General features: G+C 39.6%; 1 protein-coding gene across 1 annotated transcript; it reads left to right on the top strand.

Annotated features, from left to right (window-relative positions):
• Nucleotides 1-55,798: 55,798 nt before the first annotated feature.
• Nucleotides 55,799-107,882, top strand: LOC137502913 (zinc finger protein OZF-like). The gene is made up of 5 exons (XM_068230110.1): nt 55,799-55,971; nt 56,075-56,193; nt 66,959-67,030; nt 93,394-93,476; nt 106,161-107,882. Exons 2-5 carry the CDS (start codon nt 56,128-56,130, stop codon nt 107,101-107,103), a joined length of 1,164 nt encoding a protein of 387 aa, XP_068086211.1. The 5' UTR covers nt 55,799-55,971; nt 56,075-56,127; the 3' UTR covers nt 107,104-107,882.
• The last annotated feature ends 36,297 nt before the right edge of the window (nt 107,883-144,179 follow it).

The following is a 144,179-nucleotide window of genomic DNA, read 5'->3' as shown; positions in this document are numbered from 1 at the left end:
CTCATGATGCGTGTACATACAGACAGACAGACAGACAGATAGAAATTACGGAAAATGAAAAAGTGCATTTCCTTGTTACTGTGAACACGGCTGATACAGAAATACCGTCCTTTTTAAATTCAGAGCAATGTACAGACAAAACTCTTATTTTATATATATAGATTTCGCCACTTCCCCTAGGCTTTCTAGAGAGGTGTAGCCCCCCAGAATTTTTCACAGATTGTAAGTAATATTGGCACGAACTTAGTTGACAAGTATGCTGGAAAAACACGCATCTCTCTCATTTTGGTCATTTTTACTTTTTCAACCTTACTCACCCTTCTGCCAAAGAGGGCTGAACTTAGACTTTAAAAAACCCGGAATGTCACTGCGCATCTCAGCGACCCGAAAACTATGGATTCGACGCTATTTTAGATTTTTACACCTCACCTTCCCTAAGGGTGCTAGGGGTGTCTTCTCTCCACGCGGTTAGTCTTCTGATAGTAAGTCATATGTGTAGCAAGCTTGGTAGAAATCGCACCAGTAATCCTGAAAATTATGACTTGATACCAATATTGGCTTTTTAGTTATATTCATATGTCACCTCCTGCCCTGGAGTTTCGAAGGGTGTCTCGCCCCAATAGCACTTTGCACAGAGAGTAAGAAGTATTTGTACCAAATTTAGTTGACATCTATTCTGGAAAATACGCGCATCTTGGTCATTTGGTCATTTTATTTTTTAAAATTTCTCACCCCTCTTCCAAAGAAGGCTGAACTCGCACTTACAAAAATCCGAAGTGTCACTATTAATTTCAGAGACCCCGAAACCTATGGATGCGACTCTGTTTTCGATTATTTATGTACCTAACTTCCCCTCACCCCTATCACAAAGGTGTCTGAATTTGAACTTATAAACAATCCGGAGTGTCACAATTAAACTCAGCGACCCAGAAAACTATGGATTCGACATTATGTTCGATTATTTTTATATCTCACTCTCCCACCCTCGCCCAAATCCCAAGTGGAGCTGAACTTTGAATTTAAGATCTGGAGTGTCGCTATTCGTCTCAGCAATCCCAAAAACTATGGAGTCGGTACCATTTTCGATTTTCATATATCAATCCCCCATTGCTGCACCCCTCAGGGGCCTGAATGTGGACTTAAATAATTCCCGAGTGTCATTATTCATCTCAGCGACACTGAAAAGAATAGAGTCGACTTTATTTTCGAATATTTTTATATCCCATCCCATCAGTACCGTTCATCTCATCATTAGACTATGTTTTTCTTATGCTATCATGTTCCTCATACTGCGAACCTGGGTATTGGGCAGAAAACGTTTGTCCGTATTGCTCTACGATGCACCGTTTCCGAGATATTTAACATTTTGCATTTAAGCCCCAAATTTAATGAATCGAACCAGCACGGCACGTTAACCTCTATGCTAGCTTTCTTCAAAAGAGCAGCGGCCATCTTGTACAAGCGCCCTTAAGGCGTCTCATAAGGAGCCATGTATAGGCGCCATCTTGCGCAAGCATCCCAAGGGAGTCTCATAAGAACCTATGTATAGCAGCCATCTTGCGTAAGGACCCTTAAAGACTCATGTATAGCCACCATCTTGTGCAGTTAGCATCGAGAAATGACTGCTGTAGATTTTTTAAATTATCCGCCACCATATTTCAAAGGTATATAGCTAAAGAGTGCGGCACTGAGGTTTACGATGCAAGATGGCGGATGACAGCTGTGACGTAGAAATTGTCTACTACTACGATAAAGATAGCAGCACGGTGCTCTGTTGAATAAAGATGGCTGCTGTCAAAAAGAATTTTTCAAATTGTCCGCCACCACATGTTAAAGGTTTGTAGCTAAAGAGGGCAGCACGGTGCTCTTTTGATTAAAGATGACGGATGACAGCTGTCAAAAAAGCACGTGGGTTTGTTTCCAAACAAGAGCGAGTAGAACTTTTCAAATTGCCGCCACCACATTTCAAAGGTATGTAGATAAAGAGTGCAGCACGGTGCTCTCTTGATTAAAGATGGCGGATGGTAGCTGTCAAATAAGCATGTGGCATTGTTTCCAAACAAGAGCACGTGGAATTTTTCAAATAGCCGCCACCACATTTCAACTAAAGAGTGCAGCACGGTGCTCCCTTGATTAAATATGGCGGATGGTAGCTGTCAAGAAAGCACGTGGCTTTGTTTCGAAACAAGAGCACGTAGAAGTTTTCAAATTGCCGCCACCACATAGAATGCAGCACTGTGCTCTCCTGATTAAAGATGGCTGCTGTCACGTGAAATTGCGTGCCACCAGAGTGCAGCACGGTGCTCTGTCGATTAAAGATGGCTGCTATCAAAAAGCATTTTTCAAATTATCCGCCACCACATTTCAAAGATATGTAGCTAAAGAGGGCAGCACGGTGCTCTGTTGATTAAAGAAGGCGGATGACAGCTGTCAAAAAAGCATGTGGATTTGTTTACCGATTCAAATCTCGCGCTAGTTAGGTTACGTTGGCAGCACTAAGATTTAGGCCCGTCAAGATGGCAGCATTGAGGTTTGTTCAGAAAAGCACGTGGCTGTCAAAAAGCACGTGGATTTGTTTACCGATTCAAATCTCGCGCTAGTTAGGTTAAGTTGGTACCACAAAGGTTTAAGCCCGTCAAGATGGCAGTACTGAGGTTAGCGATGCGTTGTTGTCTGTCAAAAAGCACGTGGCTGTCAAAAAAAAGCACGTGGCTTTGTTTACCAATTCAAATTTTCCGTGGGAGGAGGAGGAGGGCCCTGGGAAGGCCTCCCGGGAGGAGGAGGAGGAGGAGGAGCAGGCCTCTGGGAAGGCCACCCGTGCGGAGGTGGAGGTGGAGGCCCCTGGGAAGGCCACCCGTGTGGAGGTGGAGGAGGAGCCCTCTGGGAGTCGGTGGAGGTGGAGGCGACCGAACCATCCAATTATACTACTCACTTAGCAAATAATGGAAGTTGAACGTTTGCTGTATTCATATTTTGTAAATTATCGCTTACCGGGCGTGTTAGCTGCGCGGTATGTGTTTCCGGGGTTTCTGATTTTCATACTAGACGAGCAATATGTGTTCCTGCGGTTTCTGATTCTCGCACTTGACAAATTATAGAGATTGTACATTTGCTGTATTTATATTTTGTAATTTAGCGTTTACCGAGTGATTTGGCCTACGTGGTATGTGTTTCGGCGGTTTTTTAATTTCACACTTAGCAAATGAAGGAAGATATTCCTTAGCTGTATTTTTTTTTTGTAAATTTGCGGTCACCGAGCGTGTGTCGTCATCTACTATAGTGTTCCCGCTAAGCAGTAAATATGTTCTTATCAGTTATTTAGTGATCTGAACAAAACAATCTGGGTCCTGAACACGTGTCGTAGGTAACGACATCGAGTATAGTGTTCGATTCTAGTCTTTTTACGATTTAATCAATTATTTAGTGTTTTGAACACAATCAGTGTTCTTAACACGTAGGTAATGACATCGAGTAATTAACAGTGCAGTAATAAGATTAGAATCTGTTGAGCTAGCCGCACTAAGAATAGGATGTTCAAACATATTTAATAATAATAATAATAATGTTATTTGCTTTACGTCCCATTAACTACTTTTACGGTCTTCGGAGACGCCGACGTGCCGGAATTTAGTCCCGCAGGAGTTCTTTTACGTGCCAGGAAATCTACCGACACGAGGCTGTCGTATTTGAGCACCTTCAAATACCACCGGACTGAGCCAGGATCGAACCTGCCAAGTTGGGGTTAGAATGCCAGCGCTTTAACCGTCTGAGCTACTCAGCCCGGCTAAATATATTTTGAACATAGATTAGTAAGATTCTTTTCTGTTCGAATCCATCTCATTATGACAAAGGTATCCCTCTGCTAAGCAGTAAACATGTCTTAATCACTCATTTAGTGTTCTGAACACGTGTTGTAGGTAACGATATCGAGTATCTTACATTGCAGCAATAAGGTTAGAATCTGTCGAGATAGCCACACTAAGAATAGCTATATTTAAAATTCTTGTGAATGTAGCAGCAGTAAGAATTGCGGTGCTTAAATATCTTTTGAACGTAGCAGCAGTATTTTTTTTTATTTTCTACCGCCAGAGCGGGTACGCATCACCTAACGATTATGCTTGCATCGGCTATCGTACTAAACTTCTTCCGATAGAGTGTACAACGATAGCATGTGTGCGCGCGTACCTATCGACTATGCATGCATCGACTAAAGTATTAAACTTCTTCCGCCAGAGCGTGCAACGATCGCATGTGTGCGTGCCCACCTATCGATTATGCATGCATAGACTGTCGTACTAAACTTTTTCCGATAGAGTGTACCAACATCGCATGTGCGCACGCATCTCCACTACTCATCGATCTACGCGCGCACACATGCTGATCTATGCATTCTCTCCCACCCCCTCAACGTAGGTATAAATACTAGTGTATGACCAAGTGTCCCTTGCTTGCTCCGTAAGAGGCAGCCGTACCCTGGCTCAAGGGCAATATTTTTGTAGAGGAGACATCGCGACGGCTGTGGACTTCTAGGGAGAGAGAGGGGGCATATCTCTCACTCACCCGTCCGTTATTTTTAGTAAAAGAGATAGGGAAAAGACGACTATCTCTTTAAACCCTCCCTATACTCCCCCGAAGTCTATAAAGCATAAACATTTCCTTAAGTTAGCCTACCTTGCCTAAGATGAAAGGCGTGGAATTCCAAATTTCGCGCGCCCCAGGTGCATACGGTGGCAGCCATGAAGTCTTAGCCCCGTCAAGATGCCAGCAAGATGCTCCCTTGTTTAAAGATGGCAGCTGTCAACTTGAAAGCTTACAAAAAAGCACGTGGAATTTCAAATTGCCCGCCACCATGTGCATGAGGTGGTACTCATGAGGTGGTACTCATGAGGTTTAGTGCTGTAATGGTGGCAGCATTGAGGTTAGCGATGCTCTGTTGTTTAAAGATGGCAGCTGACAGCTGTCCAGAAAGCACGTGGCATTGTTTACAAACAAGAACACATGGCTAAGGTAGCAGGTATGAAGTTTATTGCCGTAAGGATGACAGTACTGAGGTTAGGGATGTTCTGTTGTATAAAGATGGCAGCTGACAGCTTGACAGCTGTCAAAAGGGCATGTGGCTTTGAAGAGCATGTAGAATTGTTTAAAAATTCAAATTTCGCGCGCGCTGAATTCGAATTTCCCGCGTGCATTCACGTAACCCGCTCCGCGGCCTCTGATTGGCTCGGGGTTTGAACTGTCAAAGCACCGCTACTAAAGTGTTAAAGGCGAATAAAATAGAAATAGAAGTTATCACATTATTCTAGCCTTATGATGTAATGACAACAGCACAAAGTCAATGTCGTCAACAGAATGAATAGTGGCACAGAAACGATGAATGCAGTGTGGCCAGTACCATGCTCATACCGCCAAACTGAAGTTGTCCATACATATCTGATGCGAGCACAGGCAATGGCAATTGTCACACAGCATAATAGAACTGTCATCTAGCCCACATTTAAGCATAGATAATGGAAACTTATATAATTAAATCACGTGCCCACGTTGCTTACACATGCCTAAGGGATAGACATACCAGGGGTAATATGACTACTAAGCACCAGGGAAACTTCAGTCAGTCACAAGATTTCTGTGCTATACGGATACTGTTCATTAATATCAGTTCACCACTGTAGTATTAAAACCTTGGAGAAATGAGTCTTTGAAAACACCATGGTACCGATAATCCCTGACATTATACAATGAGAAATAAAACATGACTTCCGCTACTACCAATACCAAATTTACAATGGCGTACTACAAGGCATTACAATTTACATGAAGTAGATGAATTTACAGTTAGTCTTCACATGCTCAGATGAACACCCTTTATTCGCCTTGCAACAGGATCAGTGACGAGCAAAGAGACAGGCGTCAAAAACTGTAAGACGGTGCAAGGACCGTTGAAACGAGGGGCCAATTTGGCCGCAAATATGTCAATCTTCTTACTATAAGGATAAGTCTTGACAAAGACTTGATCACACTCGGATATACAACATGGCTTACGTCCGTTATCATATTGTTTACGCACATTCTCATATGATACAGTTAATCTAGACTTGGCACAATCCCATACCTTGCACATGTCATGAGCGCGCATATCTTCAGGAAGAATCTCATCGCGTTTCACTGCATTGGACAATGGGGAATATGGTTCGTAACTCCACATCATAGTAACAGAAGACTGCATGTGTGATTCATGAACCGCAGTATTGAAAGCATACTGTAACCAATGAAGACTGGTAACCCACTTAGATTGATCAGAGTGATGGTATGCAATGAGCGCTAATCTTAAATTACGATTACTCTCTCCACAAGGGTGGGACACGGGTAGTAGGCGGTAGTCATGACATGGGAGATAGACAGGTCGAAACACAATTTCTTAAATGTATTACATCGAAAGGCTGTGGCGTTATCAAAAACAAGGAATTTACAAGGCCCAAAACAAGAGAATATTGACGTTAACTTAGATATAGTGGTCTAAGCGTTAGGAAGGCGAGTTGCGAATATCGAGCAAAACGAGTATAACCGTCTACGCATACATGAGAGAACTCATGACCCAATCAAGACCTCGGGAATGGGCCCAGGAAATCTATGTATAACTTCTCCAGAGGACGTGTAGCAGGTGAAGAAGACAAGAATACAACACGGGTATTTAAATTAGGTTTGCTTAGTGCACGAATTTTGCACGAATTGACCCTTTCGCCAACTTCAATATCCATCCCTTTCCATATGAAATAGGATCTGAGTTTTAAATACACCAAGGTGTCCTTCAAAAACGAGTCATGATAATATTTAAAGATAGCCTGAATGAGATCGGGTGGAACAACAACTTTCAACTTCTTATCACTACGTGACTTGCAACATAAAACACCCTTGATAATGGAATAAAGTTTAACGATAGCGCCAGCAGAAATTTGGTCAACAATATGCTTTATTTCAGGGTCATTAGCCTGACACTTAAAAATGACCTGATAAACTACCGGAAAATCAGTAAGAATAGCATTAGTTGTGACAGTAGTGCCCACAGAATGTTGAGGAAAATTTAGAAAACCAGGAGTTTAATCAGGATTATTTTGATGAACGTCAAACATAAGGCTAAGCCATGGGCGACAACGTTCTCAGATCCTCTAATGTGACGAACAGTGAAATTGAACGAAGAGATTCTAATAGCCCATCGACTCAATCTGCCAGATCTACGGGGTCGACTGAGAACCCATGGCAAAGCCATATTGTCTGTTTCAAGCTAAAAGTGGACATTCTGAACATACATATGGAACTTATCAAGGGCAAAAAGGACAGCTAATTCCCCAACTCATGGATGGGATATTTACTTTCTAACGGTGAAAATCATTGGGAATCATAGGCGATAGCTTTTCAAACAAGACCGGAACCATGCAATAGGACGGCGGCGACAGCTTTACATGAAGCATCGGTTGGAATGGTAAAGGTTTTGGAGAAGTCAGGAATAGCCAAAATTGGTGCATTAGACACTGCCATTTTCAACTGATCAAAAGCGTTCTCTTGGGATTGTTCCCAGATGAACGTTTGGTTCTTCTTTCGAATTAAATTTAGGAGTGCAGCAATATCTGCAAATTTAGGGATGAAATTCCTGAAAAATCTATCCATGCCATAAATAGGCTTACACATTACGCGTCTTTCAGAGGCTTGAAATCCTGAATACCTTTTGTTCTGGACTGAGCAATAGAGACAGTTTTGGGATACAATATGCCCTAAAAAAATCTGACTACAGGCCAAGTTAACCTTGGAAAGTTTGACCGTTAATCCAGCCTTCCTGAATTGCTCTAACACTTCCTTGATGTGTATGAGATGATCCTCGAAAGTTTCACTGTCCACGATGACATCATCTAAATAGTGGTATACACATTTAAATTTAATTTCCCCAGGATAGAATTTAGGAGTCGTGTTAGGGCAGCGGCCGTGGACAAACAGAACGCCAAACGACTGAATTCATACAAGTTGCAATCTGTAAAGAAGGCAGTGAGATGTTCGCTCTCCTCATCGATTCAGATCAAACGCACTAAAAAATTTAGCACCACGAAATCATGCGAAACACGAGTGCAGATCAGGAAGAGGTACAGACTGAAGCTTCACCTTACTATTGAACTGCCTATAGTCAATGACTGGACGGAAACAACCGGAGGGTTTCGGTACAAGCAATATTGGAGAAGCATATGGTGAAGTCGAGGGCCGAATAATGCCATCGCGGAGCGCATCTCATCAATGATATCCTTTACAATTTTCATTTAGCGGGGGAGGGGCAAATGATATGGAGCAGATCGAACTGGAATATTATCAGAAACACCAATTTTGTAAGTAAGTACATTAGTACAACCTAAACGATCAGTGTATACATCCTTAAATTGGTCACACATTTCACGAATGTTGTCAACCTAGTTATCATTCAGATGACTTAAATCATGATCCGCCTCAACACAATCATCCACATCCATGACAACCATAGCAGTACAAGAATAAGTGACACACATTGCAAAGCTAAGAGATGGACAGAATTTGAAACTAAGACACTTGCCTTGTAAATCCAACAACATCCCCACCTTTGATATAAATTCATCACTAATGATAAATGGACAAGACAGATCTTGCATCACAAAACTTTCAATTTTCCAAGTGAATTTGAAAAAGCGAACCTTATTTAAAACAGGTCCCAGCATTTTAACTGTCTACTATCAGCACTAACACAATTGAGAATCTTAGGTTTAACTGAAGGAAGTTTTCACTGACTGGACATCATTTCATGCCACTCAGCGTCCATCAGACATACAACGCTACCTGTGACAACAAGAGCACTAACAGGTTCGTTATTGATTTCAATATCTACCATGGGTACACGCATAGATATACTGACAGAGATACGATAGCAAGAAGGGGAAAATATGCTTTTCAGAGGTTTTCAACCCTTATTAGTACTTCCCGAACCCATAATCGGAAATACAGGGTTAGAGTTTTTCAGCTCTATTCATATTTTTTCTGATCGATCAAGAGGTTTACCATAGTTGACCCTTTTGGAAAGACAATACCTTTAAATGTATACCAGCGATTCAGGACACAGATGACTCAGTAATACGTCGAACACAGGTCCCGCGCCCAACAGGCGTAACACTTTCTAACAGGGTTAGGCTTCGGTGAAATAGAAGGACGGTCCTGACTGGTTTTGACAAGCGATGGAGTAGGTGCATCAAGAAGTGTTGGCATACTTGATACTCTCCGCTTTCACGCACACGGCTCCAAGATCGGCAAGAGTATCAGGAGTGTGAATGACGGACAAATACGAACTATATTGAGGAGAAATACCTTCTAAGATCCCCTCAACCATCTCAGACTCCTGAACGGACAACTTCAACAGTTCGCAATAGAAGCACAAATCAAGGATGTCGGGTATCAACGTCTCATTCATCGCTTGGACTCTAAAGCAATACTTAGGAATCAAGGTTCTTAATGCCTTAGCAGGGAAATAAGTTCGCAGAATAAAATCATGGAATTTATCGGTTAACACTGAGTTATCAAGAACCCGAGCAACTTCATGCTAAATCACGCCAAGGCAATTTGAATACAATGAACGGAAACCTTATGGTCGGTGTCAAACACATTGGCCGTTCGAGTTAAATCCACAAAGAATCTAAGAAACGTTTACGTATGGAACATCCTGTGGTAGATAACCAGTAATAACACACGTTATTTTTAAAGTACCACATCAGCTAAGGAGTCGGAATGAATCAGGTGCAGGCTACATGACGACTGACTTCAGGTCAGGGGAAAGCTTAGGCTGTGGATAGGCGAGATAAGAGTAGCCAATGAGAGAGCTTTATTTGAACGGCCACATGACCCAATGACGTACACATCGTCCACTCCTGACTTAGTGACAATCTGACACAACTGATTTTAAACACATGATTTACAATCTTAAGTTCTAGAAATAAACCTGAAAATTGTAACAGAATATATTACATTCATTCCTCCTTAAGATCTTGACTACAACAGATCGGCCAATGTAGTATCGTACGCATTCATTAGAAAACACAGAAAACACACCAATATATACTAAATACAATACGTGATTATGTAACTAAATGTCTGTGTATGATTCATAAACAGCCATACAATTTGAAAAATAAAATCAAATTAACATGCTATCTTGCTATACAATACTATACAATACAAAAGAGTGTATACTTTGAATTGAACCTTACAATGGTTTCCTGTCTCGAACTGGATAGCGTCTAGTTGCGACGGATGACGTAACGGTTAGCTGTGAGGGTTGCAAAATCATCTGCTAGCTGCAGCTGGACTATGACGTGGTGGTGATACAGGTTGTGACTGAGGAGCCGGGGAGCGAGAAGTAGGAGAACTCTGTTGGCCCTCAGAGGCTGGTGTCAGCAGAGGAGTAGTCAGTGAGGGAGAGTCAACTAACTGTGACGTCCCTCGCTGTAAAGGATTAGCCCTACAGCGGTCAGTGCTAAAAATAATTGGCTCTGACTGTAACCCTATTAGTCTTTTCCAAGTCCACCCAGACTCGAGTTTAATTAAATACATAACTGGGCCTAGTCTATGTATAACCCTACCTTCTACCCATTTATCTCTTCCTCTGTAGTCTTTAGCTAATACCAATTGTCCTATAGTTAATTGTCTAACGTAACTACCTGCTGCATTAGTTATCTGTTCGTCCTGATTAGTAGCTACAGCTGTCTGAAAATTAGGTCCGATCAAACCTTAGTTCTCAAAGGACGATTGAACATTAGCTTAGCAGGAGTTTCATTTGCAGTGCTATGCACAGCGTTACGATAAGCTATTAAAAATCTACTCAAAGATAAATTTACATCTTGATGTTTAAAAATTGCACATCTTAAACGTTTTTTAACAGTTTTAACTGCATTCTCTGCCTGCCCGTTAGAAGCAGGATAGTATGGTGGTATCAGCGTTTGCCTTATTCCGTTTTGTTTCAAAAATCGATAAAATTCTTCAGAGGAAAAGGGAGGGCCATTATCACTAACAATGAGTTCGGGAAGGCCTAATCAACAAAACATAGGAGGCAATTTCTCAATGACCTGCTTAGCTGAAGTAGAGTTAACTGTTTCAATTTCCAACCATTTGCTATGAGCGTCCATTACAATTAAATACAGTTTTCCTTTAAAAGGCCCTAAAAATCTCCGTGAATTCTTTGCCATACATTGGGTGGAAATTCCCATACATGAAGTGTACTTCTATAGGACTTTCTCGCTGGGCAAGATACGCTGAACAACTGCTGGCTACTGCCTCGATGTCCTTATCAATTGAAGGCCACCATAAGTACGATCCAGCTAATGATTTCATTTTAACTACTCCAAGGTGTCCACTGTGTAATTTATTTAACAAAGACTTTCTCAATTACCTTGGAATTACGACTCTGTAGCCCCACTTCAAAATTCATTGTTCTACAGTTAGCTCAGCTTGCCTTTTTACAAAGTTGTTTAAAGTTGGATCTGGTATTGTAAGCCATCCATACAACACAGAGCCTAGGATTTTGTTTAACTCCTCGTCTTTTTTTGGTCTCAATATGTATATCCTTAAAGTTTATGGGAACATCCGATTCCATTATGCATTGTAAATAACTACCTACGTACTCTAAACTAACATCAAAGTTCTCAAAATGATTGGCAGACAAAGGTAACCTAGATAAAACATCTGCATTGCCATGGTATTGAGATTTAACATACTGAATGTCAGTCATAACCTGACAGAAACAACGCGTAGCGTTGCAGTCTACTTGCTGCAAAGGCTGGTAAACCCTTTTCTGGACAAAAAAATGGTTAGAAGCAGCTTGCGATCTGTACACAGAGTAAAATGTTTTCCCCATAGATACTGATTGAACTTCTTTACACCATACATAATTCTCAAGGCTTCTTTATCAATTTCAGAGTAGTATTTTTCAGCTGAGTTTAAGACTCTACTTGCGAAAGAAATCGGTCTCTCAGTACCATCTTTTTCTATTATTATACTTAAAACACTCGCAATTCTATAAGGTGACGCGTCACATGACAACTTGATTAGTAAGTCAGGGTTGTAATGTGCTAGTACCTTAGCCGAAACTAATTTTTCTTTGACTAATTCAAAAGATTTTTGACAAGCTAAATTCCAGTGAAAATCTGCATCTTTTCTAAGAAGCTGGTACAAGGGTGTAAGAACAGTGACTACACTGGAGATGAATTTAGCATAGTAGTTCACAAGACAAGAAATCCTTCAAGCTGTGTAACATCTTTAAGAACTGGAGCCTCAGCAACTGCTTTAACCTTATTATTGGTTGTAGCTTAACCATCTTTACTTTAAGACATAGCCTAAATATTCTAGACTGTCACAGAAGAACTTGCACTCCTCTTTACCAACAGTCAACCCGTGACTACTTAGGCGTTTACTATTTTCCCGTAATCTTGACAAATTTTCTGCTGTATTTGCTCCAGTCACAATAATATCATCAAAGAATGAGGCCACACCTGGTATACCTTGTAGTATTTGTTCAATAACTCTTTGAAAAATACCCGGTGCTGACGAGATTCCATGAAATAGACGGTTGTAAGCAAATAACCCTTTATGTGTACTTACAGTACATAGCTTTCTTCCGTTAACCTCAACTGCATGTAAGCGGATGACAAATCTATTTTAGAAAACTGAATTCCCTTTTGTAAGACAACAAAGATGTCTTCAATTCTAGGTATGGGGTTTCTATCTACTTCCAGAAAGGGTTTTAAAGTGACCTTAAAACCTCCGTAAATACGGATTTTGCCATTCTATTTTAATACTGAAACAATTGGAGTGCCCCATTCACATGAAGATACTGGGGAAATAATTTCCCCATCCACTAAACTCTTCAACTCATGTTCAACCTTTTCTCTTAAAGAATATGTTATTGACCTAGGTTTATGGTACTTAGGTACTGCGTTTGGCTTAAGGTTTAGTTTCACTGGGTCTCCGTTAAATCAGCCTAATTTACTAGTGAACACCTCTAGAAATACATTAAATAAGTCTTGCACTAATTTAGACTCTGCATTGATTTTTACATTCGTTAAGTTCACGTAGTTTACACTGCTGGGAATGCTTATAACAACTTGGAGCTCTTTTATCCAATCACGCCCCATGAGAAGATTAGATCCATTGCTTATAACACACAAATCTAAACTCTTTTCCAGGGACTGATATTTAACATTCACTTCTAACTTCCCCACAGGCTTGATTTTCTCGTTGGTGAAGGAATTTAAAACTAAGTCTGTGGGAATCAATGTTACATGACTTAAGTTAGCCTTATAAACATTTTCAGAAACAACAGACCCACAAGCACCAGAGTCTACTTCAAAATTAATTGGCTTTCTTCAGCGATTAAATTCAGTCTAATGGGCTCAATTTTTGTTATTCTACCTAACTTAGGTTGAATGATTTGATCATTTTCATCACACTGAAAAATGTCAGAAATATCATAAACTTCATCACACAATTTTTTCTGACTAACATTGGGTTCATGTAAGTCTACATAGTGATGGTTGGGTCTAAGTCTGTTTCCCTGCTGATTCTTAGTTCCCTTAAAAAATTGGGGATTGTTTGTAAGCATGTTTGGTTTTACATGAAATTGAGACTTGCTCTTATTTTTTGACTTGCAAACCCTCTCTAAATGACCCTTCTTCCTAAAAAAATTGAAGATATTTTTACGATAACAGCACTGAGCAGTAGAATGCCCACCTTTATGACCACAACAAAAACACTCAGGCACTTTCACAACACGTGACAACACATTAGGTACATTGCTGCGAGGAGAATGCCGTACTGTAAATTTTTGGAGTCTTGGTGTGGTGTGGTAGGCCAAGGACACTGCGTCTTTGTCAGTTGCTTCCAACGATATGGACAGCTGTTCCGCCTTCTGGAATGTTAGGTTCTCCTCCGACAGCAGTCGTTTCGTGATGGATTCATCACGTATGCCACTGACTAATCTGTCCCGCAAAATAATCAGGAAGTTTGTCCTCGATCTCGCAATACTTGGTTAACTGCTTTAGTTGAACAATATATTCTGACACAGTCTCATGTTCCAATTGATGTCGCCTGCTGAATTTATATCGTTCAACTATAAATGAAGGTTTAGGATTGAGATGGTCTTGGACAATTTTAACCATGGTATCGAAGGGTTTGTCGGAAAGTTTATCAGGGCTGATTAAATCTTTCAGTAAATTGTTCTAACACCGATCACTGTGAGGAATGTACTAACATTTTTAGAAATCGGAATGTCATTGCACTGTACGTAAATTTCAAAGCGTTCCACGTGGATTGACCAAGCTTCTTCCGAACTGTCAAATGGTCCAATATTACCAATTAAAAGCATGGCGTGATATAAGTGACCTAAAGTTGAAATGCGACTAAAAAACTGTTGTCCAAAGTCATGGAGCGAAAGGCACACCCGCTATTACGTTGCTATAGGACGCCCGATACAACGGACTGTACTATGTTGCGTCATTCACTGTGGAAACACACAAGAAACGTTTTGCTGCCTTGAGGAAGCACTGGCACTCGCTGCAATGCCATGACTTTTACCTCGTCGCCAATTTTTACGTATAGAACACCTTGAGGTAGATAACCAGTAATAATACACGTTATTTTTAAATTACCACATCAGCTAAGGAGTCGGAATGAATCACGTGCAAGCTACATGACTACTGACTTGAGGTCAGAGGAAAGCCTAGGCTGTATAAAGGCGAAATAGTAGTAGCCAATGAGAGAGCTTTATTTGTACGGCCACATGACCCAATGACGTACACATCGTCCACTCCTGGCATAGTGACAATCTGATACAACTAATTTTAACCACTTGATTTACAATCGTAAGTTGTAGAAATAAACTTGAAAACTGTAACAGAATATGTTACAGAAACCTGATGAACTCTTAAGTGGTGTCAATATTGAAATTGCAATTCTTACCTTCGAAAAGATCGTTAAGCAAAGAGGGTACATTATTATTAGACGACCAGTATTCGTGTAACACTCTTATTGTAGGCACAGAATTATTAGATGCAATGGGTATATTGACATTCTCAAAATGTACACCCTTGTCACTGCTACTATCTTGGGTGATATTGAAGGGCACAGTCTAAATTCCAATGTTGCACCGATAGAAAGCATTTCAGAACACTGTTTCAAACTCTGGACGTCCATACAAAATGTCATGCAGCGACCTACAAGGTGTGAGATACGTGCCTTTATCCTATCCTACTTGTATTTCGAAGGTACAAGTTCCTCAAAGTGATTACAAATTTTATCAGTTTCCAACAAGGAGTTCTTAATAAAGGTCATATGCTCACGTATATCCTCGGGGCTAAGATCGGGAGTAGCTTTAGGGGCATCTTCGACACTGGACAGCAAAACAGCATCAGAAGCAAGGGTACCAGTGATGCTAAAATTACGGATCTTCAGCTCGTAATCAAGCTCCGCACACCTCAGCATACGAGGATCTGGTACAGGTCTGTTAGGCATCGTGGATGAAAATATAACACAAATGACCGGAAATTTAAGCGGGTGCATCTGGCCAGTAATTAATTTTAAACAAGCTATACACAGTTACCCACAATGAATTGCTGCACCAAGGAAATGCGTGAGGTAAATATACAGGCAGAACAATGGGAACAAGGAATGAGTAGCGTACCACCATTTACTGACTTTCAGAGATGATCATTCCTCAAGGTAAAATGTTGCTCACTTCGGTAGTCATAGCAACAGCGTAACCAGAACCACGCGATGGCTCCTACCACTCACTCTCTGTGGCGTACCAACAACCGAAGAAAATGGCAATCAAGCAACTGAAGCCACAATACCGCAGCCCAGTCTTCGATTGTCAGCACTACCACCAAAGAAACAAGAGGCCATTACAGCGCGAATCAAGCCAACAACGTAGTGCAGGCCTCAATAAAACACAGACAAAGGAATGGGAAGCGATGGAATCTGGGCAAAACCAAGGTCGAAAGGAACCTTAAGAGAGGGTGGATCCAAGAGAATAAGATAGAGCAATTCATGCGAAACACCCTAAAACACAAAAACGTTTAAACCACATGAACATATAATAAATAACAATTTGGTTAAAAGGAGAGTGACACCAAGAAATAATCCATATAACCTCAAAAAACATTTAAGTAAATAAATTTTAGCAAAAATAGGAAATATAAATTCATTCAATGGAATCATATTAAATCACCAAGGTGTAATAACTTTCGAGAAAAATTAAATAAATAAATATATCATACACACGAACTGCAGTTCATTTTTCCAAAAGAACCATTAGATCAATGGCCATATGACTATTTGGTTGAGAGCTCTCAAAATACATTTTTAAAGAACGGGGTACCCCTTTCATTAGACATGTTTTCTACAACAATATCGACATATCAACACCTTTTGAAATTCACACATGGAATAAAAATTAAGGAGTTACCCCAAAAGGGAAGAAACACATCCCAATCAACAGTTTCATAATAACACTAGTGTAGTAGGTGAAATACTAGAAAAAAATTCACAAGACGGGGACCTGTCAAACCACGACATATTCACACCAAAAATAATCAATTACACCAAATTCCGTTACACAGTGAACTGTAGAAACATCGTAGCGATCACATTTCCTAAAATGCATGCCAATGTTATTTAATGAGGTGCAATAAACCCAAGTCATCATCAATCAGGTCTTCCTTATCAAATTATTGTCATACCTAATCAATACCGAATATCTTGTGTCCATGTGTAGGATGCTGCGCGGTGAGGTCGCTGAGGACAGTACGGCGGCTTCTAGTCTCTGTTGCTCGCTTAGAACCACCCGGGGGTCACGTGTAGTGCAATGTGAGGTTAAACCTACGGACATGAGTCAGAAAGCCGACTGGAAACTGTACTCCTCGTACACTGATGCTAACATACGATGGGTAAAACCATCTCCTGAGAACTTCGTCCGTTTCGTGGGACTAATCAAAGCTGCTGTTAAGCGAAGTATTCCGAGAGGATTCCGTAAAGATTACATACCTGGGTGGAGTGAGGAAACTAGCCGTATATACAAAGAGTACAGAGAGTACGAACAAGACAACTGTCATGAGAAAGCTACTGAACTGCTGGCATCCTTGGGCAGTGGCAGGAAAGAAAAGTGGAACAAAACTGTTGTAGGGATCAGTTTTACTCACTCAAGTCGGAAAGCTTTGTCACTTATCCGAAAACTGGACTCATCAAACAAGCCAGCAAGAAAACGATCATCTATAAACTTAGAGAACATTGCCAACTATATTGTCTCCTCATCCAGGCCCATGAAAGGTAAGAAATACAGCAGAAAAATTAGATCTGAGCTTAAGCGGTTAAGACAAGAAGCCGAACTTCATACCATCTACTCTCGACCATTTTCTCCAGAGAAAGTACAGCATGGCCTGAAGTCCCTCCAGAATGGTAAAGCAGCTGGATTTGACGGTTTATATCCAGAGCTACTGAAGAACTGTGTCCCCGCAACTGTACGCTGGCTGGCGTCCTTCTTTAGCAGTATACTGCACTCTGGACGTGTACCCCCAGTATTTATGAGAACCAAAATCATCTCGGTACTGAAGCCAGGAAAGGACCCTTCTCTACCCAAGAGCTACAGGCCAATTTCGCTACTGTGTGTTACATATAAACTAATGGAAAGGCTAAATCTGAACAGGATAGCTCCTGCAATTAAACACCTGATCCCAATAGAGCAAGCTGGGTTCCGCCCCAAGCGAGACTGTAGTGACCAAGTCCTTGCCTTAACATCATATCTGGAGATTGGATTTGAGAAGAAGTTTAAAAATGTTTCTGTCTTCCTTGATCTGTCAGCGGCCTATGATACTGTCTGGAGACTCCTCCTAAAGCTCGTCAAGATTGTACCTTGTCTTAAGGTGATTACTCTCATCGATAATGTATTGAGTAATCGATTATTCCAGGTATTCTCTGAAATTTCCAGGAGTAGATTTCACAAATTGAATAAAGGCTTACCGCAGGGTTCAGTCTTAGCCCCTATACTGTTCAATTTGTACATCCATGATATCCCAGAAACTACAGCTCGGAAATTCATTTATGCCGACGATATAAACCTAACAGTACAGATATCTACTTTCAAGGAGGCTAAGGATATACTGTCTGAAGATCTATGGGTAATGGATGAATACTTTAGGAAGTGGAGACTTCAACCAAGTCCTTCGAAGACGGAAGTAGCCGCATTCCATCTCAACAACTTAGAGGCTACTTATCATTCTAAGATATGGTTCAGGAATCAACTTTTGAAATACAATAGTACACCAAAATACCTAGGTGTAACATTAGACAGATCACTGACATATCGAAGTCACATAGAAAAACAGCCGCCAAACTTAAGAACCGGAATAACCTGCTGAGCAAGTTAGCTGGAACTTCATGGGGAGCTGATGTCTATACTTTGCGAACTACCGCCTTGGCCATGGTGTATTCTACAGCTGCTTATTGCGCCGGAATATGGTTAAATAACTCTCACTGTAATCTAATTGATATCCAACTTCGCCAGGCTCTGCGTATTGTATCCGGCTCGCTGTACTCAACTCCAGTGCAATGGATACCTGTCCTTTGAAACATCTCTCCCCCCTCATATAAGGATACAACAAGCACTTAATAGCTTATGGTGCAGAATAGTGAAGAATGAGGCCCTTCCTATACATCAGGATAAAGCAGCACACTACAACTAAGCTGAAATCAAGAAAACCGGCGTAGAAGACAGTTTTGGACCTGTCATGTCTTCGGTTCAGTCCCAGGAATGCCTGGAGAGAAGAGTGGAAGATGTCGTCTCCCAGTGGCTTATGTATTATTGGTAATCTCTACTGGAACCAGTGTGCTGGCATAAGAGTTGATGGTCGTGTCTCGGAAGAAGTCTCAATTATGAAAGGAGTTCGCCAAGGCTGTATTCTTTCCCCCATGCTTTTCAACATCTATTCAGAAAAGATTTTTCGAGATGCTCTTTACGGAAAGACTCAAGGAATTGTGGTTAATGGTTTCATCATAAATAACATCAGGTACGCCGATGACACTGTGCTACTTGCAACCAATCTCCAGGATCTACAGGAACTACTTAATGCTGTCACTGAAGCCAGCAGCGCAATGGGCTTGAAGCTTAATGTAAAGAAGACCAAGTGGATGGTTATAAGTAGGAATGAAGATGGCATTCGAGGTAATATCACAACAGCGAAGGAACAGATCGCGAGAGTGGCAACATTTAAATACCTGGGATGTCACATCAATGATGACTGGGACCTTACTCACGAGATCCGATGCAGAATTGAGCAGGCCAGAACTTCTTTTCAGAGACTTAGGTAACTTTTGACAAGCCGTGACCTTTCCATTTCACTACGGACACGACTACTCCGGTGCTACGTTTTCAGCATTCTGTTGTACGGCGTTGAGGCATGGACACTAACTGAGACCATGTGCAAGAGATTGCAAACATTTGAAATGTGGACGTACCGAAGGATGCTTAAGATACCTTGGACAGCTAAAATGACCAATATAGACGTTTTGCACCGTATGAACAAAGAACCAGAAATTCTCACTACCATCAAGAGAAGGAAACTAGAATACTTTGGTCATATGATGCGGAACTCTAAATACCACCTTCTGCAAGTAATACTCCAAGGGAAAATTAATGGAAAACGTGGTCCGGGGAGAAGTAGGACATCATGGCTCGGCAACTTGAGCCAGTGGTTTGGGGTGACAAAGCTTACTCTGTTCAGAACAGCTATGAACAAACAACAGATCATGCTACTGATCGCCAACGTTCTGCGAGGACATGGCACATGAAGAAGAAGAAGAAGAAGTGGCTTATGTGATATCTCCGACCCAGCATGAAACTGGCTGGCTTTAATCTGCCCCGTGCTGTTTGGTCAACTCTAAACAGGATCCGATGTTGAGGATGTGTAGATTCTCCCTGCTGTGACTGTGGTGTTCAACTGCAGTCTATCAAGCAGATAGTTCAAGAGTGCCCCCTACGTGCATTTCCTGGCTCTGTGGAGGAATTTCTTAAAGTAACACCAGAAGTGATTACATGGATACAAAATTTGGACTTTAAAATATAAAAGTGAAGCCTGATGGTTGTCACCAACTTGTATATTTGTATATTTTGTATTACATTTGTATATTTTGATTGTCATGTACACATCATACGCTAATAATAATGATAACCCAATATCTTGATATAACAATGACATAACCGATGTAAAATATAGCAACACAACAATAGAAAGAATTAAATCCATAACTTTGAAGCAAATTCTGTTCCAAAAGGATAATAGACCATCAGTATTATAAAGAAAATAAATGAGTTCCAAGAAAATTAATTAACATTAAGGAGAAGAAGAAGAAGAAGAAGAGTTATAATAATAATCCCAATCCAATTCCATACGTAAGTAAGGGACGAAATAGAAACGTAATTAATAAAATTATGTGTTCATAATTTCGTCCGCCTTTGCTGGCAGGACGTAGTGTTTACAGCGCACTATGTCTTCTGGGATAGGCTAGAGCAATTTTGTTATTTTCATAGATCTGTCTCTGTCTTATCCTTGGCTTTGACAATATGAAAGTGACTGAGGTATGAGCGATGCTAGTAATGCCAATTCTTATGCAGCTAGTCCCTGGTATGAATGGTGTGAAAATGTTTCTCATAGGATCGGTTGGTGTATGCATTTCCTTGGGCTTGGCAGACTGATATGTAATAGCAACTCTGCCTCGGTGAGGAAAGCAAGGGGAAACTACCTCACTCCTTATTTCTCTAGTACGCCTATTCAGTGATGCCTAGGCCATCTATGACAGATGATGACAGAGCTGTTGAGGATCCCACCAGCGGCATTGCTGACGGACTGAACATTTCGCACAAACTATGTTATTTAATGCATTATCCGAACATGCCACAATTCTACTTACCTGGTATTATCCAAATAGATTTACAATCGCACATAAAAAAGAAGGTATGCTTTAATTATACTCGCAAATGTATCATTAGTGACTTAAACAATAATGCAGTGGCAATACGCAATTCAAGCTAGGACAGTGACTGAACGTTGCCAAAGTGCCAGATTAACGGTAAATGTAAGACGTCGTATCGGCAAGTAAGGTCCCTAAACTGTATGTTTACCAACACTGAAAAATAACTGCAAAATACCCAACAGCAAGAAATGTAACTACAATCACTACCTTAACATTACAGGAGAGAAAGGGTAGGGTTGCACCCTTAGTGTATGACCTTACGTGGAGAGGACTTTAACTAGGGTGGAAATTCGAGGCCTGTATCCTAAGCTCATGAAGAAACACATTATTCCTCTTACATGGGGAAGAATCCACCGGACATTTCAGGACTGTTCATGACCGGTTCTTACGTGTAGTTGGACGTAACATTGGTAGCGACTGAGACAAAGTTGGATTGGACCTTACAAGGGCCAGGGAAGAATTCGAATAACCTGCTTACTAACTTAACCTACAACTGTAACTTCGATTTGTCAGACTTACGGAGGTTAGATATTTAGGTATTAGTGAAGTAGAAGCTGTGTTTAAATAGTATTCAGTTACTGATACCATTTTGCTTATTAATGAATCTGTGAGAATCAGTGAAGAAGAGAAATATGAGGTTCAGTAACCTTGGAAAGAAGGGCACGCTGAACTCCTGGATAATAAAGCTTTGGCAGAGAGGAGGCTTAAAGATGTAACAACTCCTCTCTAGCGGGCAACTGGAGAATTATCATGCAGTATTCCAGGATTGGCTACAGTCAGGCATCATCGAGACAGTTCCTGAATGTAACTATAAGGGACATTTCTTACCGCATCGGGCTGTAATTATGCCTAGTAGCCAGACTACAAAAATCCGAGAGGATTTTGATGCTTCAGCTAAGGACCGTAATGGAAATTCTTTGAATGATTGCCAAGAAATGGGGCCAAACTTAATTGAGCTAATTCCGAAAATACTAATTCAGTTCAGGAAACATGCCTTCGGTATCAGTGCTGACATTAAGTAGGCATTTCTACATCGCTCAGTGATAGGGATTTCTTGAAGTTCCTATGGTGGAGCAATGTTGATACTCAAGAAATGATATGTTTCAGACACCGTCGTGTAGTGTTTGGAGTTTTTATCAAGTCCCTTCCTGTTAGCAGCTACAATCACTCATCATCTGAGTTATGCTCCAAAAGAACTGAAGAGGACGGCTGATATTCTGGAGCAGGCGTTTTATGTGGATAACTGTATAACCAGCCTCGAATCTGAGGAATCTGTTAGTAAGTTCGTGAAGGAAGCCACTCGGCTGATGGCCTCTGGAAAATTTGAGCCTAGAGCCTGGGTAACGACACAAAAATTAGGTCAATCCTTTAGGGAGAATAAAAATGTCGTTCCTGTCCTCGGTGTATCTTGGGACACTGAAAAAAGACGTTATTAAGTGAAGTTAGTGGACTTACTTTTCCATGGGAGCCTATTACGAAGCGCAAAGAATATTTGGGCCGGCGGGATGTGCCGCACCAAGTTTCCCTTGGTGGCGCACTCCTCTGTATTTAATACATTCTTTGACCGCTATCGACATTTTGGTCGATCTATTCCCTAGACGTGACGTATGACTCGTTTTCTCCTTGACAGAGCGCGCTTCCGGCCATCAGCCGAAGTGCCCTCTTAGTGAGTCTTGTGCTCGCCTTCTTTGAAACAAGTTCGCATGACGGTTGTAGCCATCATGGCGGTCGATGTAATAATGTGCATCTTCAGATACGAGATCTTTAACCTGTGTCGTCTGCTTTTCCTGCAGTGGATTTATCCGCTTGTATGCCCGACTCTTTATGTGAGTCGCTATTTTGTGACTACCTAAAGTTCTGAGCAACGCCTGACTATTAAGGTAACCTTTTATTGGCGTGCTATGGTTGCGTGGGCATATTAGTCGCATATATTTTACTGTTAATTTTGCATTTCAGCTTCCTGTTAGTTTCCATTGTATTTGTGTGTTCTTTTTGTGTGACATAAACCTGCAAGGACGGAGGACGGTTTTGGTCGGTTGTATGTTTGTTTGGCGTGTATGTGATCTGAAGTTTGAGACCTACTACCTTTTATTTATTCGTCGATTTCTCTCATGGCCGAGCTCTTGATGCGTGACGTTGTGTTTTGACGCTATGACTGGTATTCATGTTCGTCCGTGGCGAGGCGATATGAATACGTTGTGGGCGTGATGGTTACGATGATGCTACTGTGATTTAAGTGGGGATATGCCTTGCCATGATGCGGCAATCCTTTGTTATATTACGCGTCTTGTATTGAGCTCATGAGTCCATGAAAGCACTTGTCTTGCTATGCGGATCTCCCTGTGTTCGTTATGTGTCTGGACAAAACTGATTATTCTACCTGTATACATTTTTTTGGGGTCTCTATGGTGTGTGTGTGTGTGTGTGTACGTGTGGTTGTGCTGTATGCCTGCCTGATTAACAGCATTCTCCTTTTCTTACAGTGTTTTTTTTAAGTTTTATTTACATTTTCTTATTTTCATTCCTCGGGCTATTTGTTGGCCTAATTATATATTACGTTTGTTGTTTTCATTTGAATGGGTCTTCTTTCATTGTTAGAATTGTTTACTCGCCTCGTAACTATGGCAGCCATATTTATTCTTTGATTTTTTCTTTTCTGGGATGCTGCCATTTTCAAATGGGGGATTGTTGCGTGATGGATCCCTTCTCTGGGATGCTGGTAGATATACACGGAGATGTGTGATATGTAACGTGAATGTTTTTATTTGATGTGCATGTAAGTTCTTTCGATATATGTCCACTGATATTAGTTCATTGCGAGGACGAATGTGTCGTACGTCGCGTGTATGAAATTATGTGGAGGAAGTAAATCGTACGTTACAAGTTTTATGATTGTAAGAGGCTTGTGTGGCCATGTTTGATATGTTTTCAATCTGCCTCTTGATATAATTGGATGAATAACCTACACGATAAGTTTCTATGCATATCTCCGTGAGTAATGTTTCAAACTTGATTTTTTCTTATTGCCTTATCTTGCTTTATTTTCATTAATAAACCCCCATGTATTTTGACCCCGTTCTTTCGTTTATCGGGAAGTGTTCTGGGTTCTTTCCGTCTCCCGTTCCTCCCTTTAGTCTAATTTGGTTCGAGTCCAGCTCCAGACTGTTTTAGTCTGTTCCAGCCCGTCCACGGCCTTGTCTCATGAGGTAAGTTGGTAAGTATTCACGGACCTGTTGGTGTGTGTATGCGTGCGTGTGTGCGTATGTACGTGTGTGCGTATGTGCGTGTGCGTGTCTACGGTAGCAGAGTGTGTGTAAGGCTTGAGTGAATGAGTGTGTATGCGGTAGTGTGTTCGGTTGCTTGTGTCAGGGATATACTTGTCTAACAGCGCTAATTCCAAAATGGATCCTTCAACAAACTTGGAAATAGAAATATGGGTGGGATGTTGCATTGCCCGAAGATATAACTCGGCAATTCTTATCCTGCATCATCTGAGTAATTGCCGCATTCCAAGAGGCTCACGGAAGGACCTGGCGACGACTGCGAAAAGATTCTTCATGTATTCAGTGTCGCAAGAAAGGTGTCATTTGCGGCTTGTGTCTTTCTTCGAGCAGAGTTTGGTGGAAAAATTTCAATTTGCCTTATAGAACGTAAAGCAAGAGTAGCTCCAATAAAAGGAATGACCATTTCGAGGTGAGAACTTTTGGAAGCTGTTATAGCTACTCGTCTTGGATGTTATGCTAAAGAGGCAGTGGGTCTCTCAGACTGCAAGACCTATTACTGGAGTGAATTAACAGTCCTACTGCCATGGATTAAAGGGTAGGCAGGCGAGTGGAATACATTTATTGGCAATAGCGTCAAATAAAATCAACATCACAGCCATCCCACTGACTGGCATCATGTCTCAGGAAGTTTAAACACTGGAGATATTCCTTCAAGGGGCTGTAATGCCAAACTGTTGGAAAAAGGTCAATGGTGGGAGGGGCCAGAATGGTTGAAGCGAGAGCAAAGAGAATAGCCTAGTTCCGATGAACAAGCTCCATATGAATAAGTAAATGCTGAAGGAAGGAAGACGGTGGTAGCTAGAACACTTTGTGATTAAACAACCTTTACATAGTCCCTGACATATTTTTCACAATACTCAAACATAGTTAGGATGTTTGGCTGGATGCTAAGGTTTATAAACAACTGTCGCAACGATTGCAAGAAATATGGAGAAATGACGTGTGAGGAGGCCCAGGCTGCAGAGAAGAAACTGTTGAAATGTATTCAGGATGAAAGTTCAGAACCTAGTACGAGAAGAGAGGGATAAAGAATATGCAAACATTTACCGATGGTTAAGGGCTCATGCAAGTTAGGAGAAAACTTACCTTAGGGGTTGAATTTGATGACTTCAAATTTCAATAGTATTGTCGGGGATATGAATCGAGTTGTAAAGAGAATGGCTCGTCAGTGAGATCACAATTTAAAGCATGCTGCGCTTCAGACGTTGTTGTCAAACCTACAAGAAAAGTACTGGATAACATGCATCAGGAGACTAGCTAGGAAAGTAACCTATGAGTGTGTCACATTGAACCATGCATATCGCATGTTCCTTGATTTGACATTTCATTATGCAAATGGCTTCCTTCAGCTTTGTCTTTCAGTGTTTACATGTGTCAGTCTAATGACATCCAGTAGGGAGCAGCTCACGCTATCTTTTTATCTGTGAGGTCGTTCGTTTTGCTAGAGCAATAATTTTTACTCTGTGAAGTTCTTTTGCTGTTCTATGTGGGGCGGATTCTAACAATGGCTGCCGCTATGTTTGGTGTGGCATTTTTATGCTTTAAACATTCATTTAATGTGTTCAAGCCTGGACGTTTCACGCTAACTGCTATTCGATTTTACCATTGATAATCACAGGTATGTGATAGTTTGGTTTATATTGAAATTTGGTGACGAGTTATTCCCGTATGTTACGGTCGACGGCATACATCTTTCCGCTCCGTCGTACGATGTGCTTTGAATGAACGTGTTTGTGGTCTTGTAGTGATAATTGAAAAAGGGCCTTTGTGGTTGTGATTTGGTGCACTGCGTGCTTTAATACTGCGTGGTCCTCATGATATGCCCCTTGTCTCGAACACAGGAGGTCCAATCCTAGTCGTACAAGGCGCAACATGACATTTATGTGAATAAAGTAATGTTCAATTCTGACCCTATGTGTAATTGCACGCCGCATGCAAACATTTGTGTACGTGAGACCCGCTGGTAATGACCGTGGAGTCATAATTGATGGTTTGTATTTGACTACGAAATGTGAACGGCCGTTCGAGTTTTATTTTCCCGATACCCTCATTGTGTGCGCGTGAATGTGGTATGCATGTGTGTTTGGATGTGTGGGGCGGAAAAGGATATGTCGATCGACCTGTTGTATTTGTCTTTCTAATTCTGCGCCTTGTTTTGTTTTCAGCGCAGAGCTATATATTTATTTATTATTCATGGCCGATGCTCAGCTTGAGTACCCGCCATGTTGGTTTCATATTTGCGCATGGGCGTACCTATTGTATTCTTTGGATCTGTCTTGGCTTTGATTGGTCCATGGAGGCTGTGCTCATTCTCATCTGTCGTTATTCTTATCTGCCTTTTGTTCTCCGGCACGGCTTATTGTTGTGCTGAGGCTTCTCATTGTTAGTTGCCCGTGTAATATGTGGTGCAGTGCCTTGGATATGTGAATCCCGGTAAAACGGGCGACCTGGTTGAATTGTTAACGATGGAAAGGAAGCTGCTGGTAATGTAATAGTGATGTGTTGAGAGGCAGTGAGCATTTTAAATTACGTATCCATATCTTTGAAGAGTATTAGCTTGATTTCACGCCATGTTTCAACTATGTGAAAAAGAACAAGGTATGTCCATGATTGTTACGATCAATTTCCTTATTTATTTTGCGTGATTTTTCTCTCTTGGATTAAATTTTTTCTCCCATATTTATTTAATAAATCCCCTGGGTTAAACCATTTCTTCTTTTATTTCAAATAGATGTAGTCTTTCCCTTGTTACCTGATTAGAAGGGGGGTTTTCAGCTCAGGGTTATGTCTGCACCTTGCCCAGTCGACACGATCCGGGCATCGAATATTGTACCTCATGAATATTTCACTAAGGTGTCGTTTGAATCACTGATTTATGTAGTGATAGATGGGTTGGGTGTGGCTCAGTAAATGGTAGCAGAAGCGTGCTCGACTGGGATACCTCCTCTGATAGGAAATCGGACGAGGTAGAGCTGGAAACCCTTTCGAAGTCAGATCTGGTCGCTGTAATTTAATCTCATGATGCCGTTAATCTCTGACCCCAAATATAAGTGTAATCTATAATTTATGAGCATTGTTGAATTCATATCCATTCTTGTTATTTTGTGTATGTGTCTCGTGCTTGATACTTCTGAAACTTGTGTTGCGATATGGATAATCAGGAGGCTGTAGAAATAAATAATCGTAACGATAGTGTTACTAGCGACATGCCTAACCCGGAAAGCGAAATGGAGCAAGGGACAAATGAACCCCATGCTTCGTCCGCGGGAAGCAACCGCTGTAATTCATGCCCTGACGATAATAATGTCATTACCTTTCGTGATCGTATTCCTGACGAGAATCGAAGGCGATAACTTCCCCTTCTCCTAGGCCCAGTTCCGACCGTCATGCCGGAGTGAAGCCCGTGTTTGAAATTGTGAGAAAATGGAGGTTAAATTTCTCTGGTGAAGGGAAAACCTCCAGTGTAATTGAATTTTTGGAGCGAGTTGAGGACATAGCTGAGTGTAGCTCGTTAGCTCTCGATTTGTTTGTGCCCGTCATCCCGGGAATGCTAGAGGGGCCGGCTCTAAAATGGTATAGGCTTATTAAAGAGAGTATCATAACGTGGAGTGAATTCGCCAGCCGCATTAAGGAGCGATTCGGGGTATCTGATATGGACTACTGTCTGAAGCAGGAAATCTTCCGTAGAACGCAAGGAGTAAGTGAAAGCATCGACGACTATGCCACTGGGATTTTGACGTTATTTAACCGCATGGATGTTAAGGTGCTCGAAGACAAGATTCTCGGCCAATTCTATAGAAATATTGCCCCCGACCACAAGCTACACATTAAACGGTCTCTAGTTCAGAGCGTCGACGACATCATTAACCTGGGTCGCGAATTCGAGGGCATAGTTTGCCAAAACAAGCAATACCGTCCGCCTCCCATTTCATCCGAGTGCTCTTTTCCTGACGTCGCTTGTCGTACGCCCAACAAATCTGTTTGTTTTGGTACCTCCCCTCCTCCATCTCGTCCCGTCCGTAGCCACGAACGCAAGCTCAACCTTAGAACTCCGCCCCCGCTTTATGTCAGTGCAACCCAACCATCCAACACAGCTACTGTAAAGGGTGGTAGAGTCAAATCGTGCTGGAATTGTGGTAAATCAGGTCACGTCTCAAAGAACTGTTGGTCCAGGCCCCCTGCAAAGTGTTCTCAGTGTGGTCTTGTTGGTGTCACAGTGCGCGTATGTCCTCGTTGTAACCCTCAGCAGGGAAACTAGAGGCGCGCTGGCGTGATGGCCCGCCGTTGGCGCCTAAGGTCGGTCTCAATAAAAGGATCTGGGGCCTTCCGTCATCTACCCCATGGGCCAAAGTTAATGTTGGGTCTCGTGTATTGAATGGCTTGTTGGATACCGGCTCGTGTATTTCTCTTGTAGACAAGTCCCTGGTGCCTTCTATGAAATTAGTGTATCCCCCTGAAAGTGAGAACCCGAAAAAGTACGTGTCTGTCGATGGTCGTGAGGTGTGTCCCGTTGGTAGAACCAAGTGCCATATCAAGATACATGGTTTGTCGTGGGATTGGACGTTTCATGTTGTGTCCAACCTGTCCGCGCCGATCATACTAGGCACCAACTTTATGTTGCCTACAGGCTTGTCCCTCGATTTCATTAATCGATCCTTTGCCTTTCGCTTTAAAACTGATGTCGGTTACCCCTTTGAGACACCATTTCAGCGTCCCACTGTGTCCGCCCTGACGGAACCTCTTCTTGTCAATGCCTCATGTGAGCTACCTGTTAGAGGAGTTTTCCGACGTCTTGACCGATAAGCTCGGGTGTGCCAAGAATTCCTCATACGCCATCGAACTCAAAGATGACACTCCCGTGAGGTCCCCTCCGTTTAGTTGTTCGCCCTCGGAGTAGTCCGCTAGGAGGGAATATGTCAATGATCTGCTAGATAAGAAGGTCATCAGTCACTCCAAGACACCTTTTAGTAGTCCCGCCTTCCTAATACCTAAAAAGGACGGCAAACTGAGATTCGTGATAGATTACAGGAAGGTCAACAAAAACATTGTCTTCGACAGCTTCCTATTACCAACAATCGAAAGTGCCTTCCAGCATTTTCATGGCGCCAAGTACTTCACTGTATTTGACTTCAATTCCGCATATTATCAGATACCCTTGGTCCTTAAAAGTCGGCCCTGTACTTCCTTCGCCACTCCGTTTGGATTGTTCGAATTCAATAAAGTCTCGATGGGCATATCTGTAGGAGGACAAGCGCTTAGCCGCGTGATGAACTCAATTTTCGGTGACCTCAAATTTTCCTGTGTATTTAATTTTTTGGACGATCTTCTGATCTTTTCGCCCAGCTTTGACGAGCACCTGGCCCATCTTCGCGAAGTTCTCAGTCGGTTGCGCAAACGGCTAAATTTTCTAGGTCACGTTGTATCTGATTCTGGCATCGCTGTAAACCCTGACCGGGTTAAGTGCATCAAAGATTTCCCCCCCGCCCAAAAACGTTCGCGGTGTGCGAAGATTTCTTTGTATGGTAGGATTTTATAGCCGGTTCATCAAAAATTTCTCTCAGATTTCAGCCCCTTTAAACCTGCTAAAAAGTAAAGGTTGTCGCTTTGTGTGGAGCCGTGATCAAACCCAGGCCTTCGAACAATTGAAACAGGCACTCTGTGAAGCCCCTGTATTGCATAGTCCGGGTTTTTCCCGAGATTTCATCTTGCAATGCGGCTCCAGCGAGCTCGCTGTTTCCGCGGTGCTCAATCAAGCTGATGAGCAGGGTAAGCTAGTCCCCGTCGCGTACTTTAGTAAACTACTACATGGAGCTGAACTGAGGTACCTATTCCATTTACGAAAAAGAATGCCTAGCAGTAGTTTTGGGTGTCGAAAAGTTTCGCTCGTATCTTGAGCACCGCCATTTTTACATCCACACGAACGATCAAGCTCTCTCGTGGATGAGCGCTAATGTGAAAAGACTTGGTCGAACCGCCAGATGGATTCTCCGATTATCTGCGTATAAATTTACTGTCGTACATGTCCGTGGACCGACTGCATGTCGCGCATGCTCGAGGGAGTGAAGGAGAGTGAGGTCGAACCTGAGGAAGACCGTGTCCCAACCGAAGAAGATAACACCGTTAGTATTTTGCAAAACTTCCCATGGTCCTTCACGGATATCTCCGAACGCCAGAAGGACGACTCCGAGTGTCGTGAGTTGTTGAAACGAATCGCGGATGGCTCTCTCGAAGACGAGTCGTATAGTGTTAAGAGAGGATTGTTGTCCCGTCGAAGTCGGAAAAATGGTAGTGACAAAATTTACGTACCCTTGAAATTGAGGCCCATGCTACTCCAGTTTTATCACGACTCCTATCTGGGTGCACATTTAGGTCAATATAAGACTTTAAATCGAATCTCTCGCGACTACTTCTGGCCTAACTTGAAAAGAGAGGTTTTGGAGTATGTAAAAAGTTGTGATATTTGCCAGAGGGCTAAAGCCGCGCAGTCTTCTCTCGTTGGACCCCATTCTGCGGACATAGCGACATGCGCCGGGGAAAGGTTATTCATTGACTATTTTGGCCCCCTCACCAAGTCCAAGAGTGGCAACGTTGGGATCTTGTCAGTCGTTGACGCATTTTCAAAATTTGTTTGGCTATTTCCCGTGCGCAAGATAAATTCGAACAACGTTGTGCACTTCCTATCCCGGCACATTTTTGGAATTTATGGACCCCCAAAGACGATAGTGATCGACAATGCGTCCACCTTTAACTGTCGAAAGCTCCGACATTTATGCTTTGGGTGGGGAATCAAGCATGTGTTTTTAAGCCCTCACTATCCCAAACCCTCGCACGTTGAAAGGTTCCATCGAAATCTCAAAGCTTGTTTGACGACCTTTCACAGCGCTGACCAGCGCAGCTGGGACTGTAATCTTGATTTCTTTGTTTTAGCATTCAACAGCAGTGTACATGAGTCGCACCGGCAAGCCCCGGCTGCTCTATTTCTAGGTAGAGATCTCGTCGACCCACTGCAATTGAAGTGGAATATTGGGCATCTGTCCAAACCGTCCAGGACGATGGACGTAGAGGCCAAATGGAAGGAAGCAGTGACACAGTTAACCAGGGCTCGAGACCGTGTGGCCAAGAGGTACAATCGAAACAGAAAGAGAGTAAAGCTGGAAGTTGGAGACTTGGTCGTAGTGAAAATTTTTCCACTGAGCTCAGCGACAAATCACGTCACGGCCAAATTATGTTATAATTGGTCTCAGCCTAGAAAGGTAACCAGATTCCTGGGACCTGTGACAGTAGAACTGGAAGACGTAGTAAGTAAGAGGGTGAGCAAGGCTCACGTCTCGATGGTAAAGGCTTACCATCAAAGAAGCCAGTAAACCTCGTATATTTCTATATCTTACGTATCTGTAGTGGTGTATATTAACCTTGTTCTGAATGAATTCCCACTTTTCTAACATGCCTTTTCTTTCAGGTAAAAATTGTGTTTCGTGAATGGGAACGGAAATGACGGAAAGGAAATTAAAAAAAGGAAGTGGTTCGAATTGCTGGAGTTGAACTGAATTCACATCCAGATCCCTGAGTGCATGATAATATTATACCCAATCGCCTTGACTTCTTGCATGCCTAGATTTCAATCTGAGTACGCAAATGAAACAGTGTAATAATGGACTGATGTAAGTCAGCGTTGCACGTGACGAGCTAATACGGACCTCCCGTGAGGCAAACTGTCGTATTTAAAATGTATAATATGGTAACTGTTCTTGTAAATTTCATGTGTCTGTAAATAACTGTAGATATAAGTAGTTCATAAGTACCTAGGTTAAGTGGGCGCGCGCTCGTAGTTTTAAGTCATGGACCTCTTTTAGAATGCGTCCACTCGTCTGATCGACGAGTTTCGGAGCATTTTAGAAGGCGGTGCCGCTGGATATTTGAACCTTGCTTACCGCATGTTCCTTGTTTTGACATTTCATTATGCAAATGGCTTCCTTCAGCTTTGTCTTTCAGTGTTTACATGTGTCAGTCTAATGACGTCCAGTAGGGAGCAGCACACGCTATCTTTTTATCTGTGAGGTCGTTCGTTTTGCTACAGCGATAATTTTTACTCTGTGAAGTTCTTCTGCTATTCTATGTGGGGCGGATACTAACAATGGCTGCCGCTATGTTTGTTGTGGCATTTTTATGCTTTAAATATTCAATTAATGTGTTCAAGCCTGGACGTTTCACGCTAACTGCTATTCGATTTTACCATTGATAATCACAGGTATGTGATAGTTTGGTTTATATTGAAATTTGGTGACGAGTTATTCCCGTATGTTACGGTCGACGGCATACATCTTTCCGCTCCGTCGTACGATGTGCTTTGAATGAATGTGTTTGTGGTCTTATAGTGATAATTGAAAAAGGGCCTTTGTGGTTATGATTTGGTGCACTGCGTGCTTTAATACTGCGTGGTCCTCATGATATGGCCCTTGTCTCGAACACAGGAGGTCCAATCCTAGTCGTACAAGGCGCAACATGCCATTGATGTGAATAAAGTAATGTTCAATTCTCACCTTATGTGTAATTGCACGCCGCATGCAAGCATTTGTGTACGTGAGACCCGCTGGTAATGACCGTGGAGTCATAACTGATGGTTTGTATTTGACTACGAAATGTGAATGGCCGTTCGAGTTTTATTTTCCCGATACCCTCATTGTGTGCGCGCGAATGTGGTATGCATGTGTGTTTGGATGTGTGGGGCGGAAAAGGATGACATGTCGATCGACCTGTTGTATTTGTCTTTCGAATTCTGCGCCTTGTTTTGTTCTCCGCGCAGAGCTATATATTTATTTATTATTCATGGCCAATGCTCAGCTTGAGTACCCGCCATGTTGGTTTCATATTTGCGCATGGGCGTACCTATTGTATTCTCTGGATCTGTCTTGGCTTTGATTGGTCCATGGAGGCTGTGCTCATTCTCATCTGTCGTTATTCTTATCTGCCTTTTGTTCTCCGGCACGGCTTATTGTTGTGCTGAGGCTTCTCATTGTTAGTTGCCCGTGTAATATGTGGTGCAGTGCCTTGGATATGTGAATCCTGGTAAAACGGGCGACCTGGTTGAATTGTTAACGATGGAAAGGAAGCTGCTGGTAATGTAATAGTGATGTGTTGAGAGGCAGTGAGCATTTTAAATTATGTATCAATATCTTTGAAGACTATTAGCTTGAGTTCACGCCATGTTTCATCTACTGTATGTGAAAAAGAACAAGGTATGCCCATGATTGTTACGATCAATTTCCTTATTTATTTTGTGTGATTTTTCTCTCTTGGATTAAATTTTTCTCCCATATTTATTTTATAAATTCCCTGGTTTAAACCATTTCTTCTTTTATTTCAAATAGATGTAGTCTTTCCCTTGTTACCTGATTAGAAGGGGGGTTTTTCAGCTCAGGGTTATGTCAGCGCCTTGCCCTGTCGGCACGATCCGGGCCTCGAATATTGTACCTCGTGAATATTTCACTAAGGTGTCGTTTGAATCACTGATTTATGTAGTGATAGATGGGGTGGGTGTGGCTCAACAAGCAAAAGGTTTCGAGGGAAGGATATAGAACCTCCCTTTGCTCCCTTACCCCAAAACCGCATGAAGTGCGCAGCTGTTTACCAGGTAACAGGAATTGACCTAGCGGGGCCATTGTATCAAATTACAGGTGAAAAGGTCAGGGTGGTCCTCTATACATGTGCCATTTAAAGAGCCTTAGATCTTGAACTTACAAAATCCCCCAGCACAGATAAATACCTCCTGGCTCTCAGACGGTTTATAGCACGGTGGAGAAGAATCGACACCGTGTACACGGATAATGGCGCTAACTTTGTCGCTATGTATATTATTTTAAAAACTGCGGACTGGAAGATGATAATATCTTTCTGATCAGTACACAAAATTAAATAGAGCTTCAATCCTCCCACTGCTGCCTGGTGGGGAGGATGGTGGGAGGGGTTAGTAGGAACCCTGAAAGAACTTCTGAAAAGAAATCTGTGAAGAGCCACTCTTACCTATGACGAACTTGAAACTGTGCGGTGTTACTGTGAAGCAATCATGAACTCTCGAACTCCCACATACACTGAAGATGAGTTTGAAAACTTGAAGCCTCTGATACCTGCTAACGTAATGCAAGGCATCCCTGGAAGTGAAGTGCCAGACTTAGACAACATTGAGAGCAGGAGTCTAAACAGGAGGTTAAGGTATCTGCAATCATTACGAGTACCGGTACGCCTGCGTCAATGGTTTCGTAATGAATAGCTTGCTCTGTTGCTTCAGAGATGGCAGAGACGACAAGAGCAGCTGAAAGTATGAGATGTAGAGCTAATCGAAACGGATATGAAGAGGACCTACTGGCCACTTGAAGTCGTCTTGTAAGTCTATCCAGAGCAGGATAGGTATAGCCGGGTAGCAAGAGTGAAGACCGCTGAAGGAGAGAAATTGAGACCTGTGCAACGCTTGTACCCCCTGGAGGTTTCCTCAACTGTGATGATCCCAAAATCGTCCAGCAGATGGGACCTATTAAAGTGGACTGTGATGTGCCTCGTGACACCCCAGAAGTGATTAAAACCAGGGCAGGAAGAAACGTTAAAGTCCCTAAAATAATGGACTTATGATGCATAAAGTAGTGTTGAAGTTTTATCACATGCCTAAAATTGCAAGGAGGGAGTGATGTTATAGATATGGTAGGTATGGAACAAAAAAGACTATTCAGTTTACTCTGTGTATGATTTCGTCGCCTTTTCTTTTAGCCGATATGGCCTGTTATTGTTGTTCTGATTAAATAAATAAATGGTTGTGTGATTTGTTTGCTCCATAATTTATGGAATCTCCTGCAGGTGTACTGTGTAATGAAAAGGCCGGCTATTTGGCAAAGCACGTTGCTAGGCTTTCGTCTCCTCTACTTTGTGTAGCGACTCAACCCACAGATTACATTCCCATGTTAAAAGATGCTGCCTATACTGATTGGCAAGAGGAATGGCAACATACTGCTCAAGTCAAAAGACGCTTTTATTATCAATTACAACCACGCATTCTACAGAAATCCTGGTTCACGAGAGGGTCATACTCACGTTGACATATATCTAATATCTTTCGTTTGCACTTTAATTATGCTCCTAAACCCCAATATAATTTCTGATTTCATATGGCTAATTTGCCTAATTGTACGTGTGGTGACAGGATGGAGATGCGGATCACTTGATCGTTCAATGTCCTTTAACCCTGTCTGAACGTTTCAAGCTTCTCCGCAGTCTTGTACGTCTTAAACATCCTTTTCCTACCGGTGTTTCCTGTTTGTTGCATAATCCTACTGCTGATACGATTGACGTGATCAGTGTAGTTCATGATGATTCTAAACTTGCATTATAACACTTTGTACGGGCATACTTATTACTTATAATTTTATACTCCTGCTTCCACTGGTGTTACAGTGTATCCGCCTTGTTTGATTTTTCGATACATACATTGAAGTGCTGTAGGTGTGTGAATGCTGCATTTAAGTTAATAGGTGCTGTTTAGAATGCTCTTTGGCCGTATCGCGAGTGTATTCGCTATAAATTAGTATGTTTGGAGCTAAATAAAGGAGCCCGTTACTACCAGGAAGTAGAAGTCTCCCGTCCCCCTATAGGCACGTACGCCGCGTATTTTCTGTCTTGTGGTCTGAGTGTAATGGTTGGTCGAGGTTGTCCCAGATGACTTATGACTTGAAGTCTCTACTTGACAGTGGATCAAGTCAGTTGTGCCTGTGCAGTACGCAGTGTTCGTTGTGTTGAGTGTTAGTATATCGTGTGGCGAGTAGTGACACATAATTAGTGTGCGGTGTTGAAGTGAGGCCGCACCAGATCCTCCCTTAATGGTGGATCATGAAGAAATCGTGCGTCTCAATGATGCCTCATTACTTTCAAATCCTACAGTGACTTCTCAGCAAGTGCAATAATCTTCCAATTCAACTGACAGTCCTTGTTTACCACCTTCACATTCATAAGAACCGGAGTATTACCCAAAAACATATTACGGCCCGTTTATTGTTTTCGTAGAATCTAATGGTACTAAAATATCAGGCAACTGCATCCTATGGCCTTGGGCCCTATATTCTACGATAATGAGATCCATGTTAAAGGTATCACAAGAAAAGGTCGTAATCGCTTGCAGGTGGAATTTAAATCTGTTACACAAGCCAATGTTTTTTTACGACATTCCCTTCTCTCCACCATTGAGTACAAGGCATATATTCCCAGCTCTGATATTTTTCGCGTTGTTATTATTCGAGGTGTTGATAAAGATTTATTCTATGGTGTCATCCTAAAACACCTCAAATCCACGATACCCGTCAAATCGCCCCAGCGCCTCAAATGCAACTTTTCCAGCCGAGCGGAGTGGAGTATTTACCTACAGGGTATATTAAATTGGTGTTTCGCTTTCTGCATCTCCCTTAGCATTTATCGCTCTATCAGGTTCACTTCCAGGTTCAAACGTTTATTTTTTGCTCCTATCCTCTGTAGCAAATGTAAACGATATGGCCATACTAACAAATTATCAGGCTTGGGTGCCTCGTTGTGAAAACTGTTCTCTTCAATATCTCACATCCGAGTGTTCATAATCGACCAGAAGATGTCTACATTGTCAACGAGCACATTCTACGGGCTCCTTAGAATGTCCAGCGCACAAATATCAAACATCAATTAAGAAGCTTATGAGCAGTGAAAATATTTCTTATTCGGAGGCATCTTCACGATTGCAGCCTCCAGAATTCTACCCCGCACAAAATGCCCATCTTTTCCTCCTCTTTCTGAGGAAGTTACTCCCACGCCTGTTGACAACAGGTGTAAACGTCAATTTACACAAGTCATTTTGCAACCTCCAAGGCCAACTCCCCCTCCTGCTTATGATAGGGCGGGCTACTTAATCTTCTTCGCCCTCCACCTACGCTCCCACTTCAACCCGTTTTCCCACCTCCGCCTGCTGTAGCTACTGGTTCACCCCTTCTTTCTACGTCTCGATCACACGATATTCCACAAACTTTCCCTCCTAACACTTACAATATTAATGTACAACGTCACAGGGCTCACTTGCAGAGCAATATTCAACAACTATTTCTCCAGTTACTTCACCTATTCGGAGAAAAACCGCAAGTCTCCCACGTCCTCTATGAACTCCGCGATAGTTTACACAACATCTTAAACTTCTATGATAAACATACTCCAGTGGATTGCTAGGAGTATAGTTAACAAACAACTTAAATTAAAACTCATTAATGATGATATTATCCAATAGATCATAGCATTACAGGAGACTTGGTTTTTCCCCCCATACTATATTTCATCTCAAAGGCTTTAATATAGAAAGTTGTAATGGTCCCCGTTTCTGTGGTGTGGTCATGCTTATCCATTATCCATTATAAGGTACCCTATCAACTTCTCCATGTAGAATATAGCATTCCTCATACCTATGTTCTCGGTATTACTTACAAAGATCTCATTATTATCAATCTTTATTGCCTATATACATCACGGAATATTAATGGTCCCAGTTTTTTCATCAATTCTATAAGATGACCGAAATTCTTATTCTCGGTGACCTCCACAGCCACTATTCTGCTTGGGGATGTAACTCCGAAACGGCTAAAGACTCTCATCTCCTTGCCGCTACCCAACACCATGATTTGGTTGTCTTAAAATGACGGATCTACCACTCGCTTTACCCCCTTCCCCCAAGGAACTCCTCCTAGTGCGATTGATTTAGCCCTATGTTGACCCGCTATTGCACCTGACATCACATGTCACACTTTGCCTGACACACATACTAATGATCACCTCCACTTATTATTACTAATGGACTAGACCGACCTCATCTGACCCCCGTTTCACCTCCAGGCGTTAGTAATGTCTGCTTCTTGCGCAATTTCGTCTGTCATATATTCACCTCTTTTCTAACTCATCGCATCAACTTAATATCTGACTTTACTCTACCCTACTTAACATCATGCACGATTATATCCATACAAGGCAGTGCCCCGTGCAGCAACCTCATTATTTACGTTGGTGGGATAATGAGTGCTACCAACTGATCCAAAAACGTCGGCGATAGTTTCGCGTATATCGTAAAACGTTAACACCTCATCATTACTTTCTTTATAAAAATCATATAGCCTAAGCGAACCGTATATTCAATTCCAAGCGGTGAGGAACGTGGCAATCTTTGATTTCTTCCTTGGCCACTCATATTCCTGCTTCTCTCCTTTGTAATGCTATACGTACACTAACATGGGTATCACGACATGTATCACCGTCAGTATTCACTACTTCGATGTTAAGTAATTTTCTTACCTTACTTACTCCGGATTACGTTGTACCAGATTTTAACCCCCGTCATTTTTTCGCCATCCTTCAATTTTCCGTATTAATGTCAACCGGCTTTCTATAATAATTTTTGCAAAATACATTCACTCCTCCTCACCGGAACGAACTTTTCTTACTTCCCATTCTCAAACCCATCCACCTTCCTATTTCTCCTTGTAACTTTCGTGGAATCATTTTTGGATCATGCCTCCAGAAAACAGTTTAAAAAATCCTTTTACAGCGACTTACGTGGGCGCTTGAGCATTATGATCTAGTACCGAAAAATCAATACGCGCTTTTTAAAGATCGTAGTGCTCATAACGCTGTAAACACTCTTATTGATACTTTATTAGCCAAACACCGCAAGCATAGCACCCTCGCATTCTTTTTAGGTATAAAAGCAGCTTATGGTTCGGTTCCTCTTAACCTCCTTTGGAACACCCCCACACTAAATGGTCTACTGGTAAGTTTTTTTACGTATTTTTCCAAACCTGCAGTTGCATCATACCCTTATCCTTAAATCAGCTCAATATTCTATTCCTTCTCGTCAAACAGCACATGGACTTCCCCAAGGCGACGTTCTAAGTGGCTTACTATTTGCACTCTACATGAGCGATTTTGAGCAATTAGTTACTCGTTCGTCCCACCTCCTTGCTTTTGCAGACGATTTCATACTTTATTATTCCAATGAAGGCGTTGATAAGTGCCGAGATCATCTGTCTTACCTTATGGGTATCGCACTCACGTGGCTTCACTCACATGGCCTCCAACTTTCTATTACAAAATGTTCTGTCATTATGTTTACCCATAAATGTCGCTATAATTTAGATCCTATTGCTTTTTCTACGTATGAAGTGCCTCTTTTTACTCATCACAAATATCTCGGAGTAATTTTTGATCATAAATTGACATGGAAACAGCATATCTTCCGTCTTCGTACTAAAGCTGAGGTTTTTATTGAATTCTTAAAAACGGTAACTCGTCGGAATTGGGGCGCTGCCAAGTTGTTATATATGGCCACCGTTCGCTCGTATATGGACTATAGTGTGCACGTTAAAGATAGCGCTCCTTTGGCTACCTTAACCCACCTCAATGCAATTCAATTTACGGTTCTGCGAATTTCCTTAGGAGCTCTTACAACCTCGCCTAACTATGCTCTTCTTGTCGAGTCTGGCGAAACTCCGTTATTAATCCGCCGACATTTCCTTGCAACCAAATATATTTTTAAAAGGCTTGCCATAGCGAATCATTCGTTGATCCCAAAATTGCAATTACTATATGAATACTATCAACTCCTCACTTGTCGACGATGTAGTAAGCCGGCGTTATGTTTTGTTTATCAAACCCTTCATAATTCTCGCGATTCGATATTGAGAACTATCCCTGCCCCTCATTATCAATTTTCATTTGCTAGATTATATTTCTTGCCTTCTGTCATCATACCAACTGCTACCCGCATTCATTGGTCTGCCTCCGGTCACTCGGCTATTTAACCGTCCCTGAAGAATATTCGCATATCTCTCGCTGACCGAGGCATAGATATGAATATACGTATGGCTCTAAAATCTCGATGGGATTGGAGCACCTTTCCTTATAGCTAATAGACAAGTAGCTGAACAATATCATTTACTGAATGATTTAGCTATTTATTCCGCAGAACTATTTGTAATATGACAAGCCCTTCTTTATATTCGGCAACATACAATTCATCAAGCTACGATATACACAAACACTCTTAGTGTGCTAAAATCGCTCTCCTCTCGTCACTTCTCCTTCAACTGGCATCGATATAATGTTAAACACCTCCTCTTTACTCTCCACCAATCAGGTGTATCCCTTGCATTGGTCTGGGTCTCCAGTCATATCGGTATATGTGGTAATGAACAAGCAGACTTTTTTTTCCAAACAAGCTACTGCTTAGCAACACCTCACTTCGAATATCCGTTCCTCCCACGGAATACTATCCCATTACCAACGATAGAGCTTTACGTACTTGGAGGGAAGATTGGAACATTTCTGCCTCGTATAAAGGTAAATTTTATTATATTCTACAGCCTTCAATTCCCTCTAAACCACGGTTTATGAAAGGCTCGTATACCGCCGTTACATCAGCAATAATATTCGTTTACGTTTCAACCATGCGCTAACATCCCAATACAAATTCAGATTTCGTCTTACCTACCTACCTACATGTATACCCGCTGCACGATAGGGGGATGCCAATCACGTATTATTTCAATGCCCTTCATATACTTGCGCTCGCCTACTTTTTTACGTCGTCTCACACGTTTGCAGTCTCCATTTCCAACCAGCGTCTCCTGTTTTCTACACAATCGCACTCGCACCGTAATTGCAGCAAATACAGTAGGGATAATACGCGACAGTCTGCAAGATTTCGAGGGACAGCGATTAGAGTTCTGTCTAGCGGAGTGACCTGGAGTTTCTGCTTCTGTCATAAGAGCACATGTACTTGTTTGTGAATTTTTTGGCGGTACTTATGCGTATGCACTAAGTTGACATAAGTAAATAGTAGCGTGTGTCATTCCTTTATACCCCCTCTCAATGCGAGTCGAAAGATATGAGCTGTGTTTGGCTGCAATAACTATGAAGTTCATAAGGATTCGCGGCCTTTCTTGTGTTTCCCCCGTGACAACAAAATGTAAGTAAATATTGTGTTTGCATGTATATTCTTCCAGTTACAAAAATATTTTTATTATACTTCCTAAACTTCTGAACTGCGTGACCCATATTTTAACTGGCTAAAAATATAAAAAGTTTATTTTATAGTATAGTGCACCAGTTAACCTTCAATATCGATGTGTTGCTGTAGGTATGATCTGTGGTTTTATATTTAATTCAGGAAAATGCATATGCATATGTGTGTGGCTGGTTTTATACCAAGTTACCCATTCGGAATGCCGTAATGCGTTGTCAAGCACTGAAGAAAATATGAGTGACTTAAGAAATGTACATATCTTTTTGAAAAAAATATGCTGAAGCAAATTTGGTTTACCCTACCATAATGTAATGACAAGTATTGCTTGTGGGGAAATATGAATGTTTTTGAGACTAAATTTATAGATTTTCTTTCTGTTAGTAGGCTTTAAGTTAAGGGGAAAATTGTCCAACTCGTAAATGTTAATTCATTGAATCATGTGTGTAAGGAATGTGCCAATATTTTTATTGACAAGGGCCTTAGTGTGATGATACAATGTTTTTGAATGAGTGAAAAGACAAATATAGCCGTGAAAGTTCAGGCAGGAATGCTAAAGCTAAAAACGTAATGCACATCTTGATTATATGTCTAATATCAGTCATTAAATAATAACCTGTTAAAAAGGAAGCAAGGCAAGGGAAATGGGAGAAAGTTACACGTTGTTCTACAGTGGAGCTGATAAGAGGGGAAGAAATGGAGTTGGAAATGTAATTGATGAGGAGTTGAAATAGTTGCAGTGTGTGAGGTAAAATGACTGAGTCACAAGTATGAACCTCAAGGCTAACTAACCTATCCCCATGGCACTGCAGTCCTGGGGGGCATTGGCCTGCCGCGTGACCGCTGCTCGGCCCGGGGAATAGTACCGTAACTACCGCAGAAACTTTCCCGGTATATCGTATAGATATCCGGTCAAACTATTGCGAAGGTAATAATTTACTAAATTAAAAACATGATACGCCTGTGAACGTCGATTTAAAAAGAAGTTAAAGAGATTACGCGGTAATTTCACTCGATAATTACGGTACTTAACAGTTTTTGAATTGTTGATTCCGTTTATTCTGATGAGATCAAAGAGTACGCGCTACATACACATGGTAGTTGTGTAACCAAATACAAAATCAGATGATTACCTTATTCCGATAATTTGTAGCCTAAGATCCCGGCATACTTTCCACTGTACTTTGCACCTTCGTTCATACATCGATTAAAAGTTAATAATTGAATTCCTATAGGGCCCATCGTAATAATATTGCAGCTAGCCCCGACGTAGTTTTGACAGAAATTATTGTAGACAACCTCTTATTTTTCGGCATTTAAGGACACTTATATTCTCCGTCCTGCATAGTAGGGAAAATAATAGCAAATTCCTATAACCACATTTCAGTTTAGAACTGTAGTGCAGATACGGTATATTTAGATAGTACAGTATCTTACCTGCTACATTCGTGTGTATCTTTGTGTGCGTATCTATTAGAGCATAGTACTAATAATAATCTGTCTATGCATTTTGCTTTGTTGGTAATCTTTGAGTACAGTAGTTCGTGCAAATTTCAAACTTGCAATTTCAATTTATGTTTGTGCTTAGTAGTGACATACGGTACCAGTACTGTAATTAGGATACGCCTGAACGGAGTTTAAAATTATTGTAGTGTACCGTACAGTACAGTAGTATACGAGTAATATCTTATTAAATGTTAGCATGCTTATTTTATTATTGTAAAATGTTGTAAAATTATTGTGAAATTATTCTAAAATACTTGTGTAGTATAGTAGAGGCATCTGTAGAAACTCTTACTAAAATTCTGCTGTTGTAATTAGGAGGGGCTTAACTGCAGTGTAGAATTGTGTAATTTTTGTGTATTCCTTTCGGTATTCACTAATTAACTGTAGTTTTTATGTGTTAGTGTGTTGTGGGATAAAAATAGAATACGTCTAGGTAGTATTATAGTTGTCGTGTGATCTTTGAGTACTATCCTAGACAATATTTATTTTCGTTAATTTTTTTCCACAAAGCATGTTATTTTACTTTTCCTTTTCTTTTCATTTTGTCCATAAAGAATGGCTAAAGTGTCCAAGTGTAGGAACTGTGGGTGTGGCGAGGCATTGAGGGGTATGAGGGAGGAGTTGGAGAATTTGAGGGAGATAATTGGGATTCTCACAGAAGACAAGAATGAAGGTAGGCCTCCCTCAAAAATTGTACAGGTTACAGCAGGTTTAAAATAGGGATGGGAAGGAAAGCGGGGAAACTGTAGAAGACAAGTGGTCTAATGTTCTATGGGGAAGGAGGTTGCAGGCTAGGAGCTCTATTCGAGATCAGAATTCAGGACAGGTGTCGGTGAGAAATCGGTACGAGCCACTCCAGGGAGAGCAACAGAGGGAAGAAGAGGAACAGGGAACTGTTGCTGAGATGTATGGATGTAGGAGGAAGGGAAAAGGTAGGAAAGAGAAATGTAGAGTAGAGAATAGGAAAAGACAGGTGGAACAGGGTCATGGGAGGGAGAAAAGGGAGGAGGAAGTAGCTTCTGTAGCTATCAGGAAAGATAGGGCTGACCAGGAGGGGAGGGGATCAAAGTAAGTGGGTAGTGTTGAGGCTCTGGTCATAGGGGATTCCATCGTTAGACACGTGGGGAAAGTGTTTGGAGGAAAGGGAACCGGGGTAGAGTGTTTTTCAGGAATGATGTTCAGGCAGATGCTGAGAAAAGTAGAAGAGAAGGAGGAGGGGAAAGAGAAGGTGGTAGTGTTTCACGTTGCTACCAACAACGTAAGGCAAGCTAATATAAGTACCAACATAGGGATCTGGTAAATGAAGCTCGGGTGTAGTTTAAGAGAGCGGAGAATGTTATCAGTGGAATACTGTGTAGGAGGGATACTGACTGGTGGGTGATTGGGGATTTAAGTGAAACTATGGAGTGGGTATGTGGGAAACTGGGAGTGAAATTTCTAGACTCTAATGGGTGGGTAGGAGATAGGGATCTGCGCTCATATGGCCTTCAATTAAACCGCAGTGGTACGTATAATTTAGGAAATTTGCTTAGAGGGGTAATAGGGAGGTACATTCAGGGAAACAGGGTTGTCTAGGGAGCGGTGATGAGGGTACAGAGATCTGGAAGTAAGTAGGGATGACATAAAAATTTTCGTGTTGAACTGTATAAGTATTGTAAAGAAAGGAATAGAATTAAGTAATTTAGTAGATATATATTTACCAGATATTGTAATAGGACTCGAATCATGGCTAAGAAATGATATACTGGATGCAGAAACTTTCTCACGGAACAGGAGTGTGTACCGTAAAGATAGGATAGGAATGATGGTAAGGGGAATATTCATTCCGGTGAAAGAAGAATTTGTAAGCGACGAAAAAGTTAAAGATGGGAAACATGAAATTCTAGGTATAAGGCTCATTTCTAAAGATAATAGGTAACTTGATATATTTGGAGTGTACAGACCGGGAAAGGGTAGCGCAGTCTCGGATTCAGAATTATTTGATAAGATAATCAGCTATGTGGGAAACGACATGGAAAGGAATGTGATAGTAGCGGCAGATCTTAATTTACCAATGTCACTTGGGAAGGAAATGAAAATGACAGAAAGCATGGCCAAAAAATGGCAAGTAAGCTAATATGGGAAGGACAGCTGATTCTGAAAGTGACAGAACCAACTAGAAGGAAAAATATGCTGGACGTGGTGCTGATAAAACCAGATGAGCTCTATTGAGAAACCAAAGTAATAGATGATATTAGTGATCATGAAGCTGTTTTTGCCTTAGTTAAAAATAAATGTGATAGAAAGGAAGCTTTTAAAAGTAGGACTATTAGGTAGTACCATATGGCTGATAAAGCAGGCATGAGGTAATTTTTAGAAAGTAACTGTGATCGGTGGGAAACGGTAAGTAAAAATGTAAACAGACTCTGGGATGGGTTAAAAGAAATTGTTGAGGAATGTGAAAACAGGTTTGTACCTCTGAAGGTGGTAAGGAATTATAAAGACCCACCTTATTACAGTAGAGAAATAAAGAGAGTAAGAAGGAGGTGCAGATTGGAAAGAAATAGAGTTAGAAATGGCTGTGGAAGTAAGGAAAAATTGGAGGAACTTCGTAGGAAATTGAATTTAGAAAAGAAGGCACCTAAGGATAACCTGATGGCAAGCATAACTGGCAGTCATACAAATTTTAGTGAAAAATGGAAGGGTATGTATAGGTACTTTAAGGCAGATACAGGTTCCAAGAAGGACATTCCAGGAATAATTAATGAACAAGGAAAGTGCGTATGTGAGGATCTTCAAAAGGCAGAAGTATTCAGTCAGCAGTATGTAAAGATTGTTGGTTACAAGGAAAATGTCCATATAGAGGAGGTGACTAATGAAAAAAAAGTATTAAAATTTACATATGATAACAATGATATTTACAACAAGATACCAAATTTGAAAACTAGAAAAGCGGCTGGAATTGATAAGATTTCTGGGGATATACTAAAGACAATGGGTTCGGATATAGTACCATATCTGAAGTACTTATTTGATTATTGTTTGGTTGAATGAGCTATACCAAACGAATGGAGATTTGCTATAGTAGCCCCTGTGTATAAAAGAAGATGTGATAGGCATAAAGCTGAAAATTACAGGCCAGTAAGTTTGACATGCGTTGCATGTAAGCATTGGGAAGACATTCTTTCAGATTACATTAGACATGTTTTCGAAATTAATAACTGGTTCGATAGAAGGGAATTCTGTTTTAGGAAAGGTTATTCCACATAAGCTCATCTTGTAGGATTCCAGCAAGATCTAGCAGATATTTTGGATTCTGGAGGTCAAATCGACTGTATCGCGATTGACCCGTTTAAAGCATTTGATAGGGTGGATCATGGGAGACTACTGGCAAAAATGAGTGCAATTGGACTAGACAAAAGAGTGACTGAATGGGTCGCTATAGTTCTAGAAAAGAGATCTCAGAGAATTAGAGTAGGCGAAGCTTTATCTGACCCCGTAATAATTAAGAGGGGAATTCCTCAAGGCAGTATTATTGGAACTTTATATTTCCTTATATATATAAATGATTTGAGTAAAGGAGTGGAATCAGAGGTGAAGCTTTTTGTGGACGATGTTTTTCTGTGTGTGTTGAGTCATCAGTCCATAGACTGGTTTGATGCAGCTTTCCACGCCACCCTATCCTGTGCTAACCTTTTCATTTCTACGTAACTATTGCATCCTACATCTGCTCTAATCTGTTTGTCATATTCACACCTTGGTCTACCCCTACCGTTCTTACCACCTACACTTCCATCAAAAACCAACTGAACAAGTCCTGGGTGTCTTAAGATGTGTCCTATCATTCTATCTCTTCTTCTGGTCAAATTTAGCTAAATCGATCTCCTCTCACCAATTCGATTCAGTATCTCTTCATTCGTGATTCGATCTATCCATCTCACCTTCAGCATTCTTCTGTAACACCACATTTCAAAAGCTTCTATTCTCTTTCTTTCTGAGCTAGTTACCGTCCATGTTTCACTTCCATACAATGCCACGCTCCACACGAAAGTCTTCAAAAACATCTTTCTAATTCCGATATCAATGTTTGAAGTGAGCAAATTTCTTTTCTTAAGAAAGCTCTTCCCTGCTTGTGCTAGTCTGCGTTTTATGTCCTCCTTACTTCTGCCATCGTTAGTTATGTTACTACCCAAGTAACAATATTCATCTACTTCCTGTAAGACTTCGTTTCCTAATCTAATATTTCCTACATCACCTGCCTTCGTTCGACTGCACTCCATTACTTTTGTTTTGGTCTTACTTATTTTCATCTTGTACTCCTTACCCAAGACTACATCCATACCATTCAGCAACTTCTCGAGATCTTCTGCAGTCTCAGATAGAATGACAATATCATCGGCAAATCTCAAGGTTTTGATTTCCTCTCCTTGGACTGTGATTCCCTTTCCAAATTTCTCTTTGATTTCCTTTACTGCCTGTTCTATGTAAACATTGAAAAGGAGAGGGGACAAACTGCAGCCTTGCCTCACTCCTTTCTGGATTGCTGCTTCTTTTTCAAAGCCCTCGATTCTTATCACTGCACACTGATTTTTATACATGCTGTAGATAATTCTTCGTTCTCGGTATCTGATCCCTATCATCTTCAGAATCATAAATATCTTGTTCCAATCAACATTATCGAATGCCTTTTCTAGATCTACGAATGCTATGTACGTGGGCTTGTCCTTCTTGATTCGATCCTCTAAGATCAAACGTAAAGTCAGGATTGCTTCACGTGTTCCTACATTTCTTCTGAAGCCAAATTGATCTTCTCCCAACTCAGCTTCAACTTGTTTCTCCATTCTTCTGTAAATAATACGTGTTAAAATTTTGCAGGCATGAGATACTAAACTAATGGTGCGGTAGTTTTCACACCTGTCAGCACCGGCTTTCTTGGGAATAGGTATAACAACATTCTACCGAAAATCGGATGGGACTTCTACTGTCTCATACATCCTGCACACTAAATGAAATAACCTTACCATGCTGGTTTCTCCTAAGGCAGTCAGTAATTCAGAGGGAATATCATCAATTCCAGGTGCCTTGTTCCTATTTAGGTCACTCACAGCTCTGTCAAACTCTGACCTCAAAATTGGGTCTCCCATTTCATCAGCATCAACAGCCTCTTCATGTTCCAGAACGAAATTATCTATATCGTTACCTTGATACAACTGTTGGATATGCTCCTGCCATCTTTCTGCTTTGTCTTCTTTCCATAGAAGTGGCTTTCCATCTGAGCTCTTAATATTCATGCACCTAGATTTCCTTTCTCCAAAGGTTTCCTTGATTTTCCTGTATGCAGCATCTACCTTTCCCAGGACCGTACAGCCTTCGACATCCTTGCACTTCTCCTTCAGCCATTCTTCTTTAGCTACCTTGCACTTTCTATCCACTTCATTCTTTAATCGCCTGTATTCTTTTCAGCCCTCTTCATTTCTAGAATTCTTGTATTTTCGTCGTTCATCAATCAGGTCTAGTATCTCCTGAGTTATCCACTGATTCTTAGTTGATCTTTCCTTCCTTCCTAACATTTCTTCAGCAGCCCTACTGACTTCACTTTTCATGACTCTCCACTCTTCCTCTATAGTGTTCCCTTCAGCCTTTTCATTTAGTCCTTGTGCAACATGTTCCTTGAAACATCCCTCACACTCTTTCCTTTCAACTTGTCTAGATCCCATCTTTTTGCATTCTTTCCTTTCTTCAATTTCTTCAACTTCAGATGGCATTTCATGACCAACAAGTTGTGGTCAGAGTCCACGTCTGCTCCTGGGAAAGTTTTGCAATCCAACATCTGGTTTCTGAATCTCTGCCTAATCATAATGAAGTCTATTTGATACCTTCCAGTGTCTCAAGGTCTCGTCCTCGTTTGTGGTGTTTGAACCAAGTATTGGCAAGGACTAAATTATGATCAGTGCAGAATTCAACCAGTCGACTTCCTCTTTCGTTCCTTTGTCCCAATCCAAATTCTCCTTCTGTACTACGTTCTCTTCCTTGGCCTACCACTGCATTCCAGTCTCCCATCACAATTAGATTCTCGTCACCTTTTCTGTATAGAAATAAATAAGTTACAAGATTGCGAGCAACTGCAAAATGACCTCGATAATGTTGTGATATGGACAGTAGGCAATGAATGCTATGATGATGAACGGGGTTAAAAATCAGGTTGTGAGTTACACAAATAGCAAAAGTCCTCTGAGTTTTAATTACTGCGTTGATGAGTTGAACGTTCCTTTTGGGGGTCATTGTACGTATCTGGGTATTAATATAAGGAATGATCTTCATTGGGACAATCACATAGATGGGACTGTAAATAAAGGATACAGATCTCTGCACATGGTTATGAGGGTGTTTAGGGAATGTAGCAAGGATGTAAAGGAGAGGGCTTATAAGTCGCTGGTAAGACCCCAACTAGAGTATGGTTCCAGGATTACTTGATTCAAGAACTGTAAAAAATCCAAAGAAAAGCACCTCGATTTGTTCTGGGTGATTTCCGACAAAAGAGTAGCGTTACAAGAATGTTGCAAAGTTTGGGCTGGGAAGATATGGGAGAAAGGAGACGAGCTGTTCGACTGAGTGGTAAGTTCCAAGCTGTCAGCGGAGAAATGGCGTGGAATGACATTAGTAGACTGATAAGCTTGAGTGGCAGCTTAGTGTTCTGTTCTCAGTCCAAGATCATATGCTCCTACTTCCACTGGTGTTTTTTGTCTTTCACTATTCCCTCCTTTGCTGAAGATGAGCTGTGTTCGTTTGAATATGAGATTAGATACGTGTGGAGCGAAGATTTCTTTGTGTCCCCCTACTTCAAGATTAGTGACTGGGTAAAATAAAGGAGAAGAAGATTAGCCTAGTAGAAGATGGAGAAGAAGAAGACTTATGACTTCTATCCATGTATGCGCACTTTTTAGTGATAGATTTTTGTACTGGTTTGAGGAGTAATACTGCCAACTGAATGAAAATGAAATCTGAATTGTATCGATAATAGAATCGATCGATATGAATTTTTCTAAACCTTTATTATCTTACGCCAACAACTGTGTCACACACACAATATATAATACTATATAATATTTCTCTATGCGAAACGTGTTCCTAGCATGAAATCTATAGTTTAGCTACGCTGTGTAAACAACCACAGTACGAGTAGGTAATGTGTACGCCAGATGTCGCATAGTGATCATCAGCGTTCCTTACTTTGTGTTTCAAAGCTTGCCTATACGAATCTCGAAGATAACCGAAGTCGACCTGTTCAAGCACTAGCGTGTAAATCTATCACTAAATAGTGCGCATATAATACACCAGTTAGCTGGAGATAAGTTAATTATACTGGGTATGTATGTATACAGTCGAAGAACAACGCACAGGTTGTAAAGTTTTTAGGAACCATATTCCCTATTTCAGGTTTACTTTCGAAGTGGTTGGCTTGTTGTTATTTGATGTTCTTGTTAGTTTGTTATGTATTGTACATCTCAGACATCTTGCGGCAGCTTGTGCGGGTTTGTTCTGTAGAGTGTGCTGTTTCTGTTAAGATTTTCTTCGTCAGGTCATTGCAGAACGTTTTACACTGTGTCCAAGTCTTTGAACGTACCGGTACTGCTAATAAAGTTGGCCTTTCATTCATTCATTCATTCATTCATTCATTCATTCATTCATTCATTTCTGTTAATTCCAACGAGCCTGCAGGCTCATACATAGGAATTGTACAGGACATTACATACTGGCGGGCACTTACATATCAAAATATAGTTTGTGTATATAAGCACATAAAATATATAAAATATGTACCTCATCAATATGAGGATTACAGAGAATTGTTTCTGACCGTATTTAAATTTGCATAACATAATAATTGCAGGGGTGCCGTACAGGAATAGGTTGCAGAGTATTTACATTTACATGACATAAAAGTTGCAGAGGTACAGGAATAGATTACAGAGTATTTATATTTACACAACATGAAAGTTGCAGAGGTACAAGAATTTATTACAGAGTATTTTCATTTACATAAGAGTTGCAGAAGTACAATAATAGATTTCAGAGAATTTACAATTACATAACATAAGAGTTGCAGAGATACAAGAATTGATTACAGAGTATTTACAAAACATATACATACCACAAGAGTTGCAGGGGTACAAAAATAGATCCGGACAGTTTGCAAGATTGTTTGGGAGAATGACTTACATGACAACCGATATTTTGATTTAAACTGCACTGAACCCTTCCCAAACATAATGCTTGACTTTTTGTTTGAATTTTGCCAAAGTTGTTGTTTTTACCTCCACAGGGATGTTGTTAAATAACTGGATCGCAGAGTACTTCAAGCTGTTTATACCATATTTATAAGATCGAACACTGTATAAGGCAAAGTCATTTGCATGCCTAGTACTATATGGATGGTTGTCAGAATTCAGAGCATATGTAGTGTCATGGTGTATAGATTTATGTTTTATTTTATACATGAGTACAGCTGTATTGAATTCTGTACTCATGCTTAGGGGTGGTATTTTAGCACTTAGATATAGATATTTTATTGGCATTAAGTAGGGAACATTAAGTATATTTCTAACAGCTCTATTTTGTACTACCATTAGCTCAGTCAAGTCAGACTTCTTACAGCGCATCCAGATTACATTCAAATATTGTAGGTGACTATGAACTAAAGAGTAGTAGATCTGTTTTAGATGATGATGTGGGATAAGATAACTAAGTTTCTTTAAAATTCCTGCAACAGGTGTGATCTTTTTAGTAATGTATTCAACATGGTCTGTCCAGTTCAAGTTCCTATCAGTTACCAACCCAAGATATTTGACAGTACTAACTTGTTTTATTTCAGTATTCTGCATATATATTTTACTGTGTGGGATTTCATTCTGACCTTGTTTTATCATTATCATATAATTAGTCTTTTGCACATTAATTGTTAATTTGTTTGCTTGAAACCAAATGCACCGATTATTGAGGTCTTCCTGCATATCCTTAACAACTGAGTCTATATTGCAACCAGTATAGAACATGTTTGTGTCGTCGGCATATAGTGTGATACGTCCTTTCAAACGGCAAGTTGCAATGTTGTTGATGTAGATTAGAAAGAGTGTCGGCCCTAATACCGACCCCTGTGGAACACCATGGGTTACCCTGATTTCTGAGCTCCTACAGTTATTCAGCACTACATACTGTTTTCTGTCAGAAAGATAATTATCAAACCACTTCAAAGCAACACCACGAACTCCTGCTCTCTCTAATTTAGCTAACAGTCTTTCAAGGTCCACTGTATCAAAGGCCTTCTTTAGATCTATAAACAACCCACCAGCAAAATTATTAAAATCTATTGACTCTTCCAGCAGATTTATGAGAGCTACGGTTGCTATTTCAGTGTTAGAGTTCTCACGAAAACCATATTGTGCACTGTAAAAGAAATTATTTTTGTTTAAAAAGTGAGAAGTCTCTTTTTAACAATAGTTTCTAATATTTTGGATATCATGGAGAGAATACAGATAGGCCTATAGTTACTAGTATTCCTCCCATCCCCACCCTTGAAGACTGAAACTACTGTAGCTACTTTTAGCTCACTAGGTAATGTACCAGACGCCAAGGATTCGTTAATGATCTCCGTTAGCATCCCGCTTAAAGAATCCTGGAATTCTTTTAGAAAGTTGGCAGTTATACCATCCTGCCCACAGCTACTTTTGTTTTTTAGATTTGATATTATAGATCTTACTTCTCTTTTATCTGTTGGATATATGTAAAATGAGTTGAAGTAACTAGGAACCCCAAGTGTATCAGTGCTCTGGGGAGGGATTGCGGAAGCCAGGGTTTTAGCAATATTTGAAAAATATAAATTTTATGATTCACATATTTCCTGACTGTCTGTAATCATCTTGTTATCTATTTCTAGAGATGTACAATTATCGCCTTTTGTTGTTTTTCTGTTATATAAGGTTTTGTTGATTATTTTCCACATTTTCTTTGAGTTCTTGTTATGAATTCTAAATTTTTCAGAGTAATATTTGTTTTTTAAGCTCCTTTTTAAATTTGTTACATTGTTCATACACTTGCGATATTCCTGGCTGCGAGTGATGTTATTCTTTAGGGTGGGATTTTTAAGTTTCGCATGTGAAATGTCACGTCGCTTAATAAGGCTGAGAAGTTCAGAAGACATCCATGGCGAGCTACTGGTTCTCTGTGTTCGATGACTTTGTGCTTTCTGTCTTTGTGTACTTAGCGGTAGTTCGTCAATAAAGGAATTATATATTATGTCAATCCTACTAGTAGGGTTGTTCACGACTTTTCTGTTATGTTCAGTGATATTACTACTTTCAGGTCTATCATCTTTTCGATCTACGTTAGTTGCTTTCGGCCTTTTCAGTTCAAACGATTGTGATGGAGAATTAGAATTTGGCAAAAGAATATCAAATATTAATATATTATGGTCACTTATATAGCTACCAACATTTGATAAATAATAATATATTTCAGAATTATTTATAGACACATGATCTATTAAAGTGCTTGTGGTATCACATACTCGTGTTGGATATTACATTACTGCATTGCTTGAAATCATAGCAAGAAAGCAGGTTCATGTATTTTCTTTTTAGTTGGTCACTAGTTAAGATATCACTATTCGTGTCACCCAAAAATAGGCATAAATTCTTAGTTGTTTTACTTAGAAACTTTTCAAGGAATGTTAGAAATGGTGTGGCATTTTTCCTATTTGGGTTATATGCTGCAATTAAATCAACACTTTTATATTTACTATTACTAAATTTATCTCTATAAATTTCAACCCATATCAAGCTATGATAAAGTTCAAAATTCATTTTCACATTTACTTTCCAACAGTGCAAAATGTAAATACCTAAGCCACCTCCAGTTTTGCTCTGTCTGTGTGAAAAGACGCTTCTATAATTTGGCATATTATAGTATTTTGACTCCTCACTTTTTACCCAGGTTTCTGTCACAACCAATATATCTACCTGACCTATAATGTGCAACAGAATTTCTATTTCCTCAAGTTTGTTTCGGATACTCCTGCTGTTTAGGTACAAGCACCTGACCGCACAGTAAGGTTTTGACGTACCAGTAGAGCTGTTTACGTCCAGGTGTGAAGCAACTGTATATGAACTGATGTTCTGTAAAACAAAATTATTTATGGAACCGTATTGAATTTCATAACAGCCTAATGGAAAAATGGAATATTTGTTGTAACACTTATGTACTGCCATTAACGTGTGTTGGTATGATATTTTGGCTGTGCCGTTACACTTGTGTCTTCGCTCTGCAACTTTCTAATATCATCAATGGTCCTAATTCACACTGATCGATGGTTTTCAGTCCTTCTTACATAGATTTTGCAGTCCTTGGTCCAAATATATTTATATCCATATTGCCGTAGATCCCTGGCCATCTTGTGGAGATATTTATTCCCCGATGTCGGATGTTCATTGATATATACAGCTCGGTTAGCTGCTTGGATACCTAAATCTTTTGAGCTTAATGTTGATTTATTCTTCCTTACTGCAATTGCCATTTACTAATTCCAACAAACCATTATTAACAGTCAGTTCTGAGAAGCATTCTGATTCGCTTATGCTCATTAAGATAATTTTGATGGAGTTTGGACTGTTTATTGTAACAAAGCAGTTTATAGCCAGTTTGGATTGTTTTTTTTTTTTAATGAAGGAGCTCATAACCAGTTCGGAACTGTTTATTGTAACAAAGTAGTCCATAGCCAGTTTGGATTGGTTTGTTTTAATGAAGGAGCTGATAATGAGTTCGTAACTGTTTGTTGTAAGGAAGGAGTTCGTAGCCAGTTCAGAACTATTTGTTTTAACGAAGGAGTTCATAACGAGTTTCAAACTGTTTGTTGTAACAAAGTAGTTGATAGTCAGTTTGGAACTGTTTGTTTCAACAAAGGAGCTTTTAAGCACTTTGGAACTTTTGTAACAAAGGAGTTAATAGCCAGTTCAGAACTGTTTGTTGTAACAAACATATAGGGCCTACCATGAGTATGTATTGTAACATAATCACTAAAAATTGTGAATGTTTGGATAAAGTTGCCAATGGGTACCTGGCTATCCTCTGTCAAATAATTATTTCATCAATAAGAAATCTGGCTAAACTGCTACTGAATTCAACATAGTGCATGGTAGCTCTTAAATGGGCTGCAAGCCCAGGTGAGGACTGTGCATTGAGAGAACTATGCCTATATCTGTGTAAGAAACTGGCTTATTAAAATACATAAGGTGCAGGGATTAGAAACAATTGCTATTAACATCCAGGATGATTTACTATCAAAATGTTTGTGGATTTACAACAAAACTGAATGAACTATATCAGAACATTCCTAATAGTGACTTTCAAATTTATATTTTAACTGTATCACCACTGGGCTCTAGTGTAAAGACAGTACAGAATGTATATAGCCGAAAGACTTAGTGAAGGGACAGAGTGGAGAGGTTGAGTCTTTATAGTGGTTAAATGCAGATCATTTGCCATGCAAATTGAGCTAGAAAATTAATAGTTTTAAAGTTTTCATTGCAGATTTTTAAAATTACAAATGGCTTTATGTTGCACAAACACAGATAGGACTTATGGTAATGGTGATATAGAAAGGGATGGTAGTGGGAAGGAAGTGGCCGTGGCGGCCGTAAAGACCGTTTTTGTGTGTTCCCATTTTCACACCACGCAAATGATGGGACTGTTCCTTACTCAAGGCCACGATCACTTCCCTCCCACTCCTAGCCATAACACCATAAGTCTTCTCTGTGTCAGTATGATGTAAAACAAATTATTTAAAAAAAGGTGAGTTGGGTGTAGAGGACAAAATTCAATTAATAGATTAACAGCATAGCACAGGATAGGGTTGTGTGGGGCGATACATGAAACCATTCATTGGACTCCCTTTGTAGTGGGCGATATGGAAGTTGCATACTTACAGGCTTTTCACAAGGTGTGTGCATATTAATCCCAATCTGTGAATGTGTGATGTTCTTTCAGTGAAGATGTTTACCCCTGAGGTTCAATTTCCAGGTAAAACTGGAGGTCCTATAGCTATGAGCACAATATCAATACTCACCGAGAACTGCAGGCTTGACTAAAAACAACAAAACTGTGTTTTTGGCTCATGTTTCAGTGCAAGGTCTGTGGAAGTAATCTACACCCCAAAACCGTGTAAACCTATTTAAAATGGACTTAGAAGTAAAGACCGAAGAGGAACCAAGCTGCTTTGAAGAAATATCAAATTCTTCGTGCGTAAGTATCATTCCAGATAACTTTGTAGTGATTACACTTAAAGTCTTAACAGTTGTCTGAGATTGACTGGTTACATAACTGTACTTTTATCAGTTGTTCAGGTGATATATGGGTATCTTGCTGTCTCTTTTTAAGGCACACGTACATATATACTCAGGGCATTGGACTGTCCGATGATTCCTCCTACATTGCTGGTATAGGGGTGTCATGAATTAACTATGGGTCAAGCAAACTACTAAATAATGTAACCCCAAGACCGAATAAGATTAAATTATGCTAACTTTATTAATCAAAGCAAATAAAAATAAAGTTAAATTTAAATAAAATTGCAAATCGAATGAAAATTAAATTGAAGTTAAATAAAAGTGAAATTAAATAAAGTAGCAAAAAATTCTAACATAATAACATGAAATTAACAGAGCTGAGATGAAAAAAAAATCACAAGTAGAAAATCAAGATTAACAGTTCACAAACAACATCCTCTGACTTAATTCCAAAAGAGGTTTTGTAACTACACTAAATTGACGATTCAAAACTAACTAAAATTACATAATGCTGTTAAGACTGAAACTTTAAATTTTATTTTTCACAGCATTATTAATTTATGATTCCAAACAGTCAAATATTAGACTCATACGATATAAAACATGTAACACTTAATAGAGGAACAACTAACTACTGAATGACATTGGATAACATACTCCAATATACACGAAGTTTAATCCACAAAAATTGCTTAATTCCTTATAATAGTAACAAACTACTATGTTTCTTTCCTCATGGGATATTTCAAGCTTTGCAAGAATGACAACAAACATGGTTCCTATTTTTTTGCTGCCAAACAAATGGCATAGATGAACAAAGATAACCTTGGACGAACATATTTTCTACCAACTATGAGCCTAACAATTCATCAAACGATGAAGGGATCTAATTGTTGCTTTGTACAGTTTGTAAATCGTTAGATAATTTTAGATGTATTCATGTAAGAAATTTTGTTTTTATTGAAGTTGCTAATTTTTGTACATATCACCTAAAGTAAGGCCCCCCTTTTTATTTGTAATAAATAGGAAGATTCTTAGTATAAGGTCATATTTGTATACATTGGTTCTAAATGTTTAACTCGGATAAGACCTGGGTCTTGACCTTAAGATTGACAATAGGCTGAAGATGCCCAAAAACAGGACTAAACACTTAGTGTATACAAATCACTTAGAATTTAATCACCATAAACGGTGAATTGTATTGAATAGATGGCTACAATAAATTTTATTCTAGTAGAATCATACTTATCAGACATATATGTTAGATCTTGAAATTTATCCGCATATAACAAAATTTTACATGGAAAATCCATACATTCAATAATAATAATAATAATTATTATTATTATTATTGGATCAAGCTCATAACAAGCAGACTTCGATCGCCAATCTGACTGCTTGAATATCTTGATTTAACATATGCTTATTACAACAGATACGTCACATAACTCTCATTATTATTAGTTTGCCCAGTATGTAATATTTGCAGTTATACAACATAGTAACAATATCGGACAATGCAATAATCTGTAGTCTTAATTTATCAACATAATAAATTGAGCATCCCTTTACCTCATCTGCTGGATGCTACTGCATTCTGCTGGACCTCATCATCCTGTGTTTAGCACATATTGAATTTCATAATTTTTATACTATTTGCATACTATAGCACTTGTTAATTAAGCATATTTGAATTATTTGTAGACACACATATTTTTTTTCTTGATGCCTTATAATGTAACTTACAGACTAACACAATTTTACAATGATTAATTTTGGATGAGCTTTTGTACTGTGAAAATGACCTAATTTCCCTACCAGCTTATCTCTTCTGGCGTGTGGAACTGATAACGTTGCTATTATGGTGCGTACTTTCTCTTTTCATTGTTTGTAAATAAGAGAAAGTGCCCATCCATTGACCTTGCTTGGGCGAGCAGGGGATGTTTGTCCTTGCACAACAGATTCCCAGAATTTGCTACCTGCTAGCATCACTCCTTCTCCTGTCTGACCAGTTCTTGTTGTGCCTGTTCTCAATAACGTTTATTTTTAATGTCCATTCTTTTGGCTCCCTTGTTGAGAATTGTTTGTGTATAATTGCTGTTGAAAATAAATCATTACCGCTTTGCAAATGGTAGTAAAGGTATGACTGTACATGACTGAAATATGTTTATTAATTTGAGCACAGCAGAGTTCATTAAATGATGTAACTATCCATGCATATGCTTTACAAATCACGATAAAGCAAAATTTTCCTGAACTAACGATGGACTGTTCATTCACACAAGCTGGTCAAATTACATGTCAGTTCCTCAAATATAAGACCGAACGTTACCTGTCGCATAATGATGGGTGCATAGTCCCTTTTGATCATGACATAGTTCCTGTGATTGTTTGTGTTAGTGTAACACTTACCTCGATCAACAACGACACTCGGATGATAATTGAAGACTGTGTATCATGACCGTGCTTCAGAGTATAACACCTGAGCAAGTCAACACTGAGTAACAATTGATTACCGAGCTCAATAGCTGCAGTCGCTTAAGTGCGGCCAGTATCCAGTATTCAGGAGATAGTAAATTCGAACCCCACTGTCGGCAGCCCGGAAGATGGTTTTCCATGGTTTCCCAGTTTCACACCAGGCAAATGCTGGGGCTGTACCTTAATTAAAGCCATGGCCGCTTCCTTCCCACTCCTAGCCCTTCCCTGACCCACCGTCGCCATAAGACCTATCTGTGTCGGTGCGACATAAAGCAAATAGCAAAAAAACAAAAAATACAATTGATTGCTGACAACTGACTGACTGAAGACTGAATGACCAACTGAAAGAAGGCTGTTTGACATTTTCTTTTGTATCTTCTTACATCACACCCCCGTATGATCCTGAGAAGTGATGGCGGAAGGATTTGTATAATACTTCATCGAATTAATTTGATGTCCATCACCTAATCTAATATTGACTTGTATTCATCGATTCCATAAATTTGTGCGGTTCTAAATTTTCTAATAATTATGGAAATCGATCGTAGAGTTTTGCATAAATTCAGAATCGTCATTTGTGTTAACTGAATTGGTGGATGCACTATGTTTGTCGCCTTGTGCATTCCCAGTTTTGGATGAGTTCACTCCACTTATGGCATAGATGCTTGTATTTAATTAGAAAATAATTAATTATGAAAATTACCAGAAAATTTCACATTAATTTGTTAGAGATGTGAGCACAGTTCTTTTCCTTTTAGACAGTTCAGAATCTTGAAATTGACAGATTAATCTCAGTTAGGCAGTTCTCCCGTGCAATTTTCTGATTGGCTGTATTTTGCTTCGCGTACTGAAGATGTCTTCCAACTAGGATCGTACCAAGTTCGGTGAGGGGTATCAGGTGTAGGTGTGTCCTCCTTCAAAGAATGTTTCTCTGTCTTACAGCAAGGTGTGGCTCTTCTTTGTTTCCTAAATGTTGCTTCCCATGAGAAAGTTGCAACAGAAACATTGCGGGCAGCGTATTAAGTTATATTGAAAGTGGTTTATGGCCGGTTGGGCTTTCCACTACGTACTTAAAGACAAGCACAGAGGATTTGATCTGTTTCCAAGACTCTATTTGTTACTGAAACTAGAGACTACCTTCCGTAGATTTTCAATGCGTATTTCATATGTGAAATTGATAATTGTTTTAAAATTATTCCTTGGGGGGGTAATCTCATATTGGGTGCAATATATGAATATTTGTATACTAATATGAAATTGACAAAAACAAAATTTCATGATTATATAAATGCAGAATTTACAAGTATGCATCTTTTTTTTTTTACACAGCATGTCTGAAAACTGAATTCATTGGTTAGGTTTTAAAGAAGATGTTTGTTTCTCTTCATCTCTCTTTGCTTTGTTCCTGCATTCAACATAGTCCCTTGTACTCTTCTGAGTATCTGGCATTTAATTCTGTAGCTCTTCTCAGGAAAAATGGCAGTCTGAGTAGCTCAGGTTGTGGAGGGCTTGCCTTCTGGTTCCAAGTTGGCATATTAAATCCTTTATTACCCTGATGGTATTAAAGGTGCTCAAATACATCAGCCTCTCAGGGGAACAACTCTGTCATCTTAGTGTTTCAAAATCCATGAAGCTAGTTTTCATGACATAGAATCATTAATAATAACAGTTTGACAGTGAATTTTTTTCCAGAAACCATGATCTGCTATATTGTAAATGTAATATTGCTAAAAGTTTAATATTGTGTTCATGTCATATTGTCATTAGATGGAAAACGTCACTTGGGTCCTTTTCTTTAATATTTAATTTAGCAGATGAAAAGGATACCATGTGTTGGTATACAATGGGTATTTACAGAGTTGTGCATTTCAGTGCAGTCATATTAATCTTGAATCTTACAGAGTACTGATAAAGTGATGCTTTAAATGCTGAGAGTTTTGATGTGATGTTTGCTCTTGAGATAGGTGAAGAGACTATGGTGCAGTAGGATATCCCCTTGTAAAGACAGTACATTGTTTAATGCTGTGGTAAGCCATTTATTTTGCTTTCTTTGGACTGTCATGCAGTGGTGAAGAGATTTTGTTCATTCTGTGGAGGGGAGAGCTAAAGCTGCCTTCTTTTATAAAAAAATGCATGTGGACATAATTAGGCACAAAATATACAGAATGTCTATTTATTTATTTATTGATTCTTTATTTGTGGCAAAGTTAGGGCCCCATGCCCTGTCTTACACTTAACTACATTATGCAGTTTGATAATGAATACAGACTTAATATTCAAACTTAACATACCCCATATAATATAGTAATATAACTTAATATAGACTAAAACTAACAGATCTAACTCCTAAATCTAAAATGAACAAATTTAATTCAGTATTAACTACTCTACATGAAATTCATATAATATAACAGTAATTTATGTGAACTTTTGGGAACTATTTACTCAAGGCATTCACTCACGCATTCACACACAATTACATAACATAGCCTACATATTCAAGAGGAAATCTTTAGACTGTTTTTTGAAGGTAATTAATGAGGAACAATTTCTAATTTCAGGGGGTAAAGCATTCCATATTCTAACGTCTGACACAAGTAACTCCAGTAACTTCCGTTTTCTATCTTACTTTCATGACCGTGACATGCGTTCTGGGTCAACAATTGCAATACCTCCACATCATAAATTTGTGAAGGACAGGCATTCTTCTGTTTGTCCCAGGTTGTTCATGTAATCTCATACACATCCATGCGCAAAAAGTAGTAGTCCAATTACCAGTCACTGTAGAGAACATACTGGTTCAGTTATATTGCTATCTTGGTAAGAGTTCCAAAAGGCAAAACATGTTGAAAATATATCAGGCTGTCTGTGGCACAGAGGGTCACAAAATGTTGAGTATGTATGTACCCATTGGCTCTCACCTCCTCAGTCTATTAGTAGCATTCTTGAGCTTTGACACTCAGGTTTTGTAGTGAGTGCCACCATAAAAATGATAGCACCAAGCAGTTTGAAACTGTAAAATCTTTCGTACAAGACCCACACACAAAACTGTTTTGCTACTTTCTTCAGAATACACTTCCTGTCTGTAACTCAGTGAATTTATTTCTGCAACAAAATGCTCCAGCCATACACCTTTTTAGCAGGAAACTTGCTGATCATTTAACTGACCTATTTGTCAGATTTGTTCAGCCATTTTCTGTTCATTCAGAATCTGCCTCCCTTTTGAGTGTTCAATTCATGAGGAAGAAATACCAGGAAGCCAATGAGGACTTGGTAATTGGAGCAAAAGCCAGGACAAGCTTGAAAAATAATGACTGTGATGAAGAGATGCTTCATAATTCTGTACGAGAGCTTTATCTGGCAGCTTGCAGTTACATTATCAGGTAATTTGCCCATAATGATGTATTCCTTCATCTCTTGAATATTTTGTTTGAAGATTCCTAAGTTTGGTCAAGGAAAATTAACATGATAATCTCGAAGAGAAATTTGCAGCTTAGCAGTGTGATATATTCCCTGAATATATTGTACATTGACCCAACCTTGGTATGAACTGGGGCAACATTGCAAAACTTAAAAATGAAAGTGGACAAATTAAGTGTAAATCCTTAAGTAAAGTTGTATTTGCAGTACTGAGTGTACCTCACAGTAACTCTCCCACAGAAAGAGTTTTCAGTGTTCTTAGGAAAAATCAGACAGAATTCAGGCCTACATAAGCACATCTACACTGGAATCACTTTCAGTTTCTGAAGACAAATATATAATCTCAGGGGGAAGTATATTTCAAGGAAACCCACAAAGCAGCTGCTGGGTGCAAAACAAGCTACACAGTTTTTTGCAGAACAGGCAATGAGAACATTTTATTGTGTAATATGACATACTTTAGAACAGATTGCTGTAGGAAAGGGCAAAGGAGTGCTTTGAATTTGACTCGTAAATGTTTTTCTTGGGGGGGGGGGGGGGGGTGATGTGTGCAAGTTAAAGATGGGATTACTGATGATCCACTTCAAAGGTTTGCACCTCTGCAAGAGCAAGTACTGTAGATGCATTCTTTGTCCATTTGAGATGACAGTTAAAGCTGCTTGGGAGTCTACAGGGACAGTGGGAGCAGTCACTTGATGGTTTGTCTTGAATCTAATCTCTAGCAATTAAAATGTGGAGGAATAAGGATTGGGAAGGAACAAAGAATTGTCAAATCAACTCGTACAGAGAGAGACAGAGGAACACATGATAGGAGGGAGTATCGATCCCATTTCTTCTAAATCCATCTCTTCTCAGTCCCTGACGAGTTCTCCTTTCCAGCTTCAGCAAGAAGGAGGGCATTAACACTCATTCAGGGGCCATCTTGACAGAATTTGTCTTAAAGTAGGAAGCAAAATAAATAGGGAAGAAATATAAGGTAAGGATAAAATACAGGTGGTAAAATGTTTAGGAACACGGGACAACCACGAAAGGTGAGAGGAACATAGAAGTGTCACAAGAAAATTAACACATAATAGAATGAACATAATCACAGTTCAGTGCAGAAAGAGGAAGGCATGGAAAAAGAAGAGGATGAACATGAAAACACAAGAAGATGGCTACGCACTCCTCATCTTCACACACTGCCACAGGCTTTCTCCCCACCAATCCCAATTCTACATCCCTCTCTTTTCAGCCTCCAACAAGCTAGTTTGTGCTTCGCAACTTCATCAGGAAGGCGGGCATCAGCATTTCACATTTCGTCACTCTTGATGCGGGAAATGTTGGATTAGAAGAAAAGCTGATAAATACAGGAAAAGGGAAGAAACATAACATAAAGATAAAATATAGTTGGTTAAAAATAAGGAATTCAAGGAAGCATTCGAGAAGTAAGCACTTGTTGAACAGGGTCATCCAGAAGTTGCGTATTTATTTCATTATGTTGTCATCATGCCTTTGCAGGTGGGATGTAGTTTTTACAGTGCACTATGTCTTCTGGTATGGGCTAGAATAAATTTGTTACTTTTATTGACCTGTCTCAGTCTTGTCCTTGGCTTTGACAATATGAAAGTGACTGAGGTATGAGCGATGCTAAGGATATCATTCCTTATACAGCCAGTCCCTGTTACGAATGGTGTGAAGATATTGCTCATAGGGTCAGTTGGTGCATATATTTCAGTGGGCTTAGCAGACTGATACGTAATAGCAACTTCTGGCTCAGTGAGGAAAGTAACGGGAAACTACCTCACTCCTCATTTCCCTAGTATGCCTCTTCATTGACACCTTAGCTATTTATGACAGCTGTTGGTGGAGGTGTAGAGGATCAAACCAGCCTTCGGGCTGAATACCCAACATACATATGTTGTCATCCATACCTCCTGGTGTGGACTTGTATAGTGCCTTTAATACAACCTCTACCTCATATTTCGCAAAAGTATTTCCGCCTGTGTAGCTCAAGTTCTGTTACTTTTTTGTGATCTATTGTTCATGCTGGCGAAGTCCAGCGGTATTTGATGGTGTCAGCCTCATGTCAGTAGATTTGCCACATCTTTTAATTTTTTAATTTTGATGCATTGACCTGTTTTCTCAATACATCTATCTCTGGCGACCATCTATGAGCAAGACATTTTCTTGGTAGTAAGGGGAGAAAACAGCCATAGTTAATTTTTTCAATTTCAGGTTAAGATGATGTCACTGATTTATCATGTTCTTCCTTCATTTATTAGTTCCACACAGTGTCATCCCTTATGCTGAAGTATTATTTTTCAGCACCCAAGCACCATGGGCTGTGTTATTTCTTACTGCTTCTGTGTGTGAATTGCATATTTAGAGGCAGTGTAAGGCAGAACAAGTAAAACAGAGCCCATCAAAACATAAGAAATTCATCACCTCATGATGAACATAAAAAACAAGAAAACACACAAGTACAGTGAACACGATATAACAGACCTACCTTTTGAAGGTATCCCGACTCCAAAGATACACAACTGAAGTAATGATGAAGACAGGCTCATTCCCTGGGGAAGAATGAAGTGGGTGTGAATGAGAACGCAAAATGAATTTTAATATATTCTGTACCCTTACCTGAATGCAAGATATGAGAACACCCATTACCATTAACAGTGGATTTTATAAATAATAACTTGAATAGTGCATTTCAAATGGTGAAACGTGGTATGATTCATTATTTAATAAGTAGGATGAAAGTAATGAATTTCCTTTCAATTAAAATAATGATTAGGGATTTCTTAATAAAACATAGTTTAAGACAGTTGAATTTAAACATAATTCACAACTCATGGTTAGAATCCAATGAATATTAAAATGTAGAATCCTTAATAAGGTCCCTACTCATTGAAAACAAAAATAAGGTTATTTAGAAGAAAAATATATGTAATTGAATATTATCACCAAGAGAAGCTCACAAAATCTGAATCCTGAAGAAAGTTCCCACATATCCCACAATTAAGGAAATAAATTGATGTCCACCATCACACACACATCAATCCCAATTAACAATCTATATCTAATAAACAAAAGGCAATGCACACACATAAACTCAAGGAGATAGTATACAATAACAGTGGGAAGACAGATACATATTAAAGAGAGCCCGCAAAGAAAAGAAGGGTAAACATGATTATCTGAATTCAAGAAAATCCTAAGAACATCGGAGATTCAGAATGACTGAAAAGTCTTACATTGAATTTTTTAACTTAATATATAATTTCATTACTTAGCCTGGCATAGGGGATGAGGTTACTAGAGACAGAAGTGGGCACATGGTTAGAACTTCCCTCATGCATATAATAAATTAAAAGTAATCTTAATAGTACTGTTTTAGAAATACAAATGGGTGACTCTCTTACGCATCTCTGCCAATTTGAGATGGGTATAATGCACAATTAGCTTTGTTGTGTCTGACAGGAAAAATAAATGCCATGCTTCCATTGCGGAATTTACATTTCGTGCTTTTCCTTTGGCACTTGAAACAGTTTCTGTGCATTCTTGTCAACCATACTGCAATATTTTCAAATATAGTCAATATATTTACTGTATTCAACTAAGCCAGAAATACTAATGTAACGAAGTGGAAGGTGAGGGAAAATCTCATTGAATTGCAGGGATGACAACAACGCATAACAAACAAAAGTAACAAACCTTCACCAACATGCAACAGTCGCAGAGTGATGCAGAAGATAATGAACTCGGAATACCTAGAAGGAGAGACTCGCGTGCAAAATTATTGTGCAGTGCGACAAAATTAAGAATTGTGGGATTCCTTCACCACCGACCGTTGTGAGGTTAATAAAAGATTGCGTTGATAATATAAGTAACCCATTAAACATAAAATCAGAAACATAAAGGAAGGAAACAGTATAATAATAATGACAAAATATAGAAAACATGTACCTCCAAAAAAAATGCATGTGGCATACAATTACAGAATGGTTTCATAATCCCAAACATTCCTTGAAGAAATATTAGAAACTAGCTAATGTACCCATGCTTTGCTACAGTATACTGTGTATTGTATGGATTTCTACGTAAATTACTCTACACACAGTGAGTAAGTTTATATTAAATTCTATGTCCCTTGGCCCTATCTGAAAAACAAATGCAGAGGGCCCCATACACTGTTTCCAATGTAAGATGGCCATTGGGGAGTTTTGATGATAATGGCAGGTCATATTTCCTAAGACCATTCACAGTAGATACAAGGGGTTTGCACCATAATGGCAAACTCACTAGCCACTTGCCATTAACAATAGAGATGGGGAGTTTACAATATGAAGACAAGCCCCTTTTCCTAATGCCGGTCAAAATTGAGTTGGAGAAATTTTAAAATATTGGGAATAGAACCCGCTTTCGGGTGGTTTGCTCCGGTGTGCCATTTGGGCTCATCAGTTGGATTGGCATGCCCCTCAAGACTGCTTAGCAGTGGCAGACAACATGCATGGTCCTGCCATGTTAGCAAATAGGGATTGGTAACCTGCTAAAGGAGAAGTGAATACTCTGTTTTCAAAAATATGCACTGGTAACAGTCAGTCCCAGCCACTGCATGTGGGATGTTTTTAATAAAAGCCCTGTCCCTGTGTTTTGATTTCCATGGAAGACTAGAGGCTGTGTGGCTGTGATAAAAATACTGCTTACGTCATTGGTCAATAAACTATGACCCTAATGATGATGATGATAATAATAATATTTCCAGTATCTTTTATTTTCAGTAAAAAGTCAGTGGGAGTAATTTTTGGCTCAATTTCATATAAGGACCTCTGTTGCAGTGTGAAATGGACCAGAAAATAGAGATCAAGGAGGAAACTTTCTGTCTTGAAGGCACGGCAAGTCCATCCTTCGTAAGTATCATTCTTGATTACTTTCTAGTGATTGGAATTTAATTTACTGTATATTGAATCATTTTCAGAGTTATAAGTTATAAAGTATTTAATCTAGAATAATGTTCAGAGTATAACAAGAGGCTTAAACTCTCCAACTTAACACATTGCGGACCGGTCCCGAGAAAACTCGTGTTTGCCTAGCCGAGCATTGCGGACCGGTCCCGAGTTATCTCGTGTTAGCAGCAGACCCAGCAGACTGAACTTTAGTGCTATCTTTTGAGATATACAGGAACTATTTGGAGGTCAGGGATGATAGAACTCTGTTATGTATGGTTCTACACAATCGATAGTCGCCTTTCTTTTCGAGTGTTCTTCATATCATAGATTTTCTTTGCATTTCCTGACAACATGTTTACAAAGTTCGAAGAGCCATGCAAGATGGCATCGCCCAGGGATCGCACGTGTTTAGACAAAGATGAAATTATTCGTGAATTATGTGCTGATACAGGCTCCGAATATCTAAGTAATGCTGAATATTTAGAGTTCGATGATGAAATATCTTCTAACGGAAATGTTTCAAGTGATGACGAGGATATAGTCTTATCTTCAAGGTGTGAAAGACCCGTAGCGCAGAACGAGTCTGATAATTGTGTTGCGGGTGTAAACATTCTGAATATTGTAAAGAATGTAGTGTTTTCTGACAACTGGGTTATGGGCAACAGTGAACCTAGGCTATACGATTTGGAAGGTGCTGCTGGTATAAAGGTATGGTCTAATGAATCTGGAAACATAGGATAAGTAGCAGGACTTATGATTGGTGAGGAATATTTTCAGTATGTGGCTGAAAAGACAAACTTATTCTATGAGCAGAATTCACATTCTCATAACGTATCCCCTAAAACACTAAAGTGGATTAATGTCACTATGAGGGAAATTAAAAAAATATTGCTCTGTGTATATTGATAGGGCAGGTGAAGAAATCATGTCTGGAAGATTATGGCCAACCGATCCCCTAATAAAAAACCCATATTTCCGAAAACTATGAGCCGAAATAGAATTCAAGAAATGCCCTGCATTTCAACATCTATTCAGGAAGGCCACTAGAAAATTACGCAGTAGTCCTTCAAAAGTTAGTGAAGTTCTGACAGTTTATTTGAATGCATGCACTCCAGCTTAGAGGTAGTTAGAAAGTGGCCGGGAACAGGGCTGTGCATGGGGTGAAGTGCACCCGTTCCGCAATGTGTTAAGGTACTTTGTCAGATGATTCATTTTTTTCTAATTTCATAGCATGACATATCTAGGTGGTAGTCTATAAGATGTTGTAGCTCTCAATGGCCATCAGATGAGTGGTGATGGCATATATGATATCATCCATTGTTATTGAAATGTTGGATAGTTGATGAGATTGGAATGTTGTCTTTGTTATTTTTCCCATAGAAAATTTAATGATTGGTTACATATATACTGCCGGCCTGGAGGCCCCAGGTTCCATTCCCGGCCACGTCAGGGATTTTTCTCTCGACCTGAGGGCTGGTTCGAGCTCCACTCAGCCTACATGTGATTAGAACTGAGGAGCTATCTGACGGTGAGATGGCGGCCCCCGTCTCGAAAGCCCAGAATAATGGCTGAGAGGATGTGTTGTGCTGACCACATGGCCCCTCGTAATGTGCAGGCCTTTGGTCTGAGCAGCAGTTGCTGGGCAAGCCAAAGCCCTTTCAAGGGTGTTAAGTGCCTTGGGGTTTGGTTTTGATTTGTTTTTACATAACGCTAATTATTTTCAATGTAACTTAACTGAGCAGGTCCTATTCTTTAGAGAATGAGCACCTTTATCTTACTTAGAGGGCCCTGTTAAGATTCCAAGTGAGTTTGAGATATCAGTAACTGAAACATAGTGCTGATTTGGGATCCTATCTGTGCTATGGACTTTCTCTTAATTTGGTAAAATTGCTATATTGACATTTAGGTTACTGTAAATGACAAAATCCCTGATTGTGCCCAGTCGTGTTATTTTTGCCTAAAATCTTGAATTAATTGAATCCATTATCGCAGCATTGATAACATTGATAATATTATATTATCCGCCTTGGTACCAACAGATTTATATAGACGTGTGTATGGAGAGTTTGGTAATTATTGATATTTAGTCATCTTTTCTCCTTTATGGAATAGATTTTATAACATTGATGGTAAACTTTGATAATTGGATTTTCCAGTTCTTTATATAATGGGCCTGTGTGTTCATGGAGGGAAATTTTTGTTGTAATTTTTAAAATTTTTAGTTGTTTTTTTATAATTTGTCATGTTATGTTCCCTCTGCTTCCACTTAATTTACATTGTTTTTTATTGATATCAATAATTTTTTATGAATTTGTTTACTTCCCCATTTTAAAGCCGTTTCTATTGTCAGAGCTACATTAACCTTACTATGAACCATTCTGTTGAGTATTGTGAATTATATTTGTACCGGGAGGTACACCTCAATTCTGCTCATTCAAAATAAGCACGTTAATGAACTCCGCTATCAACCAAAAGGTGAAACTGATACTAAATGAAGTTGGAAATTTAATCAGATGATGTCACTACTGAAGTATTGAGTAATTGTGTTGTTGTGAAGTTTCCTAAACTAACTGGATTTATTTGCGTTGTGTTTGTTTACTTCAAGAAGTTTAAACTTTCCTCCATAGATGTCATTTCAAAAACTTCGATCATGCACTCTGGTGCAAGAACTTATAACTTAAGGAAGTTTCATATTTCTAGATTTTCATAACTGAATCTATGTTCATTTATTTTTGGTTTGGCATCACTTCTCTTTCCGCCAGTTTTGAATGTGGCCAATCATGAATTTTTGTAATATAATTTTCAACGAATCCTGCATTTCTTGTTCACGTTGAATTAGCTAATAACAATTGTGAGAGTGTGTCCGGATTAGTCCTAAATTCATTCGAACCTTCCCTGAGGGTATATAAGTTGTGGCTTTTCGAGTTTCCTTGTCTATTGATAATCGTCTTTCTGAGTGTGTGTGTTAAGACAGGAGGCAGACAGAACATCAGCCAGGTAATGGTCACATAAATTCAATCTTTCTTGCTTTTCCCGCATACTTATCCGAGGGGAAGGTCCGAATTTTTAACTATGTAACCGTTTTAATGTAAATTTCTTCCTTTTCATATAGAATTTTATAAAGTCTTTAATTGTAAATCAGGGATAGAGAGTGAGTTCCCCTCTCAAATTCTTGGTTTGAGGTGACTACGATTTTGTAACTGTTTTCATTCTTGTAATATATTAAAGTTATTTCCATGCGAGCCACCTTAGTAGCTTGGGACTAGCCCCAGTTTCATCAGCCGAGAGATCTGTAGGTTTTTAATATTTCATTATCTGGGAGCACAGTGTATGCCTCCATTCAGTTTGTGTTCAGGCCATTTGTTTAACATGTTCTTTTTTCGCAAACGCCCAGTAGGTTGGGTACTAGATACACTTGTGTAAAACTGTTTCCATTGGTAAATCGTGCCTTGTGAGGCTAGAGAGTGTAAGATTTTGATGTAATGTTGCCTTGAGTGGGCTGTAAGAAATGAAGAGCATGTAAGCTATTTTCAAAGTTTTGTTATAGTGTGAGGTGCCTCTGGAAGGCTAAAAATTGTAACTTTTGTGGCAAGCGCTCTTAAATTGGGATACTTTCGTCCTTGTTAAACATTGAGAGTTTGCTAGTTTTGTAAACTGGATCCAGTATCTCTGAACTTGTAAACTAAGGGCTTGAAGCACCAAATCTGTAAAATTTCACTAATTTTGGATTTTCTTAGTCTTGTTTCAAGATTAGGATTGTACCTGATGTATCAATGTTATGTTCATTCAGCAATGAAATTGTTAAGCTTGAGGTTCTAAAGGAAATATAAGCTTTTATTTTAAATCAGTTCTTGATATTGTAGTTAGACCCATTCAACCCAGCACCTTCTTTCACCTCTTTCTGCTCCACAGACATCACCATAACAATATTCTTGAAAAACATGCAGAACATCCAACACTCGTGGAAGCCACTGAAAAATAAGTTTAGAGAGAGCGATGGAAGGATGATAGATTATTATTTATACTCGTCTACTTGAACGATTGCTCATGATGGCATGGCTTGTTGGCAATGCTGACGGCACTCCTGGATGGAGCCGTTGGGGCAATTTGTGAAATTAGATCCTTGCAATTTTAAGTACCCTGTAGTGGTACTTAAATAATGCTTTAAATTTGTCCCCACAACAAAAAAGCGATGCAACCTAGGAGGACATGTGAACACCACCAGGTCGTTCTCAGTACTGAGTCCAATCCAGCGGCTGAGAGTTACTCATCCAGGCAGCAATACAACTTCTATTCATCAGTAAGATGAAGTTCCAACCTGTTGGAAATTTGAAATTACCAGAATTATAATAACCACAACAGCAATGCTTCAAGGTATAAAATGACTTGCAATACTCTTAAGGCTTCCTACACCTTTGCTTTTAAGTTTGCACAGATAGATAAATCTCAGGGATTACTATTCTCATTCCCTGTTGAAACCTTGAGCTTACCATTCCGTTGTTGGTTGTCTGTCTTGGGTACTTTGGTAGGAGAATATTGATTCTTAGATATAGGGTCATGTAGGATTCTTTTCAGTCACTTCATTGACCATTTAACAGTGTTCAGCTGTGAGCACAACTACTTCAGATGAGGAGCAAAAATGTAGGCTACTTACTGAACATTTATTCAATGAAATCATGGTAATAATGTTTTAATGAATTCCAAAAAATCAGTTATATTTGTCACAACATGTTATATTGCAGTCACAATCCATAATGTGAATGGTGAAAGGATCTAGAAATTATTTATTTTTGTGTCTTTCAACATGTGAAAATGCAATGTAAGATTTGTGACCAGCAACACCAGAAAAAGAATAGAAACCCTGAAAATTGGGCAACATTGACCCACACAATCCGTGTAAAAATCTGACCTTCAACAAGTAGAATTCGAGATTTGCATTTCATTAAGGTTATCCACCAGTCAACTGTCCTCTCGGATACCGGAACATCCTCAGAACAGATCCTTCATTGAACCAAACAAAATATCAGATGCCTTGAATAGGTTGTGAACTATTATTTGAAAGCATGGTGTTTATTACAAGTTAATGGCAATTATCACAATCTGAAATAAAATTATACTATGTGTTGCCATCTCATGACACCCTTAAGTTATAGATGATTTCAGATACTGAAACATGTGTCACCCCAAACAGATGTTCAGAATGAACCAACAACACTTGATCTGAGGGATCATATGTTACATCGTTCTGAAGTTAAACAGAAGTATTAAATCACTGGAGATGTCTTCTTATTAAACTAACTCTCAAGTTATGAACTCTTTGAGCACCAAGGGATGATTTTTCATTCCTCTGTGAACTCGCCAAAAGTGCTAGGAATGATATTTCATCCCTGATGCAGACTTATTTAGAAACAGCCGTAGTTCTTCCTTTTCCGTTAGATGGTAACACATATCAGTACATTCTTATCAAGGACTGTGTGTAGTCCCCAAATTTCCCTCTAGGAGCTGGATGAAATTCTTTGTTTTTGTGTGACAAATATTTAAAAACGTGAAGGTCGTGTCCGCACATTTTATGCACGTCAACAGGACGACCTATTTACACACGACGATGATCTGATTACATCCATTGTTTAGAGAATGACGATGATTATGTCAAGTCAGAAAGTGAACTGGACTTCATAGCAGTGTTGAAAACACTTCTAGTGAGGTTGTAGTCAGTGAGAGTGATTCTGAAAACTATTTATTAAGTAGAACACCACCAATTACCGTGGTTGGAGATAATTAGGAATGCAATGAAGATTTCCACAGTAATAGTGGTATTAACAATATCACACATTACCACTATTCAGGTGAAGTTACCCTTGATGGTGATTTACCATACCAACCACTTACCCCTTGCCTCGAGTTACCAAATGTGGCCCTCTTCGTGATGCTGAACTTATAGCTTATATTTTGATTTTTACGACATATTATCACTTCAAATAAGATCATTTTATCCAAAACGACTGTCAAGAGTCTGTACTACAGGAAATATCATCAGTTAGTGTGTTATACTTATTTTTAGAACTACATATTTGCCTTAAAAAGTGGATTTTCATTAATTCAGTTTTAAATTTTTAAATTCGTGATTTATTATAATTTTAACTGTGTCTTCAAGTATAAAGTACCATTAATTCAAAGAAACATTCCTTTTATATAACAAAGTTTCACTGAGATTGGGTATGAATTCAAGGAGTGATGAATGTTTTTCTAGAGAGTTGCAAAACGGACAAAAGGTGGGTGGCACCTTTGCTAGTACCTAATAAGTACGCGCGGCACTGAGAGTGTGAAACAATTACGTCGTTAAATTCGTTAATGTAAAAGTCCACAATTCAAAATGAACAACATGAAATCTTTCCAAATCTACATTACAACAATTACAAATCTGTCTACCGACACTTGTCCCCTTAAACTAAACTACAAGTGATCCGAAATATGAACGTCTCACCTAAATAATGTGATTGACGTGAAATAAAAATTAAATATTATAACAGGTGACGAATGAAACCGCATTCGTTGTGTATGAGTTAACTGTCAACACACTGCACTATCGTAGCACACCGCACACCCGAACAGTAAATCTCGAAGTAAAGGAAAAGAAACGACGTCAAATGGAAAACGAAAGTTCATCGAACATGAACACACGCGGCTAATTAGTAGGGACCAGTCTCCATTAGCCAGATTTCCACGTGCGACAACGCTTACATTTAAGCCACTATTGATGCGATGCTTTTACGGGAGCACCTTCCATCTATTAAAGATTACGTTGAGACATGGCCTTAATAGGACCTGCTAATATCTTCCGTACCTGCATCCATTACTCCGGACACTACCATCATTCAATTCGATTCGTAAAAATGCCTAACTTATGACTTGGCTATGTTCGAAAGTTGCCCTGATCCTACCGTAGAGCCAACAATACAGTGTCTACACACCTCTAACAATAATTATATACACGTGGCATCCCAAATCTATCGTTTAGCCAACACTAAAGTATATACACATCACTTATACTGTCGGGCGAAATCGAAAGTTGAAAACAACGTCCGGATATTTAAATCTAATTCTCCTTGAAATTCAAACACATGAATTAAAATCCGCTACAGAAATGAACTCTAAACTGGAATAATATCGACTATGTCCATTTCCTTTGATAAAGTGTGAAATCGAAATTAAATAACGGTATTGTATAGTTCAATCTATCAATCATTAAAATTCAAAATCCACTTCGCTGGTATCAAATAGAATCGTCAACTAGGCTTAACTGACGTTATCTACAGTCTTACGTAAAATAATAAGTTACTTGTACTTAAAATATGCCCTACTACGCACTCACTTGGATTTGACAACCCTTACAGTTTTCGATCGCTCTGGATCGCTACAGCCTCTTATACAGCCTGTCTCAGAAATATCACAGATCAACATATACACCCTGTCATAGAAAACCGACTCCATCAAACTGCAGGGCATTTTCTCTACGCGTCTTGCTTAAAACTTTTGACTCATAAAATACAGATTTTACTCAGCCTCAAATTTTCTTCATAATTTATCTCATAATATTTTCTTCCTCATTACGATCCATATCTTCTTGCGTGACCATATTTTAAGTTTGAGCTATCCCATAACCATACAACTTCATATCGGATCTCAAAGAAGCTTCTCTAAATTTTTTCCAGACCTTAGGAGCAAAATAACATGCTATGATTCTATATCACAAATACACGGTGTCGTATCATTACATTTCCAAATGCCTAAATTATCTTGCTTCACTGGATTTGAATATAAAGCTCTGAATCACGCTTGCATGACTGTTGAATGTATTGTTATTATTATCTCAGTTTACTCTTAACGTGATTATTATTATTATCCCTATTATCTTTTGACTCTAGAACACTTATATATTTCACTTTATGATGATTATTGCTATAACTTTCACCGGGACAAACGGATTTTACGGATTTTCATAGTAATATTTAACTTCATTTTTATAATTTTTATAATTGTTATCTTTACTTTATAATAATAATAATAATAATGAAATGTCGAATTGTCGTATGGCTTTTAGTGCCGGGATATCCCAGGACGGGTTCGGCTCGCCAGGTGCAGGTCTTTCTATCTGACACCCGTAGGCGACCTGTGCGTCGTGATGAGGATGAAATGATGATGAAGACAACACATACACACCTAGTCCCCGTGCCATTGGAGTTAACCAAGTAAGGTTAAAATCCCCGACCCGGCAGCTAATCGAACCCGGTACCCTCTGAACCAAAGGCCGACCGTTGAGCCGAGTCGGATAATAATAATAATAATAAAAACTTTTACCGGCATAAGCAGATTTTACTGATTTTCATTGTAATATTTAACTTAACATGTTAAGAAATTTAATACAGTTTATTGCCTCGCATCATAAATAACATACAATCCCACCTACGGTTTTTCGTAGAATACCGACTTGACACATTGTCGTCATTGCTACATACTTAATTCTACGCATGCCACATATACAACCCGGTGTCATGATTTACTAACTAATTTAAAGGGACAAAAATCACATTTCTAACTACAAAACATAGTATTTAATTTCGGCAGACCTGTAATTGTGCTGAATGATGTTGCAAAATTTAGCAAGCCAGCAATCTCCGACCTAGCCCGCATCATGGTAACTACCTTACCAATTACACTGACACTGCACTTGTCTTGATGTAATACAAATTAATTTTCTTGAGCCGGAACTAACATGATAACATATTTTATTATGCACATAACTCAACATGGACCTAACCTCTCCATCTCGACCAGTTAACTAATGTAATCGTTGAAAGCTCCTACCCTCTTCTGCCAGGTATTCACCAAACGTGAATGACCGCGGGACAATGATGCTGTCTCTCACAAGAAGCCAATTGTTTTCCGTTATAGATTGTCAAAATAACCGTATTAATAATAATTTCCGAGAGTTATCTGGGACTTTGCTGTCTTCCTCGTAGAAGTTCATAAATCCTGTAAATAGCTGTATGTCCTTGACATGTGTAATTGCACTCTGCTGACAGACAGGCTAGCTTCTCTCAGGGCATAATTAAATGTATTTCACCCTGGGAAGATAGCTTCATCAAATGATTCCAAAATTCTGAATTACTTCCTCCTAATGACAGTGCTGAAATCTCTCACGTTAGGGGTTATTAGCCGGATTTATTATTAATTTCCTGAGATCTTCCGAAATGTTCTGATATCTGTCGATGTTTTAGACCATCTCCTATGTGAAGTGACAAGCCACGGACATGAGGCTAGCTGGATTCTTGTAATATATACAGTATAAATAAAATTGTAACAACTGTGTATCTATACATTGATTATTTTGGCAATATTTTCTTATAATTATCCGTTTTAGGTGTAATAATGATACCTACATATTTTTTAGCTTCTGAGTCTCGCGTGTCTTTTCTGTTTGAGTTCTTGTAACTGAATCCACATGTAGAATCCTCTTATCCATGGATAGTTTTACGATCAATATCACTTCAAAAACCATGAATTGACTGGGGGTTTATAGGAAGACTGAAGCTGTGATTTTTCTCTGCCACAAAATATACATGTCCAACCTTATTTGAAATCTAGCAACCCGACTGACAATCTATTTCTAAAACTTTATTCTAATGTATACCATTTTGATAGGAGGCTTAATAAGGGATATCTTTAATAGAATGTCTTACAGTCTTAATTCCTAGAGCACATAGCCTGTGAGAGACATTGTTTCTATCTGAAAGGATCTTCCCATTTATTGTAAATTACTTAGATTTACTAGCCTTTTGTATTGACGCGAAGCATCAGACATGCTGTAAATATAACAAGGAATACACACTCATGGTGCGTAAACTTATTGATAGTAATTCCAAGGAGGAAACAAAATCGAGTATTTTCAACATGTTGTTCTTCACTTCCTTCCCAATTTGGAAGTAGTGGCAAAAATCAAAATTGAGCACTATGGGCATTAAACTATCTATCTGGTAGATTCAGTCTCTCACTTAAAAGAATTTGCAAAAATAAGTTAACCATTGAAGGAATTCACAAACATAAATTTATTCGGCAGTTTTGCTTGTCGACCAACAATCCTGGTTACCACTATTCCCTTTGAGGAGTCTGATGAGTCACACTGTTCATGGGAGGAAAAGCTACTGGGGTAGTAATCAGAATCCTTCTTCACAGTTCCAGAGGTCACTGATGTCAACTAGTCACTACACCTGACAATGTTTTCAACTTCGCAACACTTCCAACTCTTTCCCATGATAAGTTTCCAGCACCCGTTCTAATGGCCAGTCAATCCCATTATTCCCTTCAGGTCCAACCTGCACCACAACCCGTTTCCACTATTTGTAGACATCTTATTCTGCCACTGGATCAACTGACTTAGGTACTCTTCTCGATTCTTGTCACAACTGTAGTAGAAATCAATATCTCCTTGATAAGTTTACAGAATCCAGTTGATCTAAATCTGGTATTCCCATGCAGACATCGTCTTGCAAAGAACTTGATGGTGAAAGCTGGTTGAGATCTTCAGGCTTTTCAGGCGAGTAGGTAAGGGGACGGGAATTAACCACTGCTTCACATTCGCATAGTAGGTTCGTCATCTCTTCATAACACAGTGAAGCTCTCTTGAGGACACATCTCAGAATTCTTTTTGCTACCCGAATCAGACGTTGACACCAACAATCCCACCAGCCTGCTGTGGGAGGATTAATCCTCCACTGTATTCGATGCATTGTGCGCTCTCTTTCTGCGTGGTTTTAGTCGACAGTTTGCCACACATTATCTGTACCACTGAAATTTGTTCCATTGTCGTTGTAGATATCTTTTGGTCTTCCTCATCGAGCCGTCGAAAACTCAGTGAAAATCTAATCCTTTAGAAAGTTGCCTGCCCTTTGCATGCAAATGTAAAGAGCACATTCCACCCTTCTCCTCCTTCTATGAGTATCAAGGGTTCAGCAACGTCTACATTTGTTCCCTCAAATGCCTCAGCACCTTTTATTCTGTTTTCCGACAGAGTTCCAGGATTAGCTTCAGTCTTCTTATCATCCTGCCGTTTACATCTCACACATATTGACAGCATGGCCTGGCTGCTCCTTCCTCCTCGTATAACCGAATATCTTTCTCACAATGGCAACATTAACATGCGAGTGCCAAAATGTAACAACCTATCATGTTCCTCATGAGTCAGAGGTTGCACCAGACAATATTTACTCGGTATTACCCTTGGGCATCTGAAGTTCTCACTATCTTTTCATTCAGTGATCATTGTTTTTACTCACAAATATCCTTCACAGTCTTTGAACGTGCAAAGTGACTTCCAGCTAGAAATCCCTTCTCACCCAGAAACTTCTTCTTGAAGTAATCAAATGAGTATCCTTCCTGATGCCTTTATTTCATCCTTGGTTGTCTCTCCCTCAAGTGTTTCATTCTTGTTCCTTCTTTTGTTAATAGTAAACTGAAACATCCTGGTGACCATTCTGGAAATTCTGATATGGAAGGAAAAATTCCAGATAACAAAGAGACTCCCCAGACGAGGCAGCATAAGTCACAGTTTCCTTATCTACTTCACGATCGATTTCCTCTTCTTACACGGCACCTTCATCGCAAGGGCGCTTTTCGTCTCCAATGTTCAACAGGGCAGGACCGCCCCAAACCTTGGATTGCTCTGAAACTCATCCACGTTGCAACTTCGTGATGGCAAATAATCTGGATTAAGTCTTCCTCGCAAATGCTGCCACTCTGTTCTGTGGGAGACAGTCAATATTTCTGTCACTCCAAGTCGTACAAAGACACTCTTCTTTATCCATATCAATGCAGTGTCCAAAAATAGCATTGCACGCCAACAAACCTGAGACTGTCTTTTACAGTGGTTAGCATTCAAGCACCAATACGGCAGGAAAGTAATTCAAGTCGGGTTTTCTCAAATGGTGCTACCGTCCGTTTTGTGAATATTAGCTGCAGACTGATTTCATCATGATGCTTGTTTCCCAACAATACAGTTGCAGCATAAGCATATTTACTGAAGTTAATAAGGCTTCCTTACAGTCAGCCATGGTAAATCGTCTCGGTATAGGCATTGTTCGTTGCACTTTATGAAGATGCCTTTTTTGTCTGGTAGTACCTGTATGTCCCAACTTCTTCTCTGTTCGCAACTGTCTTGCAACAGAACCTTCAGGATCAGAGTCTCAGGACAGGAGAAACCAATGGGGAAAAAGACGCCCTGACACAAGAATACCTCGCCTCGTTACAGGCTCATAATGAATGTTGCAGTTTTTCTTGACAAGACCTAGCAGCCCCAGTAGTGGAGAGACTGAGTTTTCTGTGCCTGAAAAAAGCACGCTACCTTCCCATCCACTCGCAGACTACGAAAGTCCTTATAGCTCGTATGAGTACGATCTTTCCATCACAAAAATCGATCAACCCTCTTTACTGACACTTATAGGAATGCCTTTCTTATGCCCGAGATCACACCCTCTGGCCTCTCTCTCAGCCTGAACAGAACTGAGGGAATAAGTTTGGTTAGGTTCGGACCTTTGTTCATACAGTCATTCAGTGACATGGTATGAAAATTAGTGTTTCTAAGACTAAATTGATGTCAGTAGGTAAGAGATCCAAGAGAATTGTATCAGATTGTGGATACAAAGTTGGAAAAGGTAGACAATTTCAAATATTTAGGATGTGTGTACTCGCAGGCTGGTAATATAGTAAGTAAACTTGAATCCAGCTAATGCACTGAGCTCACTGTTGCAATCAAGATTATTCTGTAAAAAAGAAGCCAGCTCCCAGACAAAACTACCTTTACATTGGTGTGTTTATAGAGCAACTTTGCTTTACGGTATTGAAAGCTGGTTGGATTTGTTGTACATTCTCTCTTTCAATTGTAGCTCGCATAAGTCTCTAGCTAAATGCTTCAGAAAATCAAGGCGTGACATGTTTTCAATTCTTGCTTCGCTTTGGTGTATCACAAAACCTTTGACAGCACTAATGTCCAGCACTCGGTTCCACACAGCCATCGGCCTTCTTCTTATGCATCATTTGCTGCTGTATATAGTTGTTTTCTGGTCTACTGGTGTTGTAGTCCATAATCAAAATAGGCTTCTCAGCAACGGGATGTATGTCCTTATTATGATGCATATATGAGAGTAGAATGACGGCTCGGTTCTTTTTTGATACATGGCTTACTAGCGTCCCGTCTTTGGTAAAACCGAAGACAGGTCTCTTATTGTCAGGCACATAATCCTTCAGAATTTCCTCTTTGTCTTTCCGCAACGTGCCAAGGATTGTGAGCCATTTAGATTTTAGTAACTCCAGTAGCTCCACCGAACAGTACCAATTGTCCAAAGTGACATTTCGATTTGCATAGTAAATGGGATTGCATAATAGAAGAGCCGCTTGAGTTGGCGCAGAATACTTCTTTTCATCATTAGAAAGGTTCATCCCTTCAGAGCCCTTCCTCTTGTACAAGTAGACACTGAGCATGTAGTAAGTCTTAGCATCTGCTAGGCACTGAAGTTTCGAGCCGTATTTGGCCGGTTCATTGGGTGCAAACATTTTGAATTTACAGCGTCCACGGAAGGTGACGAACATTTCGTCAACTGTGGCATTCGCCCCTATAGAGTAATGGTTCTGAGAGTTTTCGTTAAACAAGTTCAAAATTTCAGAGATAACACAACCCGGATCTGCTTGTTTACGCAAGTGACGAGTCTCAAAATCATTAAGTCGCAAAACCAGCAGCAGTAAACAAAATCTCTTCGCTGATAACGTCATTCTGAATACCTCTCTGCCCGTGCCATCCGTGGTGAATAAGGACAGAATGCTTTCATGGTTTGATTTGAAAGCAGAGCTAAAAATTAGAAGACAAAGGAAAGTCTTAAGTTCAATCAAAGTGAGAGGTTGTACTTTACTCATATCACCTTTATGATCGCTATGACTTTTTTGTCGCATCAGGTCGAGCTTTCTATTTGTCGCTGTTATAATGATTGTAAGCATACGCTCATGAAAAATCAGGTCAAATTTTCTTTTGGACTGAGTAGTTTTTCACGCCGTGCTGAACTTCGAATAGTTGGCAGTCTCAAAATATTATGCGACGGCGTCCTAACATATCTAGTTGGTTCAGCTTGAGCCCACTTGAATCTATTCTTACTATAATATAAACACTGTTCCCTTGGGTTACGTTCTTCATTTGCCACGTCCATATCTTCAGCCCCTGTGTCTTCATTTCCTGAAACACTTACCTCAGTAGCTGTTTCATGATCACTGGGTATGTAATCGGCATCATCTTGGTCTGAAAACTCTTCTTCTGAAGCATCTTGCACGTGACTACCTATCTGTTCTTTGGATGGTGGTGGTGGTGGTGATTATTGTTTTAAGAGGAAGTACAACTAGGCAACCATCCTCTATATAACACTAATCAGACGGAAAATATAGAAGGGGTCCGACACTTCGAAAAATGAAGAGATCGGCCAAAGGATGACAAGGGCCACGAAGGGCGTGAAAATGAAAGACTCCCTAGCCCTCGCAAACCTAATAGCGTCGGGGTCGGAAAAGAACAAGTGTTGACCAAGGGAGGTCGGATAGGATAGATGAAAGTGAGGAGCCTGGCACAAGTAAGTGGAAGCAATGCCAGGACTCAGCTGAGGGCCCCGTGGTCGCCAACCCACGCTCCAAAGTTCAGAGCCCCTGAGGCCCCTTTTAGTCGCCTCTTACGACAGGCAGGGGATACCGTGGGTGTTATTCTACTGCCCCCACCCACAGGGGGATGTTCTTCGGAGTCCGACAAATTTTGTTGGATTTCATCATCCGCTTGCAGCCAGTCAGCAACAACATTCTCGAAATCCGTGGATCGTACATTTATCCAGCTGGGGCCAGGTTTGGATTGGTCCATTATATCACGTTTCACTAAGAATAAATAAGTTACGTAACTGCTCTTGTGTGGTCCCACGGACCACGGCTATCTAAATACTCACCTACCAAGCAACCGCACGTGCACGACTTCTCAACCATAGCATGTAGAAACGTACTGGGTGGGGGCAGTAAATTGATGACAAAGCATTGCACTCACAGAGATATAACGAACGTCACAGATCCCAGGGACCACACAAGGTCAAGTGAGGGTTAATTAAGGCCAAGGCCACTTCCTTTCCATTCCTAGCCCTTTCCTGTCCCATCGGCGCCAAAAACATGACCCACAGTTATTATACAACTTGCTTTTATATATGCACATCCTGAAAGTTTGGATTCTCTTTTCTGTGGTTAAAAAAGTATATAGGGCACTACGGTATTTAGTAGAGTGGAGAGGACATAGCACTACGTTATTCTCATTTTGAGCTTTATTCTGAGATCGTTTCAGGATAGAAGTTACCACGTGCTAATAAAGATGGACTCTGCTTTCTCTATCCAGCATTTGATTTCAGCAGATTGGTCCTGTGTTACTCTCTAAGTATACCTTTTTTTACCCTGTCTGCCTGTATGTTGTACATCAGAAAGATGTCAGGCAGTGTAGGTTTCTTTTTATATTGCTTTTGTTGTGTTGAGGACAAAGTCACAATCTTTGGGAGAGGTTGTGCTAATTGTGGAGAGCACTCATTTAAGTACAGGACAGCAGTATAAGTGAGGATATTGTATAATGCATGCCTTGTGAAACATAAAATCTTATCGTAAATTGTAGTATTCCTGTTGTGCCCGTTACATCTCGTAGACATTTACAAAATGGCGCCGGAGGAAGATATGGCCCACTCGGTTTAGAAGAATACGCAGTGAGTATATAATGCGATATATAATAGGAGGACATGTATGTCTAGGAACGGGCAGATACTGAAGGCAGTACGGAACAGTAAAAAGTCAGGTAGATAGTTCTGTAAAAAAATAGAACAGAAGAGATTGTTTAAAAACTTACTTAAAAAATTGGATTGGAAGAGTGAAGGCGTGACCAGCGATCGAGCTACATATTGCACGAAATTACAAGAGATTTGGGAAAAATTCCTGAAGAAAGGATATTCTCGTTGAAAAGCAAATAGTAAAATCAACTTACAGAGAAACCATAGTTAGCTTAGATATCATAGCTAAGCAAGATACGGTTAAATACGCTTAGCAGGATCCGGAGAGCAAGCTTATCAAATCTGCAAGAAGTGACCAATTCGAACCGCACTAGAGATATACTGTATATAAACCGAAGCAAGAATATTTTATTCTTATTCAAGCTGGAAGAAGAATAACATTAAATACTATTAAGCACCATTTGGAGATTTTCCCCGAGATAGCTGATATATATATATGTAATACGTTATATCGAAGAGATTAGAGTTTATAGCTCAAAGGGTGAAAAAGAACAGTTACTGGAGAAACATTATTCTCAGATGAATTGTATTATGACAATTTTCTTCTCGGAAATGTCTATTTTTGTTGCCAGCAGAATTGACATGATGATCAACTGCTAAACGTGCATGATGGACCGAACTGGAGAGAGGTACAGCCCAACCAGATGACCAGCCCATGGTGAGAAATGGATCATCCAACCAGATGACCAGACCGTGATGACAGGGGAACACTACCCACCAGAAATCGGTTCTGAACGGGAGGAAGAATGATGGTCAAACCCAGATCCAGACCGCAGAGCTAACTACATCCCGGTGAAAGACGATCAGCTGCACCTGATGTAACAACGAACGAGCTAAGTCTTTACATTTAGTAGCATAATTCTTGGTTTGTAGATATTTTTTTTAGGCATGTGCTTTGAAATTGGTGATACAAACAATCTAATTAAGCGTGCAAGTGAATAATATCCAGTTGAAGTGTGAGATATTTAAGTCTAGAATGATATAATAAGGCAGTATAAAATTAGATTTCTATTTATGTTGCAAAAACGTTACCGCATTTTGGTCAGATTAAGCAGTGAGGTACTCGAGAATATGAACGAAGTGTCTTTACCTAACAGCTGAAAGAGTTAACACATGTTGTGGAATTTCGATAAATCTCGCATTGGTCATACTAATGGATTACGTCATAGTCGGACCGCGCGTCAGAAATGAATAATTATAACATGTACTCCTTGCACGACGATATGGTAGTATTGAAACTTATTTAGGGTTATAAAACATAACTTTAATGAGAAGTGTTTGAGTGTAATGCATTTGTGACATATTTAGCAAGGCAATATAAGAATAATCGCAACATTTGCATATCGTAGGTTATGGTAATGAAACTGTGATTTGAGTAGTTGAAATGATGTTACAGTATGATATAGACGGCGAAATAAGTGGATATATTATGTAATGCAGAAGGTTATATTATGAATTACGGTAAAGGCAAGGAATAAATGTGTTTAAAGAAATGCTATATCACATTTAAGAGGAAGTGAATAATATCCAGTTGAAGTGTGAGAAATTTAAGTCTAGAATGATATAATAAGGCAGTATAGAATTAGATTTCTATTTACGTTGCAAAAACGTTACCGCATTTTGGTCAGATTACGCAGTAAGACACATAAGAGGAAGTACATCACGGGAATGACCTGAACCAAGGTATGAATACTATATACTGAAATTTAATTGAGATTTACATGAGATAATATAATAGTAGTAGATGCTGTATTTGAAGCATGAGAGTACTTTGACATATTCTCTAGTAGTGTATAGGCCAGAAGGAAGACATGATATAGATAGACGCGGTAATATAATCCCAAAGCATAGATGTGTGATATTTATATTTAGACTGCCTAATTGAACCGAGTAACTTGCGCATCAAGGTAATGATTGGAATATGATGAGACGGAAGCACATTGAGCCTGAATTGAATATGTATGCGAAACAAGAATTATGTGAATATTTATATAGGGAATTTACTTCTTCTGGAACAGTGTTTATTTGAATTTACATTTTATAAGAGGTTAATAGATTGGAAAATGGTAGGCTAGGAGCCGGATTTAACAGGCACTAGGGATATAAGCCTTAGCGCATGAGTCGTTGCTAAAACATATCCAAGAAGAAACTCGAATCAAATGAGTTCAGATTTTAGTTCATTTTATTTATTTTGTTCATTTTTATTTCATTTTATTCATGTTATTCATCAAATTCAGTAGTTATTCAGATTTTATTAAGATGTTATTCAGATTTTATGTGGCTTACCTGTTCAGTATGGTGATATACAGGTGATTATGAGTTTAGACATCATTACAATATCATCTTCAATGGGAGGAGTTGTTTTCAAGTTCACTTTGGATGTCCTGTGGTTAATTATGAATAATATTTATGTTTGATTTCATTTCGGCAACGACTTAAAAACGAGTTAACATTACATTTTATTTTCCTTTTCTACAAGCCAGTGCTGATTTAGAATTATTCATTGTATATAGTCACGAAAAATACTATCTTAAATCTAATTACAGTACTTTTCCTAGGTTAATCCTCTTACTAAATAAAATATGGATTATTATTTTATAGAATTTGTGAGTGGTGAATTCTTTCATCTTACTTAGTCCTTAAGCTAGTTCGTAAGATATATAATTAATTTATTGAGTAGGTGTTTGAATGGAATTTATTATGGAATTACAACGTCAGCACTTGATACAGGCGAACTATTTTCTTAATATTACGTCTTCGGGTGATCTTGTATCTTCATTGAATTCACGTAAAGCGAAACTCAGTGAAAAATTTTTAGATCTTTTTCATGTTGAATGGTAAACCCTGAGAAGAAATTGAGCTGCTGGGAAATATTTTGCAAACCGTTGCATCAACGGGTGCACTGTTAAGAAAACTTTCACAAATCCTTCCAATAATTACACACGTATCTGCATATTACACATAACTCAGTATGTTAATCACTTGATAGAAGACTATGGATCATTCACTGTCACTATAGCTAGGCTTAGTAAATTTCGTAGATAATGCCCCTCCCACTGTTTCATCACATCCATGTCTATTTCACTTCCGCTGGCAGTGTCTATCGTTTTATTATCACTTTCTCTTGCGGTTCCAGTATTGCTTCCGTCACTGTCTCTACTTCTGTCCATTTCACTTCCCACGTTTATGTTTACCATGGTCCAATAAAACTTCACTAGAAATTACTGATCTTCAAATTTCTTTACGTGCTCACAAATTTTACTTCCAGTCGTTATTTGTAATAGAATCAATTTGTTAACCATAAATTTTAGTAATGCTTCCATTCTGAACATCACATTATGTTCAGAAATGCTATTCTTGACACTTGCCCATATCAGCTTAATGGGATTCAATTTTTTTGTGATATGGAAAAAGGTGTAATACAGTGTGACCATGTTTGGCTTAAATACAGTCTATTTTACAAGTGAACTGGACTGGCTTGTTCATCTTGATTAATGAATATAACTGGGTTCCCAGCATGTCCTCTAGGAAAGGAATTGCAGTCTCTGTTATCCAGGACACATTTTTCACTTGTTAGTGTTTGAGTCATCAGTCCTAAGGCTGGTTTGATGCAGCCTTTCATGCGACCCTATCCTGTGGTATCACTTTCATTTCTAGGTAACTACTACATGTGCTCTGATGTGCTTGTCATATTCATATCTTGGTCTACTCCTACTGTTCTTTCTGACTACACTTCCCTCAAAAACCAACTGAACAAGTCCTGGGTGTCTTAAGATATGTCCTATCATTTTATCTCTTCTTGTCAAATGTAGCCAAATTGATCTCTCACCACTTTAATTCCGTATCTCTTCGTTCGAGTTTCGATATACCAAGATCACCTTCACCATTCATCTTTAACACTATATTTCAGGAGCATCTGCCCTCTTTTGCCTGAGCTAGTTATCATCCATGTTTTACTTACATACAACACCACGCTCCAGGCAAGCGTGTCCATAAACATCTAAGTAATCCGTTTATCAGTGTTTGAAAGGTGCAAATTTGTTTTATGAAGAAAGGCCTTCGTTGCTTGTGCTATCCTGCAGTCTGCATTTTATGTCCTCGTTACGGCTGCTGTCGTTAGTTTATTTACTACCTAAGTAACAATATTCATCTACTACCTTTAGAAGTTAATTTCTTAATCTAATATTTCCTGCGTCAGCTGACTTCGTTCTACTGCACTCCATTACATTTGTTTCGGATTTGTTTTTATCTTCATCTTGTACTCCTTGCCCAATAATTTGTCAGTACCATTCAACAATTTCTCCAGATCTTCTGTAGATTGAGATAGATTCACATTATCATCAGCAAACTTGGGAGTTTTAATTTCCTCTCCTTTGATTGCGATACCCTTTCCAAATTCCTCTTTGATTTTCTATACTGCCTCTTTCTTCTATATGAACATTGTGAAGGAGGTGGAACCTGCAGTTCTGCCTTACTTCCTTATGGAATACTGCTGCTTTCTTAAAGTCTTCGATTCTTATCACAGCAGACTGATTTTTGTGCAGTTTGTAAATAATTCATCTTTCTCGGTAACCAATAATGAATGCCTTTTGTTGTTCTACGAACACTGTGTATGTGTGCTTGTCCTTCTCAATTCAGTCTTGTTAAGATAAGACGTAAAGTCAGGATTGCTTCATGTGTTCTTATATTTCTTCTGTAGCCAAACTGATGTCCTCCAACTCATTTTCAAATTGTCCTTCAATACTGAACTAATGGTGCGATAGTTTTCAGCACCAGCTTTCATGGGAATAGGTGTAACATCATTCTGCCAAGAATCGTATGGCAATTCTCCTTTTTCATGCATCTTGCACGATAAACGTAATAACCTCACCATGCTGGTTTCTCTTAAGGCGGTCGGTAATTCTGAGGGTATCAATTCCTGGTGCCTTGTTTATACTTAGGCCTTTCGAAACTTTCTCGAATTCTGACTTCAAAACTGGGACACCCATTTCATCAGCATCAACAGCCTCGTATTGTTCCAGAAACCTATAATCTACTTCTTTACCTGGATACTGCTGTTGATTATGTTCCTGCCACATTTCTGCTTTGCCTTTTTTCCCTGGAAGATTTTTCCGTCTGAGCTCTCGTTGAGGGGATTTGCTTGGATACAGTGGGAAGGATGCATATATGAAATGTGCCTTATCGTTGGACTGCAGTTTCATAGGATTATCAGCAAACTATTGACTATGTTCCTCCATATCCAATCAATTGGCACTGTCGTATCACCCATCACTACTCTTTCTTACCTGGTTTTCCTTTCTCCAAAGGCTTTCTTGATTTTCCTGCATGCAGTCTCTACCTTTCCTGGGACCATAAAGCCTTGAACATCCTTGCACTTCTCTTTCAGCCATTCTTCCATAGATGGTCTTCTGTTGTTTCCCACTTTTAAACCAGGCAAATTCTGAATATATACTTTAATTAACCCATTGGAAACCTGCAGGGACAGAAAACACTATTTATTTTCGAAAATTGTCCTTTTATGTTGTTTATTGAGGATTGGTCAAAAAGTGGCATTTTTTAAAAGCTATTTATATCACAGGCCAATGCCTAACTGTTCATTAACATTCTCAGTCTTCGGTAGTGAATCATTGTGTGATATTTTTTGAAGCAGCTCTCCAGATGGAGTGGATAACCACATTTTTCACATAGCTACCTCAATTCGGACCTTATTTTATGACACTTGCGAAATTTGCAGGGCGTAGAAGGATGTTTCTTCCTTTCGGTTGAAGCAATAGGCACTGGAAAATGACCCCATACATTTGCCCGAAGCCGCACGTATCTGTATTGACTGGGCGTTCTTCCTTTTGGTGTCGTAGGTGGGAGAGCAACATTGCAACAATCGCTCAGCAAATGCTGTGAGAAATTATGTATAATGTAGCCGCCTGCCAGTAATCTTATTGAACTCAACGTATGAATTGAATATAGCCATATCCAATAGATACAGCGTTATGTTCTTATAACCATTGATAGTCCATCGCGTTACGGGCAAACATGCAAGGATTTGGTCTTGATGATATACTGCATTCATTTTCCGGTTGTATTTTCCAATACCCTTGGGGGTTTTTCAATACTTCCTATCCTCTACCTCGTTTTCTTTGAATTTTCACGTCAAGCTCCAAGTCCTTATCAACATTTGAAAGTAAATGGACATCCTTTCTGTCATTCCATTTTATGGTGATAATTTTATTAGCTGTCATACTAATAGCCTCACCTTTCGTCAGTTTTACTGTGCAGAGTGTGGAGGCACGTTCTTCCTGTTAGAGCATGCGGTACCCACAGCATGCGTTCCATTCTCCAACAAGGTGTGAAAAAGTACAGCAGAAACATACCAGTTTTCAAGATATAATATATGACCTTGGTTCAAGTTTGCTTCCATTAGTTCCAACACTGCCGGAATAACACCCGGTTTGCATTGTCTGGTATAAATTTTGATCTGGAACTGTATCCAAAAGCACTTTCACACAGTTTATGCATTTTAATAACAAACCTGGCTTGTTTGGAAGGATTGTCTTGCCCAAATGGGTTCCTACTTAGAAATTTCATAACACTGTCATCAGTACCTCTATCTCTCTGAAGATTGTAAATATTCTGAAGCTTTGTTTGCAAATATGAAATAACTGGTCTGATTTTTCTTAGATGGTCATTTGGATCTGTAAACATGTTACCAGAGAAGTGCAGAAATTGTGAAATTTGACAGAATAGATGAAATGCCATCGCCTCTGGATATATTTTACTTTCTGAAACTTCCTCTTAGACCAGCACAACTTGAGTTTAGGTTTTCTTACCCGACTCATCAGAATCGTCAGCAAAAATACGCTTTTTGCTCATCAAACGTTCAAGGATACCATTTACTGTCTCATTTCAAATTTTTCTCATCAAATTATTCGCCTGCAAAGCGGCATAATCATTGGTTCCTATCGCAATCATTTCCCAGAACTCTTCCCTAAGAAATTCTGAACACACATCTAATACACAGTCTTCTCAAAACAACGGCACTGAGACCAGAAACACCAGTGAATTGTTTTCGGTGTATTTGAAATGTTTGACCAATTCCATGTTGAAGATCCATCTCGTAAAGCAGTCGTGCCGCCTCGGTCTTCGTTTACATCGTCCATGCTGTCGTCATCACTAGAATCATTTTCCTTAACACGCTCATTATTATTGTAAGAAATAGCACTGTCTTCTGAAGAAAAATAATTCTCATTATCATTTTATAACCACTTCAAAATATCTACATAATCATCAGCCATGATTTTTTACTGACAAACGCAAGCAGATAGCATTTTGTTTATTTATACAGTATTCTGTGGTCTATGGAGGCTGATTTCCATTTAGAAGTCTCACTGAACTTCAAGGAGTAATCTACATGTGGTGCAAGACTTATCACTTGCTAGTAACTAAAACTACAAATGCTTATAGGTTGCTACGAAACAGTTCAGTCCAAATTGGCGGCGTAAGGAATGGGTCCGTAAGTTGGCTTCAAGGCTGCTTCCTTCCCACTCCTAGCCCTTTCCTGTCTGTGCCGGAGCACCATGAAGCAAGCTGTAAATAGAAACTTATTGGACATTTATTAGGGTTGGTAATTTAATAGTAGCAAATATTCTATTACAACTCATACAAAAGATATGAATGTTGTACCACGATTTACTGTCTTTCAGAGTAGTCACGAGCATTGTGTACATCTTGTTGCCAACGATGTGGACATCATATGATATCTGGTGCAGCACCTGTTAATTTGGTAGTTCGAATGGAGCAGTTTACCGCCTGACATCTCTGAAACAGTTCTGGAGCAAAGGCCCCGAAGTAGTTCCTTCATCTTCTGAATCAAGTCTAAGTCACAACGGGTTAAATCTGTGGATTATAGTACATGGTATAATTCCCAACGCCATCGCCCGAACAAATCAGCCACGTACGCACTGTATGTGGCCGAGCTTTGTCTGACGGTTTGCTGTGGAGGAACATAGTGCGTTATGATAAAACCATCACAGTCATAGATGAGTATAACAATAACTTTCACATGACTGGGGTTCTCATGAACTCTCAGTCTTCGTGGTTTCCCATATCGATGCCATTATTTTGATCAGCACTTCAGCTGTAGCGCATACAATTTAGCCCATGTTTCATCCAGCGTAACAACACGGCGTGAGAAATCCTCTTCTTCGTACTTACAGTACTCCAAATTGTTACGCGCTGCATCATATCGTAATCATTTCTGCATTTCCCTTGAATCATGTTGAACCCATTTTGATGAAATTTTTCTCATGCCCGTGTGTTCCTCCCAATATGAAGCACAATCGTATTCGGTAACCCGGTGTCTCGGGCCAACTCACGTATCATAAAACATCGGCCAGTGTCCATTAACCCGGCAAGAGCAAGCACTTCTCCTTCATTGATACCAGGATGACCTGGCTGACACACGTCTGATACTTATTGGCGTCCCTCGTTGAAGGCTTTTACCCAGCGTGCTACTGTCCTGTAAGGCTATGCAGTTTCGCTGCCAGCTTGTTGAAGACCTCGAGGACACTGCCGTGCTCTACGACCTCTGGCACATTCAATCTTCACCCAATTCCATTGTTCCTGTTTGAACATCGTGACAGCTTACTCGGGGCTGTGTTCATAATGCCAGTTTGCACGCGTGTGATGCGAGAAGGTATGCTCTGAGGTAAGGTAGGTATGCAACTAACTTGTGCTGTCGGTGACATTGTTAGATTCCATTGCATGGCGTCTCTGCAGCACTGTTGACACTATTAAATATCCAACCGTCTTATCTCCCATACTTCAGTTCGTCTTCGTATTCTAGGGCTAATTACATATTTCTGTTTTCATTCACCTGTGGCCTACTTAATCTTCATATGAACAGTCCATTGAGAATATTTTGTGGATATATCTGGAAAATCGCTTGCTTCAAGCATGTTTCTCCTCACGAAGGTAATATATATTGTTGTTTATAGCTTTATTGTTGTGAACAAATGGGGTGTCCTTTCCGGTATAACATTTTACAGTAAAGTCAATATAATTCTACATGTGCTACGTGGCATATCCATAGATGCAGCTGATCTTGAAGAGACTCATCTGAGAAGAAATGAGCCTTCAGATTTTCAATGGCAGTGATACCTACGTACTTTGGATCCTTGATTTCCTTTTGCAGCATTTGCTACACAAGGCAATGGGAGTTTCTTCTCTTTTGCTGGGTGATCCTTTCAAAATATACGACGTTAGTTATGATCCTTTAACTTTCATTAGTAAGGTTTAGATTAATGAATTCATTTGAATATTGCTCTGTTGATGAAATACACAATGATAATTAACTAAATTGAATCCCTTCACCTTTGTTAGAACAGTGGAAAGTTCACTTGTGAGGAAGCAACGTGTAAGGTTTCTCTCTTTCAAAACACCTGAGAGATAACATTATTCTAACTTTGCATACTATGTCAAGTGTAGACTACGTCAGTTCAATTATAATTTTTTTAAATATTAGGGAGTTCTGCTCATGTCTAGGAAACATATCAGGTAGTTTTAAACTCTCTGAACAGAGTCGTTTTAAGACCAAACCAAAACCCATGGCTCTTCAGCTCTGATGAGCATTACCCTGCCAAGCGACTTCTGCTCAGCGTAATGACCTGCAGTTTATAAGTTGATGTGTGCTGAGCACAACAAATTATCTTGGCCATTATTCTTGGCTTTTTAGGCTAAGGATTCTACCTCTCTATCAATTAACACCTTCATTGTTCTCATATAGCCCGAGTGGGCCAGCAACTAGCCGTCAGAGTCTGGTAATAATCTCTGACTTGTCTGAGAATCAATTCTGGGGCTTCCGGGTATGCGGTGTTCTTTCTATCCGTAGAATACACGGTCAGCATTGCTCCTTAAAATCAGAATGTAAATGTTGTAAGTCTGTATTGATAAAGCGTTCATGTTGTCCAGAGTTAATGGAAAGTCCAACAACTGACTGTCTGTTGTACATACTTGAACATGAACTGGTTAAGATCCAATGTATGTCTCTTTGACAATCAGAGTCATCTGTCGGAACACAAGAAACAAACAAGTGACCAGTCATTTAAGAACACATAATAGGATGAACACAAAGCCAGAAAGTTGTAGAAAAATTGCAGAGATTATTGTTGTTCTTCTAGTTTTTCTTCTTCTTTTGCTCCCTCTTCCAGTGCTGACCTCTTTATCCCATTATGAATGCCTTTTCTTGTTCCCGTTTTTCACATTATTTTGACTTGACACTTGTTTATTGACTTTTTACATTAGGATAGTAAATTGATATATTTATTGGGCAGCTATGCAGTGTACTTTTATCAGCTGTGTCATGTCTATTTATAAACTTTTGCTCTAGTTATCTGTTTACTCTACATTTCTTACTTTGTTCTGCATATTTTGTTTTTGCAGCCTTCCACCGATATTAAGGATGAAATATGCGTAGATGAACAAACAGTAGGTCAGTTGGTCGCTTGTTTCAAGGAAGAAGACAAGTAAGTACTGTTTAGCTTTATTAGATTTTACACCTGTAACCCTCGACAAAATGGAATTTGCTATTTATTTGTTCAATAGCTCCCTCTGCAGTCAAGAGGTGAAGTGAAGTCCTCGATGTCCCAATATCTTGGGTTCAAGGTGAGCACAGGTCCATCCAGGTCATTCTCGTATTCTGTATCCTGTACTTCACTCGTGGTCCGAACTTGTTGGTTTGATCATGGCTCATGAGAAAATTCCACAAAGTTAAAATTAGTCACCCTGTTGCATCTAGTGATCAGCAGGCCGCCTAGTTGGCACCACTCAGTATCTGAGCCAGTGCAGTGATTATTAATATTACCATCCTAGTTTATTTCTCCATATTGTAATAGGTGTTCCTGGGTTGACCTTGCTGTTCACCATTCTTGCAACATGACCAGTCCAGAGAATCAACCTGCTGTGATTTAGGCACTTCATTCTGTCTCCTTTTATACCTCTGTACATCTTTGCATTCCTCTATCGAATCCCCAATTTCTTTCATTAATGACACTTAGGAAATTCATTCTGTGGTATCTATATTTACTGTCACCTTCAGTGGCTTGTTAAGTTCCAAGGCCATAGAATACACTGGCTCATATGATGGCATAGCAGATTTTTATCTTGGTGTTGTTAGGTCCATATTTTTAAATGTTGTTTCAGATGGAAGAATCACATTGGAACCCTGCCAGGAATCTTTCTTATATTTCAAGGCCTGATTATTTGCAGTTGGATGACCATGTACACAATTTCCTTCCATACTCAAAATTTATTCTGAACTTTGAAAATTTGATCCTCGGATTCAGTGGCTGAAAATCCAGCAATGATCCACGGAGGCTGCTGTGTTATATTACATCATCTGTACTTTGTTTATTCTTCTTCACCTTTAGCACCTCATTATAAACACTGCTTCATGCAGTTTGGAGATATTTAATTGCCTGAGTGTCAAGTCTTAATTTCTCTGGGACATTTAACTTAGCCTCCTGTTGGTCTTTCACAATCCTTGTTCTTACACCTGACATTGTAAGTAATAGCTGATTTCTGCACACATTGGTGATCACAGGCAATGTATGGTATAAATTAAATACACCACTCACACACTCATCCCAATGTTCCAAGGATTTTCAAGTCAATAAAACGGAAATACGATCATGAATGACAGGTAAACAAGCTATTTGAGAAATGCATCCTTGTATGGATAAATTAAGTGAGTAAACAAAAGCAAAATTGGGGGTGGTTTCAGAGCGAGAGGTTAACCTCGGCATCCTCAGTGTTCAGGCAGGGGGAAAGTATATTCTGTGATAGAAATGTTGGCAACACTGCTTCTTGTCTGGCCATGTTAGATGAAAGTGAAGGAATCACATGTTTGGTTTTGCAAGAATGTTACTCACAAATATTAGAATTTGCAGCTTATCACAACAAAATAACCAGAAAATAGTTCAAGATGGTTGTAAGCATCTCCGTAGTGATACGAGTTCTCCGAGTTTGTGTCATATTTTAATGATATAAAGTGTAATAATATTAGCAAAAGTAGTATCAATATACACCTTGAAAAACAGAGAATTGTATACAGATTCCACTGCAGGAATGGATATCGGACGTCTGGGGGATTGGAGGGTTGCTGGAGAGACCAAGGTTTCCAAATGGCCTGTATCATTTCCCCACCTTGTGATGTGTTCAGTTGCACTTAGTGGAGATGTGGAATTGAACCCAGGACCTAGATCAGAAATCTCATTCAAATGCCTGTGTAACATGTGTAAATCTAAACATCACGTCAATCACCTATTTATGGCATGTACATTTTTTACTCATCAGTCCTGTGAACATGTGCAATGATTAATACTTCTCTATTGTAGAAAATTATCTCGGGAGTGCAGACATGGTCATGTTGGAAATGTAGTTCTCCTTGATCTCAGAATCATTTTTAACATGACATCATGCAGTGTAAATAGTAATGTTCGCAACTCAGAATATTGGACTGAACAGAATAGAGCAGTTACTATGTTTTATTTAATGCTCACAGCCTGAAATATGCGAACCGTACACAGGGAGTTCAGGCCACTCTTGCTGCATTAGACCCACCAAATATGTGCATTAGTGAATACAGACTTAATTTGTCAATCTATGATATGGAAGTTGTATCTCAATCAATCATGCACAGTATTTAGGAAACCTCAGGGGGATGTGCCCCCATGTAGGAAAAGGGTAAGAAGATAATTCCCAGCAGCTCAATTTCTTCTCAGGGTATCTATCTCTGGAGTAAAATCTGAAGATTTTACATTAGGTCTCACTTAACGTGAGTTCGAAGATAATACCGGTTCACGGAGGACGTAATACCAAATAATTAATTCACCTGACTAAAGTACCAACGATGTAAGTCCTTGATAAATTCCAATCAGGCATCAACTCAGTCAATTACTTTCTTGGCTTACCAACTAGCTTATCAACTACGTAAAATGGAAAGAATTCATCACACACAAATTCTGGAAAACATAATAATAATAATATTTATTTGAATAAAGATTGCTCTAGGGAAATGTAATGTAATTTAGGATAGAATTTGCTTTGTTACTATGTACAGATAATAATTCAGAGTCACCAGTGACTCGTAGAAAAAATAAATAAATGCAATGTTAAGCTATTTACACCAATTCCGAAATGAAGTCAAAAATGAATATTACTATTTACAATTGATCACTGGACATCCACAGTCTTCATTGAAAAGAAGTCATTAAGTTGACGCAAATATCGTTATGATGTTTAGATTGCTAATTATCATAAAAAATCAGGCTAATTAGATCTGAATAAAATGTATAGTTTAGCAGAATAACACGTAAAATAAACAAATAAATCTGAGTTTGAATATGAATATAAATATAAATCTGCTCATAAATCTGAACATAAGTTTGAACATAAATTCGGACATAAATCTGAACATAAATCTGAACTCATTTAATTTGGTCTTTCTTGTATGATGCGCTTCGGTAACGACTTACGGGCTAAGGCATATTTCCCTAATGCCTGTTAAATCTGGCTCCTAGCCTATCATATCCCTATCCATTATTCTCTTAAAGAATGTAAATTCAGATAAACTCTGTGTCAGAATAAATAAATTATCTATCTAGCTTTCCACATAATTTTTGATTCACATATACATCTATTTCAGGCTCTGTGTGCTCTCCCTTTGTCATATTCCATAACATTTCTCACCTTCGCAAGTTACTCAATTCATTTGGGCAGTCAGAATGTAAATGCTATGCATTTATGCTCGGAAACATATTACCGCATTTATAAATATCATATTTGCATTTGGCCATGAACACCGTTACAAAATACATCATAATATTCTCGTACTTGAAATACAGCATCTACTATTGTCATATAATCCCATCAAAATCTCAATTCTACTTCAATGTATATCACTCATACCTTAGTTTAGGTCATTCCCACGGTGTGCTCAGTTTCACGTACATGTATCATTTCACACAAATCCTTACCTCTTATAAATGTGAATGGTATTTCCTTAGATGCAGGCAATCCTTGCCCTCTCCGTAACACATAAATAATCACCCGCATTTCATTATACATTGACTTATTTCGCCGAGGTACCAATACTGTAACATGATTTCAACATGCAACTAACAACTTCATTATCATAACCTCCACTACAACATGTCGCGACTACTCTTATATTACATGCCAGATATGTCACAATCGCCTTTCTTATAAACACATCTCAGTACCGTTATATATCATAACCCCAAACTGAGTTCCATACTCTCATGTTGCGAGGCAAAGGGTACGTGATTCAACACATTCATCTGAGATGCGCAGAACAAACATGACGTAAACATTTAGTATAACCAATACGAGATTTATCAAAATTCCACAATGTGTCAAATCATTGCTGTGAGCTGTTATAAAAGACACTTCCTTCAAATTCTCGTAACTCATTAGTTATTCAGACCAAAAAAATGCGGCGGCGTATATGTAATGTACTAGAATCTTATTCTACACTGCTCGATCGTATTACTATAGACTTAAATATCTCACACTTCACTTTCATTATTCACTGGCACTCTTAATTCTATGGTTTATATCACCAACTTATCAGCACATGCCAAAAATAAATGTATACGCAAATCAAAACTACGTAATTAAAAATGTAAAGACTTAGCTCACTTGTCATTACATCTGGTCCAGTTGTTCCTCCTCAACTCGGATGTCGATAGTTCTGCGGTCAGGATGTGGGTTGGTCATCTGGTTGGCCGTTGCCTTCCTCATGTGGGTTGGTCATCTGGTTAGTCGTTGCCTTCCTCATCATGGGTTGGTCATCTGGTTAGCCGTTGCCTTCCTCATCATGGGTTGCTCATCCGGTTGGCCGTTGCCTTCCTCATTATGAGTTGGTCATCTGGTTAGCCGTTGCCTTCCTCATTATGGGTTGGTCATCCGGTTGGCCGTTGCGTTCCTCATTATGGGTTGGTCATCTGGTTAGGATGTACCGCTCCCCAGTTTGGTCCATCATGCATGCTTAGCAGGCACACATCATATTGCTTCTGCTGATAACAAAAATATACATTTCGGAGCAGAAAATTGTCATGATATGATCCATCTGACAATAATAATTCTTCAGTCATTATTCCTTTTGCTTGCTCTCTGAGATATAACTTTGATCTCATCGAGATTAAGTTCTCCGTATATATATCGGCCCTTTCTGGGAAAATCTCGAAAATTTATTCTTCTCCTTTCTTGAATTAGACCAAGGCAGTCTTCTTGCCGTGTGTAAGTATTTCTCTTGGGTTTCAATTGGTCCCTCCTTACAGAATGTGACGCGATTGCTCTCGGGATCCTTCTAGGCGTATATCACCGTGTCTTGCTTATTTCTTTTTATATTTTAATTAACTCTGGTTCATCGGCCAGTGAATTATATTATTTGTTTTACAACGACGATTCCTTTTCTTCAAGAATCTACTCTAAATTCTTGTATCTTCTTTCAATATATAGCTCATTTACCGGTTACGTCTTCACTCTTGCGATGCAGATTTTTAAGTGAATTTTTAACAATACCTTCGCTTGTATTTTTTGTAAAACAATTCACTTGACTCTCTACTGTCCCGTAGTGTCTTCAATATTTGTCCGTTCCCAGACATGCATGGCCTTCTATAATATCGCTCTACATATATATTCCTTGTATCTCATAGATCGGATGGGCCATACCTTCATTCGGCGCCATTTTGAAAGCTGTCTACGAGATGTAAACGGGCACAGGGAGGAACACTTATTGCCATGAAACCTGAATTAAACCCTGCGCACTTTGAGCTTCTGGAAACAAAGGCAGAATTTGTTTGGGTAAAATTCACATGCGCTGGAAACAAGTTTCTTTTGGGTTTCATGTACCGAGCTCCGAATCCCCCCACTCCAGTGACATCAGTGAGGAATTACTACTGTCCCTAAGCCATGTACAAAGTAATTGATTGAAAACTCTCTAGAAGGCTGGTGGTTTTATCTTGGAAATGTTCAGACGAAATGATCGCCCTCACCTGCCTCTTCCCACCTGTCTATTAGGAGCAACTTTTGTTGTTGAATTCTACAATGTGTTCCGTGAACAGTTAATTACTGAACCAACCCGTATAATGAAGACTCTTGTCCTCACTCACCCTCCAACCAAACAGAAGTAATCCTTTGTACCTCCGAACACCTAGCAGTTACAGTTACTATAAAATACGAGGAACCACCAGTAAAAATTTAATGGAGAAGTCTATTACTACAAGAAAACTGGCTGCGAACTGCTATCATAACTTCTAAGGAGCCATCTACCCATCGTTACCAAGAATAAATCCCCATAGATCACAAAAGAAAGAGTCAAAATGGTATGCAAAAGGAACATGCTTTACAGGAAACATAAACAGGATACAAGCAATCTTATGTGGGACAAATATGAATGCGTGAGGTATACCACCATGAAAATCATCCACAAAGCATACAAAAACTACATAAACAAGATAAGTAACAACATCAAAGACATGTGTTTATACCTTAGTAGCACACACGGCAAATCAGCACAAAGTGCATTCTACTCTAATGACAATAGTTGCCTCCCCCGAGGCCATTGCCTCAACGTTCATTGAAAAATTTAAAGAGGGTAACAATGAGCCAGGGAAAAGTTCAAATATGTACCCAAACACAGCTAAGCCATTACCACCCTCCCTCTCCATCCTTTACTTCACAGAGAACGAGGTAATTAAGAGCCTACAAAATACTCGACCACATGCTGCTTTCAACCTTGACAACATACCTCCAGTTACCTTTGAGTAATGTGCAGAAACATTAGCTTCTGCGAATGGACCTTGGAATTTAATGGTGGCTAAACCTCGTACTAGTGAGACTAGGGATATGGTGTAAGGCTTAATACGTATGCTTTACTCATAGCGGGGAACGATTGGAGGGTGATCTTCAGGACTCGGTGCTGGACTTAGGTCAAGATGGTGGCTACACATTTTGCTAATGGGACTAGGGAAATGGTGTAACGTTTAATACTGATAGAGCATAATGGAAGGCATCTTGAGGGACTCGGAGTTGAACCTGTAGTTATGTACTAGGTAGTGAATATACATTGTTTATATGGGACTAGGGAGATGATGTAACGCCTAACAGTTCGAATTGCTTACATGGACGTAATGGAGGTCGATCTCAGGGTCTCAGAGCTGAGTGACCACGGAGTCACATACTTGTTGATTTTAACTTTTCAATCTTATAGATTTGAACTTTAGAGACTTCTAATTGCATACCATAATTTTTACTTCACTCAGATATTAAATATTTGGTTTCAGAACTTAAAAAATGTGGTGAAAGATAGCTATCAAGTGTGTCTAGACTTACTCAAACTAACTTAGGAGCTGAGCGCTAGCTTTTTGAGTCTTGAAAATTGCACTGTCATCAGCCTAAAAGGCTGATTTAAGAATGATGGCCAGAATTGTACTTAAAAACTTAGTGGAGTATCAAGTTTATATAGACTAACATAGGCTGAGAAGATGTCATTAGTTCTAAATATTGAGTGGTTAAGACGGTTGAGGTGCAGGCCTTCTGACCTCAGCTTGGCAGGTTCGATTCTGGCTCAGTTTGGTGGTATTTGAAGGTGCTCAAATACGTCAGCCTTGTGTCAGTAAATTTACTGGCACGTAAAAGAACTCCTGCGGGACTAAATTCCGGCACCTCGCCGTCTCCAAAAACCGTAAAAGAGTAATTAGTGGGATGTAAAGCCTATAACATTATTATTATTATTATTATTATTATTATTATTATTATTATTATTATTATTATTATTATTATTATTAATTCTAAATATGGTAAAAACACATATCCATCTTCCAAGTTTGGTAAACTCCCTTGGTGAGGGTTAAGACTTGAAAACAGTGTGGTCATCAACAATGTGCAGTCGCTAATGAGCAAGTGTCAGTTAAGCATGACTTAATGAGCAGGGTCTAATTAGTAATTGCAAATGATAGGGGTAATTGAGCAAGGGGTTATTAGCAATTACTAATGAGTGCAGGCTAATGAGCTGTGACTAAAATGTGTGGATAAATGAGGTGTGCATTACAAGTTTTATTTACATTTCATTCAACCATTTTCTTACAACTCAGTTAAGTTTATACTCGGGAATATCTGTGGTAATATAGGCTGTACAAAAACTCGTAAACTCAGGTTCGGCCAAAAATGGTTGGAAATGTTATGTTTTTCATCTTTATTTATGTAGCATTTTTCGATAGACGACTACTAACGCTGTTATACAAGAATTAAATTTTATACTTCCCCCTAAAGTACTTTTAGCTAGCTTAATGTTTCGTTTGTCTCTCTTGCCTTATCGAGGCTTGAGACCTGCTCTATGGATAGAGTTGAAGATAACACCCTAAGAGATGTAGGTTATTGAAGATTTTGCAACATTATAATGTACTGTATGCTACAGAAAAATAAAAGGTACTGTACTGACTGTACTGTAAAAGCGGTTACTCAGTAATACCAACACAGTGTCATTCTTGCTCTATTTCTAGAATATCTGCTTCATACATTGTGTAACGACAATCTTGACCCGCTCTTATCTGTTACAATCTTTCTACGAGTAGGTTTGGATCTTACATCTACATATGATAACAGAGGCATGTTGTTCACATTTCAGACTATGTGCAGATAGTTGATATGTAGAAAACTTTATTTAAACTGCTTTGTTGGTAAAAAGGCATTGAGACCTTCTCGGGTGTCTTCTTTATCATCGCCTTCTTCATTATGTACCTCATCCTGCTTCTCTCCTTTCTTAGATGATGTTTGCACTGCGATAGATATTGTAATAGGCTTAGGCAATGGAATAAAATTAAAAACTCTGATGGTAAATATCATTGAAAATCCTTTTTCTTCCGCTTAATTATCTTGCTATTCTTCCTCTTGAGATGTGAGCATAGGAACGGAACTTGTTGTAAATCTGGACATGAAGGAGTGTTTGAGTAGTAGAGCTGTGACCGCCGACTCCGGGATGCACACAGGTTGATGCAGCTTCGAACATTGGGATTCCAAGCTATGTTGTATGTTTCATTCTAAATTTTCCTTCTAATCTTGACTTGCATAGTGACGTCATTAAAGCATTGTCAATCGGATCCACTTATTGTTTTGAATTTGTGCTAATTTGTCATCATCATTCACTTTAGATTCTTGTCAATTAATACATGTTGAAGTTTTATTTATCGTTTCATTTTATTGCACCTCGTACAAAAAGGGTCTGGTTACCTACCATTTAAACAATAAGTATCATCATTTTCATTGATCTAGTCTATGACCGTATTTAGTCTCACTATGTGAGGAACACCATTATTCTGCATTGCTTGTCAGTAGTACCCTAATATGGGGAACACCATTGGTCTGTGTTACTTGTGAGTGGTGCCATTATGTGTGACTTGCCGTGTGTCTATCTTACCTGTGATTAGTACTGCTATGAGTATGATACCAGTGATTAATACCACTGTTGCATGACAGCCATGGTTCTGCTTTACTATTGCATTGGGCAGTGTCATGGACTTGGACCCTTATGAACAACAAGCATTATCTCTGAAACTAAGGCATTGTGAATTGGATCCACTGATAGTTTTGGATTCATGGTCATTTTTTCATTGTCATTCATTTTACATTTTAATTGACAACAAGAACAAGAGTACTTCCTTTAACTGTAAGTGTTGCAAACTTGATAATTATATCAATTCTGATTGTGGAAAGTTCAAACAAATAAACATTGATTATCACTGCAAGTTTGTGAGGGAAAATAACCTTTGGTATCTATGTTTTTTGCTTCCCATCTGTCTAAACAGTGTAAGCGACACAAGTTCCCCCGGTACAATGGAACTTTTACCAATAATTTCACTAGTTAAGAAATTAAAATTTCTTTTGCATCTGATTTTTTAAATGAGTGGATTTACCTAATTTTGGGGTGCTGAATACACTGGTAAAATCAGTTTTCCTCTATGACGTCACATTTCCTAGATATACAGCAGAATAAAAAATGGCAATAGCAAAAATTGATACAATTAAGTCAAACAAAAATGCACATTCAGAACGTTTGAAATCAATACTGCTTTGTATGTATATACGGGCATGATGCCAATAAAAGGTCCAAATTAGTTCAGAAGATATATTCACCTTTAATCGTCTTTGTTTTTTGTAAAATGGGACGACGGAGCTCTTTTTTTGTTTGCCGTTTCATCACTCCCCCTAACAAGACCCCAGCAGTAGTCTCCCATCATCGAAGGGTTCCCATTGCCTTGGTAACGGTGTTCCATGGTAAGAATGTCTTGGTGAAAGCGTTCACCATGCTCATTGCTTACGGCTCCCAAATTTTCCGGGAGGAAATCAAGGTGACAATGTAAAAAGTGAATTTTAAGCGTCATTCTACACCCCATGTTCTTATAGTTGTTCAACAGATCATTCACAATGGTAACATAGTTTTTGTCTTCCCTGTTACCCAAAAAGCCCTCCACAGTTGCTTTAAAAGAAGACCAAGCAGCTAATTGGAAATCTGTGAGTTTGGTATCAATGGTTGTGTCTTTCAGCATTTGTCTTATTTGTGGTCCAAGAAATATACCATCTTTCAGCTTTGCCTCACTTCATTTGGGAATCTTTTAAGAGTTCAGCTTGCTGTTTCGAAAGTTTTTGTTCGCGTACCAAATCGTTCAATTCCTCTTGATTAAAGAGCTGAGGTGAAGTGTCATGATATTGAGGGCAGTACTCTTCTATATGTTCAGTACTTTCTGATTCACTTGACATGGTGTCTGGTTCCGTGGCTTTCAAGTTACAGACAGGAACAGGCAACCCCTCATCAAAGGGCACAGGCAAATGCACTGAAGGTACATTTGGATACTTTATTTTGTGTCTAGTTTTGCTTGAATGTCCCAAAATATTTGTAAGACAGAAGTAACAGTCTGAATAATGGCCTTTAGGCTCACACCACACCATCGGAACAGCGAATGGCATGGCTCGGCGTTTTCCTTTCAACCACTCGGTTAAGGTTGTAGTACAGGTTATGCAGGCAGTATGAGGTGCAAAATTTTTATCTTGATCACCAACAGGACAATCAAGATACAATTTATATTCCTTCTTAACCAAATCAGTGATTGGTTTTCTTTGGGCTTTTGGAGTGAATTTCCCACACACATAACAAAAGTTGTCGGGGTGGTTTAGACAGCAACGAGATTTACAAGTTGCCATTTTTCTTAGTGTAAGTTTTAAACACAAAAAGTTTGCACTATCTTTCACATCACTGGATTACCACACCAACCATTTACTGACGATTTGTAGATCTTCTAGCTCTCCTCTGCAAATCAATAAGAAACAATTAGACATCAAAACAGAAGAACAGCAAAAAGCGAAATACTGAACACAAAAATAAAAACACCTTTAAAACTCAAAAATGGTACGTGCTAGGAGATTTTGAAAGGTATATTCGGATTCTACACACCAAAATACATACTGGTTGATGTATCACATTCCAGATGCAAAATGGCTGTTGACTAGTGTTTTTAAAGAAAAAGCAATTCCCAATAATGATATAAATGTTAGAAGTTCTGCAATTGTGTTCCCCACTCAAATATTCAGCTATGCACAGCTTGTATAGCAGTGAAGAACATTTCAGAAGAAATTGTACTAGTTCAAGATTTTTTGGACTGGGGGAGTCATTTTTCATTAGCGTCTTGTAGTCCTGTCACGAAGCTTGGTTTTTGTACTAAGACTTGTTGGCTACCTGTATTTGATATAGGAAATACTGTAGTATTGCCTGGAAGATCCACATGCAACCTTGTTTCGTTCTCTAATATTTCAGATTAGACATTGAAGTTGAACTCTCCAGTCATGAATAATACCCAAGCCACCTTCCTGCACAGCAAATTGATTGTTGCAGTTGGTATATATCGTTAGTGACGTTATCTTGAATGTTGGTATATTTAAGCTGCATTCTGCTATTTATATCTTGCTAAGAGCTGAAGAGTACTATGAAATTTTGTTTTCTATGGCCGTGCATGAGAAAGGTTATCCCATCTTGTTAGTTGGCCAAATTTAGTCAGGGATTTACAGGCACCATCCCTGAGTTTGTGTTATGAATAACTCCAAGATTCGGTGTGCCAGGCTTGTAAAACTTGATTCTCTTTACACAAAATTGCTAAGGTTTTGGAGGCTTGAAGAACTTAATCAACCATTTCTTACTCCTGAAGAAAGGGCTTGTGAAGAACAATTTCTTGAATAATGATCAAATGCATTATTTTGGAAGGTGTGTTGGGAGATTTCTTATACGTCCTGAAGTGTCACGTGTAGCTCAGTCTAAGTATAACACTGTTAAAACGCTCAAACACAGTGAATATCAGCTTGCTAGATTTCCAGAGTTGAAACAGCTGTATGTAATTTTCATGCGTAAATACAGCGAAATGGGACTCACGGAAATTGCACCCTTTGAGACTTCCAACTCATTAAGGTTTTACATGCCGCATCATTGTGTGCTCAAGGATTCTAGCATGACAACCAAGCCAAGCGTTGAGTTTGACAGTTATTGTGAATCTTGAAATGGGGTAGCTTTGAACTTTTTGCAAATGGTTGACCCTGAAATTCAGCCTGACTTCCTGTCTATTGTCTTAAGGTTCAGATGTTGTTATTCTTTTAGCTGACGTTGCTAAGTTTTACAAATATATTTGTGTTAATATCTCCCAACCACAGGAGTCTTCAAAATATTGCGTGGCGTGAATCCAATTCGTGATCCTCTGATGAAGATATCAAGGATTACCACCTTATGTAACCTCACTAAGAATGAAGCTTTTAAAACATTGGGTATTATTTGGCATTCTAAATGTGATGTGTTTCAGTTACAGTTACAAATAAACTTGGAGGAATGCACCTAAGGTAATCACTAAGAGAAGCATCCTCACAATCATTGCTTCCATATTATACTTTTGTGAACTGTTTGGATTTGCTGTGTGTATTCTATTTGGCAATTGGAAATTATATGGGCATATCTGTTAGAGCCTTGATCTGAAATCATTAATTTTAGGAGTGCAATGTAATGTGATATTAAGCAATTTTTCTTTGGATATTGTATTTGGTATTTTATCTTACTTGTAAAATGTAATAACTTTTTGTTTTCTGTTTTCTAGATGTGGGAATGTTGCATTGTTGTCCGGAGGTAACAGTAACAGTAGCTGCAAAATACTGAAGGAAGGAAGTGAGTTAATGTGCATTTTACCCCCTCCTAATGAATGCAACGTACACGTCTTTTCTGGCTCTGAAACAAGGCCAATCCATCCCATTACACAAGGCGCACTCTGTTGTAATGAATGTGGTTCTAAGTTTACACAGAAGTCAGATATTCGACGACACCTGCTTACACATACTGGTGAGCGTCCACATTCCTGTGATCAATGTGTTTCTAAGTTTTCTCTGAAGTCTCATCTTCAACGACACATGCTTTCACATACTAATGAGCGTCTACATTTATGTGATAAATGCGGTACAACATTTCACCAGAATTCTGAACTTCGGATTCACCTGCGTACACATACAGGAGAGCGTCCCTATTCATGTAAACACTGTGGTGCTAAGTTTTCTCAGAACGGCCATCTTCGGGATCACCTACTTATACATATTGCAGATCGTCCGCATTCCTGTGATCTATGTGGTCGTAAGTTTTCTCACAAGGGCTACATTCGACGACACCTTCTTACACATATTGGTGAGCGTCCACATTCATGTGATCAATGTGGTTCTAAGTTCTCGTTGAAAGGCAATCTTAGGCGACATATGCTTACACATACCGGTGCGCGTCCACATTCTTGTAATAAATGTGGTACAAACTTTTCTCAGAAGTCAGATCTTCGAAGACACCTGCTCACACATACTGGTGAGCGTCCACATTCTTGTCATATATGCGGTACCAAGTTCTCTCAGAAGTCAGATCTTGGGAGGCACCTGCTTACACATACTGGTGAGCGTCCTTATTCATGTCAACAATGTGATTCTAAGTTTTACCAGATGTCCCATCTTCGACGACACGTTAATGTACATAAACGTGCGCGTGTATTACATTCCGGTCATCAATGATGTAAAACGTTTTCTCGGAATTCGAATCTTCGGCAACATCTGCTTATGCATAATGGCTTGAGTTCATAAACCTGTTATCAATGTCGTATTACATTTACTAAAAAGTTCTTTCTTCGGAACCATGCTTACGCATTCCTTTGATTAATCCCCCGCTAGGCGAATCTTCGGCGACATTTCCCTACACATACTGGAAATTGTCAACATTCACGTTATCAGTGTGGTAGTAAGTTTCTTCACAAATCCTATCGCAGCAATATGTACTGGCGAGCGTTGTTATTCTTGTGATGATTGGGGCAGAAGTTCTTCCAGAGGACGCATCTTCGATATCACCTGCTTATGCATACTGGTGTGTGGCCACCTAGTATTGATCAATGTGGTAATGTTTTCTCAAAAATCGAATCTTTGACAACACCTGCTTACGAATTTTGTGCGATGACGCTCGGAAGAAATTTTCCGAGAAATATATTCTCGACAGCACATCCCTACGCATACTGCAGAGTGTCTAATTCCTGTGATCAATGCGATAATTTTTACCAAGTCTAGTCTTCGAGAACAGAAGGTATTTTGCAGCTTGCCCACATTGTTGAGGACGATGTGTGTAACATTTTGCATCAAATGTGCGGTTGAACATACACTTGCTTACATACATCGTAGTTGCGTGAAAAAAGACAGCGCTTACTAGACACCTCCAATTCATTGTGTTCGATGTGTGTAATATTTCAATTAAATTCAGTATTCGACAACACACTTTTGCGATTAGTCGATAGTGCCCAATGGATATGGTATGAAAGTTCATGAAGTGTGCAAACTGGATATGCAATATCTTACACACTGTAATATTTGTAAATAACAATTACAATCATTAATAACCATCTCCATATATTTGTCATCAAATATGAATAAAATAAGATACTTAATCGCCCCACAGTGGAAGTAATTATTAATATAATGTTAATTAATCATTGCAATATGATTAAAGGAAAATAAAATATGTATAATGTACTTAATCATCTCCCGCCAACATAATGAAACAAAATATATTAATAATATATAATATTGAAATGTTCGTGGTATGGGTATCAGAGTTCATCAGAATGGATCCCTCGAATTTTGATAGAGTATGATAATTCGGTCCTGATCATGTACACAAAGCTGCATATTGGTACATATTCTGCAGGCCGTGTCTAACCTTCTGAAAACGGCTAAATAGGTAGGGACTCTCCCTAGGTTCCTCAATAACTCCACTGATTCTAATGTAATTAACTATATTCTGAACAGTATCCGCGAATGGGCACCTCATCACTCTCCAAGATATGCATCAAATAATCTCGCAAAATATCGCTGGAAGACTCCATATTTACACAATAATCATCATCAACAAAAACAGTGGCAGTGGGAAACCAAGAGCGAGTCCGTTGAACAAACATATATATGTAGATGAGTAACATTCACTATCTCTGTGTATCAACACAACTTGCACATTTTTATTATTGGCAGTTGTTATATCACACATATACTGTAGCTTTATAATACAGTGTCACTGATTCTAACACGAAAGGAGCTTCCCCGAAGATTGCGATGATTTGTGATCAGGATAATAAAAGCATTCGGGCGTACCCTGGACAATGTCAGAGAATGAATAACCTGGCGGCTGATCTATTCACGCCAGAAACATCCACATCTGAGCCCTTTTCCTGGCCTCAGTTAACGATTATCTCTGTTCACATAGAAGGCATAACATCAGCCAAAGAAGAACTGCTACAAGAACTATGCAGTAAGCACCAATGCCATATACTGTGCATACAGCAAACACATACAAGTGTGATATGCGCAGGCCAAAAGTAGATGGAATGCGTCTCGCCATTGAAAGACCACATGGTAAACATGGAAGTGCTATTTTTGTTCATCCTGATTTCATCCACAGCGTTCACAGAGGAAAACAACATTGAAATATTTACTGTAGAAACAGCTAATTGCACCACTTCATCCGTTTATAAATCACCTGGTGCTGAATTCACTGTAAACAAACCATCCAATTTTGGAAACAAACATGTGCAAATTGTGATTGGAGATTTCAACAGCCATAGTACTCTAGGGCTATGACCATGAAGATGAGAATGGGACATCAGTACAAGAATGGGCAGAAATAATCCAGCTGACTTTAATCCATGATGCAAAACTACCTGGATCCTTTAACAGTGGCAGGTGGAGGAGAGCTTACTATCCCTGACCTCATATTTGACAGCAGCAATATCAGCCAACAATGTGTAAAATCTGTCTGTTCTCCAATATCCAGTACATAGCATAGACCAATATTGTGCCGAGTATTTGCTGCTATAAGACCCAGAAGGTATCCTTTTGGAGGAGGTTTAATTTTAAGAAGGCAGACTGGTCGAGATTTGCGGAATTTCTGGACGCCAAAATATCTGCTATAGAACCAATACACAGTTGCTATGGCACCTTCACCACAGCTGTACAGAGATGCTCAAGGATGTCTATCCCCTGTGGCTGTTGAACATCTCATATCCCCGGGCTTATTTCAGATCAAGCCACACTTCTAGCAGAATACAGCAACTTAGTTGAAGAAAACCCTTTCAGTGAAGCAACCGTCGAAGCAGGGAACAAGCTTATTTCCTCTATTAGAGAGACTAAAAGTGATGAATGGTTACAAACTATTGGAAACTTGGATCTGAAAATAGACAGTCGTAAAGCTTGGAGATCTCTGAGACGTCTAAGCAATGATGCGACCAAGACCACCGCACATCATTATATCACTGCTATCCAAATAGCCCATCAGTTGCTGCTGAACGGGAAGGCAACCCACAAATCACAAAAACCGGAACTGCAAAGGGAAGAGCATAAGGAGAGCGACGACCTAACATCATCATTCAGCATGGAAGAATAATTAGACAAGGGTATCAACAGAGTAAATGTGGAAAATCGGCTGGCTTGGATGATATAGGAACTGAGCAAATTAAACACTTTGGCTTAATGACAAGGAATGGATTCTCCAACTCTTCAATAACTATATGAGCAGAAACCAAATTCCAAAGACATGGCGGAAGAGCTGAGTGATTGCCTTGCAGAAATCTGGCAAAGAAGGGAATGATCCAAAGAATTTTAGGCCAATCGCGCTACTATGTCACCTTTAAAAACTGCTGGAAATATTGATCTTAAATCGCCTGTTACCTGTAATTGACCCATTACTTATACCTCAGCAATGTGGATTGCGTCCCGGTAAAAGCTCTACTGGACAGTTATTAAACCTTACACAGTTTATAGAAGATGGGTTTGAGGCTCGTAAGGTGACAGGAGTGGTATTTGTCGACTTATCAGCAGCGTACGACACTATCAAACACCAGCTACTATTAGTCAAGGTCTACAATCTAACCAAGGACTTTAACCTATCAAGACTCATCGCCACTCTTTTGCAGAATCGCAGGTTCTTTGATGATTTCCAAGAACAACGTAGTCGATGGAGACTACAGAAAAACGGTCTTCCACAAGGAAGTGTGCTGGCTCCAATTCTGTTCAATATATACACAAACGACCAACCCATAGCCCCCAACTGCAGTAGCTTCTTGTATGCTAATGACCTCGCTCTAGTCACTCAGAGCACAGATTTTGAAACAGTGGAGACCACCCTCACGGATGCCCTTAATGATCTTTCTAGATAATATAGCACAAACCAGCTTAAACCGAACCCCTCAAAGACAAATGTGTGCTTTTCATATGAGAAATAGGGAAGCTACTCGCAAGTTAAAGATAGTATGGTCAGGGGTCAAACTGGAATGCGAATCTCCAAAATATCTAGGAGTGACACTTGATAGATCTCTTGATTTCAAGAAGCAATGCATGAACTGCAAATCGAAAGTCTCCACCAGGAACAATCCTTTACGGAAACTGGCCGGATCACAGTGGGGTAGCCAACCTGTAACCATCCGAAATTCTGCAATGGCACTATGCTATTCTGCGGCAGAGTATGCGTGCCCTGTTTGGTATAATTCAACATATGCCAAACAGGTGGATATAGCTTTCAACAAAACTTGCAGAATTATAACAGGTTGCTTGAAATCCACTCCAGTTGAATGGCTCTACCACCTTACAGGAATAGCACCTCCTTTTGTTCGAAGAGATAGCTGCGAACAAGGAAAGAAAGACAGTGGAACAGGAAAGGACTCATCCTCTATATGGGCATGAACGGCGTCTGCAAAGTTTTAGATCAAGGAAGTGTTTTCTCAGAATTTCAAAGGAACTTAGAAACACTACTGAAAAAGCTATGTTTCAATTATGGAGGGCTACATCTACATTCCTCCTGGCTGGATAAGATTTTCAGGAACTCTACATCCTGGCCAGGACGAAGAATGGATGACCTGGAAGTCCCTAAAGAGACTGAGATCTGGAGTTGGTAGCTCCAATGTTAATTAAGCAATTTGGGATTACATAGATCAAGAAAAAATCCAATGTGACTGCGGAGAAGACCAGACCGTCCAACATATGCTCCAGTGTCGACTATGTCCCCTCTCCTGCACAGAAGATAAACTATGTCAAGCATCAAAAATGCATTGGAAATGGCCACGTTTTGGGCAAATGTAATATAGTAATAATAACTGTGTACAATATGTATGTTTCTGATACGAGAATAACAATAACTGATTCTAACAATTGGTTTAAGGATACGTAAATCGAGCAACATACGTTTTTTTGTTCCAGAACATAAATTATGGAAATACATCACCCCATAGCTCTCACCAACATGTAATACCAAGCCGCCAGAAATGGAAGTTGTAGCAATTACCACACTTCACCAACACAATTAGACCTGGTTGCACAAAAGTTGTATCTCCTCTTCTTCGCTGTTTAAGTCAAGTTTTCTCCACCAAAATTTGAAGTCCAGTCCAGTATGGAGCCAATTCCAGTATGCTTCTCGTCGTTTGATCACATGCCTATATAGACCTCAGCTTCCTCCTCTTCCTATATGATACGTCTAGATTGATCCTGCGAATTCAATCACACGTAGAAGATCTTGTCAAGAGCACGCCCAGAACCTCTTCCGGTCTTCATGACAACATCAACAAGGCCAACTCATCAGACTGGGCTGTTCACTTGACTCATAGGATCTTTCCGACAACAGCATCAACAAGGCCACCTCATCGGAATCTGGAATGTCTGCATGACTCATACACATTTCCGAGTTGAAACTAGCATGTTTCCCGTCCCATATCACATATGGGTACCTTCCGGTTTAAAATAATAGAAATAAATATACAAATGAAATAATGTCAATAACAAAATTAATAATAAATCGAATACTGACAATAATCATATATCTTACTTTTGAATGCAATGCGAGGATATGATATATGTACTGACAACACACACTGCATATTGGTCACACTCCCACGTTGAATGTAACAGTGCTTCTTTTCGGAAACATCTGCTGCCCAAACTGTCGTAACTAATGTGGGTTAAATTTCGTGTAAAGAGCACACCTAATGGGCACCTGCTAAAATAAAGTTTTAAGCCTCCGTACTCTTGTGGCGAACGTTTCGCCTGTTTTCACTCCTTCCCTGACTGTCATAGTACGTTTTCTGCAAATATATTTTTCGTAAACACTTGTCCTTGCATACTGATTATCTCCCAAACTCTCTGAACTAATGTGATAAAGGATTTCTTGATAAGTGCACGCGTAATGAACGACTGCTTAATGATGTAGAGCTTCCACACACTAGTGGAGAGCATTTCCCCTGATGTCTCGTCTTCTAGCACACCTGCCCACTCATACTGATGTGCGCCAACAATATTGTAAATGGTATGGAAGTAAGTTATTCAAGAAACATAATCCTCGAATGCACTAGGTTACTTAAAAGGGTAAATGTTCACACTATTGTTCTGAATGAGGAAAAGCTTTAGCGAAGAGGCTTGTGTTGGAAAATATCTGGTGAGTCATCCCAAGGTACGGTCACGTCAATGTGAAAGTAAATTTCCTCAAGCGTGTCATTAAACTACATATGCTGGCCTGTGTTATGGAACGGGGACGACCTTCTGAAGAAATTGTTGGAACCTCTCTCACTCAGTCTCCATAATAGCTGTTTTTGTGTAGAAAATGCGGTAGTAGGATTCTTAGTCTACCTTGGAGAACTCACCCGCTAACATTGCAGATCGATCAATCCATTTTAATAAATTAATTTAAAACGATTTCCCACAAGACTCATTTTCGGACAGGCCTGGTAGCTCACCTTGGTGAACATGTACACTGGTGTTATGTATCATTGGTCTTTAGTTCTTTTGTGAGTACACTCGCAAGGAACACGTATTTTGACCCTATCGGTATCGCCCATGTTTTATGGTACGTTTCAACGTTTCTTCTGGAAATCTTAAACTTAGAAAGGATTTTATAGAATGGTTACACCCTTGTATTCAACGTGCAGATATGTTTATGTCTGGAGTCTCACCTTGTTTGACTGTTTAACCCTAGAATGACTCAAACCCTGACCCAGATTTTGTGATAACCAGCAATCTCGAATCCAGAAGTTAACTTATTGGATAAGGAGAAGAAGAAGAAGACATTGGAGATACAACTATAATTAATTCCAGTTTTACGTTGATTACAAAGGATTCAAATACAGATAGTTCTCCTTGTTATTTAGTTAAGGGCAGAAGAAACCAAGGAATATGAATCAGTTGGAACGTCCCTGAGTGTCATATACATGTTACATTTTGCTTGCCATATTGAGAATTACTGTGTTCATTTTTGGAAAATACGACTGATAGATGTATTAAGTACATATTTTTTGCTACAAATGTTCATATCCGTGTGTGTTTTGAACATTAATATTATGCTGACTTTTCAGTGGACATTTTCAAGTTTTTATGGAGTCGACTATTCTAAGAATGTTTTCAGGGTATTGACATACCATTTTATTGTAAAGTATTGTTGGTGCAAAATTAATCACTAAAATTGTTTATATAACTGTTTTGATATTGGGTCAATCACAACTAGCCCGACTGTTTATTTTACGTTTTCATCCTATTGTTATAGGGTTAACATAGTTTTGGCTAACGCCCATCCATAGCGATGTGTACAATTGTACAGTGGTACAATCGTCGATGTTACCAAGTCACTAACTCACGTGTCAGGCCACACTTTTCTCATGTGTAGAGCGCCACGTTTTTTCTGACGGATCTTTCTTTAAACAACAGCCGGGGTGTTTGATTCAGTAACATTATTTTTAATATTACATAACATTCTTATCTCCCTCTGGAGAACTGTCGTGGAGTTTTGCTATGCCTGAAAGTTTGTTTGCCCAATAAGTTCCCCTTAATGGCCTATCTACTTCTATGAAGTATGGCTAATTAGATGTTCAATATGTGGAAATATCTTTAAAGTTCAATTGTGGGAAATCAGCATTGGAAGTAGATCTTGTTTTATTGTATGAATAGAATAATATTGTTGTCGCTCACCAATCTACAATTCCACACTTCGAGCTCGATGACACTCCAAAATACTGTTATGCACAAGTATATTCTCTATAACAGTGCTCCGTTCCATTGTCTACAAATTGTTAAGTCTGAAATATATTAAATGTGTAGTCACCTGTATTGTTTGTGATATGTAATACCATGAGGGTTGGAACAGGGGCACAAGGAGAGAATTCTTATTTAGAAAATTAATTTTTAGGAAACGACATCAGTGGAGTACGCACTGCAGTAAGCGAGACATTGAAATATTAGAGAATTGGAATTCATGGGCAGAAAGCAACACAAATGCGATGGTAACTTGAGATAAATGAGCAATAGAAATTGTACACACGGATATTATGATTTACCTGCCACTAGTCGTACACAGTTCGTATATACTACCAGTTACCATGGGTAGACCTTTTGAATATAATTTTATGTCACATAAGTTCACATCGTTAGATCAGTAATTGATCTGAGAATATCAGGAGGTAAATCGTAACACTCCTCAAGGATATCAGTGTTATTTTCCAGTTTGTACTTGTTTATAAAGAAGTAATTCAGGGTGTATGGTACAATAGTTGTATACTCTTTTATAACCTTCCTACCAATATCATACTCATGTCAACTGATGTGGTCTTTTTGTGCATTAATGTTAGTTTGCCCTGCAGCACCGATGATAATGTCCTGACACTATGTTGGAATCCGCAAACAAACGAACATCCCCTGCCTATTCATAGTAAGTGGTTCAATAAGAAAGGAAAGTATGATTATTACGTTGTCCAGAATTATGTGGGAATGGATAGCTTTAGGGAATGTTGAGAGTAAGTTAATCTACTACTACTACTACTACTAATAATAATAATAATCATAATACACTGGCGGAAAAATTATACAAATACTATGAAGTAAGGAATGTAGCATACGGAAATTATGGCAATATATTTGTCGAGGTATTATATTTATTTGACTAAAAGTACAAGTCTACAGGTTAATATTCGCGCGACAAAAGCCATGAATAATTGGTGTAATCGTCTGACAATTGAATGCAGGCATGCAAATATGCATGCATTGTGCCGTACAGGTTCCGAGTGTCAGCTTTAGGGATGGAGTTCCATATCTTTTGCACTTCGTCGATCAATGCACGGAACTGTTAATGCCAGTTGTGGACGACCCTGACATTGTCGTCCAGTGATGTCCCATACGTGCTCAATTGGGGTCAGATGGGGGGATCGAGCGGGAAAAGGAAACAACTGGACATCCTGTAGAGCACGTTGGGTTACAAAACTGGCATGGCGTCGTTCATTATCCTGTTGGAAATCACCCCCGGGAATGCAGTTCATGAGCGGCAGTAGAACGGGTCGAATCACCAAACGGACGGATGTATACATCTCTAGTCAGGATGCGTGGAATAGCCACGAAAGCGCTCCTGATGTGATAGCAAACTGCACCCCGGACTAGAACTCCCGGTGTAAGTTCAGTGTGCCGAAGCCGCAGACAGGTGGGGTGCAGGCGCTCACCTGGCCTCCTTTTAACTCACACGTGGCCATCACTGACACCAAGGCAGAGCCGGATTTAATCGGGAAACATGGCGGAACTCCACTCCAACTTCCAGTGAGCTCTCCATTCACATTCTGCAAGCAGCAAGAGATCTCACTCCATAAACGCAATCAGTTATTAAGCTTGTTCATCAAGACTCAGAGAGCTTGTCTCCCTTGACCCTGTTTCGATGCCTGTATGTACCACATTCTACTCGTTTTCTATAATATCTATTACTGTTGTTGTGCACTTGTGGAAATGTAGACACATGTCGGAGGAAAGAACATGAGCGGTTTCGTGAGAATGGATAAAATGAACACTCGCTCTTTTCATCTTGGATGTTAGGATAAAAACTTGCCACTGCAAATTTGCAGCGAGGATACTGGCTTGTCTTGATGACTAGCGGCTTGGGGTAAGTGGAATAAATGCCGCAGTGTGTCGGCATTTCTGTGGTGCCAACTGCCGCTGGAATTGATGCTGCACCACAGCCATACGCCAAATACGGCGGTGGTGCAACATGGACATCCGGAGCCCGGTCTTCTTCTCCTGACCCATGCTTCCATCACGTATGCACAGTGAAAAAATACCTGCCAAGTCGTTCTGCAATAGCACGGAAGGAATATCCACCTTCACGTAGCCCTATTATACGGCCTCTTTCAATCGCAGTGAGCTGTTCATACTGGCCTCTTGGTCGTTGTAAAGGCATTCTTGACCCACTCACGGTCACCCTGTCCAATCACACAGGTAATTAACGTTCTCGCACAGTACATCCTGTATTTAAAGCAAACTCGATTCGCAACGTCTTGTGAACACTACTAGGGCCATCCTAATACGATTTGCGGGAAATTTGAATCAAATTCATTCTTCAGATCTATAAACACACCTACTAACGTCCATTATCTAGCACAACTCTTTCTTGGTGTTTGGATATTTTCATTCCACCAATGCAATAATAATAGTTTTACGCACTTTTATCTGCTTGTGTAGCAGAGTATTACATTATATATGCAAACTACATCACTGTAGAAGTGATATGTTTTACATGAAGCACTATTTTTATCAAACTTACAACATGCGGAACACCTGTACAATTGAGTATATACAGTACCGTTATGATCCAGTGTCCAGAGGAATTTTTCGGGCTGTGGAAGACAAGTTGATACTGGAGCCAGGAGACGATACACACTGCTCGCTGTTTACCAGTGAAAATGCTAGGCAGGCAATAATTCCATTGTGGAGATTTATCTCCCGTATGCAATTATCAGACTGTGCCTCTTATAAGGGCTCCTGAAAAGTTCACCTGCATACACCCAGTGTCAGTGGGTAGGGTCTGACACATCCCACTCTTATGAGTCTAGTGTCAGAATTAAGACGAAACGCTGGTTAATATAGCAAACGCTGAAAAGCCCTGCATCTGATATGTTTTCGACATTTTTGACATGTTCTTTTGGTGAAAAATATCTAATTCCCTCCATGGGAATTTAGAATTTTCCATAAGAGAAACTGGAACAAAGGCAGAGTTGATCACATAACTATCCTGAAAACATTCTAAAAGGGGTAACAACAGAAAATTTGGCGTTTTGGGTAATATGCAGATTTCAGTTTCATTCGCATAGCACTGAAATCCATCCTTTGCCGATCAATAGCATTACTATAGACTCTGAGCCTTTATTGAAAACTTTGATGGCCTGTTAATAAAGCACCGTACTATACTTAAATGTGTTCAATAATCGTCTGTTTCCCTCCAATGTTTTTAGGTGTCTTGACAATGCGTTGCATATTTCGTCCTAGATATTTATTAATTACCATGATGAGGGCTGTATGAACTTTATCATAAGTGTATGTTCAACGCCCTCATGAAGAATTCAAGAACTTGGTCCGCAACGAGTTTTAAATAACCTGATGTGGAATTTAAGAACTTGACCCTAAAGTATGTTAATCATTCACACATTTTTACGTCTGTTACTACGAGCGCATGAAATGTACATCATATTTACACCAAGCTTTTGACATTTTTACATCAATGGCGGTCTTTAAAGTGAGTGACTTTGAGACTGCTTCATTCACTGTACGGCCATCGAAGAAGAATACATAACATAAATACTGAAAATGGGCCATAGGTTTCAACTCCAAATTTCCTACTATCTATGAATTTTCATTGTTTCCTCCCAACTGACATTGCATTCGTTTCGGAAATGCGCATTATCATGTTATACTCATGATTTTAGGTTACAAGCTTTCGAACTGCAAGTCATCAATATAAGCTACATTGCTTACAACTTTTTCTCCATAGCATGGATTATATTTCCGTCATCTATATTTGCAAACCTTGGGCAGTAATATGACTGTTTTTTCTAAACCAATTAACTACATGTACCGAGAAGTTATCCTGTCATAAATTCTAACTCCGGGCTGATTGTGAACAGAAATGCTTTTGATTGCCAGGATAAACCTACTCATGTTTATGGCCAACATCCTCCTGCTCGAATTTTACGCTAAACGTGTTATTTTATTGAGCCATTTCATCCCGGACTTCCGACTGTATTTTGTCATTTCTGACGTAATTTCACATTCTACTATTCCTCCCAATACTTTGTTGAGCTTGAATGATTAACAATTAATTTTTGAAAACTACCCTGCACCCATACTATAATAAGAACCTCGCCAAGTAAAGCTCCATCTTCTTACGTTTTGATATTGTATTTACTTCCTATGCTTGCCTTTTTACATCAGAGTCGAAAGTTGCACAATGAAACTAGAGATTGGACGACCTTCGATAACCCCGAGGATGACATTCCGATAATCGAGAGAAGACATGTCAGGCTAGAGTAGAGTACGAATGAGGAGTCTGGACCTCGGGGACTCTGGACCACCTCAGCCTCTGCGCCAGCTCCAGCGCGCGCGCCCCCTGCGGGAGCCTCTCACTTGCCAGGGCGCGTGTGGAATGTTAACTACACATACCCGGAGGTCTTTATGAAAGAGGTAATTATTTTTTGAAAGGTTACTGGTGTGGGCGAGGTGCAGTGACCATGTGACAGTGACTGGATTGGCTTTAAAAGGTCACTTGCTGGTGAAAGGTGAACAGGATGTTAGTTTATGTAAAAGAAGCCTGCCCTCCTCCTACCCTAATATGGGTGTCGGGAAAAAATAAGGCGTGGTGCAGTGCAGCTGTTACTAGGCAAGATCTGCTTTGCAGCTTGTTGAAGGTTATCTCTTTCATGAAAGGTGAACAGAATGTTTATGGCAGGTTGTAATTTTGAGTGAAGGTGAACCAGCAACGACTCCAGCCAATTGGTGAGCAGTGAAGGTGGTGGCAGGGAGTACTTAAGGAGCAGAGCACGACATGAAAACTATCATCTAGTTGGAAGAGAACTTCTCTACTACTACTACTACTAATTTTCCTTCATCTTCAGTAAGTGAGTTTAAGTTTATTTAGTTTGTTAATTGTAAAAGACATACCAATTTCAACAGAATGGATATGCTAATGAAATTAAATAAGATAGCGAAAGCACCACAGTTTCATAAGAGAAAACTAAGCGAGTTGCAAATTAATCATCCATTTAAGGTTAAAGAGCTGAGGGCAGTGGAGACACGTTTCGGAAGGAAAATAATAGTCGATGTTGAAGGGGAAGATGAGGAGACTGAGAGTGTTTCCCTGCCGGCGCAATTCGCGAAACTTTCTGGAGAAGAAACAGAATAAATAAATTTATTAAAAAACAACTTGAAAATTATGTACAAAGGCATGGAGAGGGGCTACCATCAAGTGTGCTTCCTACAGGAGAATGCCGACAGTTACGTCACTTATTTTAACTAAGTATGCTGAAGGACTTTTCGTTCTTATATGTAACTGCTTTTTACCGTATTTATATAATTGGTTTGTTAATTGAAAATAGTATGTGCTGCTTCTTTTCAGGTCAGTGTTGCTGTGATGAAGTGGAGGAAAGTGGAGATTAAGGCTGGATCCGAAAATGAAGCATATCCAATCATACAGAGTCGACGATTGCAAGTACATCGAGGGGAGGAAGTCGCCGCCAGTGCACAGTCTGTTCAAGATGAAGCGGGACAACTGAGCACAGAACAACAACAAGAACTGGCTGGTAATTGTATTGAACTATGGAACAGAGCTTGTGCACTCTTTAATTTTACAGTACCGAGCTCGATAGCTGTAGTCGCTTAAGTGCGGCCAGTATCTATTTTTCGGAAGATAGTAGGTTCGAACCCCACTGTCGGCAGCCCTGAAAATGGTTTTCCGTGGTTTCCCATTTTCACACCAGGCAAATGCTGGGTCTGTACCTTAATTAAGGCCACGGCCGCTTCCTTCCCACTCCTAGCCCTTCCCTGTCCCATCGTCGCCATAAGACCTATCTATGTCGGAGCGACGTAAAGCAACTAGCAAAAAAAATTACAGTATATAGGACGAACCTGAGTAAAGCATATGAAAGCCAGCAGGAGGTGACACCTGCTGTAGTGCGATTTCTCCTGACCGAATTTTCAAGTAATGAACATTTTTTACTATTTGTTGGGTATAACACATTCGAAGAAAAATACAAGATTGAATTTTCCTTTTCTTCACAAGAATCGAATAAAATTTCCTATTGCCGGGATACATTGTTAGGGAAGCTTCAGGACGAGTTTCCAAGCGAAGCTATTCACTGTTCACTAGATTTAGTAGGGAGTGAGCTAGCTCGATGGTTATACTGTGTAATGACGGATTGTACATTCTTGATAAGTCGTTGCTACAGCAACTTTTGGACTTGTCTTGAGAACGCAGAAAAATTTAGCACCAGAACGTAATTGTGACCACATTTTTATTTTTTTTAATTTTTTTAGACATAGAGTTCCCTTCGAGCAAACGTAGAAATTTAGACATTAATTTACAGACGGGTGAAGATGAGGGATGAATGCAAGCTCATTTTGATAGAGCGTTTGAGCGCATTCGTGAGTTTATGAGGGAGGTAAATGGATCAATAGCAATTTCTTATAAGTTCGAACCTAGCGAGGAGCGAGAAGAAGCTCAGTTCGAGCTGATTAAAAATCTTAACGAGCTAGAGGAATTGCATAATCGGATGTTAGAAATTCATTTACATGCTCGCACTGTTAATGGACTAACTTTTCAGATAGGAGATCTGTCTGCTTTCCAGTGCAAGCAAATCGAGGAAACTTTTCGTCGCAGAGTGTCACACTAGCGGTGGTTAATGTTAAAAATGATTTCTGACTTCCCGAAGAGTTCCTAGATAGATCTTACGTGTGGTTTAATAAATATGTGAAGAAAGCACTTAACACACAAGCATTAAAAGTAAATACCGTTCTTTGCACATAACATTTTCTTCTGATAAAATCGATAACAATTATTTTCATTCAAGGAATGCAGAAATTACCGAAGGTACTAATTTAAGAGATTGGTACAGCGAGCATATAACTAAATCGATTCTGAAAAATCGACAGAGTTCGAGGCTCGTGATTCGGGTTGGTCTCTGCTACGAATATGTGAACTGCGGATAAACTTGAATAAAAATGTTAGTTTTCACGTGGGCAAGTCGCCGAGTAGTCTAACGTTGCCTTCAGCAATTAGAAACAAGAGAGCAGATATAAATCTGTAAAACACACGGGATGCTTGCTTTGCGTGGATTGTAGTTGCTGGCTTGGTTCCAGCTAACCATCATGTGGATCGCATTTCTTCTTATCCACATTATAATTTAAGTCTAAATTTAAAAGACATACCAATCCCGATGGAAATGAGATATATGAGAAAATTTGGAGATCAAAACGAAATCTCCGTGAACGTATTCGGAGCGCAGTACGACGAGAACAACTGGGTGTGCATAGGACAGAAAGATGTCAATAAAGAGCTTACTCTTGTACCTTTGTACGTTTCACATAAAACGTGTGAAAAGAAAGTAAATCTTCTAATGCTTCAGATTGGCGACAGTGAGAAGTATCACTACTGTTTAATTAAGAATCTTGCTCGTCTTGTGCGCTCATCACTTACGAAGAACCGGAATAGAATTTATATTTGCAGGCGATGTTTGACTTACTTCCAAAGTGAGGAAAAATTAGCTTTGCACAGTAATGACTGTATACAATTTCTGGTAGCAAAAGGTATAATGCCTTCGGATAAGGAACGAGTAGTTTACTTTGCAGAGTATAAGGTTAAAGAGACAGTGCCTTTTATTGTGTACGCTGACACGGAATGCATACTGAAACCTGTGTCTACTTGTTTTCCAAATGATAACACGCCGTACTCAACTCCAATTCACGAACATGTGCCATACAGCGTAGCATATTATTTACACTGTAGTTATGACAGATATTTGTGCTCTTTCAAATTCTATCGAGATAGTGATTGTGTTAAGTGGTTCGTAGATGAGATGTATAACTTAGTAGACAGGCTTGCGCCGTATTATTTTGAAACGAAACCGATATTACCATTGACTGTTGAGCAAGAAAAAAATTCCTCTCGTCTATATTATGTCACATATGTGAGAAGGAAATCGCAGATAATGAAATTAAAATTCGCGATCATTGTCATTTAACGGGTGTCTACAGGGGATCAGCACATCAATCGTGTAACTTACAGTATCGTAAAAATTTCTACCTTGCCGGTAGCATTCCATAATTTGACTCCCTATCATAGACATTTTATAATTAGAGAAGTGCATAGGAAGGGAGGGAATGTTGCGACAAATCTCAGAGCGAACATTAAACTATTACCAGTGAACATGGAGTGATACAAGGGATTTTCAAACTTTATACGTTATAACCAAAGACAATGTGTTGAACTAAGATTTATAGACACATATAACTTCATTCCTTTTTCGCTGGACAAAATGGCAATATTACTTAGTGAGGAGTCAAAGCTTGTAACGAGACGGTATTTCACCGATGATTTGCAGTTTAAACTTGCTTCTCGGAAAGGGATATTTTCATACAAATATATTACCAGTATGGAGGTGTTAGACGAGACTAGTTTACCGCCAAGGAGTTCTTTATTTAGCTCTTTGACGGGTGAAACTGTGTCCGAAGAAAACTACGCGTTTGCTCACCTTATTTGGAGTAAGTTTAACTGTAAATCGTTGGGTGAATATTCCGATCTTTACTTGGAAATCGGTACTTTACTCTTGGCTGATGTATTTGAAAACATTAGATTAAGTGGAAAAGAGACATATGGTATTGATGCCGCTCATTTCTACACGGCACCGTCTATGGCCTGGAGAGCTATGAAAAAAATACCAGCTATCCACCTAGAATTACTTCAAGATGTTGACATGCTGCAAATTTTCGAACGCTCCATACGCGGTGGCAATGTGCAATGCGTTACGCGGCATGCAGTAGCAAATAACAAGTACATGTTAACATACGATGAGTCCAAACCGGAATCATACATAATGTGCTTTGACGTGAACAATTTGTATGGATTCCGAATACAACAGTTTCTTCCAACGGGCGACTTCGCCTAGTGCACTCGTGAAGTCTGGCACCTGCTGGAACATTAATTTATTTAAATGTTCGTACGTCGGACGGATATTTTATGCTGCAATAACGTTTCTTTCGATTGATATGGGCCAGGACATAGGCCTTCCTGGTACATCTTCCCCTTGGTTTGACGAAAAGAAAATACGCAGGATTTTCTTTTCCAGGCTTTACTCTTTCTGTGGTACATGTTGTTTAAAATTGGCTCTCTGGAATGGGATATGGCTTCTTCTGATAAGAGGACAAGTCATTTACATCAAGATGATATTCGTAGCCAGCTATCTCTCCAGGCTTGTCATCGAAAAGACATGCAAATTTTTGTAGAACATCATTTTTAGCCTCCTCCAATTTTAACTTAATTTCCGGGTCTTCAACCACACTGGCTATTGACATTATATAATCCGGACCTACGATGGAGTTCTCATTGAATAGGGACTCTGCATCGTCCTCACTTTGGTCACCCTTTCTACATTCTACTACGGCTGGCGCAACCTCGCTTACAGCGGGCTTAATAATGTCACCACCGGCTTTTTCGAAACGGGCTCCATTCTCTTGAACTTCCAGGTCGCTTCGTCCTACCAGCTGTAGTCCTACGGAATTATTCTTTAATCTTACGAGGTTGGCGTCTTAGTCAATTGTTCTTTTATATTTGATCATAAAATCTGATCCAAGTATTAAGTTGAAGTTAAGACGTGATACTACTAAAAATATGTGTTCGAATGTCTGACTGTTAATTTCAAACTCTAAAAATGCCTGGGATTTACACTTAACAACTTTATCAGGAACTATCCCTCTTACCTTGATCTGAGCTGCAGGCAATAACAAAACATTGTTCTGATTTTTAAGCGAGTCTACAAGCCTATCAGAAATTAAAGAAGCTTGCGCTCCAGAATCGATGAGCGTAATCACCTGTAGGTTGCCTGTGCGTACTGTTATGACAGGTAATGAACGAGTAATGATTGGCCTTGGTGTTTGTGCGTCTTCGAATAGTAATTCGGAATCGTCAATGTGCCAGTAATCGATAACAGCAGTACAATAGTTTGAAATCTCGACCTCATCGTGTTCTGTAGTAAATCTCCCTATTGTGAGATCGGCGTTTTTTTAATAGCGCCTGTTGATTTAGGATCAGGTGATCTTTGTTCTCTTGGTCCGAATTGACGTTGGTATTCCAGGGACGTGGCTCCAAGCTCATCAGGATTACGATTTCTCTCCCTGACGTATTCCCGTGTATCCTTCCATCTACTTTCGAGTTCTCGCCGTCTGGACTCACGATTTCCTTCAGGAGTGCTTTCACGCTGTCTCCATGAATTCCTAGGTTGGTAAAGGTGTCTATCCTGATTCCTCTGATGTCTAAAGTTCCGGAATCTGGTTGGGTTGGTAGGGCTTAATCTGCCTTCTTCACGTGTCCTGGGTTCCTCTCTCTCCGGCGGTTTTATTTCCGCAGAGTTTGTATTTATTTCTTGACTCCTGTTAGTTTTCGGACTAGATTGGATATTAGCTGTATCTAACCTGCGCAAAGTAGCGTCGAAATGTTCCAATGTTTTAATGCTGGCAGCGACTAGTATCTCTTGAAAATGAGGCGGATATTGAAGTGTCAGGTTTTGAATGAGTTCGATATCTGGCAAGGGTGGATCTAAAAACTGTAATTTTTTAATTGCATTAAACAATAATCTGAATATCGGGAAGTATTGACTGAAGTATTGTATTTACTAGAGTAGAGTTGCATCTTGACGAGGTGTTGTCTTTCAGAATCCCAAAAGCGTTTAAGAAGTGCCTTTTTAAAGTCGTCATAGTTTTTAAAGTTGCTCTTAAAAGCTATGAACCATGATAAGGCTCGTCCTTCTAGAAGCTTGGATACTACTCTAAGTTTTCTATCGTCATCTACCCTATTCTCTTCCAGGTAATCGTCGACATTTAACAAAAATTCTCGAGCAGTATACTCGTCACGTCCTGAAAATTTGACTGGTTTGTCATGTGGTATTTTAATTAGGGTTGTTGTGCTGTGTATTTCCCTCCATGAACCAGGAATTGTGACGTCAATTGTATGTTCTTTGAGTTTAATTTGATTCACTTCTTCAGACAAATTCTCAATTTTGGAATTAATTGAGGCGTCTAAATCTTTTCTTTGATTTCTCAAGTCAGTTTTAATGACTTGTACGTCTTTACAGAAAGCAGCAATCTGGGTGTGAGTGCTGTCTAGGTGTCCTGTAATATGCTTGTCGAATTCTTCTTGAGTGCTCTTAATTAATCCTATCTCGCTTCGTAATTTGCCCACGTCGTTCTTTAATGCATCTCGCAGGTTTTCCTGCACCTGAGCTAGCTTTACTTGAGCTTGTGAGATGTTATCATGGGATTCTTGAAATTCAGTCCGTAAATCTTTGAGTTCGGTGGAAAATGCTTGAACGGAAGGAAGAATATTTCTAAGATCTTTGTCTAAAGACTTGACGACCTCTGTCTTTATTTCTTCCTTGATAGACTCTACGTTTTCACAAACTGATCCCTCATGTTTTTTAAAGTGGCTTCGACTTGTGCACTAGAATCAGTAAGTTTCTATTCGAGGCGAGTTCCAGCTTCACGGAGTCGTTAGTAGTATAATGGGAGAGTTCGGCCGCCACCTCCACCTCAGGCTCCCAGTGGCCACCTCCACCTCCACCTCAGCCAGAGGCCTCCCAGTGGCCACCTCCACCTCCACCTCAGCCAGAGGCCTCCCAGATGCCTCCTCCACCTCCCGCGGGAAATTTGAATTTGTAAACAAAGCCACGTGCTTTTTGACAGCTGTCATCGACAACAACGCATCGCTAACCTCAGTACTGCTATCTTGACGGGCCTAAACCTCAGTAGTGCCAACTTAACCTAACTAGCTCGAGATAAACAAAGCCACGTGTTTTTTGACAGCCACGTGCTTTTTGACAGCTGTCATCGACAACAACGCATCGCAAACCTCAGTACTGCCATCTTGACGGGCCTAAACCTCAGTAGTGCCAACTTAACCTCACTAGCATGAGGTAAACAAAGCCACGTGTTTTTTGACAGCCACGTGCTTTTTGACAGATTTGTAAACAAAGCCACGTGCTTTTTGACAGACAACAACGCATCGCTAACCTCAGTACTGCCATCTTGACGGGAATAAACCTCAGTAGTGCCAACTTAACCTAACTAGCTCGAGATAAACAAAGCCACGTGCTTTTTGACAGCCACATGCTTTTTGACAGCTGCCATCCGCCATCTTTAAACTACAGAGCGCTGTGCTGCCCTCTTGCGTCACCTGTCATCGGCAGTGCTGCCATCTTGGCGGGCCTAAACCTTAGTGCTACCAACTTAACCTCACTAGCTCGAGATAAACAAATCCACGTGCTTTTTGACAGCCACGTGCTTTTTTGACAGCTGTCATCCGCCATCTTTAATCCATAGAGCACAGTGCTGCCCTCTTTAGCTACTTACCTTTGAAATGTGGTGGCGGATAATTTGAAAAATGCTTTTCGACAAGCAGCCATCTTTAATCCAGAGAGAACAGTGCTACCCTCTATGTGGTGGCAGCAAATTCCACGTGCTCTTGTTTGGAAACAAACTCACGTGCTTTTTCGACAGCTGTCATCTGCCATCTTTGAGCACAGTGCTGCCCTCTTTAGTTTGAAATGTGGTGGTGGTAAATTCCACGTGCTCTTGTTTGGAAACAAAGCCATGTGCTTTTTTTGACAGCTGTCATCCGCCATCTTTAATCCAGAGAGCACCGTGCTGCTATCATGCGGGCAATTTCATCACCTGTCATCCGCCATCTTTAATCCACAGAACACCGTGCTGCCCTCTTTACGGCTACTACCTTAAGCATGTAGTAGCGGGCAATTTGAAAAGTTCTGTTAGCTGTCAGCCGCCATCTTTAATCAAGAGAGCACCGTGCTGCCATCTTTATCTAGATACCTTTGAAATGTGGTGGCGGCAAATTGAAAAATTCCACATGCTCTTGTTTGGAAACAAACTCACGTGCTTTTTGACAGCTACCATCCGCCATCTTTAATCAACAGAGCATAGTGCTACCCTCTTTAGTTTGAAATGTGGTGGCCGCAAATTCCACATGCTCTTGTTTGGTAAACATAGCCACGTGCTTTTTTGACAGCTATCATCCGCCATCTTTAATCCAGAGAGCACCGTGCTGCCCTCTTTATCGCAGTAGATGTAAATTCGTCACCTATCATACGCAGTGCTGCTATCTTTAGCTAGATACCTTTGAAATGTGGTGGTGGATAATTTAAAAAGAAAAATTCTACAGCAGTCCTCTCTCGACGCTAATTGCATAAGATGGCGGCTATACATGACTCCTTAAGGGTGCTTACGCAAGATGGCTGCTATACACAGGTTCTTATGAGACGCCCTTGGGATGCTTGCGCAAGATGGTGGTTATACAAGGCTCCTTATGAGACACCCTAGTGATGCTTGCGCAAGATGGCTGCTGCTCTTAGCTTAGAGGCTAACGTGTCGTGCTAGTTCGATTCAATAAATTTAGGGCTTAAATGCAAAATGTTAAATATCTCGAAAGCAGTGCACCGTAGAGCAAAACGGACAAAATTTTTCTGCCTAATACCTAGGTTCGCAGTATGAGGAACAAGAAAATCATAGTCTAATGATGGGATCAACGGTTCGGTTCCTACTTAGGCCCTTTGGCATTTGCTCTGTTTTAGCTTGTATTGAAGCGAGTCTTCGTAACATGATCAGGTTTAGCTATGGTAGAGAGTATAACGTGCCGTGCAGGTTCGATTCATTAAATTTGGAGGCTTAAATGCAAAATGTTAAATATCTCGAAAACGATGCATCGTAGAGCAAAACGGACAAAATTTTTCCGCCTAATACGTAGGTTCGTAGTATCAGGAACAAGAAAAAACATAGTCTAATGATGAGATCAACGGTTCGATTCCTACTTAAGCCCTTTGCCATTCGCAGCTATCTATTTCTACAAGATGGTGGCTGCTCTTATGAGAAACAAGATGCCTTGAGACGTCCTAGGGATGCTTACGCAAGATGGCAGACACAAAATGGTGACTATACATAGCTCCTTATGAGACGGCCTAGGGGTGCTCGCACAAGATGGCGGCTACTCTTATGAAGAAAGCTAGCTTAGAGGCTACTGCGCAAGATAACAGCTGCTGTTATGCATGTGGTGGAGGGCAATTTGAAATTCTATGTGCTTAATCAACAGAGCACCCTGCTGCCCTCTTTAGCTGAAATGTGGTGGTGGATAATTTGAAAAATTCTTTTGACAGCTATCATCTTTAAACAAAGGCGACTATACATAGGCTGTTAAGGCCTTATCATTCTCCTCCTCCTCCTCCTCCTCCTCCTCCTCCTCCTCCTCCTCCTTCTCTACCTCCTCCTCCGCCTCTTATGTCAAGGCATAGCTTTATATCGAACAAGTTTAAACCTGCATCGCGAAGGCAAGCGTGTGCAGCGATAACATTATTGTGCATGTTTAGACTTTCGAAACATAAGAAGAGTAGAATCAAACGCTGTACTCGATACGACATGTGATCAGAACATTGATTGATGCGTTCAGAAAACAAAATAAGTGATCAAGACTAGAATCGAACAATGTACTCAATACATCATGTGTTTAGAATATGTCAGGGGATACGCTTGTTCTAAGAAGATCAGATTGAAACATAACAAGACTAGAATAGAACACTGTAATCGATGTTGTTAACTTCAACATGTGATCAGAACATTGACTGATGTGTTCAGAACACAAAATAAGTGATCATGACTAGAATCGAACACTGTACTCGATACAACATGTGATCAGAACATTGATCGATGTGTTCAGAACACGAAATAAGTGATCAAGACTAGAATCGAACACTGTACTCAATACAACATGTGTTTAGAACATGTTAGGGGGTACCCTCGTTCTAAGAAGATCAGAATGAAACATAACAAGACTAGAATCGAACACTGTAATCGATGTTGTTAACCTCAACATATGATCAGAACATTGTTTGATGTGTTCAGAGCAAAAGTACAATTTTGATGATTTGCGCAGCTAACTCGCTCGGTAAACGATATAGCCAAAGTATAACTTCAAATTATTTACCTTCCATCATTCGTCTTGTGTGTAAAAATCAGTCGAACAAGTTATCGCATAAACATGGCTGAAAAAAAATCGTGATAGGGTATGGAACCCAGGGGTTACATCTTATCAGAAGGGCAAAAAGGATGAAAGGACTCTTCCTCCTCCTTACCGCACATTCCTTGGCTAAAGGGCTAATGGGCTAAAGGGCTAAAGGGCTAAAGGTGCAACAACCTCATCGATCGCTATCAGCAAGAACGCTTGTACTTTGTTAAGTGTAGAAAATTAATCTTTATTGGTAAATGGTTTTATGTTCAGAACAAGGAATGGAACCTAGGGGTTACGTCTTACCTAATAAAATCCCCGAGGTGCGATGAGTTACGTTTTTCGAACTAGTGTTTGGAACACTGAACTTTTCAAGATGGCAAGAGTGAGGTTAGCAATGTTCTGTTGTTGGATTTTAAATTCCGCGCTACAACATGCATAAGGTGGCAGCCCTTGAGGTTTACTCCCGTAAAGATGGCAAGAGTGAGGTTAGCAATGTTCCGTTGTTGGATTTTTAAAATTCCCCGCTATAACATGCAAAAGGTGGCAGCCTTGAGGTTTACCGCCGTAAAGATGGCAGCAGTGAGGTTAGCGACGCTCCATTGTCCTTCAAAGTGAGGTTAGGGTTCGTCAAGAAGACAGCTGTCAAAAAAGCACGTGGCTATGTTTACCAAACAAGAGCACGTGGTCGTGACGTCACGGTCACGTAGTATGCTGCCTCAGCATGTAAAGTTCAATGTCTACACCTACGTAGTTAACACTCTGCTTTGTTCACAAGATTTTTATACATCACTATTCTTTAAGCTTTAAGTTCATTCACATAGGCTATGCTAAGATAGCAGCACAAACACATGCGAACTTTGTACATTCTAATGGAATAAGTTTAGCACTGTGTGCGTCATGGATACATGATGTGTGCACGCATTTAATCTTAACTATACGTAATGCTGCTGCTTTGTTTACAAGATTTTTATACATTGCTATTCTTTATGCTTTAAGTTCGTGCACGCACAAGCGATACTCGTACGCTCTAGCAGGAGAAGTTTAGTACGATATTCGATACATACTTTATCGATAGGTGATGTGTACACGCTTTAGAACATAGCTCATCTTTATGCTTTAAGTTCATGCACATGGGTTAGGGATACTCAAAAGCGATTGCTACATGCTCTAGCGGAAGAAGTCTAGTACGATAGTAGATGCATGTAAAATCGATAGGTTATGCTAAGATAGCAGCACACTTACATGATTTTAGCACAATCTAGTGGGGAATGTTTAGTATGATAGTCGTTTCGTGCAAAATCATTAGGTAATGTGTAAACGCTTCGAAACAAGGCTATTCTTTGTACTTTAAGTTCATGCGTACAGGTTATGCTAAGATAGCGGCACAATCTAGCGCAAGAAGTTTAGTACGAGAGTCGATGTATGTAAAATCGATAAGTAATGAGTACACGCTTTAAAACATGGTTATTCTTCGTACTTTCAGTTCATGCATCTTAGTTATGCTAAGATAGCAGCACAATCTAGCGGAAGAAGTTTAGTACGATATTTGTTGCATGCAAATCGATAGGTGATGTGTACATACTTTGAAACATGGCTATTCTTTTTACTTTAAGGTCATGCGTATAGGTTATGCTAGGATAGCAGCACAATCTAGCGGGAGGAGATTAGTACGAGAGTCAATGCATGCAAAATCCATAGGTAATGTGTACATGCTTTGAAACATGGCTATTCTTTGTACTTTTAAGTTCATGTGTATAAGTTATGCTAAGATGTCAGCACAATCTAGCGGAAGAAGTTTAGTACGAGAGTCAATGCATGCAAAATCGATAGGTAATGTGTACACGCTTTGAAACATGGCTATTCTTTGTACCTTAAGGCCATGCGTATAGGTTATGCTAAGATACCAGCACAATCTAGCGAAAGAAGTTTAGTACGAGAGTCGATGCTTGCAAAATCGATAGGTAATGTGTACATGCTTTGAGACATAGCTATTCTTTGTACTTTAAGTTCATGCGTCTTAGTTATGCTAAGATAGCAGCACAATCTACCTGCAGAAGTTTAGTACGAGAGTCGATACATGCAAATTCGATAGTTGATGTGTACACGCTTTGAAACATGACTAATCATTGTACTTTAAGTTCATTGGTATAGGTTATGCTAAGATAGCAGCACAATCTAGCGGAATAAATTTAGTACGAGATTTGATGCATGCAAAATCAATAAGTAATGTGTACACGCTTTGAAACATGGCTATTCTTTGTACTTTAAGTACATGCGTACAGGTTATGCTAAGATAGCAGCAACACCTAGCGGAAGAATTTTAGTACAATATTTGTTGCATGCAAAGTCGATAGGTAATGTGTACACACTTTGAAACATGGCTATTCTTTTTTACTTTAAGGTCATGCGTATTGGTTATGCTAAGATAGCAGCACGATCTAGCGGAAGGAGTTTAGTACGAGAGTCAATACATGCAAATTCGATAGTTGATGTGTACACGCTTTGAAACATGGCTATTCTTTGTACTTTTAAGTTCATGTGTATAAGTTATGCTAAGATACCAGCACAATCTAGCGGACGAAGTTCAGTACGAGATTCGATGCATGCAAAATCGATAGGTGATGTGTACACACCTTTTTACTTTAAGGTCATGCGTATAGGTTGTGTTAAGATAGCAGCACAATCTAGCGGAAGGAGTTTAGTACGATATTTGATGCATGCAAAATCAATAAGTAATGTGTACACGCTTTGAAACATGGCTATTCTTTCTACTTTTAAGTTCATGTGTATAAGTTATGCTAAGATAGCAGTACAATCTAGAGGAAGAAGTTTAGTACGATATTTGTTGCATGCAAAATCAATAAGTAATGTGTACACGCTTTGAGACATAGCTATTCTCTGTACTTTAAGTTCATGCGTATAAGTTATGCTAAGATAGCAGCACAATCTACCTGCAGAAGTTTAGTACGAGAGTCGATACATGCAAAGTCGATAGGTAATGTGTACACGCTTTAAAACATGGTTATTCTTCGTACTTTCAGTTCATGCATCTTAGTCATGCTAAGATAGCAGCACAATCTAGCGGGAGAAGTTTAGTACGAGAGTCGATGCGTGCAAAATCGATAGGTAATGTGTACATGCTTTGAAACATGGCTATTCATTGTACTTTAAAGTCATGCTAAGATAGCAGCACGATCTAGCAGATGAAGTTTAGTTCGATGGTCGATGTATGTAAAATCGATAGGTGATGTGTACACGCTTTGAAACATAGCAATTCATACTGCTGCTCTGTTCCCAAGACTTTTAAGCATAGCTAATCCTAATGCTGCTCTTAGCGACGTCGAGCTAAGGATTGATTACGTGACCGTGACGTCACGACCACGTGCTCTTGTTTGGTAAACATAGCCACGTGCTTTTTTGACAGCTGTCTTCTTGACGAACCCTAACCTCACTTTGAAGGACAATGGAGCGTCGCTAACCTCACTGCTGCCATCTTTACGGCTGTAAACCTCAAGGCTGCCACCTTTTGCATGTTATAGCGGGGAATTTTAAAAATCCAACAACGGAACATTGCTAACCTCACTCTTGCCATCTTTACGGGAGTAAACCTCAAGGGCTGCCACCTTATGCACATTGTAGCGCGGAATTTAAAATCCAACAACAGAACATTGCTAACCTCACTCTTGCCATCTTGAAAAGTTCAGTGTTCCAAACACTAGTTCGAAAAACGTAACTCATCGCACCTCGGGGATTTTATTAGGTAAGACGGAACCCCTAGGTTCCATTCCTTGTTCTGAACATAAAACCATTTACCAATAAAGATTAATTTTCTACACTTAACAAAGTACAAGCGTTCTTGCTGATAGCGATCGATGAGGTTGTTGCACCTTTAGCCCTTTAGCCCTTTAGCCCATTAGCCCTTTAGCCAAGGAATGTGCGGTAAGGAGGAGGAAGAGTCCTTTCATCCTTTTTGCCCTTCTGATAAGATGTAACCCCTGGGTTCCATACCCTATCACGATTTTTTTTCAGCCATGTTTATGCGATAACTTGTTCGACTGATTTTTACACACAAGACGAATGATGGAAGGTAAATAATTTGAAGTTATACTTTGGCTATATCGTTTACCGAGCGAGTTAGCTGCGCAAATCATCAAAATTGTACTTTTGCTCTGAACACATCAAACAATGTTCTGATCATATGTTGAGGTTAACAACATCGATTACAGTGTTCGATTCTAGTCTTGTTATGTTTCATTCTGATCTTCTTAGAACGAGGGTACCCCCTAACATGTTCTAAACACATGTTGTATTGAGTACAGTGTTCGATTCTAGTCTTGATCACTTATTTCGTGTTCTGAACACATCGATCAATGTTCTGATCACATGTTGTATCGAGTACAGTGTTCGATTCTAGTCATGATCACTTATTTTGTGTTCTGAACACATCAATCAATGTTCTGATCACATGTTGAAGTTAACAACATCGATTACAGTGTTCTATTCTAGTCTTGTTATGTTTCAATCTGATCTTCTTAGAACAAGCGTATCCCCTGACATATTCTAAACACATGATGTATTGAGTACATTGTTCGATTCTAGTCTTGATCACTTATTATGTTTTCTGAACGCATCAATCAATGTTCTGATCACATGTCGTATCGAGTACAGCGTTTGATTCTACTCTTCTTATGTTTCGAAAGTCTAAACATGCACAATAATGTTATCGCTGCACACGCTTGCCTTCGCGATGCAGGTTTAAACTTGTTCGATATAAAGCTATGCCTTGACATAAGAGGCGGAGGAGGAGGTAGAGAAGGAGGAGGAGGAGGAGGAGGAGGAGGAGGAGGAGGAGGAGGAGGAGGAGAATGATAAGGCCTTAACAGCTTATGTATAGTCGCCTTTGTTTAAAGATGATAGCTGTCAAAAGAATTTTTCAAATTATCCACCACCACATTTCAGCTAAAGAGGGCAGCAGGGTGCTCTGTTGATTAAGCACATAGAATTTCAAATTGCCCTCCACCACATGCATAACAGCAGCTGTTATCTTGCGCAGTAGCCTCTAAGCTAGCTTTCTTCATAAGAGTAGCCGCCATCTTGTGCGAGCACCCCTAGCCCGTCTCATAAGGAGCTATGTATAGTCACCATTTTGTGTCTGCCATCTTGCGTAAGCATCCCTAGGACGTCTCAAGGCATCTTGTTTCTCATAAGAGCAGCCACCATCTTGTAGAAATAGATAGCTGCGAATGGCAAAGGGCTTAAGTAGGAATCGAACCGTTGATCTCATCATTAGACTATGTTTTTTCTTGTTCCTGATACTACGAACCTACGTATTAGGCGGAAAAATTTTGTCCGTTTTGCTCTACGATGCATCGTTTTCGAGATATTTAACATTTTGCATTTAAGCCTCCAAATTTAATGAATCGAACTAGCACGACACGTTAGCCTCTAAGCTAAGAGCAGCAGCCATCTTGCGCAAGCACCCTTAAGGCGTCTCATAAGGAGACGTGTATAGCCGCCATCTTGTGTCCGCCATCTTGCGCAAGCATCCTTAGGGCGTCTCTAGCCATCTTGTGCAAGGACCCTTAAGCCGCCTCATAAGAGCAACCGCCATCTTGCGCAAGCATCACTAGGGTGTCTCATAAGGAGCCTTGTATAACCACCATCTTGCGCAAGCATCCCAAGGGCGTCTCATAAGAACCTGTGTATAGCAGCCATCTTGCGTAAGCACCCTTAAGGAGTCATGTATAGCCGCCATCTTATGCAATTAGCGTCGAGAGAGGACTGCTGTAGAATTTTTCTTTTTAAATTATCCACCACCACATTTCAAAGGTATCTAGCTAAAGATAGCAGCACTGCGTATGATAGGTGACGAATTTACATCTACTGCGATAAAGAGGGCAGCACGGTGCTCTCTGGATTAAAGATGGCGGATGATAGCTGTCAAAAAAAGCACGTGGCTATGTTTACCAAACAAGAGCATGTGGAATTTGCGGCCACCACATTTCAAACTAAAGAGGGTAGCACTATGCTCTGTTGATTAAAGATGGCGGATGGTAGCTGTCAAAAAGCACGTGAGTTTGTTTCCAAACAAGAGCATGTGGAATTTTTCAATTTGCCGCCACCACATTTCAAAGGTATCTAGATAAAGATGGCAGCACGGTGCTCTCTTGATTAAAGATGGCGGCTGACAGCTAACAGAACTTTTCAAATTGCCCGCTACTACATGCTTAAGGTAGTAGCCGTAAAGAGGGCAGCACGGTGTTCTGTGGATTAAAGATGGCGGATGACAGGTGATGAAATTGCCCGCATGATAGCAGCACGGTGCTCTCTGGATTAAAGATGGCGGATGACAGCTGTCAAAAAAAGCACATGGCTTTGTTTCCAAACAAGAGCACGTGGAATTTACCACCACCACATTTCAAACTAAAGAGGGCAGCACTGTGCTCAAAGATGGCAGATGACAGCTGTCGAAAAAGCACGTGAGTTTGTTTCCAAACAAGAGCACGTGGAATTTGCTGCCACCACATAGAGGGTAGCACTGTTCTCTCTGGATTAAAGATGGCTGCTTGTCGAAAAGCATTTTTCAAATTATCCGCCACCACATTTCAAAGGTAAGTAGCTAAAGAGGGCAGCACTGTGCTCAAAGATGGCGGATGACAGCTATCAAAAAAGCACGTGGCTGTCAAAAAGCACGTGGATTTGTTTATCTCGAGCTAGTGAGGTTAAGTTGGTAGCACTAAGGTTTAGGTCTGTCAAGATGGCAGCACTGCCGATGATAGGTGATGAAAGAGGGCAGCACGGTGCTCTGTAGTTTAAAGATGGCGGATGACAGCTGTCAAAAAAGCACGTGGCTGTCAAAAGCACGTGGCTTTGTTTATCTCGCGCTAGTTAGGTTAAGTTGGTACTACTGAGGTTTAGGCCCGTCAAGATGGTAGTACTGAGGTTTGCGATGCGTTGTTGTTGATGAGAGCTGTCAAAAAGCACGTGGCTTTGTTTACAAATCTGTCAAAAAGCACGTGGCTGTCAAAAAAACACGTGGCTTTGTTTACCTCATGCTAGTTAGGTTAAGTTGGTACCACTAAGGTTTAGGCCCGTCAAGATGGTAGTACTGAGGTTTGCGATGCGTTGTTGTTGATGAGAGCTGTCAAAAAGCACGTGGCTTTGTTTACAAATCTGTCAAAAAGCACGTGGCTGTCAAAAAGCACGTGGCTTTGTTTACCTCGCGCTAGTTAGGTTAAGTTGGCACTACTGAGGTTTAGGCCCGTCAAGATGGCAGTACTGAGGTTAGCGATGCGTTGTTGTCTGTCAAAAAGCACGTGGCTTTGTTTACAAATTCAAATTTCCCGCGGGAGGTGGAGGAGGCATCTGGCTGAGGTGGAGGTGGAGGTGGCCACTGGGAGGCCTCTGGCTGAGGTGGAGGTGGAGGTGGCCACTGGGAGGCCTCTGGCTTTGGTGGAGGTGGAGGTGGCCACTGGGAGCCTGAGGTGGAGGTGGCGGCCGAACTCTCCCATTATACTACTGTCGTTGCTCGATAAGGGCACTGGATTCAGTGAGCCTTTTATTAATGACTTTATCGGCCTCTGCAAACTTAGTGTCCAAAGTCCTGTCAATTTTAGAAGTTAAGTCTTCAACCTTGCTATTTGACTAAGTTAACTGCGCTTGTAGTTGAGTATTTTGAGCCTGTAATTGGGAATTAGAGTCAACTATCTGTGACTGTAGTGCGGTTATTTGTGTGTTCATTTGATTATTAGACCTATCAATCTTAGCATTCTGATCGTTAATGCTAAGCCTGAGAGCTTCGATTGCTGCAAGTAAGTTATCCATGTTTCCGGAATATTCGAATAAGTCAAATACAACAAGTTCTTCGTGTTCGTAGTAGTTGCAGTCGAATCCTGTACTCAAGTTGAAATTTATTATGACGCAAATCGAACCCTGAGTGTTGCGGCAATCTATTAAACCTGGTATCGTGACTCGAATCGATGCCTAATCATGTGCAGCGCCTTCTATTATTTTTGGCGTGGCTCCAAATCGAGCCCCTTTAAGTTGGCGCGCCATCTATTATATATTCTATCCTCTCTGTGCCAGGAAAAGTTTTTTGGGAAAGGGCATGAGTAGGACCTCAGGGAGTGGAACTTGGTTTTGGAGCCGATACAGAGTAGGATAGACTCGCAGAGCGAATAATACATGGTTAAAATTTTTTAAACAATTTATTAATTCTTCACCCTGCAATATGATTATTGGACTCAAATCTGGCATTGAAATTAAAAGTTTGAACGTAATCTTCCTGAATTCTGTTCATGAAAATTAAATGAATATCACTGATTTCAAAGTCTTTCATATGTGAGAAGACGAGGTATTAGATTTCCACCTAAAGTCTTTCTAAATAGGAGCACACACTTGTAATTCCAAATTGACATGAGAAATTAAATTTCTGTTAAATTTTTTTCAGTTTTCAGTTTGTAAACCTTGATGTATAGCACACTTGAAAAGCCTAAAGTCTTTCTATGAGATATGAAAATTAAATTTGAAAAATAAATTAATCACTTCTGAGAAACTATGAGAACTCTGAAATATTTGTTCACACGCGGCACTGAAGTTTCCAATGTTCAAAATTAATGAGAAAATTTTAGTCAGTTTGTTACTACTCACTGAATGAAAGAAATGTTGCTACAAATGTTGAAGGATGGACATCTGGAATGTTCCGTGGAGAATCAGGGACAGCGATGTTCCCTTAACACACCATGTTGACGTCCCCCGATGAGGTGGTGATGGCTGGAACTGGATCGTGTAGAATTGCAGCTTGTTAAGGTGATTTTTCGCACAAGAAAAATTCACTTAGTGCGAGCAGTTATCACTGACACTGTCATTTACTGTTGAACACAGTTTATGGCGTAATTGAACTTTAAGACGTTAAATGAATAATCACAGTCCTTCCTGTATGAAATGCTATTTAAAGTCGTTACTGAAACGTCCATAATTACACAGTTCACACTTGAAAAAGGCAAATCATAGTCTATAATCACAGTCTTTGAACACGGTCATTAAGTCACTAAGGATTATTTTCTGATTATCTTGTTATTATAACGTCATATTACCTCAGAAAATGTTCTTAGTATTCACCCAGATTACTACTGTAAGTCGTATACTAATATGGCGTGAATAAAGAAATACAGTTCAATACTCGAAGAGAAATGAGTTCTGGTAATTCTACGCATTAGTTTCTGTAGAAGTTCAATATCATGTGAAGTAAACTAAGTCTACACGTAATGATATATTCTGTGAACGTTAAACATTTGGTATTTGCACTTCAATAAGTTCACCAGTATTATATTCTCAAATGTCTTTACAATTAGACTGTAGCCGCGACGCGATGTACTAAATACAGTGCGACGTTTTTTATAATTTTGTCGGCGATATAACTTCGTGTTCCGGAAACGCGACGGCAGGTACTTTCACCGTGACTGCGCGGACATACTGTACGAGGGTCGGTCTCTCCTCTGTCATACTCACACACATCTGTGTACTCGTCCTTGTACTGCGCTGCTCTGCTTGGTAGCCTTGACATATATATGCCGGCGCTGGGAGGGGTGGTTTCTCTTGGCCATGTGACCGTGAGTGTATAATTTTCTTAGACTTTAAATTATTATAACTCAACAACCATGGGATGGATTAATTCGAAATTCACAGGGATTAACTTTTATGACGTCCGCTACGATTCAGCGTTTGTCCCGTTGAAATTGGTTAAGGCGTAGAAAAGCTTGCGAAAAGAAAATTCTTTTCGAGAAATATCTCTAGGGGAGGTGAGCTTCGAGCGACAGGTGACGTCACTTGACTTCGCCTAGTGCACTCGTGAAGTCTGGCACCTGCTGGAACATTCCTTCATTTAAATGTTCGTACGTCGGACGGATATTTTATGCTGCAATAACGTTTCTTTCGATTGATATGGGCCAGGCTTTCCTGGTACAGTATCAAATAGTTTTCAAGTTATAGACAGACAAACAAACAGACACCAAAGCTAAACAATATGCAGATGGTCATTACTACACCTGAAACGGATAACTATACGGAAATTTCGCCAAAATAGTCAATGTACAGACACACGATTGTTAATATTTTCCTTATATAGATGACAGATAGGCAAGGGCATGTTTGTAAGTGCATACCTTTATTTCGAAATTTACTGCTCCTAAAGGGTACATCATATAAATAATAGGCTTGCACCACAAGACGCCCCTTTTATCGCTCTTCATGTACGGTCTCAAAATATTTTCTCGTATCTCCCATTCATATGGGTTCGACTGAGATACGATTTTTGAATGGTGTGAAATTTGGGTACATTTTTAAAATTTTACATTATTTTTCACATATATATGAGGAATGTAGAATCATGAAATTTAGTTCGTATATAGCCATTGGTCGTGTCAATGTGCGTGCCAAATTCCATGACTATCTTCCTTTTAAGTGTGTCAAACTATGTAATATTCGTGTAAAAAACTCAAAAAATTTGCGAACAATCGACAAATACAGCGAAATCTAAGGTATAAGAGAGAGAAAGACGTTAAAAAGTCATAGGACCAAAGTTCTAGATCACTCCAAATTGAACTGAGATTGTGCCATCCGTTTTGTAATACGACTGTTTAGCTGCGAAATACCTCAAAGTGGAATTCTGCACCGTCATTAAAATTGCCTCCATATTCCGATATTCTTCGGGGAGAAAAGATGAAAAATATAATGATTTTGGAAGTTTTGCGTCGGTTACAGGCTAAATTTCAATTTTCATAGTTCGTCTGACATATTGTGCCGCAATCTCCATTTTGGGCGAGGGGGTAAAATTTAGGACTTCCAGTAAACGATAGCTAAAATTATGCAGATGGTAATTATTACCCCTTAAACGGATAACTGTACGAATATTTCGTCAAAATAGTCAATGCACAGACACACGGTCGTTGCGATTTTATTTATATAGATAGGCAATTAATCTGCTCCACGTACAACACCTTTTAGGCTATGTCCGCTGGACTTAGCCTGCATAGACAACCGTCAAGATATCCCCCTTATTAATCCTCCCGTCGAAAAAATGCACATGGGAAAAAAATAGAAATAGATTTCCAGTAAGATTCCTCAATTTCCGGCCAGGTTTGTCTTGTATATATTGTGGGAGAGTAAGACTCACTGTTTCTGCTCCCTATAAACCCCCAGTCCATTCCGGGAATGTGACATGGTATGGTACTAGAAACTTACAGTACCTTTGGACAGGCGGATACCAAATAGGATGTTTGGTTGAAATATAGCTAACCGTCAACATAGGTCATTACAATGACGTCAGTAGGAATGTCGTGATTAAAAGGAATGCCATCATATGAAATATTCGATCAAATGAAAAATCACACATTTTGTTAATTTTATTAACGAATAGGAATACGCTGCCGGTCTATCAGTCCAATGACCCAGAGCTGGAATGGCCAGGACGCATAGAGTCGTGAACACTCCTCTACTACTACTTCTACTAATATTACAACCAAATATTTTCATTTTTCCCTACCAGGTCCTTGCTTCGAAATGATGCACTTGAGGAAAAAAGGTTTAGAAATTGAATTCCATTAAGGCAGGCAGATTTCCATTGCGTTTGGTTCTGCATATTTTGTGGAAGTGCAAAATAACCGCTTCGGTTTCGTATAAACCCCCAGTCAGTTCAGGGATTTAGAAACAATAATGCCGTTAAACCTATCCCAGACAGGAGAATTCTAAGTTTGGTAGAAATATACCAAGTAGTTTTCATATTATAGACAAACAGACAGACAAGCTAAAAATATGCAGATGGTCATTATTACACCTGAAACGGATAACTGTACGGAAATTTCGCCAAAGTAGTACCGATTTTATTTATAAAGGTATTGAATGTGACTTGATAGAATCTGGTATTGTCCTTTTAAGAACGATACATGCCATTCCTTGTTTAATACTGTGTTCTATTACGGGTATATTGCAGTGTAATAGCTATATTGGCACCAGCTGATGTACCCGTGCTTCGCTATGGAATTCTACATTTTATACAGAATTCTAGGTTGGGCAGGATACACGTTGTGCGTAAGATTGTATTAAATTGTATAGCTCTTAACGTTACCCCAGGAACGTGACAGGGAAGTCACCATATGTCTTTTCTCATGTGAAGACTGGGTTGGGGAATTCGTATTGTATTGGCAGGCCCTCATGCCTACCATCGGTCAAAATCAAGTTGGGAGTTTTCATTGTAATAGCAGACACTCACTCTCTGTCTGCCTTTTTACATGTTCAGAAAGACTGACTCAGTGGTTTTTCCCAACTGAAGTCAACATAGGTCATTAGAATGACGTCAGTAGGAATGTCGCGATTAAAAGCAATGCCATCATATGAAATATTCGATCAAATGAAAAATCTCCCATTTTGTGAATTTTAACGAATAGGAATACGCTGCCGGTCTAACAGTCCAACGATCCAGAGCTGGAATGATCAGGACGCAGAGAGTCGTGAACACTCCTCTACTACTACTACTGCTACTAATATTACAACCAAATATTTTCATTTCTCCCTACCATTATTTCATTAAGTGTGCAGACTGCTCAATCCAATGAGCGCCTCAGAATAAGGATCGAACAACTGGAATACTGTGATGAGCCAGTGTGTTACGTACCAGCAGTATCAAAAAATGTACGAACCAGAGGAATGGCATACTAGAGAAGAACGTTATCTAATTCCCAGGCTATTCCGTGCCCATATTTAGGCAGGATGTTATACTTGGTACGCAGCAGTAATCCTATCTATTGGAGATCAGTGGCATCATAAGGTAAAGAACATCACAACAAACAAGGGTCAATGTAATGTTATTGTTGATCAATCTTACGAGCTTTCGATAGTGTAGGCCTTCACACTCAGTTTTCTTCATACTCTGAAATACCACTCTTATCATAGTCGATACGGCAAAACTAAATAAAACTTAAATGATCGGAAATTATATTCTTCATAACTTTTGTTACGTAGTACTTTCCGGCAGGACCAATAACTGGTATTTAAAAACGAAATTCTAGGCGCCTTGTCTAAAGTACCATTTCCTCGAGGGTGAATACAATTATTTATAGCCTGGACTGTAGATACTTATTCCCTAACTCCACACACCGATTTTCATTATATTCTGTTTACCTATTTTCTCGCGGCTCAGCGTTGATATGGACTTAGCAACAAAAATATAAATTCATGAATATCTCTGTTATCATAGCCGGTACGGTAAAATGTAAAAGACATAAATGATCGAAAATTTAATTCTTTATAACATTAGTTATGTAGTATTTATCGATAGAATCATTAATGTAAATACTTGATAATTAAATTTTAGGCCTTCCCCTAAATTGCCATTTCACTCAGCGTAAGTAAAATGATTTATATCCCGGATTGTAGTGGCTTATTCCCCGACTTTACATTCCGATTTTCATTAAATTATCTTCAGCCATTTTCTCGTGACGCATTTACATACATACATACATACATACATACATACATACATACATACATACATACATACGGTACCAAACCCCTCCCTTGCTAATGATATACGACGCAATACATAATGCACGACGGGAGAATCGAGGGCGTGGATCCCGACCAGGAAAGGCAGATAAAAGTCCTTGAACTGGAGATGTCGCTCATTGATAATGCATGACAAGGAAGTAACTAACGAATAGAAATGAAATTCGAATAAAATTGAACGAGGGTTTATTTATATAAACATATTATAAGAAAAGGAGAAAGCGAAGCCACTATTGAAAATTAAACTATAAAGCATACATACTTTTGTCCTTCAGGTTTATGAGAGGTAGTAATGTAAATCTGCAAGCACATCATATCTCATACAGCAAGATAAATACCACCTTACGACATGCTCACCACTTGAATGATAGTTTCACAACATATTTAAACATCTTGAAAAGGAAACAAACCACACGGACTTTGTTTGGTCATTTCATTCAACGAGGTAAATTGCATTCTTTTTTTATTTCCAAGCATTAATCAAGACCATCATCACGACAACAACAGCCTTTACCAAGATAAAGGATCACAAAGCATCACGGAGTAGAGCGAAACCAGATGAAATGGAAGTATGCAGGTATCGGGATGGCCGAGAATGGAACGTCTCTGTACCAAAGAATAATACGTAAGGCAAAGAGAATCAGGTGTGCGCATCACCCGTATTCAAATTAAACAATAATGGCGGTTACGTTAGCAAGCAGAAACGGTCAAAATATAGACCAAGGCAAGATAAAAGAATCGCACTCGAAGCGAAAACAAAGTACGGAACGATTAAAGACAAGAAATATCAATTAACTGACCAATACAACATCACTTCACTCCTCGCTCGCGCCCACATACTTACACAACCATTCAGCCATTACCGGCATCGGGCAACAATAGGGTCACAACTCATTCAAAAGCAGATCCCAAACACATGACTCACCTGGTCATAAGTAAAGGC

This window comes from Anabrus simplex, chromosome 13, assembly GCF_040414725.1.
Source record: "Anabrus simplex isolate iqAnaSimp1 chromosome 13, ASM4041472v1, whole genome shotgun sequence".
NCBI lineage: Eukaryota > Metazoa > Arthropoda > Insecta > Orthoptera > Tettigoniidae > Anabrus > Anabrus simplex.
This window is presented reverse-complemented; position numbering and strand designations above follow the sequence as displayed.

Excerpts from the sequence above, each read along its gene's own strand:
- LOC137502913 (XM_068230110.1), top strand. The coding sequence starts at position 56,128 with ATGGACTTAGAAGTAAAGACCGAAGAGGAACCAAGCTGCTTTGAAGAA. Across the intron at positions 56,194-66,958 it reads AAATATCAAATTCTTCGTGC|TGTGAAATGGACCAGAAAAT; the intron begins GTAAGTATCATT and ends CCTCTGTTGCAG. Across the intron at positions 67,031-93,393 it reads GCACGGCAAGTCCATCCTTC|CCTTCCACCGATATTAAGGA; the intron begins GTAAGTATCATT and ends TTGTTTTTGCAG.